This window comes from Myripristis murdjan, chromosome 23, assembly GCF_902150065.1.
Source record: "Myripristis murdjan chromosome 23, fMyrMur1.1, whole genome shotgun sequence".
Classification (NCBI taxonomy): domain Eukaryota; kingdom Metazoa; phylum Chordata; class Actinopteri; order Holocentriformes; family Holocentridae; genus Myripristis; species Myripristis murdjan.
The window spans coordinates 13,164,439-13,278,468 of record NC_044002.1 but is presented as its reverse complement, the minus strand read 5'-3'; the positions used below and the strand labels follow the sequence as shown (position 1 = coordinate 13,278,468).

Genomic DNA, 114,030 nt, shown 5'->3' with positions numbered 1-114,030 from the left:
ATGTCAGCCAAAACAAAACATTTAATCTGTGTCAGCTCCCGCTACAGCTTGTTCAGTCCACAAACATTCACATCTGGTGTTTTTTTGTTTTTGTTTTTGTTGTTGTCTTTATTGTTTTTTTCCTCAACATATGATTTACTTCATGATTAAATTGACTCGAGTTAATCATTAATGCTTGACAATATCACATGTCCTGTATCAAGACTGTTTGTGCTTTGCATGCCCTCTAATGCACAGAATGTCTTTGTGATCGTTTTCCCGTCTATTCTCAGCACTGACTCTCATTCATAAGTGTTATACACTTTGTCACACATATGTATGCGTATATGTTAGCCAAATCAAAATGTTGTCCGTTCTGTCTCACCTGTTGATCTGACTGCAGTTTGTGTGCCCCTCAAAGCTCCAACTCGCAGCTCTTGTGTTTTTGTTTTGCAGAGTCCCAAGCTGTCTGGGATATAATTAGATCTGACCTGCTTAAAACGACCTCACTCAACTCGCAGAATGCCTGTCCAGTTCCAGTTGGAGAAAGAGCTCTCTGTGCAACTTTATTCAAGTTTGGAAATTAAGTTTTCAGCTACATATCACATCTAGTTTGACTGTGCAAAATATCGGAGGCATCTTCCTGATAAAGAGTTGCAGTCCTTTTTGTACAATCCACAACTTAACTTTTAACTCCCTCTGTTTAGCTACCTCTCCTCTTGCTGCAGGTTTAACAAAGGATATTAATAAGGGACATGGGCTTTTACCAGGATTTACCTCTTCACTGCACTACATAGAATGAGTTAATGACCCTAATATTTCATGCATCCAGTACATTGGCACACACACATGCACACATACACCAAATTTGATTATGACAAAAGATTACATTTGATTACAGGCTCCAGCAGATAACAACAAAACAAAACACAGCACGGTTGAATATCTGAACCGGCCCCACTTTACAGCTCCAACCCCTCCACTAAATTTAACATCCAAGAAGGAACTCAAATTGGTCTTATTTTCACTTAACCAGCCAACAGCTTGAGCAATGACCGTGACATATTCTAAGCAAAAAGAACAAGCACCCACTTTCTGTGGCTGAACAAGTCGACATGTGGGAGTTTATGGAAAAGTCTCAGACAGCGTCAGTGTGTGACACAGTGACTCAGCCTGTAGGCGGCTCTCCACCGCGTCAAAGACTTCACCAGACTGGCTAGAGTGAAGCAGACTGCTGTCCCATCCTCAAGTTACGCCACACACTTTGACACACACGCACATACACACATGGACACACACTCACTCACTCATTCACTCACTCCCACATACACATACACATACACTAAGCTATGCCTCTGTCTCTGAACTGAAAACACTGAATTTCATGCACTGGACTGGAGCAACTTTGGATTTTTGTTCCATATGAGGAAGAAAGTAAGTAGTCATTTTTTTTCTTCTTTCATATTTGGTTAGTTTAACATGTATGTGTTATGAAAAGGACCATAATAATAATGTTGTTTCACATAACTGAATTACCACTCATGATGTTCTTGTTAAATAGAAAGCTAGCGGAATAATTTGGACCGAGAACTGTGTCAGCTATTCTTTTTGGTAAGAGTGCACTGAACTGGCTTGCTCTCACTGCTTAATTTGATTTTGTGCAGTCATTACTGTGTGATCTCAAAACAATTGTGAAGGACCTTGCTGTGTTTCCTCTATAGATTTTAGTGTTAAGAGTGCGGGTTGTGTGCTTGATTCAGTTGCTGCATTTGTCCTTCATTTGGTCCCAGTTTTGGCTGTACTACAGTTCATGGTGCCAAAGCTGTTCTGTTCATTGTGATAAAATGCCTAATTGCAAACATGGTTGAGAGTCCTGCTTGTGTATTGGAGAGAAACTCAGAGATTAATTATGTTTTATTGTAGTTTTGGAGAAAATCTGACGCCTTGTTCAACATAATAAAGTAGAAAAATGTAAAAAGTATTTCTGAAAGAAAGTAAGCTCAGTCCTTGGTTGACAAAATGAGAATGAGAAATGAGATCCTCTGTATTTGAGCGACATAAAGCAATGATTTTTTGTAATATTATTTTCCCCCCAAAATGCCTTATAATTTTTGTCTCTCATCGACTATTTACTGCATGGTGTACGTGCAAAGTGTCATGTGCGGTGTTATCTGTTGCCACAAGGTTTTGATCATTTTCACATTTTTACTGAAGTTTTAAGGATTAGTCATGCATGGGTTGAGGAAATCTGCATGACCCCTGGGCTTTTGGGACCCTTTCAAACTCGGCATAATTTCAAAAGTATGTGGCTGTCAGAGCAAAAAAGGACATTGTTTTCTTAATTATTCCTAATTGTTGCCATTTTAGAGATCTAAGTTTTTCGGCCACAATATCCTATTGTCCACTTGTGTTCGGCTGAACTGAGCCTGCTTCAGCTCTGTGCCATGTGCTGTATTCATGCACACATGCAGTCTTCTCCATAAAAAATAGTCAGTAAAAATAATTCAATGTAATTTATTTGTCCTGTCCCCTTTCAAACACGTGACAAATGAAACACACAAGATTATCATTAACTACATTACCAAGGAAACAAATTTTATACAGCTGAGCAAAGAATGGATCTAAAATGCTTGTTTTGTGCAGCTTTGTTAAACAAGATAAAAGGGAAAAATTAGCCTTATAGCAATGTTTTTTGATGGTGCTGAATAAGGGCATAAATGCTCATTAAACAGAAAAAATATAGACCATTATTATAACAAGATGTTAGGGGTGTGAGCATACTTAGATTATATTTACCCAATACAGTATGATAATACACATGTAAATTGTAAATTGTTGTTGTTTGCTTTGTCTCTGTCAGATCTTGAAAACACCTTGTCTCCTCTTGAGTCTGTTCACAAGTTTTAATCTCTGCTCTGGAAAATTTGGGACACCAATAACTGATGATGTGAGCAAGCTGTCATTATTGGTGAGACTACCAACTTGTTATTGCTTATAAACACGAGTCTGATACATATCCTCATTTATATAATTACATCGTAGTCATATATCTTGGAATTACATTTTCGTTTGTTTGTTTTTTTTTTAATCAGTCTGCTTTTATATCAGTGTGTATATTCTGATTTATCACATGAAATCTTGCATGTGTGAAATGAAACACCAGAAATCTCTTTCTACTCTCATCCCCAAAACAGAAGCAGAATATTCCAGTGGATTATGAGATTCCTGTATATTACATTCCCAAAGAAGTGGTGAGTAAAAAGCAGTGAAAGCAGAGAGCATGAGGGTGGTTTAATCAAGCAGAGATGAGAAAAAAGTAGGACTGTGCAACTTTTTACGCCTTCATACCCGAGTGAACACAGAGCAAAACACAGTTTGTAACCAAGATGCTGAATTGTTTCTCACAACTGCAGAGTGGCATGTGCTGGGTGGTGTTAAATATCTATCCTTTGGAGCAAAGCCTTCGGAAGCTGGCCAACATGTTTGGTACCATATCCTCCAACAAGGAGAACATAATTGTCTTCATTGCTATGTTGAAGAGTCTGCGCTTCACCTTTGATCACGAGGAGCTGGTAAGGTATCAACAGCTGCAGCCGTACTGTATGCCATGCTGATGTACTACATGTATGTCTATGTCCTGCTGCACCACATATGAATTCAGCAGGTCTTTGCCAGTGTATTTACTGCAATATAACGAATCACATAACAATATTACTAATAATAATTACCTGATTACACCTGTTGTATCCATAAAACCATATCATATGTGTATTTCTCAGGTACTTTTTTACAGAATGAATTTACCACAATATGCACAACATGATTTGCTCACTTTGAAGAGATGTCAGTCCTTTGCACACTATAAGTGCATGTAAGGACTTTTAGCACATTTGCTTATGTATTTGAGTTTTGCAGTCATCTCAGGCCTGTTTGTTGTTTGATCACTCAGGAAGCAGCCATGCAAGTCTTCCAGTGTCACTACCGGGAGGGGAGCTTAATGTCCGGACTTTACTTTGACTACATCAAAGAGGTCTTAAATTCTGCCGCTCAAGGAACAGTAGGCTTCCCATGCAAGCCTCCGCCATGCATCAACCCACAACAAACACCAGGTAAATCATTACATTGCATTTAACTGCTAAGCATTTAGCTGATGCTGCAGCTTACAGTGAGTATGGATGTTGGGTCAAAGAAACAGCTGCTGACACAGAATCAGCTGTTGCAGAGATGAGACTAGTAATCATGAGCACACCATTATCACAGCTGCAATGATCTAAAAAATGCACAAAAAGCAACCAGGCTATAGCCAATACTTTGTAGAAGCTGTCATATTATCTGAATATGGCAGGTAAATGTGCTAAAATGCACAGCCGTAGTGCCATCATACAGCTGTCCCACATTAATACCGCAGTGGCTCTTACATCCTGTTCTTTCTCAAATATTATCAAGCAGAACTGAATAAGACTAGTGTGGCAAAAAACTTGTATTTCTCAGATGACTCACTGAGAGATCATTATTTATGGCCTCTGATGAATAAAAGGCAAACCAAGCTGGACAATTTCAAGTAATTATTCTCAGGGAAAAAATGGTGTGGAGAGTTGAAGTCTCCCTACCTTGGAATCACAGGTTGTTTTGATGAGCGATAAACTAAATCCCAACAAAATCCTATTTACTAGTTGAAACAAAACTGCTACTAAGTGGAGTGTCGACTCCTGGATTTTCTTTTCCTGCACTTGATGATGTTTTCCTCTTCTAGGGAGTCAAGAACAAGATCATGATCAGAACTGGTCGAAAAGGAGTCCCTGGATTCTGGTCCTCATCCCCATCACAGCTGGCGTCTTCCTCATGGTGTGGCTGGTGAGTTAGAACAGGCATTGCTCTGTTTGCAATGGTCATTTGACTGTTGCACAATAAAATGGTGATTAAAGTTGCATGGTAACAAGTCAGTAGGGCCGTAAAGTGTGTCACAGCTGCCTAAGAGTGACACTCTGAAGCAGCTGTGTGAGTTTTGATGCACTGTGGCTGCAGCCTGAAAGCAGGAATTACTAAAAATTAGTGGTGGTGCATATATTTGTATGGATGGCCCAGTGCATGTTGCTGGCTACTTATCATCATGTCAGCACTTAGCACTACCATGGTGGCAAAAGAAGTTATTATGTAATGCAGTGTAATGTGGGCTAATGCAATGAAATGTAATAAGATCTAGTCTAATCTAATCCAAGCAAAACCACGATTGTGTTGCTCTTACATGATAATATCTTTTTTAAGTTGAAGATCTTTTATTAGTCACTGTCTATCAGGACTGATGAATACCTAATGCCACCAATATCTCTACTGAAGAAGAATTATTCCTTGACCTAGAATGACCGTGTGGCTTTTGGTCTCTGTGGATCAGTGTAATAAAAGCCTGAATGATTATCTGCCCTGGATTTGTTTTAAGAGAGGCAAAGCTCATGAGTTGAACTTGTCATTATATATCAATAGTCCTTTGACGGTCCCTTATTATCTTATTTATTTATAAACCCTTTAGTTCAGATAAAATCTATTCTTCCAGGGTTCCTACAGTACTTACAACGACATCCATTTTTGAGATTTAGTATCTGTCATCAGAGGCTGTTGATGCTTTTGGACAGTCTGCCTTCACAAATTGGAATAGTTAGAATATTGTTGAAACTGTGTGTGTGTGTGTGTGTGTGTGTGTGTGTGTGTGTGTGTGTGTGTGTGTGTGTGTGTGTGTGTGTGTGTGTGATCTTTTTTTCCAGGTCAAGTTAAGAAGGCGGCGACTGCCAGTGTGCGACTCCGAGAATAGGCAAACGGCTCCCTCTGACATGATCCCAACTGTATCTATCTCCATCCCACTTCACACATTCACCCACGCTGCTGATACGCTGCCAGTGCGAGAATCAACCCCTGAACATGAAAGCGGGTGAAGTATGACTAGCAGAGAAGGGAAAAAAAAAAGAGAGAGAAAAGTTGGACACCACTGACGGAGTTCACTTTCCAGGTCGTTCTGTTATTGGAAGCAGCCCACCAGGTGCATGTGCGTGGTTAAGTTCACCTCTGCTCTCACTTTGGAAATTCATAAATAATAATAATAATAATAATTAAAAAAAAGCATCTGAGTGCATGGACCTGAGCCATACAGAAAACAGTTTTGCTATAAAAATTCACCAGGAACCACTGCTAAACCAGCAAAATTGATTTTAACGGGACAGAAAAACCTCTCTAAACAATTGCTCATCTGCCAAATTGGCTGGTAAAATATATAAATTTACCCGTCTTAGGCCATCATGTCCCAGTTTTGGTGCTGGTAGCTGGCCGATCCTGAGCGGACCAGCCTTTTGAGCCGAGAGCCCCCGACCCCCGTCCATGTCACTCTGACCTGGTTTTCTCCTGTGTCCCTGTTTGAACTGGAATCAAAAGTATCACTGGAGCCTCAAATCGATGGAACCACTGGAACACTCACCTGAACCAGAACCACTGGTATCACACTGGACTTCCTCATCACCACCTTGTTGGCTCCATCGCAGCGGTTAGAGAGACTGTCCTTTAACTTTGGAAGGAACTGCCTTGATCCCTGTGACGGTCCATCTCTGTCCAAGTACCCTTGGCCAGGACAGTGAATCCCTTCTTCCCCCTGGCTTCTCTTTTCTCTGGATCCCTCTAATGAAATGCATAGATATTTGTATCTCTCAGAGGATATGGGAAGAATTTACATTCCAAGCCATACTGTGTGTAATATAATGATTGATGTATTCTTAAAATACTCAAAAATAACAACAAAAAATGTAAGAGTCAAAAGTAAAGGGACCATTGAAGGGATTGCATTCGATCCCTATTTTTCTGCAGCTAGGCTTGTATTGGTTTTTGACATTATTATGATCTGTGATCTGTCACGAACTGTGAATCCGCTTGTCACAAACAGCACACTGAGCAGCCCCACAAGCACCCTACTTTCTGTATCAAAAGATCTGACCAGATGGCAGATAGCCACGGCCGGAGCCTCTTTCAATCCAGTCATTGTATTCCAAATGTTGTTGCCGAGTGATCTATAGCTGCTGCCTGGCCACAGTGAGTGTTGTTAAGAGTTTTTCATGTCTTATTCACTGAGTCAATCAAGTTCAGTCATGAGAACATGACTCCCTGAGTGTGAGTGTTCTTGTATGTGTCAGAAAGAAGGAGTGAGAGACAGACAGAGGCAGACCGGACGAGAGAAAGTGAGCGAGATAGAGATGGATGGATGGATGGATGATCTCAGTGAAAAGCATAAGGAGGGCTTGTTCTCGTTACAAAAGAACTGGCCGTAGGCTGGAGGAAATGCCAGTTACAAACAGGACTGATGTCGGCAGATCCCTATGAATCAACAGCTGAAGAATCTGCCCAGACCGCAGAGAGGTTTTCAGTCTCTACAGTATGGAAGATCGGGACTATTTCCATAACTATTTAATGTATCTGAGGGGCTTAATTCCAAAACCAATCAAACAAGTTTTGAAAGTTACCCCAAGTGCATTTTTCCCCTTTTAAAAAATACAGATCACAGCATCATCACAATGTTATCATATTGTAAGTGAAGGTCTTAAGAGATAGCATGTAACTTAAAACTGCTTTACTGTCTTTTCAGTGATCGATTTGTACCATTCTCATTATGTATTTTGTGAATTTGTGTATTTGTACATGAGATTTTGAGGTTCTACTGTTTATTATGACATAGGCCACTTTCTGCAGCTTAAAGGACTTTTTTTTCTCACAGCAGTCTGTTTGAAATGTTAAGTAGGCCTTTTTCAAGCCAGTAATGTAAGTGGTCCACGATCAGATTTGTTTTCTTATTGTTTTATAAGTACATTGTGATTATGACTGATTTTGACAGCACTGTAAAAAAAATAGTTTACTGTTATTATTACTATGATTATTATTACTGGGATAACAGTGGCACATTGAGGGTCTGTTTGTTCCACTGAGATCCCATTTATGTCACTTAAAGAGAACTGAGGATATAGTTAGCTATATTAAAGATATATAATAGTTCATACTGTTCAAGCAGAGAAATAGAAAGGCCCTCCAACACTGGCAACCACTGGGGCTTGGTTGTAAGGAATCTATTGTCGTTTTTGAGGTGAAATATGGACTGTATTACTCACTGAGACTGAAGGACTTAGCACAAATGTGGTAATGCATTCAGGCAAAATATTGTCTAGTCATCTTTTCGGTCTTCCCCTGAGTGCTGATGTCATTCCACAGGGATGAAGACTCATCTTCACTGACATGGTTTTGATATGTTGATCCATGCTCTGTTTGCGATTGCACAATTCACAGCACCATAAATAAAACTGTTTTGTGCAGGGGTCTGGAATTTTGAATACTTGAAATAAAAAAAAAAATGCATTTGTCTGAGATTTTTGTAAATGCACAATAGGAACCAATGCTTTTGAACTGGACAGTTACATTATTTTTTGCCCTCTCACAGGACGTTTTATTGCTTTTGCAGTGTACATTTCTTTGGATTTAATTCAAACTTTTATTCAAGCAAATGTCGATCGTGTTGAAAGATGAGGAGCAAAATTTCACCGGCGTTGTCAAGGTGACCATAATTTTGGTCATATTTAATAGACTTTAACAACGTAAGTGGTTTATTTGCGCTGGAACCTTTTTTTTTTTTTTTTTTTATCTATAACCTGTGATGAGAGAGAATTACATGAGCCACAGACAACGACCCAGTGCTTTTATTTTGCAGAGGAGCATCCGCCGGAAGTAGTCGGACTTTTGCTTTGGAAAGCCTCTACCCACAGGTCTCCATTATTCTTCCTGGCTTGACGGTCCGAAGAGCGACGGTTATAACTCTAAATCTGCCAAAGACGATAAAAACCTGCATTATATCGGTGCATTTGGCTCCATATCTCATGAGCTGTACGCTGTGTGCACAAAATGGATAAAAGAGCCGACAGTGCAGGTGAGTTGCTCGCTAGCTAACGACAGCTAGCTAGCTAGCTCTCCAATGCTTGCCGCCGCTGGAGAACACACGCTGGAGAATTAGCCGGAGTAGCTTGTCAGGATAGCTGTCTGACATCGGCTACACGCCGTTTGACTGATTGTTAGCCCCTTCCTGCAGGCACCCATTCATCCGAGTCTGCCTTGTGATTTTATCTAATGTCGGGGTTAAGTTTCACTATTAGTCCCGCCAGGTGTTGCTCGGATACCGCGGAAATTTAACGCAAATTTGAACCGTCCTTCCTGTTGGATGTCCCGGCACGCCGCCGCACCGTGCCGTGCTATCTGCCACAATAAGGTGCTCACTAATTTGCAACATCTTCCGCCCAAACTTTGTCCGACTCGGCTGCAGTTTGGCGCTCATTTTCTGCTCTACACAATTACAAACACACACTCAGTCCCCTCCCGTAGGATGTCTGACGTACATGGGGTAAAAGTGAAGTTACGCTTGCAGAGCAGCGCCCCCTAGAAGTGGCCCCGGCTCAGTGCCCCGCTCAGGTGGTGGTACAGTCCAAACATATACTCATTTATAGTCCTTATTATTACCAGCAATATCAAAATTGGCATGCCACGATTATCACTGATACAGAAAGGGGAGATTTGTATTGTGACTGATTCTTTTTTTCTGGTGTGTGTTTATTTAATGCATTGTAACATTTTGTGTCATGTCTTATCGCAGGTGCAGTTAGAAGCTCCCTCCCCCTGGCCTCTCTCCGCTTGCTGGCTTCCCCTCTGCAGCTGACGTACTCGTATATATGGCAGGTCATATTGCAGAGGAATGTAAAGCAGTACAGCAAAGTGGAGGAGTTTGTGACGATGGTGACCCAGACCGTTCCCGAACTCATGAGTTTTAAGCAAACCGCCCAGCTCCTCTTGGGGTTGCGAGCGAGGGTGAGTTTTCTCTTTTCACTGTGTCTGAGAGTGTATTAACCTAACAAGAGCACACTTCCAACTGTGATCGCTCATAATGAAGTGGTGTGTTGTTCTCCTGTCAAAACCAGGCCACCTGTTGGTAAAAGTCAGCCCAAGTATTACATGTTAAGCTTAAGTTTGGAGTTGCCATGTTATTTCTCAGCACCTAAAGCACCACAAAACCCACTCTTATCATCTGTCAGGGATTTTACTTGAACAGTTAGGGGTTGGGGTTGTTCTTCAAGAACAAAGATGGCAACTCTGATGAACCCATTGCCCTACATTTCTGATGCTTGTCATCAGGAGACCCTAAATCTCACCACCTCACGCTGTGCTCTCCAGACTTTGGGACTTCAGGGGCATTCCTATCTAAGATGCTTATCTGTGGTTTTTGAACATCAGAGTGGATGCTTTCAACCCCTTCATGTTTTGTAAACTCCACATGGTGCCACTCACAGATCACACACATTGAGACTCAAAATAACTAATTGTTTATCTTGTGAAGTTTCCTCCCTGTGCCTTTCAGTTTAGATGCTTTTCATCAAACTTGTTGACCTGATTAGCTTTGCAGCCTCTTTAAACTGTGTATTGTGTTTGTTTGTTTGTTGATTATGATTTTATTTTTTTAATGGCTGTAAGTTTTGTAACTTGTTGTGTTGTAGATCATTTTGGAGCTGCTCCGTAAAGAGGGTACACCTGACTCCCGGACTATTCAGGCGCTCATAAACAAGTTAAAAGTCTGCGGCTCCTTGGGGGTAAGAGCGTGAGAGTATTTTCCAAGAAGTATGGGTTGGTCAATACAGTGGTGCCCCGCCTCATACAGTTTGATCAAAATAGAGATATTTTACAGTTCATCTTTTAAAGTATGCTTGACCTTGAAGGAAAAAATGGCTTGCACTGCAGTTGAAGAGCTTACAGCATGGATTAAAAATGAGCTGCATTCTGTGTTACAGAAGGAGAGTGAAGTGGAGAAGTCTCAGACAAATTTCATGGTGTTAGTCCAGAGTTTGCTTAAAAACCCTGCGGAGAGGAAACGCTTCTTTCAGGTATGTATTAATATCTAAATTCATGTTCATGAAATGCAAATATGCAAACACACTTGCACACGGATGCTTGCTTTTTTTTTTAATGCATATCAGGTATTTGCCACAGACTTTCTTTCACTCTTAATAGAAGTGACAGTTTCAGGTCTACATATTACTTTGATTTTTGTTATATTCAGGTATTTTTTTCTTTTTTCCACACCTACCCGCTACCACCACCAATCCATTAATAACCTAAGAGCTGGGCGTAAAATCGGTGTGGAAATAAAATGTTAAAGCATCCAAATGTTATCTGTTTTCCACAAGTTAAAATGTTAGAAATAAAAGTACATCAATGCATACTTTTTGACCAAGGTGTTCAAGTTTAGATTGACCCCTTATTATATCATGGCCACATTGTTGTTGATGTCTGGCATACACGTTTGTCATTGTGCAGGATGTGTTCCCCGCGCAGTACGGATCAAAGTTTGATACGGCGCTGCAGGCTCTGGTTGCAGGGCTGGTGTGCAAACTGGAGCAGCTTCTCCCTGTGCCCAATCTCTCCCAGGTAGGTGCATGTTATTCACTTACGACTTTATGACGGCTGACTGTAGGGCGGCCTAGTGGTGAGAGAGAGACAATCAATCAACCAAACTTGGTTGACGTATTCAGAATCAGAAAGACTTTATTGGTCCCCGAGGGGAGGTTGCATCAGTTGCATTTGCTCAAATTCTCAAGAGAAGTATACATGAAATTATAAGAGATATAAGATATATAAAAATATGTGCATTTGAAATTTGTAAAAAAGTAAGTGCTCCAGTAGGGCTGAATGATATGGTTAAAAAAAAAAAAAAATCGTATTGAAATTAATTTGACTGTGATACTGTGATTGTGATATTACTCACAATTTTAGCAGGAATGGTAAGTTTTGCATCATAATTTTCATTTTCACTGACAAAGCTATTCAAATGGTGGTGTGATTTTTGTTGGGGTTTATCAATCAAACATGTTTTTTTTTTTTTTTTTTTACATTTGGAAAATACAATTTGCAGACCTGGGCATCTCTGCTGCACAACAATACTTGGTTTACAACAATGTCATGTCACTCATTTTACCTTTATCAAAAAATTGCAGCTCTTGTGATTTGAATATTGCCCTTGGCCATACTGTGATTTCAATAATATTTCGATGACTTGTTCAGGCCCGTGCTATACCAATCTGTGTGCACAAACATACTTAAACTCACTCATTGTTTTGTCTTGTCTGCTGCCCAACCCCAGCTTGGTTCCATGATCTCAAGTGAGCCCTCAAACCTGGAGGCGTGTGGAAACTTCATACCCAATACTGGGGACCTGAAGACCCTCCTCCTCTATCAGCAAGCCAAGGGAATCCTCAGTACTAAAGGTAAGCTTTGGCATACTATGTTTATTTGCATAAATTAAGTGACAAATCGCTGAAAGTAGAAGGAAACAAACATGCTTATTTAGCCTTTAACCTTCTATCTGGATCATGCAGGAGCAGCACATATTCACAAAGACAAACCCTCCTTTTTGGAGGGCACACAAGCAAGAGAAATGGATGGATAGATAGATAACTGAAACAAACTGAATTAAAATATTTTAACATTTACAAAGTCATTGAATACAATACTGTATTTTTTTTTTTTTTTTTTAAATGACTTAACTTTCCTCTCCTTTTGCGCAGCAACCATCTCATCCTCTGTGGGTGACTGCGTGCTCTCTTCACTTGCCTTCCGGCCTAGCCCAGTAGAACCCCCAGAATCACCAGGGCGATTAGAGGTCGCCCTAAACACCACAAGTCCTGCCTCCCTCAGCGACACAGAAGACTTGGGAGTGATGTCAGATAATTCAGATGACCCAGTAACCCCTGTTAATCGAGCACAGAGGAGAACAAGATACAGTGAGACAAGATCTGATGGTGATGCTGTAAAGGCAAAGAGTTTCACTCCCGTAACACCAGGAGACAGTAGCAATCAGGGAAAGAGCGGGGAGGGTTCCACCACAGAGCAGGCTACAACTCCCCAGGGTAGTGGGGTCGATGTAACACCATCACAACCCAAAGTTGGAGTAACACCAGAGAAACCAGAGTTACAAAAGCTGCCCTTAAAATCAATCCCTTTCAAGATAGTTCAAGTGCCGGTGAAAAGTGGTTCCAACTTGCAGAATGCTGGCGGTGCTGGAGCAGGAGACGGTCAGCAAAAGCCTCTGACTCAGCGAGTCACATTGCACCAGTGGGTCTCACAAATTGCCACTAACACCCTCTCTCTCCCAGTCTTGCCACCACTTCCTCCACCCAGGCTGGGCGCAGGGGGTGGCTCGAAGCAAAGCATCAAAAGAAAAAAGCAAGTTAAGCCTCCAGCTGACAGATATATGTGCAATGTCTGTGATAAGAGCTTCCCCTATCAGTCGAAGTTAATAGATCACCAGCGCATTCACACAGGGGAGAAGCCTTTTATGTGCACGGCATGCAGCAAGAGTTTCAGAACACAGGCTTTCCTGAACAACCACCTAAAGACCCACAGCACAGCGCGTCCCTACGTTTGTGGCCAGTGTGGCAGGAGTTTCCCCAAATTGCAGAGCTTGAGGAAGCACATGCTTGTCCACAGTGGCCAGAAACCCTTCTACTGCAACATCTGTAACAAGGGTTTCACACAGTCCACCTATTTCAAAAGACACATGGAGTGCCACACCAGCCAGATGAGTTTCCCTTGCAAGCACTGCAACAAGAGCTTCCCAACATCGTTCAAGCTGGCGAACCACGAGCGCTGGCACACTCGGGAGCGTCCTCATATGTGCGAGCGCTGCGGAAAGCGATTCCTTGTCCCCAGTTTGTTGAAGAGACACATGGGATATCATATCGGTGACCGTCAGTATCTGTGCTCTCAGTGTGGAAAGACCTTCGTCTATTTGTCTGACTTGAAGAGGCACCAGCTGGATCATGTACCCAAGACCAAGATCCCATGCCCTGTTTGCCAAAAGAAGTTTGCCAGTAAGTACTGCCTGAGAGTCCACTTAAGGATTCACACCAGAGAGAAACCATACAGATGTTCCCTATGTGAGAAGTGCTTCACTCAGATCGGGAATCTGAAGGTGCACATTAGGTTACACAGCAACGAACGCCCTTACAGCTGTGACGTGTGCGGGAAAACCTACAAGCTGGCCTCGCATCTGAACGTCCACAAAAGGACTCATACGTGCAAGAAGCCCTGGACGTGTGACACGTGCGGGAAGGGGTTCTCCGTCCCCGGCCTCCTGAAGAAACACGAGCAGCTTCACACGAGGGAGGCCGCCGGATATCCGAGTAAACGGCGGCACAGGAGTAAACACAAGAAGCACTCCCTCAAGAGGAAGTACGACGAAGAGGATGATGGCAGCGATGATTATTGAGTTTATGAAGCGCGGTGACGTCCGCAGTCCTGTTTCTACTGTGCACCCGTGCCGTTATGTCCTGTTTGTGGAGCTGCGTACCAAAATGACAAATCCACCTTTTGAAAGTACCTTCTCTTTGAAGATGTTCATGTAATTCTAATGTTATTAGTGCTCCTACAGTAAGAACTTAGACCACTTTGTCACATTTTGAATAATGATGTAAGGTAGTGTTAGAGCATTTTTATTTTAAACATTCTTTTCAGAGTGGTAAATGGTTGTTATACATTTTCAGTCTTTGTAAAGGTTGCATTCATCAGACTTGTATTTTAATTGCGCTGGTTTCATAAAACCATCATGTCCCATAAGTCAAGCTCATCAAGAAGCTGCCTGAGCATATGGACAAAATTGTTTGTTCAAGGTTTTAATGCATTCACTCACAAAATAAAAGTTGAAGGGCATGTATACTAGTCAGCAGTAGCCTACACAAAAGTTCCTTCGATACCCTTGACGTTTTTAGAACACAGATGAGCATCATGTACATAATATTTGAAAGTGTAAAAATACTGTGTGTGACTGATAATGCCTTCTCTGTAGTTAAATGTAGTGGTGATCCTTCTGAAAATTTGCAGCTTTGTCACAACTTCCTTTTTTTGTGGAGGATTACATTGCTAAAATCATTTTGCCACATACTCGCTGTAAAAAAAAAAACTTGCCTATTACTCACCCTTTGTTTTAGAGCAAAATTAAGCAAAATTATGTTTTTTTTTTTTTTTTTTTAAAGCACCACTGCTGCAGAAATACAAGGAAACACAGGTCATTTTGATGTAGCTTGGACACAAACATTTGTTGAACCATCATCAGTTGTATAAAATGGTTTTGGTTGGCATCTTAACCTAGCCCATTGATTATTCTGTTGTGAGCAATCATGTAAAACAAATAAGCCTACATGTAGTGTACCTGAAATACTCGTTGGATATTTTCTGTTTTTGAAGTTTTACAGAAAAATAAATATCCATAGAAAAGAACTGTTGTCTTAATGCTTTGTTGAGCTTGTGAAAGTTTAACTAAACCATAAGAATAATGATAATAAACTTTTTTTTTCATGTAGAACTTCTGAACAAAGTCACAATGTGCTTTACATGAGAAGAAATAAAACCAGGTAAGTCAGATAAAAAGAGAATCAAGGAAAAGGGGGCAAGCAAGGAGAGGGTAAAAGACAATAAGATGACACTAGAAAGAATAAAATAAGAAATAAATTAAATAAGAGGCATAAAAAAAATAATTACTATAGTTACAATGCCCATTTCACACAATGGAGTCAGGGAAGTACAAACTGGTCAGTGCATGTTTCATTTCTCAAAACGAGTTAAGAGTCGCCGCTCTACAGGAAATAGGTAAGAAACATGTATCCAGTAAAGGGCCTTTATTTTGAAAATCGTAACCCGGAAATGCTTTTATTTAGCGACACACTACCTCAAAGTTATAGTCTAGTTACATATTTTCCCCCAAAGATATGGACCTACCAGATATAGATTGTATAGTCTCAAACACTGTGAATGGCTCTCATGTTAGTTAAATCTCCAGTGGAGTCAACAGGAGTTCATGGTCAGGAAGCCACTTTCTCAACCACTGAGCCTCAGCAACAAGGCAGCAGCACACACTCGGCTGAAGCTCCTCCACTGACTGCCGTGCACACAAAGTGAAGCTCATTGTTCATTAAGGGAGCAGATTTTTGTTTTTTTGTTTCTGTTGCATGATTGATCCGCAGAGGACAAACACTTCCCCAGTCTGCTCTGGTAAGACACTGCAAATAAAAACGACCTGATAGCCAGCATGGAAAGCATTGATTTTAATGACTGGGTCATTTTTCACTCTTTGAGTTAATCTGCATCACAGGCACTCTAAATGTTATGCATAGCTTTATTACTTATGTTATTAATAAACTTTTATCGCTTTAGCATATGAAAGCCACTGAACAACATGAAGCAGTTCAGCACAGGTGAAAAGTGCTGTGCTAATAAATGATACAGCACTAATCAGCTCTACATGTATTTGTTCCTGATGTGTTGACATTCCCCAGGGACCAGGAACCTTTTGAGGAGCTGTCTGTGTTTCCACTGCAGGGACCAGGGTCTAAATTAAGTTCCAGGAACATTATTTTACCCCCTAGAGAGAAGGGCCTACTCCAGGGGTGGTACTTTCCAAAGTACGGGAACTTTTCTGATTGGTTGAATACTCAGCATTTTATTTCAACCTCCATTTTTCTGCAGTCACAAAGAAGTTTATTTTCTGTTCATTGTGCTGTGAAACATCATCATGGAGTTACAGAGGAAGTCATATGACAGAATCTGGACCAACAATGAAGTCCAGGCCTTACTGAGCATCTACGCCGAGGACGAAATCCAGACAGAACTGGGAACGTCAACGTGCAAAAAAATGGTGTACGACAAAATCTCTTGCAAGTTAAGTGAGCTAAACATCGTTCATACCCCGAAACAGTGCCGGGAGAAGCTAAAAAAATTAAAACAAGATTACAGGAGGATTAAGGACCACAATAACAGAAGCGGCGATGACCAGCGGACCGGCAAGTGGTTTGAGCATCTGGATGCAGTGCTGGGCCACAAGACCAGAGACTCAGATGCCGTGCTGATGGAGGCCATGGCTGAGGAGGATGAAGGTAAATCACCTGGCCTGATCGTACAGAATGACAGGTTTTGTTTCACTGTAATGACAATAACATAATGCACAAATCAGTATCCATAACGTGGATACTGATTTGTAGCTCAATAACTTCTGGATTAGGGATTTCTGCTATGGCTTTCTCCTCTAATAACATGCAGTCACTGAACTGCATTTATATTAAACATTTATATTTTTTCCCTGTCTGAGCCCCAGATCTTAACTTCTTGATGATGTACAACAGCCATTGCTTTTTCATACGTCAGTGGACTCATTTTTCTAATCTTCTTGGGTCTTTAGACCATGATGGAAATGTGGCTTTAACTTAACATTTACAGAATTTATCTTGCTCCATGTGATGATTTTATCCACTGTATCCACTCACTTCAATTTTTTTTTTTTTTTAACAGATGTGCCAAGGTGCTATTGGTCACAGGCTGAGATCCAGGCGTTGGTGACACTTTGGGCAAATCCAAGTGTCCAAGAGCAGCTTCGTCACAGCTTGAAGAACGAGAAAGTTTTTGCCAGCCTCAGCGCCAGACTGGCGTCGCTCGGATTCAGCAAGACACCCAACAGGTGCAGAGAGAAAATCAAAAAGCTGAAAGTAGAATACAGGAAGATCAAGAAACACAATTGCAGAGGCAGCACCGACAAAGAGTATGGACGTGTATGGTTTGCAATAATGGATGATGTCCTCAGTTACCAACCTGGGGCAGCAACACAAAACTCAGAGCCAATGGAGCTGCCCAGAGCAGAGCCTTCGCTGTCACTGCCCCCTGAGGCCCAGCCTTTCCTCAGTGTGAAGGCTGGTGGTAAGTGTGCATATCAATTGAATTAGGAGAGGAAATTTGCAGTAACCACTTGCCAAAATCTAATATTTTAATGTATTTGATTGTTTGTTTTTTCTCTCATTGTGGTGAAATAAGCACTAGACAGAGGACAGAGTCACTGTTTGACTTGTCTAATCAAATCAGGAACTCATCAATGCTCAGATAATGTCATTAACTATAGTGTTTCCACAGTAAAAAAGCCAAACGCCTGGGCAAACAACGAGCTTCAAGCGCTGCTGAGACTTTGGGCTGACAAAAGCGTTCAAAAGCAGCTTCGATCAACAGCGAGGAACAACAAAATCTTCATCCAGCTGAGTTCACAGCTCGCAGCCCTGGGCTTTTACAAACCACCACTTCGATGTAGGGAAAAAATAAAAAAGTTGAAGCACGAATATAAAAAAATCAAGCTCTCAGGGCGTCCCTGCAGTCATCGAGAAAAACGATGGTTTTCCATCGTGGATAGTGTGCTTAACCCTCACTTTGCAGGTGGGTAATGGTGGTTAGAGACAAACTTGAGCACTGTGACCTCATCTTTTTTTTTTTTTTTTTTTTTTTTTTTGTTAATTTTGTTTCTTGGTGATTAAAGTGAATTGATCACATATTTTTCATAATTGTTTTAAGTGAATCTTTGAAAATGTAATTACAGTTTTCAGAGTAGTTGCATTAACTGCATTGTACTGACAGAGGGAACTGGAAATTAAAACATGTGACCAGCCAGTTGCTAATTTGGCTATAGCTATTAAGCCTGTCTGACTTGACACACTCACGTGCTATAATAGCAAATATTTGTTGATGAATTTCAGAATCCATCCCCCATTGTGGCCAGTAAAGATGAAAAATGTTTTTCTTTCCCACATTATTTGCACATAAACTAAAAGATTTGTCTACCTGTTCTACATCAGCAGGTGAGGCGCCTGTAGACTCAGACTCCAGGCCTTCTTGCTTAGAATTTGACAAATCAGGTAATAATGTTTATATCATTTAACCAAAACATTGTTTAAGAGTATATACACTCCCCAGTGGCTTGGAAGTGTTAGTCCCACACTGTACCCATTGAGTTGCATGCATGACTACAAGATTATTACTCTGCACATGAGAAATAATGAGACTTTTTCCACAACTTTTACATAAGCATGCATTCAAAAAGTAAACAATTTAGCTGACACCTTTGGGGGTTTTGTGTGTGTGTGTGTGTGTGTGTGTGTGTGTGTGTGTGTGTGTGTGTGTGTGTGTGTGCGTGTGCGCGCGCGTGTGCATGTGCGTGCAGAGAAAAGTCCATCTTGGTCATCTAATGAAGTTCCAGATGTACTTGGTTACCAGCCGGGAACTTTGGGATTAGAGCCTATAAATTCCCCCATGAGTGATTCCTTCGAACTGCCAGATTTTAATGGTGAGTTACAGTGTTGAGAGTATTTTAAGTAGTTTTAACCATATAAAGGAAATGTCAGAACTCAGTGTCTGTGGAAGTTCTCAGTCATACAGGTCATGGTTATCCACACAGAGTTGTATTGAGGTCAACTGGACTTGTGCACAGCCCAGGTTTTGAGTAGCACAGACTTGAAACTGCTATTTCCTGGACTAGGAATGAATGCAGTGAAAACATTATTTTTAAGTTAGTTAAACTGTGTTCATGCAATGTACACTGTATTGTGTATGGTAATAAAGGAAAAAGAAGTGGTGTGCCAACACTGAAATTTGCTCCCACATATTTTCCATTTTGAGAAAAAAATCTTTGTATTCTGTTAACACTGTTTTGATTGATTTGCAGCAGACGCCGGGACGGAGTGTATCACTTGGTCACCTCAGGAAGTTGACGACTTGGTGATGCTTTGGGCGGACAACAACGTGCAGAAGCAGCTTCTCTCCACATACGAAAATAAGAGAATCTTCACCAGTTTAAGCTCCCAGCTCATGATGATGGGCTACAACAAGACTGCCAGTCAGTGCCAAGCCGAAATCAAAACGCTTAAGCACGAGTATAGAAGAGCGAAGGACACTGGAGACTTGAGCCACCAACACGGCAAGTGGTTCATCATTATGGATGATGTCCTCAGTCATCAGCCAGAAACACTGTCATCTGAAGAGGCGGATTCTGCTGAAACACCCCTCAAATCCATCCAACCCACCTGGTCTGTAAAGGTGGAGAATTCAGGTACTCGCTTCAGTTAATTTCTCATCATGCAAAAATATAATGAATAAATAAATAGACAATGCAATACAAGAGTAGATGTTGCCCCAGTTTTACCCAAAGCTCTACAAATTATGAGGAATTGCACAAATTAATCAGTAGACACCAGAGTATGAGATCATGACATGCACATGCTACAGGCTTTCACAGTAAGACATGTCTGCACCAATTCAGCTTCCTCATGAGTCTATTGGGCTGCTATAGCCTTTTATTTCATTTTTCCCCAGGTATTCAGTGAGGTGTAATAGAATAAGGGGTTTTTGCATCACATTATCTGTACCTTGTCAGTATCAATAAAATTCTGTCAAATAAGATTAGTTCACCCAACAAAATGAAAATTTTGTCATTGTCATCCACTCATCCACACATGTGTGGCATAACACACAGAAAGCTGCCTGGCACAGCGTCATTCACCAAAACAACTGGAGTGAATGAATATTATTCCTTTGGAGGTCTGAAAAGGGCAAAAAAAAGAAAAAAAAAAAAAAGACTGAAATTACTCCAAACAGCATAATTGAATTGTATTGTGAACCCAAATTATTCCATTGTGGATCTATACCGCAATACTATCTTCATTATCTCTCTATTATCACTTTCCTCACCTATTTTGCACTGAGCAAACTGTCACCACATTAGCAAATAAGCGTCTTAAAATACTGTGGGGAATATTGTAATTATGGTGCACAGTGCTTGAACAGCCTGATAAAGTGATAAATGTAAAAGTTCAAGCTGAGAAATACTTTGAGATGACAAAAGAAACCGTTACTTTGAGTAGCAACAGCAGAACAAAGAGCAGAGTGTTTATTTGATAGCACAAGTATAGTATTTAAATTGGTTTTCTAATTTATATTTTAATACGTTTGTTGGCTGTTAGTTATCAGGCATGCATACCTAAATGGTAAGCAAACAGTGAGAATGTTATATCTTGGCATGTTGGGTATCATGTGAAAGTCTCCATACACTCTCCACACACTTGTGAGAAGGAGTTTGTGTGTGAGCTGTTTTATGTATGACAATATTTCTGGTGTATTTTATCCTTTCAAAAACATCAGTTTCTTAGAGGTTGAGCCAAACTGCTTTTTACTGTAATGTAAATTTTTGGCTCCAAAATGAGATATCAACCAATCAAATCTCTTGAAAAGCTCCTAATCAAACTGATTGCGCAAAACAAAACAAATGATGCTGCTTTTTTAAGGATGATAATCACATTAAGTCCTCAGTTGGCGACATTGTAACACATACTACATCGACTGTATGTTAATGATATTGTTTGGCCAACTTAAGATGATGATTGTTTCCCAAAATGAATAGATGTGAATAAATTCTAAATGGATGTCATCCTAAATATTCAACAGTTTATTGCATGTAAGTATATTAATGTTTCTTTCTTCCCAGAGGGTCCGAGCATTTCTCTTGATTCATCTGGATGTGATCTGAAAACCTTCCCTCCAGCTTTAGAACCAGCTTTCGAGGACGCTCCTCTTGAAGGTATTGTTGCTGATAAATCATTACTGTATCTTGCAGAAAACAAACAGCACATTTCACAGGTTGTTCTAATCTTTTCCTGTCCATTTTACACAATAATAATTACAGAAAGGACTGTCAATTGAATGATGTTGTGCCCCCTCCATTGAGCTTTGTACATACATGTAATATATGTATCAATATGTTACGAAACAAATTCATGATTCCACCCTGTAATTACATGACTGAAGTGTTATCAGATTCTTATTATATCCAATATCAGCATCGTGATATTTACTGATTTGAGTCATTTTGAGTAAATTTTTCTGTTTTCACATTTTTGCAGATAAAAACCACTGCACATGGTTGCCTGATGAAGTTCAGGTCTTTCTGACCCTCTGGGCACAGCCAAACATTCAGGAGCAGCTTCTCTCGACAGTAAGAAACAACAAAGTGTTCACCTACATCAGCAACCAGCTCGCCACGGTGGGGTTCCACAAGACGGCGAATCAGTGCAGGATAAAAGTAAAAAAACTGAAGCAGTGCTACAAAAAACTCAAGTGCATGCAAGACAAACAAAATGACAGCAAATGGTTTGCTATCATGGATAGTGTCCTTGACCCAGGAGGAGAAAACGCAGAAACTGAGACAAGTGAGCTGAGGGAGGTGGACTTACCTACAATGCTGACACATCCCGGATCCCCTGAACATGATCATATGAATGGTATGTACAGGCAGAGATAATTAATTTCATAATGACGGCACATGAGAGTTAAATGAGACCTAAGCATGAGCCTTGAGGAACCCCATAAGTAATGTCTGCTGAGGATAATGAGTTTCCAATGAGAAAGATAGGAGCTGAATGCAGTGTCCTTAATACCAAGACAGAAATTAAGGTGATCAGTTCACTCAGGTTCATGCTCTCTTTCATTCCCTCCTTACGGCCTGCTCTGCTCACTGAGCATTTATAGACGATGTTTCACTTTATCTTTACAATGTTCAGCAGAGGCAAGATTTTTAGTGGAAAGTGAGCAGATAAAAGACATTTATCTACCCACCATCCACACTAAACATGAACAAATTGCTCCCGGGCCGCATGTAATGGACTTTGACTTTTACAGCTCTATGCATACTAAATCCATATTTAATGTGATAATATACATATTTGTAATTCAGATAAAATAAGATTGTGAAGATGTAGGATTTGAAATAACACACACCACTAAGAGTTTTATAATTTGTGATATATGATTATGATATGTGATTTAGCTCATGTAGTCATGCATAGATCAAGGGCTTTAGGTAACATAGGTCACAGGATCTCTTTTCTAAGACAGACCAGGGACAGCGGCAGATTCAGCTACAGACAGATATGAACTACAATTTTGTATTTTGATAACTGTTAGTGTGGTGTAGGTCTAACTAGGTTTAATTGCTTTTCACAGATAATATAAGGACTAGTTGGACACCTGACGAAGTCCAAATACTGCTCACCTGGTGGGCACAGGACAGCATCCGGGAGACGCTTATGACAAAGGTGGGAAATGAGAAAGTGTACGCCCAAGTGAGCTCAGAGCTTGCCGCCCTGGGTTTTAATAAAACCACGAACCAGTGTCGCTTTAAGCTAAAAAAGCTGAAACAGGAGTACAAAAAGGTCAAAGACCAGAAAGACTCTAAACGTAGAGAAAGCACATGGTTTGTCATCATGGATAATATCCTCAACTGTCAAGAACAAGAGCTCGAGATGGAGAAAGCAGCAGAAGTGACAGATTCAGCTCCTCCATTGCTGGAGAAATCACAGCATGGCTTCCCTGAACCAGTGGAGGACAAAGGTGCAGTACGTTGTGGTTGTGTTTTTGTTTGATAGTTTGTTTGCATTTTATGTATATGTATATGTATAGAGTATTATTGAACAGTGGGTCTAAATGAAAGTCCATTTCACTGTTTAGGGCTAAGTGACTTACAATAAGTAGTAAAGCTGGGCAATATATTGACATTTTGAATATTGTAAAATTGTGATTTTACATAAGTGTGCTCTTTTCCCGTTTTTAAAGGCGGGATGCAATTTTCTGAAGTTTTACAGTACAACAACATACAGTAGACACACATTGTGTACAACTGTGATTTGTGCCTATAAATCTAAATGCTTGTTCTCAATCCTGTTTGCAGGTGGCCAGTTGTCCCTATCCACTTTGTCTCTTTTGGTGCCCACCTTGCGTCTGATGTGTGCGTTTGCATGGCAAGTGGTTCAGCACTGTAATGTGCTGCATTATGGAAAAGTGGAGGAGCTGGTCAGACTGGTGACAGAGCTGGTCCCAGGGCTGCTGACTCCCAGGGAGAAGGCTCAGCTCCTGCTCAGACTGAGGGCACGGGTAAGACTCATGAAAGCATCACATATTTTGTTTTTGTTATACTAGAGCATTTTCTTCACTGTTCAGTTTTGTTGTTTAGTGTGGAATTTGCCTTTATATTGTTTTCTGTTGTACTAATTTGTTTTGTTTTTGTGTGATGAGGCATTTTTCTATGCAAATAAATACACTGTAAAATACTAAATAAAGCAAACATGATCATTTTTGTTGGACATGTTGTTGAATGTTAGGACACTGAGTCTACACTTGATAGAAAGTTACCTGTGAGTGTATCAGTACCAGCTTCACACACAAAGCCAGAAGCTAAAACAGGATACTGGTATTCGTAAATTTCCTCAAAACCTGAAATCTGTTACCAGGTATGATGTTTCACTTTCCAGTTGTAAACATAAAAACACTTTTTCTGACAAAGGAAGAAGGATGTGTTTCTGTTGAGGAAAAAAATAAGATCATAGTTAATTTTATTTTTTTTTCTGATGGACCAGGCTGTCTATGTTTCAGTACTGAACTGGCACTCAGTATCAGTTCAGATACGTATTATCACTAAGTATTGGTGTTAGTAGTTTGGTATCAGTGCACACATTAAATGTTAGAGGAATTGTCAGCACAATAAAATATGACTTACACAGTAATGAAAACTATTCATGACCTTAACAGTGAAAGCTTCATTGCATCTAAAGAACAGAGATGAGAATGTTACAGTGTGTGTGTTTCAGCTGGTGTTGGAGTTGTGTCGCAGTGAGAAGACAGCCAACCTGCAGGTCATCCAGCCCCACCTGGAGGTGATACATAGCTTGACCAAAGACTCCAGCTACGACCAGGAGGTGGGCCCCAGTCTGTTGTGTACAATAGTATTCCCTTATGTCAGTGCCTTTTACTTAAAGGACAATATTACTGCAATTAAGAATTCAGGTGTCACTGACTGAAATCTTTAATCAAAAATCTTCCTGCATCCTGCATCTGCCAAACAAAGTCAACTTCTAAGAAATCATTTTATCACAGTGTTAATATTAAAGTTTCCTCTTCTCTCCCAAAGCCCGAATCAATAAACCCAATTACGTGTGCAACAGACTAATCCCAAAGAGATCCTGCAACTGACCCCCTGGAAATGAAAGAGCCGACTTTGTGCAGAAACTGCCTTTTTAGGACCAAAATGAACTTTGAAGCTTTTAGTTCCAGACAAGAGAATGTACCCCTACATCCAAAAAAAAAAAAAAAGGAAAAAAAAAACAGTCTGGATTCAGCTGAAGTCTTCCCCTTTTCATCCTCAACAGTACTCAACATAGTTGCCACAGTTCAGCATTCAGCTAGAGTTTGCATGGCCCTTTTTGGACTCCTGTACTCCTTTATAGACTCGACTTTTTAATGGACTCTCTTTTGTTGTCACATGGAGCATCACAGAATTAGTGGCAGGACAAACTTCTCTCTGTTTCGTGCAAAGGGAGACAGGAGGAATTAGTTACTGATTGCAACTGAACTTTCCTTTGGCAAAGGCAGGATCTTCAAAGCTTCAAGTCAGTGGCAGTCCTCTTTTAACTCCTACTCTTTGAGAGCACTGAGGACATCCCCCATGGATCTCCATGTCACTCTCCTCTAGGCTATGAACCTTTCCCCTCGCTGGGGCAGAAGGTCCCCATTTTGTTTAGTCTAATTCTCACAGAATGGAGGCATTTTAGTCACTGTTTGATGTCTTTGCCTAGATCCTTTCTCCCATGGGGTTTCAGGAGCCTTTCTATGCCTCCATGTCTGATGTCTCCTTGATGTTAATTGGTTATTTCACTGGCTCTGACTTCTAGAGTGATAGAAGAGACCAGATTGTCACAGTGTTTCAGACTGATAGGGTAGAACCAACTTTTACCACATGTGACTCACCGACAGGGTCCCTGTTCTACACCCCACTGGTCATTTTTGGGGCCCCAAGTTCCATTTGACTGATTACACAGTGCCTTACTCCAATTCCCATGTGACTTTCATCAATGAAAAAGCTCTTCACTCAGCTTTTTTTTTTTTCTTAGAGGCAGACAACACTTTGTTTACTAATGTAGAGGATGCATTTGAGGAAGGACAAAAGCCCTCAGGTTCATAGCCTGAGCTCTAATAACCAGTGACACTAATGCAGTAGCATGCTTTGCATTAGCATTCATCATCATTTACCATGCCATAAGAAAGAGGTGAAACTGCAGCCTCTGCCTTTAATCTCATTAGGAACGCTTTTGTAAAGATTGTTCTAATTTGCCTCCTGTAAAACAATCTGTACTTTAGACATGGTAATTTGGTGGATTTGATTCAGATCTTCATTGGTCATGCCAAAAAAAAAAAAAAAAAAAAAAAAACACCATATGGCAAGATTTTTGCTCAGATTAGCTGAAACAAGAAGAATCCACTGCACTTGCAAATGTTAATTTCTGCTGTGAAAGATTGTGCAGTATTAGCAGTTTTTTTGCATAACCTGTTTTTTTGCTAGTGCTCCCATCATATTGTTCCAGTCCCAACAAAGTTTGGCACACAGCAAGATTGCAGTGTTATCCATAGTTTTGAAAATCCAAACTTTTCCATCAGTTTCATTTGTCCACCATAGCCAAAGACATGCAAACAGGAAGTGAGGTATACTTCCTTGATGCTAGACCCCAGAGAGACACAGGCCACAGGCGGTCATGCCTCATAGTGCTGTAATCAGGCAAACCTCGCAAACAGCAACAGTTTTTGAAACTCCTCACACAGCATGAATGAGCAGTCTACTTCATGCGTCATTCAGAGATTGCTGATAATCATATTTTTACTCATAAGAACAAAGTTGATAAATATGTAACAAAAAGGGAGGCATAACTCCAAAGCACTTAATGTTAAAACAATCAAAACTGGTATAAAACGGTTTCAAATTTCAAATTCATGCAAATTCAGCCAGATGGTGGTGCTGTAAATCCACCTTTACATTTTAAACAATAACTTCATAGCCTGGAATATTGTTTTTTTTTTTTTTCCTTCTTATAATTCTGTGGGTCAACACAAATGCACTGATTGGTTTTCACTTCAGTGTTGAGTTTTCCAGCATGTTGTGGCCATACTTCCATGTTATTTTGGGCCCCCTACACAAATACATGGAGGTGACATCTCCGGTCCAGTATTTACAAAACTTAGAGGGAGAATGCATCTTGGCACCGTGTTCTTACCTTGAAAAATGCGTTCATGGACTTAATAGTGCCTTTATAAATGAAGCTGAAAATCTCAAGCTTTCAAAGGCCCCGTGTCCCACACCAGAAGGCCTAATAACATGAAGGTACACACGTCTAGCTCTCCTTACAAATTAGATTAGCCTAAGGTGGCCACTAGGTGTGAAGGTTAAAATGATAACCTGAACCATATCTCAGACACCATCTCTGTGTTTTTGACCAAATTTCGGAGGGATTTATAATTGCATTTACAAACATGTCCACATGCACTTTCCTGCTTCAATAACGTGCGAAGCAAATAGGAAAAACACAGTGAATATATCAACTGTCATATCAACTGAATATGTCAACTATCAAATAAAGGCAAAAATGCCCAAAATGTTCTTTAAAAAAAAAAAAAAAAATCAAACTTTGAAAGGCCATAACTGCTGCACTTGTGGAAACTTGAAGGGATGATGTATTTTATTACCATTCAACCCAGTGGCTGCTTGCATCATTCTCAGTGCATGGCATGTTTACCATTACCTGATTAAATTATTTATGATGCCAATTTATAGGACAGTGAGGAGCCGGAGAACTCAAAGTCAGACTTTGTGGAGATTATTCACACCTTGCTGAATAACCCAGAGGAAAAGGAAACTTTTTTCAAGGTCAGACATTTCATCAGATTGATTTTATTCGTCTAATATTAGATTTTGTGCTGCTTGTAATTCTATGAAGTATTACTTTAGCTTCATAGTGTGCATCACCAGTAGTTGTTAATTTGTAAATACAGTAGTTCAAATCTCAACTTTCAATGAAATAGTAAATACACTGGAGTGTAACATTTGCCTTACGTCATTTTGTGAAATGTCTGTGTGTATGTATGATGGCTTACCTTTTCCTCAGGAGGTCTTCCCCGTCCGTTATGGTCAACAGTATGAAGCAACGTTACACTCAATAGTGTGGAAATTCATCTCCAGAGTGGATGAACTGTTGCCGATACCAGATGTTAAACAGGTGTGTTATGAAATTATCTAGTAGACCACATTTACCAACACACTGCAGCTGGTGTCATTATCCCTTATGTTGTTAAACTACAGTGAGTCCCTACAGTGAAATCTGGCCCCCAGCGTTATAGATTAAGTCCACAACAGCACTAGAAGCAAAAAAGTAAAACCAGCAGAGATAAGGACCCACGTGCAGAGATGAGATGGTGACTTGTCTGTATCTGTTCAAAAGATGGCACAGTCTTGGCAAAATAACCTAAACCTAGTACCAGTAGGATTATCTTAATAGACATAAAATAGCTCACAAAATTAATAACTGAGTAGATATCAAGGAACCTACCAGTGGCTCTCTGCAGGAACGCACAATACAGAAACTCAAGTTTACGACTCCAGAAAGAAAATGACAGGATTTTCTAGACTAGAGCTACTTAGACAAAAAGAAGAAACACACAGAGGCCACAACAGCGTCTGCTCAGGTAGTGAGTATCAAGATCCAGCAGCCTGCAGGACACACAGGGAGAAGATCCATGTGTGAGAATTCCAATGTGGATTTATTACATTTATTAGATCTGTCACAGTTGGTGCGTTCAGGGACTTAAAGATAACATAAATGTGCATGGTTGGCATTTTCTTAGGTTTGCATTATCTGCCTTTCAGACAGCAGTGTGGCTCAGTGGCGCCCCCATTGCCATGGAGGAATGTGGCCAACTGGTTTTAGAGCCACATCAACTGAAGACGCTGCTTCATCACCAACACAGACAAAACAACATGGAACAATGTGAGTCCTCAGCTCGAGTGCATGAGGCTCTTAGACACAACAGTCAAACCACCTGTTTTGTGTCAAACAAAAAATGTCAATGAGAGGGAGACAAAGAAACATTTTACTGTTGAAAAAATTAATAAATAAGAGTCACAATTACAGAGTTAGAAAGCAACGTGGTCAACCTGGTTATTGAGATTATTTTTTGCAAGAAGAAATTGTTTCCTTTGCATGTAACAATTTTTTTCTTCCACCTTGTCTACACTGTCTCTTATTCCTAAAGCAAAAGTCACTTCAGGGCAGATCAATGAAAGCAGAAGTGAATGCACGAGATACAGAGCAGAACCAGTGTCAGATGGGAACGAGGAAGATGAAGGACAATCTGATCACTGCAGAGAGGAGGAGGAGGAGGAGGAGGAGGCTGCTGAAGAAAAGCAAAGTGACGATGAATGGACTCCACAGGACTGGAGCCAAACCAGTGATGTGCTGGAGCTGGAAGATCAGCAGAAGGAGACCCTGGCTGCTGTGAAGCAGTCAGGTACGACAGCACCCAACTAAACACACCAATACATTTTTTTTTTTTTTTTTTTTTTTTTTTTTACACTTAGCAATTTGTTTAGAGTTTGTTGAGGGTGCTCTTGACACTGTGCTGGGGGACACAGCAAACCTTCTGGCCACTGCGCGTATGGATGTACCATCCTGGAGTAGCTGCACTACCTGAGCAACTTCTGTGGGCTGCAGATACCACCTAGTGGCGAGGGCACTGGAAAAATGCAAAACCAGCTGAGGATCAATCAGAAAAGATGCAGAGAGGAGAATGGTCTGTGGCCACCACCTACAGAACCATTCCTTATAGGGGTTGTCTTGCTAATTGCCTCTGCTTTCCCCCTGTTGTCTGTCCAATTTGCACAACAGCAGGTGAAATTGATTCGCAATCAGTAATGTTTCCTAACTGGGCAGCTTCATATAACAGGAGTTTGATTGACTTGAAGTTACACTCTGTTGATTATGTGTTCCCTTTATTTTTTTGAGCAATGTACTACTTTTTGCTGTTAAAAAAATTGTGTGTGTGTATGTATATGTATATATGTGCATGTATATGTATATACACGCACGCACAAGCTTCCCTTTGATCACTAAAGTCAGTCTGAAGCCAAGGCTGACCTGACTGTAGTTTTCTGGAGCATTAGCGAAGACAGAACTATAAGACTGCAACCAAATTGGTCACATAGCAAACCTTTTCTGTTTGGAAAGTGTAAGTTCGTATTTGACTTGCTTAAATTCGTGCAAGGGTCTGCCTAGAAGGCTGCGCATCCACAGACTGACTGGAAAAAGAGCTTTGCATTTTTTTTTCTTCTATATACTTCCCATTCAATCAATTTGAGCATTGCAGAAAATCTCTTAAACACTATGCTTAAGTCTTATTAAGGCAGGAAAAACACTGATATTAGAAGTCACAACTACAGAATTAGAAATGACCTCTCTTCCACCAGTTGCTTATATTTTGACAGACACGTCAAGGAAAAGGGTTCCTTATGTACAAGACCCGCACTGAGTAAACTTTATCTTGAACTGGGGCTTGGGCTCTTTTAAACACACCACATGTACAACTCAACAAATGATGAATCTCATTTGTGCCCATAGCCATGTTGTAGAGCAGTGCATGCAAACCTCAGGAGCAACCTGATCAACTTGGTTATTGAAATTATTTTTTACAAGAAGAAATTGTTTTCTTTGCACATAAAGCCATTTTTCGTTCCATATTTTCTACACTGTCTCTTCTTCCCAAAGCAGAACCAAGGGAGGTCCCTTCAGGGCAGATCAACGAAAGCAGAAGTGAATGCACAGAGCAGAGATACAGAGCAGAACCAGTGTCAGATGGGAACGAGGAAGATGAAGGACAATCTGATCGCTGCAGAGAGGAGGAGGAGGAGGAGGAGGCTGTTGAAGAAAAGCAAAGTGACGATGAATGGACTCCACAGGACTCGAGCCAAACCACTGAAGTGCTGGAGCTGGAAGATCAGCAGATGGAGACCCTGGCTGCTGTGAAGCAGTCAGGTACGACTGCACCCAACTAAATACGCTGAGGATTTTTTTTTACACTTTGCAGTTTGTTTAGAGTTCCTTCCAGGCGATAATAATGATATGTAATGACCACTATCAGTTTCTTTGGCACTTTTCATAATCTTAAATCCTAATCTTCTGTAATCTCTTCTAGATGTCAACAATGTCCCTCCATCAAGACTGCACAGCTGCTCTTTGTGTCCCTTCACTCACAGCCAAGTGGCAGGTCTTCTACAGCACATCAGGCAGCAACATCTGGTAAAGGAGCCCAACCACGTGACCCCTGCAGCTCCTCAGACGGACACTGAAGTGTGCAGTAAACACACGTGTCACCAGTGTGGGATGGTCTTCACAACGCTACATTTTCTGGCCCACCACATGAGAACCCACTCTCTGCCGTTCCGCTGCAACCAGTGCAACAAGATATACTCCCGCAAGGAGTATCTGATCAAGCACCAGCTAACTCACACAGGTGAAAGGCCGCACAAGTGTCCTCATTGCGGCAGAGGCTTCACACATCTAGCCATTCTGAAGAGCCACGTGCGCACTCACACAGGAGACCGGCCTTATATATGTCACATTTGTGGGAAGACTTCAGCTCAGCATCTGGCCAGACACATTTTGATGCACAAAGGGGAAAAGAACTATCTGTGTACAGAGTGCGGGAAGGCTTTTCTCTCGTCTGGGGAGTTGAGGCTGCACATGAGATATCACACCGGTGAGCGGCCTTACACATGCAAGTACTGTGGGAAAGGATACATCGCAAAGACCCACTTGACAATTCACATGCGAGTACACACCGGAGAGCGTCCTTACAGTTGCAGTCAGTGCCCTAAATCATTTACCACCACCAATTTGTTGAAAAGACACAGTTTCACTCACTATGACAAGAAACCTTTTCAGTGTTTCAAGTGTGGGAAAGGATTTGTGCGAGCACATGCGATGAAAACTCATATTCGGACACGCAGATGTAAATGAGAGCAGATGCAATAATACATGTAGCCTACTACATAATAATTGTATTTTATTCTCTTTTATATCATGAGCGATTTAAACAAGCTGTCTGGTCAAAGATGTGCTTGGCAAGGCATGCTCTATTTTTTTACTTTTACAACACTTGTAGTAACCAGAAAAGTAGTTGATGTATAGTTTTTTGGGAAGAGGGCCTTAAGTACAGTAACTACAGTATATGTGTTGTTATATACAAGGTATAATAAACTGTGGTGCATTTAAGACTTCATGCAGTTTCTTTGTTTTTTTTTGTTTTGTTTTGTTTTGTTTGTTTTTACCAACAAAAGGCAGTCAAACCATCATAGTGAAAATAATGGGCTACATTCGGGCATTGAGTCATATAGATACGGTCCATCTATGTGTTCCACAAAATAAAGGGGCTTGCCGATTTAACATGGTGTGTAATTTTTCCCTCCTATGTGCTTTGGTTTAAGCACAGACATATATGAAATCTCTTTTTTTTATTTATCTTTTTATTTTTTAATATAGTTTTCTGAGGCTTCAGAACAGCAAGGCGGTGTCCACTGAAGCCGTGGCAGCAGATTTTGATGGTAGGCCAAACTGCCCTGATCTCGACCAGCTCATGCAAATTTTGCTGAAGACTCGATTAAAAAATGTTTCTGATGGACTTTCTAGATGTTGCCTGACATGGACTGCTAGAGGGAGAGGTCTTTTGTTAAGATGAAGCATGTAAAGAATGCATTTTTAGTTTATTACATTATTATTACATTTATATTACATTTTATTGTTTTTATATATACTTGTGTTATGGAATGCATTGTGTATTCACGGTGGCCTTGAAAAAAAGAGCTTGCCCTCAAGGGCCATCCCAGATTACATATAGGTCTGAATGAATGAAAGAAGGATAGAAGGAAGGAGGGAAGGAAGGAAGGATGCCAGTGGGTCAGAAACAGCTGCCTTTAATGGCTATTGAGTAAATTATTGTTTCATTTATCCTTTTACAAGAACAGACAGAAGAATTTGTACAACATTAGGGAATTTTCGTTTAGACAGAAAAAGTTAAACCATTGGTCCTAAGGTAATCTGTGTCAACTCCCTCACTTAACTGGCCTCCACACTCCCTAGAGAGAACAAGTGAAGCTGCTCCTGGTTTAGTTCATCCTTTTCATCCACATCTTTATGGACTGATCCAGGTCTGTCACCCTGCACAGGTCTGTGGACGTTCTGACAAAGCAGCCTCCTCTCAGACATACAGACAGCCAGTCATGACACAAGCACAATAATTAAAATGCTGATGAGCATGATGGCAGTGCGAAAGGGTAACAAGTGCACACGGTGACCATCTTCATGTATCTGATCTCCTGGCAGGGGCAGGAGTTCAGGAATGCCCAATGAAGGCTCCCCGACCAGCAGTCGCAGCAGGAGTCCCACCACAAGGCCGGCACAGGCCCCGTACTGGTTGACCTGCTCAGACAGGAACATGACACAGACGACCTGGGGAAACATCACTGAATACAGGACATCTGCAGCCAGAACCCAAAGCAGGTTCACAGAGGACGTTGTCATGGCCAGGCTTGCTGCAATCAGCCCGACCAGGAAGACTGACACCTTGACCACCACCAGGATTGTTTTCTCTGATGCCTAGAAGAGAGGAAATTCTACTGCAACACATCAAGTTATTAAAGGATTTCTACCGAGTCAAGGTGTACATGCTCCTTTACAAATACACAACGATGAGTGAAATTTAAATGTCTCAGTTTAAAGCAAGAAAAAAAAAAAAAAAAGTATTCCAAACAGTGAAATGAAGTTAAAAGTGACACCACACTGGTAATGTGATGCCTGATTCACCTGCTTGTGGATGATGTTCTTGTAAATATTTCAGGCAAACTGGGAGGCAGCAGACAAGAGGATAGAGTCAACTGATGACATCACAGCAGCAGCAAGCGCTCCAATACCCACCAGAGAGACGAAGGGTGGGCAAAGATACTGAAGGGTAATGGGCAAGATCATGCCAGCTGTGCCCTGTTCATATGGGCTGGGTACACCAAAGGTGGTCTGGTTCCAGTCTGATACACACATACATGCATGTAAATAAATACAACATAAATGAGCACAGTCGAATTTCGCAGTCTATGTTTAATTGGTGTGTCATGGACCAGATAAAGACAAAGACTTTTTTTGCAGTACCAGTGGAGGCCGCCACTGCTCCAATGAGTATTGAAGGGATGGCAAGGATGATACAGAAGACTGCTGCAACGTAACAGGTGATCTGAGCTTGGGCATCAGTGGCTGTGGCAAAGACTCTCTGGTAGAAGGCCTGGAGGCAGAGACCTTCGAGAGTCTGTGAAACAAATAAAGAGGATTTCGTAGGGGCGGCAGCAGCTTTAAAGGTTAATTTTGACTATATTCAACCTGGGCCATTTCTGCAAAACTTGTAAAACTTTTTTTTAGGAGAACTAATCCTCTTATCAATCCTGTAATGAATTTAAAAATAGACCTGATTAGGATTGAAGGACAGCACACCTTTTGTGCTGCATAAATTTACTAGAGGAGACACTTTTGAGAGTGCAAACCGCATTGCTGTAGATGTCTGGGGGAAAGTAATGTCGTATTCTGTTCATGCTCCGATTTTAAACGTTTTTCTGGCACGTGGAGGAGGGAAAGTGGACCCAAACGCAGGAGACAGGTTTCATCAAACTGATGGACAAAGGTGGGAAGCTGAGCCGACACAAAACTCCACCAAAACACAAGGAAACACAGAGAGACCACAGAGTCCAAACACAAAAGTCCAAGGGGAAAACTCAGAACCATGATATCATCTAAGCACAAGAAATGGTTACCTCTTTTTACATTCTTTCAGACACTCTGAGATGCAATTCATTGTCTTGTCATGATACTATGTCATCTCCCGTGTTTCTAGCGATTTCAAATTAATACATTACCCACAGCAGCAGGTCATCTATCCAGGGGCCTGTATCTGCCAGCTCCAGTTTGCCAATCCATGGCTCCTGATGGAGTTTGGTGACTGCTGTAACACTGAGGGGAGCAAACGAGGAGCTGGAGAGTACGAAGGGCACGCAGACCCACTGCAAAATGGAGTGAGACAGGGAATAGATTTATTTAGCAAGAGTTCAAAAAGGTAAATTGCCCTGCACAGCTCAGAACTTCACATTGGTGCTGGTGGTGTCAGGAAAGAAGTCCATAGTAGAAGAAAGAAAGGGTTCCACCGCACACAATGTGGTAACTTTAATATTATTTATTTATTAAAAATCTGGCAACGCGTTTCGCCGCATGGGCTTCATCAGGCATTACAGCCAGTCTGAATAAGCTGGTATATATAGGCTGCTCCTGTAATCAGTTGAATCAGCACCAGCTGGCAAGGGGTTGGGGTTAGCTCGTTAACATCACAACATACACATTGTCAGTTTAATTACATGGCTCAATCAGTACAAATATCAAGCATAACAATAAGATGTATAATATTTACAAAACCACTTGGTAAACCTTCCTACTACTAATCCCAACATAAGGGGAAGGAGGGTGGTGAAGAAGGGTAAGGTGTAAGGTATGGGAGGGGGTGTGGTCCTGCCTCTCCTTACTAGATCACATCCTCTGGAAGCAAAAAGATTTTTATTTAGCACTCCAGTTTAGATCAATGGGTAGAACCTGGCATTACCACTTCTAGAGGCCACTAGCCTATGAAAAAAATAGCACTTTGCCCTTTTATTAGTCCTTATCAAGCCTCTGGGATGAATCATCATTCATGAAACATCTTTTCACAACAACTCTGGTTTCCAAAATGCATCTCTGTGCAGACATATCACCTTGTTCCCCAGTCAGCAGAAAAATCATTATAAAAAAAATGCTTATTTGTGTTTCTGAGAAACTGCACTGGGTGTAGGACTGAAAATGAGAGACATTCAATTTTAATGTTGTTTGTCATGGTTTTGTATTTCTAGTGCTTTTGGACTTTTGGCTGGACTCTTGTTTCTCTGTTTTCCTGTGTTTTGGTTTTTCCTTCACCGGCTTTGTCACTCCCATTAGTGGTTTCACCTGTGTCTGGTTACTGTCTTGTTTGCCCCTCCCAGTTCCACACCTGCCCTGATTCTGTGTGATTATACCTGGTTGTTCTGATCTGTCCGCATGTTTCCCTCAGCCTCTCCTCTATGTTCTCCTGTCTTTTGCTCCAACCCCTTCCCCAGGTGTGTCTTGTTCTCTTATTAGTTTCTTGTGTATTTATGTCCTGTGTTCAGTTCTGTTCCTTGTCCGTTCATTATGTCATGTGTGAGGAGGTTGGTAGGACCCAATCGCGGGAGCAGGTTGCAGAGACGCAAAATAATTTATTAACTGAAAACCACAAAGGAACACAAGGAACTCGAGGAGCGCTAGGAATAAACACAGGGAACACTAGAAGCACACAACACATGGCACCAAGGACAATGAAAGACAGTAACCAGACACAGGTGAAACCACTAATGGGAGTGACAAAGCCAGGCAAAGGAAACTGCACCAAAACACAGGAAAACAGAGAAACAAAAGTCCAACCAAAAGTCCAAAAGCACTAGAAATACAAAACCATGAAAGTGTTACCAAGCCAGTGAGCATGAAGCCCAGCTGGATGACATCAGTATAGGCCACAGAGTACAAGCCTCCCAGCAAGGTGTAAAGAACTGCCACAGCAGCAGAAATGACCACAGCCAGCGAGGAGGGAATATCCATGATCACACTCACTGTTGACACTTAGTGTCTTACAGGTTGACACTTAGTGTCTTAATCAAGATTTTCTGGTCACAAAACTGATACAACTATTGTTGGCACATGCAAAAAAAAAAGCTGAATAAGTCCTTGTTGACTCACCCAGTGCAGCAAGAACATTCGCTGCCCAGAGGATATCAGCCAGGAGGGATGGGGTGAAGAGAAAAGCAGTCACCATTTTGCTGCATTTCTCTTGGAAAAGGTCCATGAGGGTGACATACTTCTTGATACGCACTGGTTTGACAAAGAACGCAGCCCCTGAGGTCAAACAGAGTGAAAGAAACATTTGTAAAAAAAATCAGTTGTAAAAAATCTCTATTGTGGTCATGAATAGAAGACAACAGAGATAAGCATTCTACTAAAGCATGGAAGAGAGACAGCCAAACCACCAGCACTGACTGCTGTAAGACAGAAAAAAGAGTGCAGTACTGAGCGGTTGCAAAACAGTAGAATATACGGCAGTCAGTGTGGCTAAATAATGCAAACTGGTCACTACATTTGATTTAAATATTTGCAAGAAACTGGACTATTACTGTCATTGTTACATGGCCCAATATTTATAATATGATGACAATTGATGACAATTTTAGAAGAGCACTGAAGCTATGTCTAGTTGACTGGTGCCATAACTTGAGGAAAAAATGTTTTTTTTTTTTTTTTTTTTCCCTAAATGGTTCCAGGTTTTATTCATCCTAGCAAATATGTATCCTCTGAACCAGTGTTGGGGTTTTTTCACCAATGCCCAGTAAAAATGAATAAATAAATAAATAAATAATGACCTATAATTTAAAGAGCTAATTTGTTTGTAAAGGACCCACTGACCACTGTTCATTTGACTTTGTTTGGCCCGATTTTAGCACTCTATGTCACCAGCTGGAAATTGCTTCTGATGTGCTTATAGATGTAATATCTCCCTATACAGGCGAGTCTACAGAATTGGCTCAAACTTCATATTCTATTTTCTTCAAAATAACCCGATACATAAATCTTACCATATCTTAAGTGTACATATGTACTAAAAGACAGCCAAATTCCACATTGTATTTTCAAGGGTGGAGTTCTATTTCTGTCCCAAAAATTGTCGCTACCCAAACATGGTAGAAAATATGAAATTAAGAGGAAAGTAGTCACTTGTTAAGAATTTTCTTTATCCCATTTGTAAAACATTTTTGCAAAATTATTGACATTATATCTGCACTATATAGAGTGTCTCTGATTCTATGCTTTATGTTATCCATGGTCAATTTCAGGTGTGTGCTTAAATATGTACATACTATATAAATGAATGACTAATTAGAGTATAATAAATCAAGCGTAAAATGTGTTCTATCTGGACACAGCGATCAAAGGCTCACCAATAATTAGGTTGAGAAAGGAGCCAAGTGGTCCGACGGCCCAAGCTAAGCCCTGTGTGGGATCGTAGGTTACTTCAGCGTTGCCCAAAATGTAGCTTCCTCCCACCCAAGTGGCTGCCAAACAGAATGACACAACACACAACCACTCAATAAAATCATATGGCCAATATTTTTGTGTCTGATGATACAAGTTCACATTCCTTTCAGTTTTTACTATCTGCTTTCAACACTCTACAGTATCAAGCTCGTGTTTAATGCTGATAAAACCAAGATATGCCTTTCACCTAAATGAAGTGCCCATGTTGTTTTAACCAGTCTGCATTCATTCTTTGACTTTGATACTGCTGTTTTGACCAGGTCTTTTGTGGCAATAAGTTGTCTAATCTCAGCTAGATTTACTGGGTAATTCAAAAGTTAAGTAAGAAGAGAAAAGGAGAGAAAAGAAAGGAAAGTCGACCAATCTCCCTAACAAAATCAAGGTCTTGAATATGGTAGGCCCATTTGCTGCTTTAATTATGAAAATGACTGTTAATAGTGTTATTTTTGTACCTGTCATAGTAAAGATGCTGACCCAGATGTTGAGGTCCCGTCTTCCAACCATGGCAACCTCACTCTGGTTCCCACTGCACTTCTTCTCCTCTCGTTTGGACTTCCTGGACGCCCACACGCCCATGCCCAGTACAACCAGGTAAAACACTCCCATGGACACCAGTCCCAGCCAGTTCACTGCCATCTTCAGGGTTTGCTAGGATGGGCCACATATAACACACATATCATTAAGATGCATTTAATTCACAGTGTCTACATTTTACATCTGCGTCTATAATCTTTATTTGCATGCAGATTGTTTGTAAAGCAAGTTTTTACCTTACCAAAAATAAAGAGACAGACCAGTCAGAAATGCAGTATGTTCATAGTGATATACTGTATTACACCAAAATGTGTAGATTACATATCATACAATGAAGATATTCCCACTAAGCACAATTTAAGTGTAAATGCAATGTTACATTTGCATTACTGTAGAATTCATCACATAAAATTATGTAATCATGTGTAAAACTTAGTAAATGTATTGCTTATCATAAAACTAAAGAACTAAATTTTGTATATGTGATGAATTTCCCTGGCAGTCAATTGTTTGGACAAATACACTATATTACCAAAAGTATTCGCTCACCCATTCAAATGATCAGAATCAGGTGTCCTAATCACTTGGCCTGGCCACAGGTGTATAAAATCAAGCACTCAGGCATGCAGACTGTGAAACAAGACATTTGTGAAAGAATGGGCCGCTCTCAGGAGCTCAGTGAATTCCAGCGTGGAACTGTCATAGGATGCCACCTGTGCAACAAATCCAGTCGTGAAATTTCCTCGCTCCTAAATATTCCACAGTCAACTGTCAGCTCTATTATAACAAAATGGAAGCGTTTGGGAACAACAGCAACTCAGCCACCAAGTGGTAGGCCACGTAAAGTGACGGAGAGGGGTCAGCGGATGCTGAAGCGCATAGTGCAAAGAGGTCGCCGACTTTCTGCACAGTCAATTGCTACAGAGCTACAAACTTCATGTGACCTTCAGATTAGCCCAAGTACAGTACGCAGAGAGCTTCATGGAATGGGTTTCCATGGCCGAGCAGCTGCAGCCAAGCCACACATCACCAAGTGCAATGCAAAGCGTCGGATGCAATGGTGTAAAGCACGCCGCCACTGGCCTCTAGAGCAGTGGAGACGCGTTCTCTGGAGTGATGAATCACGCTTTTCCATCTGGCAATCTGATGGACGAGTCTGGGTTTGGAGGTTGCCAGGAGAACGGTACATTTCAGACTGCATTGTGCCGACTGTGAAATTTGGTGGAGGAGGAATTATGGTGTGGGGTTGTTTTTCAGGAGCTGGGCTTGGCCCCTTAGTTCCAGTGAAAGGAACTTTGAATGCTTCAGGATACCAAAACATTTGGACAATTCCATGCTCCCAACCTTGTGGGAACAGTTTGGAGCGGGCCCCTTCCTCTTCCAACATGACTGTGCACCAGTGCACAAAGCAAGGTCCATAAAGACATGGATGACAGAGTCTGGTGTGGATGAACTTGACTGGCCTGCACAGAGTCCTGACCTGAACCCGATAGAACACCTTTGGGATGAATTAGAGCGGAGACTGAGAGCCAGGCCTTCTCGACCAACATCAGTGTGTGACCTCACCAATGCGCTTTTGGAAGAATGGTCAAAAATTCCTATAAACACTCTCCTCAACCTTGTGGACAGTCTTCCCAGAAGAGTTGAAGCTGTAATAGCTGCAAAAGGTGGACCGACATCATATTGAACTCTATGGGTTAGGAATGGGATGGCACTTCAGTTCATAGTATGAGTAAAGGCAGGTGAGCGAATACTTTTGGTAATATAGTGTATATTCTGAAGATACACATTTAATTTTACGGTCCTGTTTATTTCATTTGTATGTGTGGCAGTATGTTTGTCTTTACAGTGAGTCCTGCCAACAAAGCCAGAATGTGGCAGAGTGATAAGGGGGAAACCAGTAGCACTACACATGGAAATTTCACTCAAAGACTAAATCAAGGCTAATATTCCAATTATTACCAGCTTGGACACTCAAATATACACAAGTTCATTCACCACTGACTACAAATACAAGTAGTACTTTTACTGATAATTTTAATCAAAGAGACTGAAAGGCGCGGGGAAAAAAAGGGTTAAACCAAAAGAAATTAAGGCCGCTACCGTATCAAATCAAATCAAATCAAATTTTATTTATATAGCACCTTTCATACATAAAACAAATGCAACACAAAGTGCTTTACATTAAAATACATACAACCCTAATCCCCCACCCCCTCATACTCACCCACACACGCACACACACACAAGTACAACATATTTCACACATGCATACACTCCAGGCATACACCCCACCACGCCCCAGCCCACCCCAACCCAACCCAAAGATAGAATAAAATATGGCTGAGCACTGAGGGACCAGATGAGGAAACACCATTCATTCTTTGGGAGCCATCCACACCGGGAGGCGTCCCAGCCCACGACTACAGGGGGCACCACCACAGAGACCACCCCGACCCAGACAGATAGGAGCCCACACCACGGCCATAAGGCCCTGGAGCAGGGCCCCCAACCATCCAGGCCAGGACAACCCCCAGGACGGCACCCCCCGCAGGCAGGCCAGATACAGCTCCCGGTGTGGAGGGCCCCCATGAGGAAAACACTGGAGCTAAAAACTAAAAGATAACAGAGTAAAATACAATCAATACTAAACGGAATAGAGAAGAAATAAGTAAATAAATAATATATATATATATAAACATATAAAAAATGAAGTGTAATAAATGATAATAAATTAAAAACAATAAAATTAAAACAATAAAACAATGCAGGCAACATAAATATGTATTAAAAAGTAAAAAAAAGAAATTATTAATCAGCAACTAAAAGCAGTAAAAACAATAGAAGCAGCAGAAAAGAGTGGAAATAGAATCAGATAAAAGCCAGATTAAAAAGGTGGGTCTTGAGCCTGCGTTTAAAAACATCAACAGTCTGAGCAGCCCTGAGGTTCTCCGGCAGGCTGTTCCACAGACGTGGGCCATAATAATAAAATGAAGATTCACCATGGGTTTTTGTTCTAACATTGGGAACAGTTAAAAGACCGGTACCGGAGGACCTCAGGGTGTGCGAGGGCTGGTAGGGTAAAAGCAGGTCAGACAGATAAGAAGGCCCAAGGCCGTTAAGACACTTAAAAACTAATAAAAGAACCTTAAAATCAATCCTGAAACGCACAGGGAGCCAATGCAGTGATTTTAAAACTGGTGTAATATGAGCCCGCTTTCTGGTCCTACCGTACAAAGTGTATATGTAGGAAAATATATTTGATTACAAATATGCAATTCTTTTAATATATTAACTGTGTCAAAGATTCTAAAAATTCAATTTGCAGTTTGCCACTAATTTACACCAGTATGGTGCTTGAGGCTGCCACACTGACGTAGAATAAAGAGGCAGGTGTCTGGGAGTGCAAATACTCACCACACACAAACACACAGTCACAGCAAACCCAACCGCAAATTCATGGTGCCCAGTGCATGTCGTGGCATGCAGTGAAGGGGACCTCACCCAAGTGGCTGACCCGACCAGGCGCTCCCCTATAAAATACTGAAACAGTCAAACTATCAAACAGAGATACAGTAACAGGTATACCAGTGGTTTACAGATGACACCTACGAGAGAAAGAGAAATCTACAATATAGAGCAACATAAATTATATAATTAGACTCCACCTGAACTTCCATAACTGGGAGACTACAACTCCAGCAACAAGGGACAACAAGGGACAGCTGCAGGAACCTCAGCTGAAGGGCATTCAGCCCACTTGCTGCACCAAACTGGAGGCCCAGCAGCTACAGTACACAGCGGGGAGCTCAACCTGGCAACCCACAGCAGCCAAAGAGCCAATGCTGCATGCTGGCTGTCAGACTAGCCCATTTTTTTGTAAATTGGAAAACTGGTTTGTGGTTGGAGCTGCTACCTCAACACACCTACCTACAGGGCCTGCATGTAGGGACAGGCCAGATGTGGGATTCTTTCAAAACCTATTAAGGACCACATTGACCTGCCACATATGCTACTGGTAACTTCCCACACATTAGGCATTTCATTAAACTAGTGACAACTAAATCTGTGCAGCAAATACTAATGTTTCACACATGCACAATATGACATCACACCATCTAATTTGCTAAAATTGAACAGTGTTTTTAATAACATTTTTATGAAGAGTGAAAATTGTTCTGTAGTGACTGATCTTGACACACACACGTCACTTTCCAGACATAAATTGCAGCTACATGCATTTACATAGAAATATACCGAACATTTATGTGTAAGTAGGCCTTTGTGTATGTCTGACTGTCAGTTTTTTTTTTGTTGTTTGTTTGTTTGTTTTTTTGTTTGTTTGTTTGTTTGTTTGTTTTTTAACCAATAAGGATGGTACAGTCTGAGTTACCAGTTGACACCATAGTAAGTATCTGGACTGGGGATACTGTTAGTTGGGTTTGCTTGGTGTAACTGTGAATATGTGAATATGCAAAAGGGTTTTCACACACGTCACACTGACTGACAAGCACAGATTGTGAAATATAAAGCCTTGCCAGACACTGGTCACATAATATTCAGGGCCCTATCTCTATGCTGGCGTAAAGCCGTTGTTAGGCACTAACCCGACCTCAAGCCAGCGAGTTGTAGATTTCCTCGGGTGTTCGTTTGGAGCTTTTTCGCTGGGATGTGCAATTTTGGTGCCACTTTGGGGTTAAACTGGCAATCGCCTTCTCCCAGCAAACGCAGGCCTTACTGAAAGCTGTGTGCACTCTCACTGCTCTGCGCTATTTCAGGGAGTTTGCTGGCCTAGGCGCACTGCGCAGCCCTCTCCAAAATAACACAAACCTCTTCATGCAGGATATTTGTTTGTTTCACGCTGGTATTAGTTCTTCAAGCACAATCGTGGCCTTGCACCTTAAAAATATGATTTCTATTTGATCAAGGCAATACGACATATAATTTGTATCGCGTTAGATTAAGGGTTGTTTTTTATTTCCTACCAGTGTCCGTCCTCCTCAGCTGCTTGTAGGATGTATGACAGCCCTCTCATATGGTTGACTGGCTGATTGATGGCTGACTTTTCATTAGCCATCTGAAGGCTGCAGGACTGGTATTGTTCCATCTAATCTGAGGGAAGTGGTGCCTATATCAAAGCGCCGCGCATTTACGCACGCGTTATCTTATGTGGATGCCTGAATTAAATCTCCTGCAGCCAGTATCAGGCTCTTGCAGAAGTACACGGGTTACTTCGCTTTTGTACACACCAAATTGGATGGCTGTAAATTGATATACTGAATCGTCAGTGCGTATCTTTATCCAAAAACGCCAGGTTGCCCTCTCCTTTCCATTTGGTCTTCCAAAAGTAGCCTGATGTGTTTTTTTTTTTTGTTTGTTTGTTTTTTTTGCAACAGAGAAAGGACCGTGTCTGCTAACAACATGATAAGACAGAGCAGAGGCATGGCTGTGTGTGTGTTTTTTGCAATGATTATGACATTAGTGTTGAAGGAAAGATATTAATATTTCTTAACTTCACTGTTTCCTTCCCTTCCCATCATTGTTGTTGTTGTTATTAGGCTATTATTGTTATTATTGTTAAAGATGCTTACCCAGAACAATGTGTCAAATCACCCGGGCTGCATTTAATTACACAAGGACGTTTGTCTTCATTGGATTGGCAGACGGGAACATAATAAAACATGAGAACTAATTAAAAAAAAAAAAAAAAAAACTGCTCAGGATTTGAGCGTACGCTGCCAAACCAATATAGCCCTCAGCCTTTCCATACCAGGTAATGAATGACAGTTGCTTGCCATCTCAACTGTCTGTGTCAGCTATCATAATCTCACTCAACTCTTTTTGATAATCATGCCAAAAAATCGTCTAGTCCTGTTTTTATTGGCTTAAAGCCATTCTTGGAAAGTCGTGACTTGAGAGTGAGATAAATAAAACAGTAGCCTACGTAAAAAAATAAGAATAATAAATAAATAGAAAGAAAGAAAGAAAGACAGCAATCACAGTTACAATCAATAAGAATTGTCTCAGTGATATTAATGAGGTCAGCTTTTGAAGCATATTCCATGTGTATGGAGCACAGTAATAAAAAGCCGATTTTTCTAGCGCTGTACAAATTTTGTTGACCTGCATGGTGAGCAGGTACGATGGTTACCAGCAGTTCAGTAAAGCAGGGATGAGAGCTGGGGGGGGGGAGCTTTTGTAAAATACCTTTATAAATAAATAAGAATAAATGCCAATCCATTCATTTTATATTGAGAGGTTTGGGGATGTTAAACAGGTAGGCGAAATCATTTTTTAAATGTTCAGACTGCTGCCGAGGAATGTCATTTGTACCAGTGTGAATGGTAATGCTGACTACATCTGGATGAGATTTTATAATATTTGGAACCTTGTTTGCAATGTCCAGTACCTTGGCCACAGGGAAACAGAGAGCGTACACCACATTCTCACATTGCTAATTATCGAGTCGCCGATAATTAGTGTTGCTAGAGGCTTATGGAGATGTGGTGGAGAGGTGGTGTCTGTAGCAGTCCAGTGAGTCACCGCTGGCCACTTACCCCATGTAGCAACAAGGAAATATATTGGTATATAGCCCAAACAATCACAATGTGTTTGTACAATAAAGTCAAAGAGGAAAAATAAAGCCTCAAACTAAATACTTTATTTCTCCACCTTCCAACCTCCTGACATCCCTCCGACTCTAACAAGTGAGTGGGCTGACAGCTCCCACATGTCTATATAATAATATGTGACAGACTGTGTGTCTGTCATGTATTGTTTCGACCATGTTTATCATAACATGGCAGTAACTTCAAACCACGTATGCCTACGAAATGTCACTTTAAAGGTCTACTTCAGCAGTGTTTCCTTGCCAGACACACTCTCTGCCTTGTAAACTATGCCTTTGCTGCTCTCTTCAGTGGTGTAGTTACTGTGTATATAGGTAAATATTGATGATACTGTCTCGCTTCTGTTAGGTATTAATGCCTAAATCTTTAGCAAAATTTAGCAAAAAGAACAAATATCACGTACGTCCCAACTTTAGCACCTGTATAAGGTCAGCTGAACTGAGATACTGACGTGCAAACAGCAGGCAAGTGAAGCTGTTTCTTCAGTTTTGTGTTACTGCTGTGATAATTTTTTTTTTTTTTTTTTTTTTTGAGAGTTTGAGTTTTCTTCTAAAAGTGACTCAAAATAATTAATTGATTATTAAAATATTAGGCAGTTAATTTAATAGTTGAAAATTAATCAATTATTTGACTGATTGTTGCAGCTCTAACTGAAAATGCCATGGACAGCACAATATACTGTATGAGACTTACTCCCATTGTTCCTCTTTCAAGGAAGACAAAGATAGGCAGACAAGTCACAGAAGACTTAAATACTATGTACCATCAAGATTTTTCAAGATTTTCAAGATTTTTTTTTTATTTGTCACATGCATGAATGTAAGTACAGCAGCAGTGAAATGCAAACAACTCCAGCACTGTGCAAGTAAAAAAAATAGATTTAAAAAAAATAAAATAGAAAGTATAAAGTATAAATATACACTCCTATATTCAATTCTATGTACAATACAGGCTACAATAAAAAACAATGAATCCTTATGCGTATAAATTACTCTAATTGTGTACACACCTAGCAGCCACCACTCCAGGCACCCCTGCACACCCACATACATACATACACCCACAAACATGTCCATGTCTATATCCATGTTTTATCTCTACTCTCTATTCCACTCTACTGCTTCAGACAAAATTATTTTGCCTAGAACAGATCTTGAATCTACATGGCACAATGTGGCCCTGCCTCTAGTTAAATAGTCATGTGAGTCCCTAACAAGTATGAAATGATTCTTAAAACACCTCAGCCCATTACGTTGTAAAATCTTATTTTACAAGGTAGGAGTTTGTCCTCACATCTCCTCATGATGTTGCCTGTCTGTTGTGCCATTATTGGGTTTGTTTGTATCGGCACATTTTGACAAGCACTGTGTGAGTATAGTATCATACCAATGCCCAATATCAGTAGTGGAACTGGTACAACATGATATTTTCATTCATTCACTTTCCAAGCTGTTTATCCTCATAAGGGTTGTGGGGGTTCCTGGAGCCTATCCCAGTGCTCATGAGGCAGAAGCCAGGGGAAACACCCTGGACAGGTCACCAGTCCATCACAGGGCAGACAGACAAACAAGCACATTCACACCTAGGAGCAATTTAATATCTCCAATTCACCTATCTTGCACGTTTTTGGATTGTGGGAGGAAACCGTAGCTCCCAGCGGAAACCCACATAAACACGGAGAGAACATGCGAACTCCACACAGAAAGGAACCTGGAATCAAACCCAGGACCTTCTTGCTGTGAAGTGACAGTGCTAACCACTGCACCACCATGCTGCCCATCTCTGATATTCTACCTACCATACCATACCTAATTAGCCTTCACGCTCCCTAGAGAGGACAAGTGGAGCTGCTCCTGGTTTAGTTCATCCGTTTCATCCACATCTTTATGGACTGATCCAGGTCTGTCACCCTGCACAGGTCTGTGGACGTTCTGACCCAGCAGCCTACTCTCAGACATACAGACAGCCAGTCGTGACACAAGCACAATAATTAAAATGCTGATGAGCATGATGGCAGTGCGAAAGGGTAACAAGTGCACACGGTGACCATCTTCATGTATCCGATCTCCTGGCAGGGGCAGGAGTTCAGGAATGCCCAATGAAGGCTCCCCGACCAGCAGTCGCAGCAGGAGTCCCACCACAAGGCCGGCACAGGCCCCGTACTGGTTGACCTGCTCAGACAGGAACATGACACAGACGACCTGGGGAAACATCACTGAATACAGGACATCTGCACTGAGAATCCAAAATATGAGTATGGAAGACATCGTCATGGCCAAGCCTGCCCCAATCAGCCCGACCAGGAGGACTGACACCTTGACCACCACCAGGATTGTTTTCTCTGATGCCTAGAAGAGAGGAAATTGTATGTCAGCCATTATGTTTAATGAACTGTGGATCTCAGTGTTGATTCTTAAAGCCAGTGGGTGGAGGGCTTTGAATGACTAGTCTATAGAAAATTAAGACCAGGAACCCTGGGATGAGTGGTGACAGGGCTTGGGGACTAAGTCAAAAGCAAAAAATAATGTATATCACAGAAGTAAACAATGATATAATATTGTGGTAATACTGTGGCAAATTTTACACACCTGCTTGTGGATGATGTTCTTGTAAATGTTCCGAGCAGTCTGAGAAGCAGCAGACAGGAGGGCAGAGTCAACTGATGACATCACAGCAGCAGCAAGCGCTCCAATACCCACCAGAGAGACAAAGGGTGGGCAAAGATACTGAAGGGCAATGGGCAAGATCATGCCAGCTCTGCCCTGTTCATATGGGCTGGGTACACCAAAGGTGGTCTGGTTCCAATCTGACAGACAAATTAAATCACATCTAATTAAAACACATGCATGTAAATATAAGAAATGCAAATGATTACAACTGAATTTCATATTATATATGTTTAAAGTTAAGCAAGTTAACTTTTTTAATTTAAATTTATTTTTTAAATTTTTTTTCCCCCTATTGCTCTTTGACCAACACAGTGCTTAGCTTAAAGAGAGGAAATGACCATTTAATTTACAACATGTGAAACGTCATTAATGTCCTTAAATGAATGTCCTTACTAAGACAAAATGTAAGAAAATTTAATTCTGTCTATCAGCCAACTGCATTACAGCTTGTGCACTAAAAAATTAACATCCAGACTTTCAATTCTAAACTAGAATAACCTGATGTCATTCTGATTTCTGTTTTTTTTTTTTTTTTTTTTCTTTCCCACAGCAAGTGCTATACCAGTGGAGGCCGCCACTGCTCCAATGAGTATTGAAGGGATGGCAAGGATGATGCAGAAGACTGCTGCAACATAACAGGTGATCTGAGCTTGGGCATCACTGGCTGCGGCAAAGACTCTCTGGTAGAAGGCCTGGTAGCAGAGACCTCCAAGAGCCTTGGAGATGAATAAAGACAAGATTTAATTCATTCATTCATTTTCCAAAAGAGAGTTCATCACCGGGCACACAGACAAAAAAGCACATTCATGCACACGTTCATACTTAGGGGCAATTTAGTGTATTCCAATTCACCTAACTAACTAACAATGTGTTTGGACATTGGGTTTGGATTCGGATTTAATATGTGCAGCAATTGCCCTAAAGGAAAATTCTATTGAACTTGGGCCTTTTTTCCTAGTTTTTGTAACAGAATTTTTTCAATCTTCAACAACAAAATCATCTTCTGCTGCTTAGTTGCTAGTAGTATTAGGCAGTTTCAGAGTGCACAGCTCTAAATATGAAGTAGTGAGTAGTATATGCAGCAAATCCAATGAACACCAGGGGGTTGATTTATCAAGGATTTGCCATGGTTTTATATGCACAAACAAGACAAATAGCACCCATAGCAAATCTCTGACTGTTGTGATGGCGTACACGCTGAATAGCAGTTCAGGCTGTTCTAAATTTGCTCAGAGAGTAAAAACAAATTCTACAAAGAACATTATGAACCCTGTACACACAAACATTATAAACTGGTAAAACTAATTTCAAAAAAGAAAAAAAGCTTAAGGAAGATTCTAATACTGTTGCACAATAGCAACCAAAAAGATTAGAATTCCCCTTTAAAGATACATATGTGACTGCAATGGGGTCTAAATTTATATTACCAGCACCAGCAGGTCATCTATCCAGGGGCCTGTATCGGCCAGCTCCAGTTTGCCAATCCATGGCTCCTGATAGAGTTTGGTGACTGCTGTAACACTGAGGGGAGCAAACGAGGAGCTGGAAAGTATGAAGGGTACACAGAACCACTGTAATAAGAAGTAAGAAATAGATTTATTTAGTACTCCAGTCGAGATCAGTGGGTAGAACATAGAATTACCACCTCTAGGGATATACCAGCCACTCTGCCCTCTGGATGAAAAAAACATTGTTGTGCTCCTGTAAGCCTTGTCAAGGCCCTGAGATCAATCAAAATCTTTTGACCACAATTCTGGTTTCCAAATCTGCATCTTGATGCTTGTCAATGACCTTGTTTCCATCACAAATCAGTTGAGAAATCATTATACGAAATGCTTATTTGTGTTTCTGAGAAACACTTTATGAATGGGTGGGTGTAGGCGTGAAAATAAGAGACATTTAATTTTAATGTCTTGTTACCAAGCCAAGGAGTATGAAGCACAGCTGGATGACATCAGTATAAGCCACAGAGTACAAGCCTCCCAGCAAGGTGTAAAGAATCGCCACAGCAGCAGAAATGACCACAGCCAGCGGAGCCGAAATGTCCATGACCACGCTCACTGTTCCTCCTGTAACCAGCGTCAGAAAGTCAGAGCCAGGTAGACATCATAGTCAGGCTGACATTCTATTTTTTGCTTCACATTTATTTTTAATGCAGTTTTTAATGACAAATGGTTTTTAAGTTTTCATTGCTTCTGTCCTTGAATTATGACAAGTAAAGATGCATTTTGTAGCTAATGTGGCAACCACGTGTTTCTCCAAAAACTACTTTTTTGTGCAGTGCAGGAGGAAACGCAGCTGTGTCTCCACCTGTCCTTTGGCACAGAGTGAGAGTTTCTGCAGCCAGGCTGTGCTCACTGGGAGAATCCAGTCAAAGGTTTTGTGTAGTTTAGGCTTACTATCAATGGTTATGTATGTATGCAAGTTTGCGTTCTGTATTTTGAGTTGAATATGTTTCTAATTTACTCAGGGATTTTATTAATTCATTCCAGTATTTTTCTTATTCTGTTTTTTTGTTTGGTAATGTGCTTTGGCCAGATAAACTGAGTACTGTCTTGGTGCTTTGGCGTGTTTGCTGATGTGAGCTCCAGAATCAGCTGGCAGAAAGGACCCTTTTTCTTTATTTCTTTTGCTTTCTTTTTATTTATATTTTATCAAAGGTATAGGGGAAGCAGCTCCTGCCAAAAGTCCACCTTGTCTCCACTGCTTGTGTTACATTTGACGCATATCATGAAGCTCTGCACCTCCGCACTGCTGTCTACATCAGACGCATTTAGTGAAGCCACTTCCAGCCATGCATGTGTGCAGCAGAAGTATTTACATCATTTTGATTGTATTTACATTTACATCAGGCAAATCACAGGTAATGACGGATAACAAACAACTACAGCAATCATAATTACTACTGCTACCCCCACTACTACTACTACTACTACTCATAAAATAATAATGTACCTGCCTTACCCAATAAACAGTTTTGTCATAGATTGGATGGTAATGATTGAATTACCCCTGTACTGTATGTGTTGCAATAAAGGGTATTTGTGGGGATACAGTGATTCATGACTTCAAAATCATTTGGGAGGGGGAGTAAAAAGGGGCTGCCACAGGCCCCCTGGACCTCATGCTTCTGGTGCTCATGGTCCAAGCATTTATAAAATACATGGACTATGATAAACCACAGATGCTGGCTGCACTGAAACCCAATTTTGGTCATATTAAGACCCCATCTTGTTCCCTGTGTAATGACCTCCTGCCTGACTGCACATGTATCCTGCCTGCCATCACCTGTAAAAAACTTTATTATCTGCCTGCCTGAGTGTCTGCATTTGGGGTCTTTACCTGATTCATGGTGCACACACACAAACAGAGCATGAACTGATATGACTTGAAATTAATAAAAGTTCACATGCTAAGGGAGGTAGAGATTGTCAATTATTGCTGACACACAAAACAGATGTGGTTAAGAACTTGGTTACTAACCCAATCCGCCAAGCACGCATGCTGCCCAGAGGATATCCGAGATGAGAAAGGGGATGAAGAGAATGGCAGCCACAGTGTTGCCATATTTCTCTTGGAAGAGATCTGTGATGGTGACATACTTCTTCACCCGAACTTTTTTGACAAAGAACAGCGCTCCTGAGGTCACACAGGTGGAAAGAAACATTTTAGTCTCACAGGTTTCTTACCTTTGAGAAGGCATGTCATTGTAGCATAAAATCAGGTTGCTTCTATTTCAGAGGCAAATATCTAAGACAACCAAAACAACACTATTCTAAGAGAATCAAGTACACAAATTGTGCAGAGCAGGTCATGTACCGTAAGCATGGACCACAGCAGAAATAATCATTCAGTCGAATCATCAGCACTATCAGTTCAACAGTACCATATTTCAGCTGGACATTAAACTTCAGGTAACAGACTCACCAATAATCAGGTTGAGGAAAAACGCAGGTGGTCCAGTGGCCCAGGCCAAGCCCCTCGTAGGATTGTAGATTACTTCAGCGCTACCCAAAATGTAGCCTCCTCCCACCCAAGTGGCTGCAAAAAGATTGAACACAGAAGCACTCAGTGAAAAAGATGCTCAGTTTTGTCAATGATGGAACTATTTTCCGCTGTAGATGTGCTGCTGTATCACCCTGCAGGTTGAATATGGAGCTGGTGTGCCACTGAGTGGTGATACATTGGCAGTGCTGTGGCAGAAAATAGTTCTGCCATTTTAGTTTTAGTTTGGTGTTGTTGTGCATCCTTCATTTTGAAGCAGCACATTCCCACTGAAGCTCTCATTCTTGTGACAGGGAGGGAGTTAATGGACCATATTTGGTGGATGTGTTACATGGAGCAGCAAATGCCAAGTGCAGAGACAAAGACAGCATAAAATAGCTGGGATCAAACAGAGCGTATGGCATACGACGGGATGAGAATTACAATATCGGGACGTTTAGACACGTGAGGGAAGTAAAGTGAGAGAAGCTTTGGGCAGGTGAGAAGTGGGTGTTTGTTTGTTGAAGATGTGAATAGAGTCCCTTTGGCTGAGGTGCAAACTAACCCCACAGAAGAGAAGAGCAATGCCTTCAAGCGAGGAGAGGAGACAAGCAGATGAGGAGCACAGGTTCATAATGATGGATGAGTTCAGCCACATATGAAGAGGTCAAGTGCCTTAAACATGAGGAGGAGAATTTTGAAGAAGACATGTTGAGGTGCAGGCCAGTGAAGGTTTTTGATTTCTGTTGAATTCTGTTGAAGTGTCATTTCCCAGGCAAATGTCTCAATGATATTTACCTAATAAAAACTTATGTAATAAGAAAAGGTAAAAGACAGGAAAGGAAACAAGCTCCACTGATGGAATGAAAGTGAATTTAAATAATCTATTAGTATATATACAGTATCAATAGTTTTCAAGATAAAAGCAGCTGAAACAGATGCTGTTTTAAAAGTAGCTGTACATTCACCCCATGTCACCCTTAAAATTCAACTACATCTGACGTTATGATGGCAGTAATGACTGTTAATGGCATTATTTTTGTACCTGTCATAGTAAAGATGCTGACCCAGATGTTGAGGTCCCGTCCTCCAACCATGGCAACCTCACTCTGGTTCCCAGTGCACTTCTTCTCCTCTCGTTTGGACTTCCTGGACGCCCACACGCCCATGCCCAGTACAGCCAGGTAAAACACTCCCATGGACACCAGTCCTAGCCAGTTCACTGCCATTTTCAGGGTTTGCTGGAATAGGCCACACATAACACACAAAACTGTTTCAATTTTTCTTGGCTTTTTTCGCCGAGATGTGTTGACAATAGAGGTCTTCACAGGTCCTCCCAAACACTAAGACCCCCAGACCCGTCCCGTGACCCGAACAGGTTTGGATCCAAGATTTATACAGTCAGTCGTCAGTTGAGTCCTGTTCTATCGCCACAGGTCCTGGGTCTGTTTGACATTATGGGTAATACCTAAGTGGATAGAAGTGCTGTGTGTGTGTGTGTGTGTGTGTGTGTGTGTGTGTGTGTGTGTGTGTGTGTGTGTGTGTGTGTTGTAACTAGAGTTGAGCCGGATACTCGGCTGAAAGGAGTATCCGGTACGGATAAAGCACCTTTGACGAGTATGAGTATTATTCGAGTAATATGAGTCAATATCTGTGCTCGTGATGAACAGTGATGGGAATAACGGCGTTAAAATAAACAGCGTTACTAACGGCATTATTGTTTTCAGTGACGGGTAAACTAACTAATTACTATTTCCATAGTTACAACGCCGTTACCTTTACCCACATACGTTACTGGCGCGTTACTGAAGCTACCTGTTGAAGCCGACTTGGCTCCAGGCACCCGGGGCCTATTCCATCAAGCTGGCTAACGGGATAGCCTGGCTTATTTCGATGAGTCTCGCTAATTTAAGTGGGAGTTCCGTTCCATCAAAGTGGCTTATATGAGTTGCAGCTCAGTAACCATGGTAACTTAGTCAGCAGAACTAGCCTGCTCCGTGGCAGGCTTACGGTCAAGCTTAGCTCAGCTGCTGTCAGAGAATGTCCGACGGACGCAAACAGACCCCCAAATGACGGCTCCGTCACGTCTATATTGTTGCCCCGGCATCACATATTCAATTTAATTAAGTTCAAATTTAATTATGTAGCACCACGTCCGTGTTCGGAAATATAAATTCAGACTTAGCCTATTTCCCACAATGTGACCAAGCATGAATGTACGTGTTTACTTAATAAAAATAAACCTAATGAAAATCATGTGTTATCACTGTCAGTCTCCGAAATCAACCGAATAAACAATCAATTACTCAATCAAATTTTATTCATATAGCACAAGTCATACATCAAATGCAACAACAAGCGTTGAACATAAAAGGGTTGAAAAGAACATGAGGTTAAATAAAAAAAGACGTCTTATTTTATTTCCCACCCGCAATTTGCGATGACCCGCCTCTATTCTGCCCGAAGCCAATAGATTAGTTGACATAGGTGAGGGACGTAAGAACACATATTTCAGTTAATCCCAATTGGATTCATGGTCATCCCACTTTTTGAATGATCCCTTTATATTTGGATTTTTACATGTAGCCTACCTATAATTTCATATGTAGTAAATTCCTAAGTTTTGAAATCATTTAGCCTATTAACCATTAAAAAAAACAACAAAACAAACTCAATAATCATCATTTTGTTCAAGCTGTGAAGACAAAGAATGAAAGCATTAAATACAGTCCAAACCATGGCTTTCTGTTGTGTTTAAATTTATAGGCTAGCCTACTTAGCCTACTTCCTTCTCCAGTTTTTTGATTTCCATATCCCGACGGTGTCGCGCCGGTCAACAATTCTGCTTCCGGCGCCCCCCTGGCCACTAGCGGCGCCCCTCCAGCAGATGGCGGCCTAGGCAATTGCCTATACCGCCTATGCCAAAACCCGGCCCTGTTTGTGATGATTTCTCTATATTCTTCATATAGTTCCATCAGCAGTGTCTGCTCCGCCGCTGAAAATGTCGAGGCTCTCCTTTTCTCCTCCTTTTGAGGCAGTTGTACGTTCGTTTCGACAATCGACTGTTCTGGGCTGCTTATGTGCCCCGTGAACGCGCGCACTTGAGGCTTGTTCAGATGTGGCTAGAATTAGCGCTGACTTGACGCGGCTGAATCGCGTTAGTGGAACGGGTTGAGGCTTTAGTGAAAGTTGACGCTAATTCAAGCCAGGCTATATCACGTAAGCGCAGCTTTCTTTAGCTGCTTTCATGGAATAGCCCCCCGGCCACAGGAGCTGCAAAGGTGTTTTGTTTTGTTTTTCCTTTGGTGAGGGAGGAGGGGAGGGGCGAGACAAGCGCATAAGTGGTGGTGATTGGCCAAAGTAGATTTCATGGTAAGCCAATCAGAGGCAGTGTTCGGTTTACACACAAACCACACACTCGGACAGCAGCCACACACACACACTCCAACTATCAGAGGTAGGTTGCAGCAATGGTCTGGAGCTTTCAGAGGGAAAGTTGGCGTTTTCAAAGTGGAAGTACAGACACTACTTTAGTCTCCTTGAGGTAAAAGGCAAGAACGTACATGTTAAGTGTACATTATGTCTCGGAGCGAAGTGTTTGTCCACGTCCGTCTGTCTATGCTGTTCTACTATGCAACTGCCTTGTGAAACCCTCTCAGAAAAAAATCCAAATTCTTAGACATATTTACACTTAAAAAAAAAAAAAAAAAAAAGTAACGCAATAGTTACTTTCCCTGGTAACTAGTTACTTTTATAGTGGAGTAATTCAGTTATTAACTCAGTTACTTTTCGGGAGAAGTAACTAGTAACTATAACTAATTACATTTTTAAAGTAATGTGCACAACACTGGTGATGAATGAAAATCCTCATTGGGTAGCTGACTGTGCCCACGTTGTGTGATAGGCCAGTCGCACACAGCGCCCCTCCCCTACACATACACACACAGCTGCGTGCCGCTCACACACATGTGCCCCGCGTTCCAATACCCATACTACCATACTATTTAGTAGGGAAAAAAGATTAAGTATGTCCCAATAAATAGTATGTCAGATGCAGTATGCCAAGAGTGCCAGGATGTTCTACTACATCCGGCCAGATTTCGCAGTATGCATTTTCAGCATGCTGCTCTGGCCATTCTGACCCACAATCCTATGCGCAGCGGACGTTACGTCACACTGACTGAGTTGCGTGTACAAGCCATGTCCACATATGGACGACAACAAAACACACATATCGCACAAAACTCGCTCGGGTACAGCAGCAGTGACAGGAAGACAGCAGATCAGAAATATGACAGACGACAGTACAGTATGAAACAGCACCGGCATTTGACAACAACATTCAAATGTGGCACTATGCTTTAACTGAGTGTATTGCTGTGTGCAGGCATCCACGCGTATGTATGTATGTGTGTTTATGTATGTGTGGTCTTGGCAGATTGCTGAACTGAATTGCCCTTTGGGGATTAATAAAGTAATCTACTCTAATCTAATCTATGGACGGTGGCGGAAGTGAGCAAGAGGGTCGGACTTCAGGGACAATGTGTGTAGTGTGTCCCAATAGTATGCATTCGCATGCATATTTCATACTAAACTACATACTTTGTAAGGGCAGCTGCAGTACATACTAAAAGTAAAAAGTATAAGTATGCGATTTGGAACGCAGGGATGCAACTCTCTGTCACTCACTCAGGTGTGACAGCTCACCTGGCGTCTCTCTTCAGTAGCGGTCAGGTGTTTTTCTCTGCTGAACACACAAAGTATATTATTATTTTTAATTTATTTTAGCTGCATGCACTGAGAGACACTTTCTCGCTGTAGTTCATAAAAAATAAATGTAGTAGTATAAATATTACAAATTAAGCTTTATATACATACATATACATATATATATATATATAGAGAGAGAGAGAGAGAGAGAGAGAGAGATCTATAGATATATCTATATAGATAGATAGATAGATAGATAGATAGATAGATAGACAGCTTCTGATTTAAGCCACACCCACTTCCGGTTTATGGCCCGCCCTCTCCAACTACGGCTACGGCTACGGCTACGGATAAAGATACGGATAATGTAGATGATTGAACAGATACAGATACAGATACAGATAGTGGTGTACTCACTCATCCCTAATTGTAACTGTCAATATTGTACTGTTACAAGTAGATCGGATTCACCATGCTGTTTCAATCAACAAGAGAGGAATAACAGAAAACCTGGAGGTGTTTCACCAGCTTTCTTGCCAAGAAGGATGGATTGTATGTGTCACCACCAGGGAGAAGGCTAACGTTACATCAGGCAAGACACCAAGTTTTGTTCTGACAGCTTGTAAATTAACTTGTTAACTGTGGGAAGTTTCTTGCTGGACCTATGGATGGTGGGAGGCCTGAGGTCTGGACCCGACAGGGCTGGATCAAGCTGAGTGGACTTTGGACCCTTTGGAGTGGAGTGGTGGGAGTGGATTCGGCTGAGGTGATTGGAGCTTTTGGTGTCTTAACCAGTCACACAAGTTCCTGCTAAATTAGGGGCAGGATTGGGTCCCCCCTCCTGCAGGGGTGGGCGCCCAAATCTTGCATTCCCTTGTCTTAGAGCAAGACGATCTAACTTCATTTCACAATGGAGAGACTTTGTGAGAGAAATATAAAGAACTAGGGGGACAAAAACTTCTAAATGGATGACAGCCTTGGTCACTAGGTACTTTGCAGATTCTGATTAACAATGCAAAATATAATCAATAAATAAGTTATGATATTATTATTATTAAATCAATTAAAAAAACATTACCGGTCTTTTCTTGTTGTATTATAATCTCAAAACACTTTCTTTTTCTTCAGTAGCCATGGAAACATGGCTAGTGATGGAACATGGCTATTGAAGCTTACCAATGAGAGCAAAACAATGCAAAATCTACAACTGTAGTCCTGAGGTTACCATGTAACAACAGCTTCCTTTTTATGTGCAATAAAGTGACAACAAAACAAGTCTTAAACAATACAAAACATGTCTAACAACAACAACAATAATAATGAATAAAAAAAGAATAAAAATTCTCAGTAAAAAGAAAGAAAGAAAGAAAGAATACTAACAATAACAACAGCGACAATAGTAATGGTGCTCAGTGGTCCTTGTGATGGTGTTAAATAAAATTATAGGAGCAGGTGGTTTGTGTTTCCCATTTCAAGGTGTACATGAAGTGCACCAGATTCCAAGATAATAAATATCCAAATAATTAAAACCAGTTAAAGACGTGCTGGCTGCCAGTGAGCTGCTGCTGAAGCACTCCAGAGACAAAATACACACAAGCTCTTCTTTCTTAACCTCTCTCTCAAACCTGCGACAAACATGAGCACTCACCTGCAGTGGAACTGATCTCCTGAAATTTACTGGAATTTCAGAGCCGAGGTTGTCTTTGGCTCACATGTAGTCCCACCTCCCTGTTACGGCCCCACATGCATAAATAATAATATGTGGGTGCGGTTACCCCAGCAAATAGTTAATGGTGGTGAGTAAGAATTTGGGATAAGACCAAGAGGAAACTGTGAGAAAAGACTACTCAAGAATGCACTCAGACTAATCCTAACTGATTTGAATACATTATAGTTTCAACCACACCTCCAGAAAAACCAGGTCCATGAACTACTCACACCTCGGTCCAGCTACTGGAATCCTAGACGTGTGAGTTTCTTTTTCCATATCACTTTTCCTATTCTTCTGAAAAGGGCTTGATAAAAGATCATAATTCACAAACCCTGTGGAAATTATATGGTCTCTCAAGTCTGTTCAAAAACCTTGTTTGTTTGTTTTTTCTTATTTATGTTTGTTTAAATTATTTTCATTGTTTAGCCCAATGATCAAGCAATTTGCCCTACTTGACCACGCTTTTGGAATAATTTAATAAACGAATAAATGAATAAATTGACTAATTTTGTGACCCTAGAGGAGGAGACTTACTGACTGCACCACTGGGCTTTTTTCACACACCTTATCACAACTTGGTTGGTTTAAACTTCAAACATGTAGAAACCAAAAAATAAATAAATGGCAGGGGGACACATCGTACAGGCCGCCAGTCCATCACAGGCAGACACACACACACACACACACAAATAGATACACTCACACACACATTCACACCTTGGGACAATTAAGTATCTCCAGTCGACCTGTTTTGTATGTGTTTGGATTGTGGGAGGAAACCAGAGCTCCTGGTAAAAACCCATACAGACACGGGGAGAGAAAGCAAATTCCACACAGGAAAACTTTTCTGCTGCCTATAATGCTCAGGTTTTCTTTTTGTCACAGTAATAGAGGTGTTCTATATTTGGCACTGAGCTCATAGTTAGTGCTGCTGTTGTACTGGACTGCATTTTATTGAGAGCTGTTTCTGATATTCTGTCCCCCATCATTGTACATAAATAGGGAGGACAAAAAAATTGGAAACACCTCTCAATATAATGTAGTCCAGTCCAAGACCTCTGCAAACTACAACTTCAGTAATAAACATATAACTAAATTGACACATTCTCCACAATGTCAGCAAAAACTGAACATTATAAACTTTCCTAAAAGGTAAAATTTATGGCAGAGCTGTTGCATTGAACTGCATTAGATTTTGCAGGTGGACCTGATAAAAAAAAAAAAAAAAAAGGCCACTGAGCAAAGATGTTTGCTGGTTTTGCATATTTTGAAAAATATGGAGAAACAAACTTTGGGGTGAGCTGCAGCGAGGCAAACCTTTATCACATGAAGTGCTGCAAAAAGTTCAGCTCTGTAAGACATACAGGAATTTTTGTTGTTGTTGTTGAAGTTTGAATTGTGAAATGTCTATTCCTTGTAATGCCATGCTCACATCAATCAATCATTACACATTTTCATGCACTGACTAAGTCATGACCACAGATTGTGCAAACCGAAACTGGTACAAATCCATGCAGTTGTTTACAATGTTGATGTCTGATGCACTTCAGCAAGTGTAGATAAGTAGATAAGAAAAGTAGGTATCACATTACTGTTTTCCAGTTTATGCATTGGCAAAACAAAAAAAAAAATCCATCATATCAACTTTTATGATCGAACTGGCTAACAGGAACTTGTAAGATATGTTCCACAACATTATTGAGTAAAACGAGACTCAATTAGATTATTCTATTGTCCATGCAATAAACACACACTTTCACCATATATGTTCTGCAGTGTTACAAACTAAAACTTATACTGTATAAGAAAGCAATCAGCAATGTTTTAATCACATTTAATCGTTTGACACATCCTCTCATCAAAATGGATGTTCCCCTTCCCCATGCAGTAAAAACAAACTTGTAATATATGTTCCATTGTGTTACTAACCAAAGCATGACATTTCATTGAATAAACTAGAAGAAAGTACAGCATAATGACATGGTAGTTAAATTGCACTAAAAAAAAGTGTGCTTGTGATGTGAAGATCATAAAATAAATATGATAATACCAACGCAAAGCTGAAATTGTTGTTACCATGTAAATATAACTATTAAACTATAAAAATAAACTATTAAAAATATTAAGCTGGGTTCAAAAAGACAGACAGGAGGGTTAAACTTAGGTGTTTAACTGCTGTGGTTCAGTGTTTTTATGGTTATGGTTTTGTCATGTTTTTGTATTTTTAATGGAAATCCGTTCTGCAAACCAAATTGAATTTAACAGCAGTTCTTCTGTCCTAATCTGATGTCACACTAGGCAGAGCTGTGATCAACCACCTGTGACCAGTCACAGTCTCAAGTCTCAAGTCACAAGTTGTGGTTTCTGGTAGCACTGCTGGTAACCTAGTAACCATGGCTGCCTTGTAACCGGACCCACAGCAGATTGGGCCAGCAGATCGAGCCATGTAAAAGCCATTTTCAAGATCCAGTTTTGCACACATACAGCACTTCTCATGTTTTACCTTTTTTTGGTAAATGAAAGGATGAAACAATGTCGACTCTACTTTGAAACGAAGCTTTGCTGTTCATCTTTGCGGTGACTCAGACTCCACTCTGCTGGACTCTATTGGAATTAAAAATGATTTCTACCTGACCGGTGGATGACTGATGCACATACACTTGTGAGCTGGTTTTTATACAATTCAGTGGTAAGAAAGGAGACAGACTGTTGCAATATATCAAGATATTTTTTTTAAAAGACAGTGTGTGGTTGGCTCCTTTGCATCCTCTTTCAAGTTTTATCAAAGGAAACAGAGAAGACACCTGAGAGAGGGATTCAGCAGAGGCACATGTGCTGTCGCATGTTGTGATCAATATACTACTACTACTAATAATAATAACAGTCACACATGCACACCTTCAGCCAGCAGTATCCGTGCTGATCTGTGTGTGACAGTTGCAATGCCTTCTACAAATTTCAAGGCTGGTGGGCAGTTGTTTGTTTGGTATGAGATTTTCACAACAGGCAGGTGGAATCAGTGAAGTGTGTGGCTATGCTTTAGCACTGCTATGCATGGAATAAGTGCATAGTGTCCGAGTCATGTAGTGATTACATTCTGGCTGTCTGAGGGGATAAAAATGCAAACTGGTATTCATACTTTAACAAGATAACTATGATGTCTGAGAATTGTCCATCTTTCTTCAGGACTGTGTTTCTTCACAAGTGAAGCAAATAGAGAAAAAGACAGAACACAGAAAATAGTGTGTGAGTGTGTGTGTGTGTGTGTGTGTGTGTGGTATAAGCTGGAATGCCAACTTGTTGAAACGATATGGATGTCTTCCCAGACAAACCTTTAGTTCCATTCAACCAAAGGTGCGTCCTGCCATGTAAACCCCTCAGCTTTTCCCTCTTTCTGTTGCTGCTGCTGGGGAATGTGTTGCAGAACCAAAGTTTAGTCCCATCACTACATTGTCCCAAAATTACAGCACTTGACAGCATACCTAACTACACATCCCGAGCAGGGTCACCTTTTGTTTTCAAGCTCCCCTTCTTTGCATCTCTGGGACGCATGCAGCATCACCAGGTGAGATGAACGTCTTATTTTTAACTAATGAAAAGCTTTTCTTCCCTTTGAATCCATGCTACCCACAATGTTGAAAAGGAGTATGGATGCAACTAGAGATATAAAGTAAAAGGATGCATATTTCTAACATGAACCTGGATTATTATTATAGTTTGTTCATTCAACCTGCTGTGGATTGACTTAAACTAGGGCTGTCTCTTCTGAGTTTATCACACGCACACATACACACCACTTTTCTCTCCTGCCGTCCTACACCTTGTATATACGAGTGTGGCCTTAAATAACTACTACTAATAACAAGGAGAGCACTGAAAAAACCCAATCACAACTGTCAATTGATGCAGCCCAGCAAGCAAACCTTGCTGCCCCACCCTTTTGCAGTCAGATGAATTTGACACAGAGTGGCAACATCACCAGCATCACTGCAAAAGATAATGGAGTAGTAGAATAAAGTAAAAAGAGAAAATGAGGAACAAAACAAAAACTAAAAGAAAAAAAAATCTATTAAAATAAGTAGCACCAAATTCAGAATATTCTCCAACCTGCTCAGTACCTCGACCAAAATGTGTTTCTGAGAACATTTGAGGTGAGAAATAAACCCTGCAGTTGCTGAATCTGTCTTTATTTTTGATTGACAATGGTTAGTTTGAAAGTTTCTCTGGAGTTTCCAGAGATGGTCAGTTCTCACCTCAAATGTTTTCATAATGTAAAAGAAAGTTTCAGACGTAGCTGCCATGTTGGTCCGGTTTGAAATCCAGGAGAGGGCAGCCCACTAGTGAAGCATTCATTGAATCAGGTGCAACTATGAAGTGTTTGTGTGGTTGTATTATCAGGAGTGGCACAGCATCAAACAAACAAGAGGTCATAGATCATATGAGGCAAACTCATGGCAGTGAAATTTGTCAACTTACCAGTACTGTAGTTCTATCGAGATCCTGTTCAGTGATGCCAACTTGTTATGGAATGGAACGAGGTTTATTGAAGAAAAGACGAGAGAGAGAGACATGGAGCCCAGGATGACTTATGCTGAACATTCAGCTTTAATGAGTCAGGTGCCTCAGGAGAAATGATTGCAGTCTCGGATGGGCGGAACCACAGTCAGTTCTAATGGCTCTTCCACATACTAAGAACTGTATCTGTTTCTGAAGGACACTGAACATAGATTGGGACTCATCATGGGGACAATGGAGACATTGAGTCTTTGTAATAGCCAAAATAGCTATCCTAGCCTTTGAAGACAGGGCAAGCTGACGCATCTGCTGTACTGGAAAGCCAGATAAGGGAGTGAGGTGCTGTGGAGTAAACAGAAGGGAGACATAAGGGCTGACCTGCCGTAACCTTACACCACACTTAGGATAACTTGAGATGGCCTGACCTAACCGCTAACCAGTACCTACATCAACAGTATAATTTTCCCCCACAGATAGAGGTCTCAAATATCAGCATTACACACAAATACACACCTACATGCACACTAGCTCAAGCTTATTTTTTCTTATTCCAAGAGCTAATGTCAACATCTTCATCCCTAGCTCTCACTGGCTGGAGGGGGTCTGTGGCCCCGCTGGATGCAGTTTAAGCATCAGACTAGCAGTCTAGTCGGCCTGGCACTGACAGAGGAGTGTGGAATATACCACCTTAAAGTGTCTGTTACCAGTCGACGATGCAGAAGTGCTGCCAGCTTTTATCTACACATCCTGGACAGAGCAGTGGGTGACAGGAACACACAATCTTCCCCAGCATGGTAAGTGGACAGCAAATCAATGTAAATCAACTCCTCAAAACCCTGAAACATTCTCTGAAAAAGTGATTGTTAGTGTAGAGATACAACTAACTATAATGAAATGAATCAAATGTAAAATGAACACTGAATCAATGTGGATTCATTATAGTAAGTGTTTTAGTTGTTTTTTCATAATTGTAAAAGCAACGTAGAAGTACTGATTTGCATAAGACTGAAAGAATCCTGAACTGCTCTCAGATAAGCTGAGCTAGTTTCATTTAGTGGCTCTCAAAAGTCCACTGAGATTGTAGTTCACAGCCAGTAACAGTTGTAATTGTAATTGTAATTGTAATTTAAAAAAAAAAAAAAAAAAAAAAAGCTTTAAAAGAAAACATGATATATTTTATCCATTCTCTTGTGCATGCATTCTTTGGGGTAGAGTCAGATAAGGACACCAGCCATGTTAAAGTGTTGGCAGATGACATGTTTATGATGTTTTTAGCAGTTACACCTGCCTTACCTTAGGGTGGACCCAAACAGCCGGTGATGAATAAAGCTGTTTACCTCGCTGAGCTTTTTCTGAGGCTCCAAGTGCCAGACTGCAGTCTATATGCTTTGTGCTTTACCTTTAGGGTTACTTAACGTTACTTTCATACACCGCCTTCACCTGAGCCAGTTATGCTACCTTCACCCAACAAAGTTACAACCAGCCAAGTGCCAAGGGCTCTCACCAATTTTCCTGTCAAATATAGATTGAAGTAATTGAAGTAATATTACCGTGGGACTCCAATGCATGAATATATGTGTTTACAGCATACGACTGCTGGCACACCAACCACTGTTGTCGATTTCTGCCAAGCTGTTTTTCTTCAGCGCCGTCTAACGTCAGCTGTATAAATGAATGAAAGCATTTGCCAACTATTGAAACACCAGTTCAAACAAGTGAGATGTTTTCACTAAAGCTAGGTTATTGAGTGGCCAATAACAACATTACTATAGAGGAGTGCCCAACCAGCCCCTCTGGATTGGAAAACTGTACAAAACACAGCCTTTAAAAGAGCTTTTATCGCAGCTCTTAACTTTTGAGGAACTCCCAAATCTTTCTGGATGATGAAGATAGTACTCAAGAATAATAGTAAATTATAAAATCCCCGTTTCTAACTGGGTTTACTTTAAATAAGTGATTGAATTTGAATTCCGTCTTGACCAGGACTCCCTGGAAGAACAGCTTTTATATTTCAATGAGATCTTTCTGGGTAAATAAAATATATTAAAAAAATGCAAATGATTTCTGTGGTAGTTCATATTTAGTGGTGCGTTTTTGTCACGGCCAAGATTTATGACGTTCAGAATAAGTATTCCAGTCCAAAGTCAACACTTTGTGAAGGCAGTTGGCTCCCAGTCATGTCGACATCCCGTCTCAATAAACATCAGCTCTAATGCCTCCTCGTGCTGGTTTTGTTGATAAAATTTGACCAAACTGTCAAAGACAAAAACTAAAGGCATTTTCTGTACATTTTTATTTGATTTTAGATAGTAGGCTACAAAAGTCCAAAATAGAACTTCAGTTAGATTTAGTTTTTTTTCTAAACTAAGGGGGCTGAAAATCAGTTTTGTTCTGTGTCTAGGTCTGGTGGGGACACTGTTACCTGTCCTCAGGAGGAGATGATGACTTTGGCCAACCTTCTCCTCCAAGTGAACCCTAACCACCTTGATGCCAGCCAGCGTATCCGTTTGGTCAACACCATGGCTGAATACCTCCGACTGCCATCAGGCTCAGTTTCACTTTTTTCAATGAGAAAATCCTTCAGTCTGCAGCAAGAGAAGCAAAGAGTTTGTCGCCAAGGTGGACAGGCTCAGAGCCTCACCGGAAATCGCACCGAGAACCAAGATGTTATTGGAGAGTTGCTGTGGCCTGTTGGTTGTCAAGGAGATGAGCGACAGTCCAGTTTGGCCATGGTACTGGAACACAGTACAAAGGCAGGTGGGATCGCCCGGTTGCTGGGAACTCCTGTCTTGGGATGGAGAGTGCTTTGTGTTCCTGGGGATGTACAGCGTAAAGTTAAGAGGGACGTAGGATGGCCTAGACATACACCTACTCCTAATATGATTATTCCACCTCCAACTCATGCCCAAGAGATTGTGAAACTTGTTGAGTCTTCACTCATGTGTTCTCCTCTGTTACCACACACACAACACCTGAGGCTATCAACCGTTTTGGTGCATATGAGCAATGTGGGAACAAAGCCGGAGCCAACACTTATACAGGGTTCAACTGTCAAAATCTCAGAGCTGTCTGCCACAAAAGTTGATAATTTGCCAGGCTCCTCACTCAACTCTTTCATGTATGTCCCTGAATGGCATACTCATAAAGAAAAGATGCCGATGTATTACCCAAACATAAAAACTGAGTTGCCTCTTGCTATACTTCAGTCAAGTTACATGCAAAGAAAACAATCCTCAACACCGCTTCCCTCGATCATACCGACAATCCCATACAGTGAGCTTTCACATGCCCTCCTGGACACACAAATATTTCTTGAGGTAAAAGATTCCTTAACTTTACACACATCAAACTGCATTGAATTTGCCTGCAGTCATGCAGTTTGGTTTCCCCTTTACAATTTTAAGGAATATGCTTCAGTCACTGTAGAAGGGACTGGCCACAGTCAAGAGCCACAAGCTGCCACCTTCAATGCAGCGTTTTCACCATTATCAAGTCAAGCTAGAAGTAAACAAGCATCAGTGTTTGACTCCCTGAAAACATCAGTCGTGCGGCTTGAAGGGCATATCCGGAGGACAGAGGTGTTTCTGAGCCACAGAAACACTCAGCAAAATACCCAATTAGCCGGCAGAGTTCAAGGCAGCCCTGTGAGCCAGATAATGGAAGGTGGCACTGCAGTTCATTCCCAATACCTGAAATATTCAGAAGAGTCATTTCAATACACCCTTATGGGATCAATGCAGCCTAGTCTTTTCATCAGCAAAATGGAAGAGCTTGAAAGTCAAACAGCCTTTTCACCAGAGAGGATGTTAACCTTCAGGAGTTTTTCTCACACATTATTTGATAAACCAGCTGACACCACTCTCTCAACATCACACAGACCACACGGTATTCACCCTTCACTGCCTCTAGCCCCAGTCTCTTACAGTGTTCGTCCCATGGTGACACATGAGACAGACAACAGAGAACCAGCTGTAACGTCTGTGAGTCTCCATCCTCATCCAAAGGAAAATCCCATCTCGCCTGTTTGTTGGACAGCTACTCACACTGACTCAGAGTGTCAGTCCAAGGTGATGTCACTGGGTAAGTCTTGCTCTTTTGACCTCTATATGACAATCTATTATTGTTCTGGGTGGTTAGTCATTTATGTCTGCATCTAAATCACATGTTGTAAAGGCTCGACCCAAAACTGAAAAGAACCCCCACAGCTGAATGGAGCTTAGTGGATGAATTAATGGAAGAATGATGACAGTATAGGCTGGTAATGGGCTTAAAGAAACAAATAGCTACAGATAGAATTATACAGTATATTATATGAAGGGATGCACAAAATATGAGTATGAATCTGATGGATGATGTTGAATTTGGAAGGCTGAATACAATGAGTTATCTAAGAGAATCATTGTCTTTTTGCGAGTGATGGATGGACAGACAAAAGAAGTAGTCAGCCTGGGTCATTTCAAAATTAAATTGCTCAGGAGCACTTCATTTTCTTATTGATCTGTATTTTATTTCTCATAGGTCACAGCCCAAATAGCCAAGAGACAATGGAAGGCCACAGCACCACAAAACTGACACTTCCACTCCATCACCTGCCATCATTTGTTCATCCAACTCTAACAGATGACCATAACAGAGTCTCACAATCGGCACCCATATCAAACAATGACCCACTTACACGACTGTTTCCAGATGTGTCACCAGCCTTATATCTCATGACTGAGAATATGGCAGTAACTCAACAGACTGAAGCAATTCAAGATCTGTCACCATCCCCATCTGTCATAAATCAGCAGATAACATCTCAGTTACATGGAACGGTCCAGGACGTGCCACCGTCCCCATCCACAGGTCAGAGGACAATGTCTCCACGATTTGAACTGGAGGCTTCTCTTTCAGCATCCCTGTTGTCAGCACCAGAGACACCAATGATGAGATTTACACAACCTTTATCCTCTGAGCTGGGGCTCCTCAGTAGAGAACCTGAGAGAACCAAAACTGCGGCTCAGCTGTTCAGTGTAGAGTCTCTCAAAGTCTCATCATCATCATCATCATCATCTCTAATGACTCAGTTTGAAAGATTCTCTATATCGTTGCTCTCTAATATTGCTGGCTCCCCTCTGCAACTGGATCTTGAAAGCAAAGACCTACATTTAGAGTCAGGGATCCTGAACAGTACAGAGTTATATTCTGGTCACAACAGATTAACACGGTCATTAAATACAGATGCTTTAAATGAGGAGATATTACCAACATACCCATCTTGGACTCTGAAAATGGATCTTCCTGTGACTCAACGCCAATCAGGCACCCCTGCTAGAGAAACAGTTGTGAAATGGACATCTGAAAAACCAGGGCGGCACTCAGTTTCCAAAGATGAGGTGGCTCAGGAGAGTTTGCACTTCAGACCATCAAGGCAACAATCATTTCTCCAAACACCACAGCTAAAGGAGTCCATACTTTCCATGAGCAAAATGTCATCATTTGCCCAGACTACAAGTAAACGGTATTTTCACATGTCCTCAGCCCCTGGAATGACATCAAGCATGTATCTAAAAACAATATTTATGACTACAGTTCAAAATGGTGTAGAAACTGTCCTCCATGTGACACAATCTGCTCCACCAGTGGTATTAGGAAGCCTTGGACCAACAGCTGAGGGTGATTTTGATCCCCTTGCTCCCTCTGCTGGTCAAGAACTATACACTGTATCCTCCATTCCTCAAATGCAGAGTCTTGAGCCATCATTCCCAATATTGTGTGGCAACTCTGTGGCACAGGATGATAATGATGTAAGCTGGTGGGCCCCATTACTCAGTATCATCAACTGCAAGCAAACACTGGAGCACATTTTGGGCTTTTCTACTAGCTATCTGCATTTTGAGTCACACAAATATGGGCAGACATGGGTAGACACAGAATATTTTTCAGTGATTCCCACCACCCTCCCTTCAAAAGATGTCAAAGAGGAGCAAAATGAGTCAGAGGAATATATGTCTTTGCTGTTTTCATCGGTGAAAGAGCTGGCCACCACAGCCACTCCAGGACTTTCACACAATAATGTTGGATCGAATACACTGTCTCTTTCAGTGGACAATGACTTCTCAGTCATGACACACACATCAGCACCACTGAGTGCATCTTCCCTCAGTGGAGGTGGATTAAGTTCAGAGAAATCCTTGTTTATCAGTCAGTCATTTTACACATGGCAAGTGACACCAAACAGTAGCCCTATCACAATCTCTCCATTCACAGGACCAAGACATTCAACACCCAAGGTCCTGCGCACTTCAGTGAATCAGGACTATGGGATGTCAGCCGCCTTACTGACATCACTTCAGACCTCAAGCCCTTCCTCCTCTACAAGACAGAGCTCTGTCCAGCCGTATTTGCCAGCTTCCACCTCAAGTAAGTACCAGTGGGGCTACTCAAGTGGAGCTGCTCTGTCTCCAGTAGAAGAGAGAAGTGGTTTCACCAGGCCTAACTGTGTGGATATGAGTAAGGGTGTGGATCTCCATGCACAGCTGACCTTACCTGCGTGTCATTTTGCTTGTTTGTTGGGTATCTTTCAATTCGATAAGTTTAACTCAAAGTTCAACTGCTGAAAATGCATAACTGTCCGTAAATCACACGGTGACCGCAGTTTACCAGGGGGAAACAGGAGCTTCAATGACTGTATGTGAAAACCTGATTTAGTGCACAGGGAGAGAAGGAGAGAAAGTGAGAGAGAGAGAGAGAGAGAGAGAGAGAGAGATTAAAAAGTCAGTCAGTGGGCTGAGAGCTGACAGGAATCAGGGCAAAAGCCTTGCAGACTATCTAAACTTCAGCAGAGAAAACAAAAAGTGAATTAAAAAAAAGGCGCGTTGTAAAGTTGTAATTCCTGATTCCTGATTTTCTATACATCTTTACTGCAAATAATTTATATTTCCAGTGCAAAACAGAATATTAAGATTTATTTCTGTGGATTGATCAGTGTTGGGATTCAGAGAGTTAATTATAATTAGTTTAGTAAAAATAAATAAATAGATAAATAAATAAATGGAAAGTGAGAGAGAGAGAGAAACAGAGAGAGAAAGAGAGATTAAAAGCAAAGTATGTAAATATGAGTAAATATATTTCATAATTAATTCGTTAGAAAATGCAGCATTTGCCCGATTCAACAGGACTTCCAGTGAAAGCCATGCCCACGTCATTTATTCTATTGTTTCAGTTACATGGTTCACCTCCATGCAAATAATGACACTATTTAAAAAGATGGCAGTGGCTTCCTTTTTCTAGTCTTCTGCCACACTATGATGTTGTGATGTTGTGAATATCTCTATGTACTGTAATTCAAGACATTTAAATTAAATACAGAAAAAAACCTAAACTCTCTGATTTATATTTCAGGCCTTGTAAATCTCCCGCCCCAAGTGTTGTACTCCATTCCCACACTGATGGCCACTATCGGCTTCCCCTTCCACTTCTCAATCCCACCAAAGACCTTTCTAGATCCGGAGGACGGTGGGGCTGACAGGCTTTCCCTGGAGATGAGGTTCATTGACGGGCCTCCACAAAACATGGGATCCTGGCTGGCGCTGGACGGCCTGGAGCTTCATGGTGTACCTCTGGAGATGGACCTGCAGTTCGCCCCTCAGCATCTCCTGCTGGCTGCCTGGGATCGCCAGGGCCTGGGCACCTGGCTGCCCCTCACTGTGGACCTTCATCGCAGCCCCATCAGCCCCTGCCACAGTTTCACCCTAACAGCTCACCGCAGTCTCCACTCTATCCTCCGTCACCGCCACAGAATTGAACTCTTGTTGAGCAAACTATCTGACTTCTTCAACAGCTCTGGCAGCGACCACCTCTCCGTCATTTCCATAGCTCCTGGGTCCACGGTGGTGTCTTGGTACAATGTGAGCTTATGCAAACTGGGCCGTGACAGCGCGGGACGATGCCATGTGGGTCAAATAGAAAGCATGTGGTTAGGAATGAGTTCTGGGGATGGACGAGTCAACCCTGCGTTCATTAAAGCAATGCTACCAGAGTTTCCCATCACCAAGGTCGGACCAGTGAGCTACAGGCAGGACTGTTTTTCCACCACTCCTACTCTCACATTCGGGGGGTCTAGTCCTACTGCCTACACTACCCTGAATCCTAGTATGGATACCAATAATTGTCCCAGCACCATAATGCAAAATCCAACTTCTAACATCAGTGCTTCAGTATGTGCTGCTACCACCGCCACAGTTCATGAGACGAACTTCTACCAGTGGATGAGCAGTGTGCTAACAGCTCTCCTTGTCGTCTGCTTCCTTATTCTGGTGGTCATTGTCATTGCTGTAGTTCTCTATTTCTGTAAGGGCTATCGAAGTACAAGAACAGTCACAATCTGGCCTGCAGGCAGGGTCGTCTCAATTCACACCATGAAGAAAGCCGTAGGGCCAAGGCTGCCTCCACTATTTCAACACGAGCTGCCACCACCACCCCTCAGACTGTGGATTAACTTCACACAGGGCGATGAGGAGCCTTTTTCATCAGCCTATGCACAGAGAAGACAAACTATTCACTATTAAAAGCAGCTTCCTACTCCACAGTGACGCTTTGCAAGAACAGAAACACCAGAATAAATAACTTGATGTCAGCTTAAAAATTTACCATTTAAGCCTATGACAAAGCTGCATGGTGTAACAAATCCCATGTAGGTTTAACAAAATAAACTGACTAATCTAACCCAAGGTAAGTTGGCTCAGATGACTTTAATAACAAAATGAATCCATTTAAATATTTTGCCCAAACTTATGTAAAAAACCTTCACCTTTTTATTGTAATTTGAAGTGAAGTCAATTTGCAGTGTTTTCAAGCACAAAATTTGAAGTACTACATTTGAATATAGTATATGGGGTATCACAAGAATTGAGAACTGTTGTTCCACACACATGCTTACACAATAACATACCCTTATAAATATGTCTGCTCCTGTGAAGAATTTGCCATAGCTACTTTGGAGTTATGCTGCAATGTGAACATCAAAATGTGATTTTGAAAGTCAGTAGAAGGGAACTATGGTCAACATACTGTTTAAAGTTTTTATGAAGCTTCACTCATGGTTTTGTTTTTTTTGTTTTTTCTGTGAGAAATTGGCCTTAAATGAGGTAAATTGGGTAAAAACTACTGTTCTCAGTATTGCATGTGATTTACTCTCTTCTTACCATTACTAAGAAATATATGGAATGGCTTCAACATAACTTTTTGAAATACGTTGTTTTTAATAATCCTGAACTTCTTTATTCTAACAGCTCACTGATAATAAATAAATTGATTTCAATCACCACAAATGGCAACAATGTTCACTATTGACAGCTTTTATTGCTTTACACAATGTGAGCAGCATATCTACAAAAACTTGTGTAAAAAAAAAAAAAAAATCTATAAAATTCATGTTGGAGTTCATTGTCTGTTTTATTTCCATGTCCTTGTTTGAAACAGTGTGAGTCTGACGAACACTGTGGTCCACATTTCATTAGAAAAGGCGGTGCAACGGCAGTCCTGGGTTACATCATCTGGATGCCTTGCCATTTTCATGAACTTCCATACTGTGAATAGAAAAAAGTGATAAAACCTTTAACTTCATGTCTCCGATGCATGAAATATGTAGCTTAAGCAATATTATGTTGCATATTCTTGTTGTAGCCTTGTATTCTTGTTGAGTGTGACTATAAGACCATGAAACATATACACACAAGACAGGATATTAAACATATATTTGTCAACATCGTAATTACAGCCACCCTTGTCATCATTATCATCATGACAATGTGATTCATTTCTAATATGCACATCAGCCATGCTTAGGAACAGAGGGTGCTCTGCCCAAAATAGCCTGTAAATAATCACAATAACTTTTTAACTTCTACATACCCATTCTCATCTTTAAGGTGCTGGTACAGCTCAGCCTTGTTATTGACTGAGTTGATTCTCCCAGCAAACTCTTGGTGCTTCCTGGAGTTGGCTGCAGCGATCCGATTGGTCCACAAGCTGAGGAGTGACACTGGACCTGCAGCGGCACAGCGACACAAAGCTACGCGTAAAACACACACACTGGGCAGGGCCTGATGGATCCCACTGGGTAATACTGGCACAAAACTTAACATCAACAAGTTTTCTTGGATTCAGCCATGTAATAAGATAGAAAAATATCTCTGCATCCTAAGAGCCTCATTCATACTCAGCCACAGTACTTTCTAATTTCACTTAGTTATCATAAATCCATACAAAAGAAAAAGTATTATTTGTTTTGTTGGTAAGTTAGTAACATTTCCTTGAAGTATCACTGAATGCAATGAAAAGAAATGTCCTCTTTAATGCTCTGACTTATTACTTTTGTACCTTTTGCTCTTTCTGGAGGCTGGACCTCGTCTGTGGAAAGGCGGGGCTTCTTGTTGAGCGGCTCTGGGGAGTCTGGGGAATCTTTTATCACCTCCGACTCTTGCTCTTCTTTATCCAGCATCCCCTTTAGCCTAAGCATAGAGGGGCAAATTGTGGACAGAAAGGCAAATTGTAGTCAACTCTGACAATAACTCATTATTTACACTTTTGAGTACACAAGTACACACATGCACACCAGCTTCCTACTGACCTGTCAGAGTCTTGCCAGCTTTTATCGTCTGTGTCCTTGCTGCCATTTTTCTCTGTCCTGTCTTCCTTATCCTCCCTCTTTCTCCCTCGCTTCTTCCTCTCTTCCTCTTCGGGAGGTTTGCTGCGGCAGGCGACGATGCAGTCCAGAACACGCTGGTGTCTGTCAGTGGCTCCGGCATGAGTTTTCACCAGCGTTTCTAGCTCATTCCACATGATGCGGTACTGTTCGTCCCTGGGGACAACAGCGACAATGCACAAGCATTAAATCGGTTAAAATGGCTGAATGGCTTTTTGAATTCATCTCCCTCTTGAGTGCCTCAGAATTCTCCCACAAGTGTAAAAATAAATTACATAATGAATCATGAGATACAGATTAGATGTCTATCTGTCTACTATTGCATTTACAGTTAATATTAACCACTCGATGATACTGTGGAACATAGACACTGGAATAAGGTAAAACGTTACAAATAGATAGCATACAAATTCACACATGAAGCATGTATGCATGTAACAGAGCACCCTTTCATGCCCACACACTGAGGTTAATACCTCTTGGGGCCCTTGCCTCTGGAGCCCACTGTGGAAATGGGAAGAGGGTCGTTCTTCCTCTCCATGTCTACCAGGTTGTAGACTGTCTTCTGACAGGTCAGCACGTCCTCCTCAGTCAGCGTCTCCTTCACTATCAGGTTGGCCAGGGGAACCACCTAGTGGAGCAGACAGGATCAGACACAGATAAGGACCTGAGCACAGTAGTAAAACACCAAAATCCTGAAATACAAATGAGAAAACACCCCCTGCCACCATGTTGCTTACCGCCTGCATATTGAAGATGGTGGTCTGGGAGATGATCATCGGCCAGTAACGAGTGTGGCGTTCGAGCTGAGCTTTGGCTCTCTCAGCTGGTAGCTTCCCAGAGGGGTCATGGGCGGACTCCGAAACAGGCATCAGCCGGTTTTCCCGCATAAATTCACCGAAATCCTGAGGAAGATGACCAACTGATCATGTTTATCCCAGATCTCAACTGCATCTAGAGGACGCTGCCATTCAAGTTAAAGCTCTTGACGTTCAATTGGAATGCTACACTCAAGAAAATAGTCATAATACTCATGAATCTTGAATATCATCACACATCATAGGGGTGGATGATGATGGATGATTCTAATATGAATATGCTGACAGAATTGAAAATGAGTGTGACGCTGACTTACAGTGATGCGGTAGTCTGTCACTCGACCGCCGCAGCCTTCGCTGATGGACGGCGGGTCCTCTAAGGTGGAGCGGGTGCTGTTGAGCACATGCAGGAAGATCTCGCCACCGTGGCTGCTGAGCATGTGGCTGATGACCTTTGACCCCGACTTCCTCGGCTGCTCCAGCAGCACTGATCGACCTGGTCAATCAATCATTGGAGCCAAACCAATAAATCGATACATCAACTCAGACAGAAGACATTTTTATCGCTAAAATGGCACAAGCTAACTTCACACCTCACAGCAACGTAGTGATATCAAAATCCAATAGTTTTCAACAGGATACTTTTATGAAAATGCCATACAATGTCTCAGGAGCATAACAAGAAACTTTGCCTCAGTGCAATAGCATTTAAAAAGAATAAACCAATAAATTAAGACAAAAGACAGATAAAAAGGTCATATTAGATTTCCTATATGAGATGACTGCAGCTTACCGTTAAGGAGAAAGTTAGTCAAACATGACGAGGGCCGACTATTTACATCTGTGGGGGAGATTCGATAGGCTCCTGTGCAGTAATGGAGCTCTGTGGGGAAAAACACCAATACATTCACATCAATATACTTACATATATACTGTACATATAAGAGTGTTTTCCTGCACTCTTCACTGTACACAAATATCTTACAAAAAAGGGTAAATACACCTTTCATTAAGGTTTTTCCCAAAACCATCTTACACTGGTCTTATACTCCCATATAAGTCTGCAGCATTTTTACATCAAACCTTAGATGAATTTACTAATTTCTTCAGTTGACTGTGCCCACCTATGCTGTTGGTTCGAGGAGTGCACCATTTCAGTGTAACCGTCTCCTTGAGGCCACTGTCTCGACTGGTGCTGCCAGCCATGTGCAGGTCTCCTACAGAACGCAAAGAAATGACAGCTTATTAACAAGTCATCTCAACATCATTTATTTGATTAATTTACAACATATTAAGCATAAACAAATCCTCATGATGTAAAGTGAAAAGGTATCTTTCGTCGACAAAGCCATGTTTTCGACATTTAACACCCACCACTTTTGAAGAACTCCAGGTGAGCGTCTCTGTGATGCAGGAGCTCAACGTCATAATTGGCTGATGTGTTAGCGTGCTGCTCTTCCTGCACATCCGCAGGGCAACAAGGAGATAACAACAAATATCAGTCGGCATGAATTCAACTTTTGCCAAACACACAAATATGCACGTACATGAAAACACTGCTGATTTCATGTTCCAAAAGGGCAGAAAGTAATGGAGAAAGGAAAACGCAAATGCTGGCTACCTGGAGGGCTCAGTCACTGTCTGCATTAGCTTTCCTGCTTCAACTATCCAGCTGAGAACTCTGGTGTTGACTGTAAAGACTCGCACAAACAGCCTGAACTTCCACCTAAACGGCAGAGATCTCCTACGTTTCAGGACGAGAGCCCCAAGCAGATATGCTTTGGATCCAATACCCTCATTTGGTGAAGAAATATATTCCATCAGAGAATATTTTTGTTGTTGTTATATATGATTTAGTGCTTAATTATATAACTGTGGGTGAGTAGCAGCTAACAGTGAAGATCAAAACAGTCATTCTTATGAACACCATCAATATCTATCTGACTTGTTTTTATTTTAGCTGAGCAACCCTGGACTCTTTTTAAGGACACAACTTTAGCAACAACAGATCTAAAACAAACTTATTTTCTCAACAGCTTCCTAAACTGTAAAAAACTGCTGCATTTTAACACCCAAAACAGCAATCACATGTAAACATTTAAAGGACAGTCACATTTCAAAACTAGTTAATGCGACAGCACAAAGACACAACAGGGGGACTAACACACTGGTTTTGATGAGAAAAGGTGGAACTGGCGGGGATGGGGAGACAGAGGCCGTGGGGACATGTGGACAGCTTTAAGGTGCGCATAGCCGCTTGACACTGACAGTGCTCAAAAACTAAGAATGTACAACACTGGTCACAGATGACTGGACAAATAAACACTTGAGTGCCGTATTTATTATGCTTGGTCATTGTTTGCGCGTGTGTGTGTGTGTGTGTGTGTGTGTGCGCGTATGTGTGTATATTGTCAGTATCTGGCAGAAACAAAAAGAAAAGTTTTTTTCCCCACTGCTGCCCATGTATTTTTCACATTTTAAAATTGAATGGCTTTACCGTGAAGTGGCTTGGCTTAGTCACAGGTTAATAAATAAAACACTGTGTGCACATAATGGTGTGTTGAAAATGACAAAAAGGCCAGATTTCGCTTATTTTTACATTTTACATGATATAGAGTAAAACACCAGAGCAAGCTTCAACTACTAGATCACCAATATTAGAAGGTACCAATGTGTATGGGTCAGTGCAATAGTGTTCTGACAATATTCCAATATTCTTGTGTCCCTAAAATAATCATGTAAAAAACAACTGCCCCCTAAATAACTAAAAAAAGATCAATTAAGGAACATAGAGGGGGTTTATTTTATTTAGAAGATTTATTTTTTGCAATGGGAGTCAGGTTTTCTTGTTATGGAGACAGGTTCCTGCAAGAAACCAACAATATGCACCCTAAACTCGAGCCAAAATTTGACTGATACTTCCATGCACTTTCAAAGTGAGGTGTAGGGCTGAGTAAGCCACAGCAGAAAAGACTAAAACCAGCAGAGCAAACATTTCTCTGACATGATGTCATCAATTTCCTTGTGCAGTCAAATTTTAGCCATTGCAATTATGATATTTTATTCAGTGTGTTTAGTTCATCAAAACTGTCTTAATGTATGCACACATGGAACTCCTAGTGTGCAGGCTTTATGTTTTTCCACTAAATCCCAAAATCTGCATTCCCTATGTGTCAACCTAAGACTAGAGCTGCCTGTCCTCTCCTGCAACCTGACCACCAATCTGTGCAGAGGTGCCTGACAAATCAACACAGGTGCATGACTCAAGATGTACCCTACGTTGTGTGAACGCTGCCCTCCCTCTGTTGCATGTGTGTGTGACAGAGTACTAACCTGTTCGCAAACATTTAATGTGGGCTAGCAAAACAGAAAATACAGCATGAAACCAGCAGCAGGTTCACAGTCCTTTCAACATGCAGATGAAGTGAACAAAAAAAAGTAATAACATTGTAATATCTTACAAGAAATGGTAGGTGAAGGGCTAAATAAGGACAAACACGGAGAAAACAACTAAGCAAGAAAGAAAGGTATGAGGAACAGCTGAAGGAGCGGTTAAGTAAGAAAGAAGCAAACAGTTAAAAAGAAAGGATCTGTATTTCTGGACTAACAGAAAAGGAAAATAAAGAAAAGCTGATGAACTAACTTTTCAGCATGGCATGAGCTGGGCCAGCTGGTGGGCACAAAGCCCCTTACCTTCATGGGGATGTTTGTAATGGTGGTGGAGGCGAGGTCAAAGTGTTGCTGGACCAGGATGTTAAGTTTGGTGGCCAGGTGTCTCCCTGCCCGAACACTGTGCACCTCACTGGTGAGCAGAGGAGATATCTGAAACAGCAAGGGACACGTATTAGGAACTAGGTATGGTATTGTTGTTTAAAAGATTATATTTCCGTCTGTTAGCATGTTTTAAATTATGTATGTTCTGCTCTCCAACTCCCCGTAGTAAATTACTAGCATGAGCAAATGTTTGTGTGTAATATGTGGTGTCTCTGTAATGCCTGTGTCTATGCACAAACCATTAATGTGTGGATGCAGTGATGGGGTGTGTTAAATCCAGGATTAAATGGCACATTTTAACTGGTCATGCATCCCCAGTCTGCCACTCTATAGAGTCAGCCTTCCGTCCTCCAAGTCATTCACTATTTCTCCATACATGCAATGATAATAAACTGACTCAGATTCTGATGATGGCTTCCCTGAGCTTTATCAATATCACAAACCTCTTTCTTTGGTCGGTCAGAGACCAGCGTGTCCTCTCCCTGTGGGTAGATGTGAACTAGAACCAGCTCACACTGTTGAATGGCCATTAGTCTGTAAAACACAATAAAAGACTGCTTTTACAGACATACACAACTTTGGGTAATATCAACACACACACACGCATGCACTTGCAGACCCACAAACAACGAGACACATGATATGCTACACGCTAATGGCACACTTTCACTGCCAAAACCAACTGAAATAAAAAAATAAAATAAATCATAAATTAATTTATTATATTGACCAATACATAATTATAAATAAAAAAAATGTGTCTGTGTCATATTGTAGTATTCAGGACTTTTTCCAAAATCAATGCCTTATTTTAGCTTGTTTTCAACATGGTATGTAATACATGTTAAGATGCATGCATATACACATAATATATATTTTTTTCTTCCTGTATCATCAGTACCGACCTGTCTGAGCCTGCTGCCAACTTGTTTTGTTCTAAAATAGTCTCCTGGATGCAGTCTTCCAACATGCGCACGTGAGTATCACTGTAAAAACGCATATAGATGAATTGAACCAGTAGTCTTTAAATTATGACATAAAATCAACACACATGTGCATTCAAACAACATTTTAGCACATACATACATCTGGTTACTGACAAGAGGAATGCCTGATTTCGCATAATCGTTCCCAAAATTGAGCTTATTTTTCATTCAGTCATTCCTTGGCACTTCCTGTCACTGTGGCACAGTAGGGACGTGCGCTCGGAGCTGTTCAAAGGAATCTCATTGCTTTCTCTGGAAATGTTTTCAGCAGCGGAGCTCGAGAGAATTTCCATCCTGGGACTGAATTGCATGTATACTAACATTTCATCTCCAATCAACTAAGCAAAACTGATCCAAACTGGTTTCACATTTCCGTAACAGTAGTAAACTTCCCCAGAACATGAAAGTCACTGTCACAGACTGGACACTAGGGAAATGGTTGAGTGACAGGTACATAGACCAATCACAGCCCAGGTTTTGGACAGTGCTTGATCTTAACTTCATCCATCTTTAGTGACACGTTTACCTTTTAGCATTGGTTAGGCAGATAATACGTCCTCTATTGGCAACCCTCTCAGCTGTGTCCATCAGGGCGGTGCGCTTCTCGTGCTGCAGCTCTGTGATCTTGCATAACGACTCGACGGCGGCGACCAACCCGTGCAGGATGCTGCAACACTCGGGATCCTCACGTGGGTTGGGTGGCCCGACAGCTGCCAGAGCTGCCATGAGCTACCAGACAGGGACAGAAAACAAGAATCCGATGTTAACCACAGTCTCAGTGTAAGTCAAGCGCGCTGACACCTCTGCGGTCCGGAAACAGTGTGAAAATAACAGACATGACAACAGAATAATAAAATTCTCCACAGCTCCAAAAACTCCCCAAAAAATGGTGGATGATCCCCGATGAAAACACTGGAAAAAACGATGATGTGTTTCCAAGACAGTGACAATAGCAGGGTGAGAAATTAACCCTTCATGCAGGCCAATCAACACAATCTATCTCAAGTGTGGCAGGTAGAGCAAAAACGTCCCCACTGTGGATATTAAAATACACTGGAATTTTGTTTTTTACTGTGTGAATGAGCTCCAGCAACAGGCCGTGTATTACCTCGTGTGTGCTCTGGTCTTCCTGCCTCCAGCTATTCAAGATGTGGAACTCTGAATCACTCACAATGTAATTGACCTGTAAAATAATGAGGTGGCACAATATGTCAACTAATGCATTTTCAGTGGCAAGGCTGTAGTGGTTAGGGATGTGACTGCTACTCAATCGTTCTCGCTAGACTGTGTGATGTCTGCAACAGTATGAAACCTAACTCCTACTTGGTTTTAATTGGTACTTATAGTGGAACAGAAACAGCATTCACTAACTTGGGGAGACGTCACTCCAAAATATTTAAACCTGGGTTGTTCAAAAAAAGACTGCTAACCAGTTTGTTTGTTGGGTAAACATCATAGAGGATCCGGCAGTACTCCATGGAGCACTCCACGGCGCAGGTCCACAGGGACTTGGACACGGGGGCCAAAGGTATGACCCCCTGCGCTCGACTCTTTGTCAGCACGTCACACTCAACCTGCTGGCGACTGGACTCGGCCATGTAGGGACAGTGGTCCACCACGAAGGCCGTCTTGTGAGAGACGGAAAACATCTTCATTTTGCAAATCTGCAGCGCACGACAGTGCAGAATCTGTAAGGATAGTGACAAAAAACGCAGCATGGTTTAATTTGGGATTCAGGAAAGCAGAGTGGCTCAAAATTTCTTATTTCCTGATACACATTATAAAAGGAGAGTGTCATTTAAAGGCAGACAATGTAGTGTCAAATGTCAGGGAACACCACTTTAATTTTTCTAATGTTAAGGAGGAGACTGAGGAAGGATAAAACCCCACAGGATCATTACATGACTAATAAGCCAAGAACTAATTAGTCACTAACACTTTTAAATGCTTATCTTGAATGTTTTGATTCCAAATGTACACAGAAACATACACAATGCAGCAAATCGCTCTTATATGTTGGGTTATGATGGGATACAAGAGATGTCTTAACCTACTGAGGCAATTTTTAAGTTATATTCTTTTGCGAACTGAGTGGCATCGGTCATTTTTTACCACATCATACATAACAAACTGAGGTGCCCAACCCTTTGAAACTACACAGTCTGCCTTTAAGAGGAAATATAAATCACTGCATATCTGAATGTGATTTTGTTTGGCTTCTGATGATCATCACAGTTCATCCCTTGTTATATTTGCCATCACATCTCTAGATATCAATACTATTATTATTATCTGACATGGCTGGCTACTACTTACCCTTGAATGCATCATCTACTCTTTGCTGTCAGTGGTTACCTTCATAAGAGGATCATCTGGCGGTTAACAACTCAGATGTTAAGGCTGATTAAAGCATTGCTACTGTATTGTTATGCACAACATATCATGATCGTCATCTGTACACACTGGCTGCTGGTTAGTGACCTTACCTGGTGGGCGCTTCCTCGGATGCCGCTTCCTCGTCAGGAGCCAGGCCCGGGGCTGGGTGGCAGGGCTAGCTTCGCTCAAACAGGAGCCGGCTCTCCTCGGGGGGGAAGTTGGCTAACAGTCCCCCAAAAACTGGTAAATGATGCCTAATGAGTGTACCTACTGAGTGCCGTGCTCGGTTTCACAACATGTTGATCACCGAGGCTCCATAACGTTGGTGACTGTGCTAAGCTAAGCTGTGAAAGGAGCTTGTTGTCATGGACTAACTGTTACAGCGTTAGCTTAGCTTGCTAGCCGGGAGCATCTGTTTGCTTACACTTTCACCAGCAGCGACATGAAAATATACACATTATAACTTCTAGGGGAGCTAATACTGCACTGGAGTTTGTCTATTCACAACACCTGCGAGTTATCATCAGCTATCTCAACACAAAAATATGAATTATGTCATGTGGGCAAGACTTCTTCTTCTTTCTTCTTGTTGTTCTTCTTTGGTGTGTATCGGCGGTTGGGAAACCAGCTTAGAGGCACACTACCGCCACCAATTGGACTGACAAGGGTAGGAAGAAAATTATTCTCTGTTTTCTATGATCTTTTTCCCAAAGACGATTGACAAATGATTGAAAAAGGCTAATTACGTCCATATTATATTTTATACACTGAAGAAGATGTTTGAATGTTTCTGGTTCGCTACTGTGTACACAATTTCTTGTTAGGTTTGTGCCTATTGTATGCAGTGTACGACTGAGACTTGTGTGAGTTGATGAGTTATGTTTTCTTCCTCTCGATTCCATCCCACCATCCTCCCAGCATCAACACATAAATGTCTTCATGTTTCACTGTCATCCCAACACAGCTCCCAGCCATTACATGCATATGCCCTGATCAATACCTCAGCCTGCTAAATAAATAATCCACTGCGGTTTCTTATGGTTGTATGTAGTGACCACAGTTTTGCTGTGTGTAGGTCAATGGCATTTTTCCAGGACAACGTCAAAGATACCTGAAATATACAGTGACAGCGCAACTCACCTCAGACTTCAATCATTCATCACATCCATTGGTGAAAACACATTTTTATGGCACACAGTGTTTCTTGAGTGCAGCATCATATAGTCTGCTGTGGATAATGTGAGGGGAACGGTAAGTTGTGATAAAATTGGTCTTACATAGCGGGTTTAACACTGCAGCAACAGGCGGCAAAGCAGAAAGTAAAAATCCACATCATTTGCCTTGTTTATTTGGGGAAAAAATCCTCTTGTTTCGACACTGGATAATCCACTGGCAAGGCGCCTTGTCAAACATATAAGGATGAAAATTACTGACAGAGTTATATCACAGTCTTGATATGGACTCCAAGTCTGAAAAAAAGGAAGCTGTGACTTTTTGGCCTTAAATCATCTGTAGGTTTCTTTTATATTTTCGCCAAACTAACTTTTTCATCCGCCAGTGTGGTCAAGATCAGTGATTAGGCCTAGACTAAACACAAAGCTGATTTTTTTTTCTTCCGAAATTGTTTACAAGCCTGTCAGCTGGGACGAGCCGGAGCGCTTCCTGAGACGCCACCCTGCTGCCATGGCAACGCAAACTGAACATTTATGCTAGCTGAGTTAAAAAGTTTAGTTTTGCTAAAACCGGTAGATTTAATATAATCCGAGAAACACAATGAATTCACCCCCCGAGTCTTTGGTGAAATACGGTAATCCGGTTTTGGTGAGTGGGAGCACAGACAGAAAATCACCAAAGTTTTTTTCTTTGTGTGTGTGTTGTTGTTTTCATAGAATAGCGCACTGAAACGTTGTAGCATAACTAGGCCTATTCATCATATTCAAAAGGGGAAATGGTTGTTTACAGCCTGTACAGTCCTACTCCAGATTCAAATGTGTCCAAGAGGGAAAATATCAAATAACAAAATTAAGTGAATACATTTCATTTACCCTAGATTAACACCGTATTTTTCGTGGTTACAGGCCGGTCCTCAGCAGTCTGCTCCTCCACCTCCCCGTCCCAGATCAGCCTCAGCCGACCTCAGCAGGCAGCAAAACCAGGAGATCCTCCATGCCATCCTCCCACCTAGGTATGGTTTTTTCTCATCTATAAATGGCAGTATTGAAGGGCTATTTCCAGAGAAGGTTAAATCAATGCGGATGTGAAAAAGTGTTTGGGAATTGATTTTTTTTTTTTTTCCCTGTGGAAATGGTTCTTGATTGCCTGCACCACACATGGCAAGTGGTGTGTGTGTGTCATCTTCAATTGAGTATTGAAGAGAAACTCATAGTACAATATTGGTGCATCACTCTATGCGCTCTTACCCCACTTTTTAGATTTAGCAAGACTGCCCTGCCCTAAAGTTCAGCCCATGCTGTTATCTGATTCAGTTTCTTCCTTTGCAGGGAATGGGTGGAGGCCAACCAACTGTGGGTGCAGCAAGTGTCCAGGACACCTTCTACCCAAGCGGATGCGGTGTACCTGAAGGAGCAGCTGGATCTGAAGCTGCAGCAGAGGCAGGCCAGGGAGACAGGCATTTGTCCTATCCACATGGAGCTATACTCCCAGTGCTTTGGTAAGGATGCAGATTGGAAGATGGACAGAGATGCTCATGATTAGATCACTGGGGTTAAGGTGGTGGATGAGCTTTATTCAGGGAATATTAATCCTCCATCCAGGTCCACACTGCTGCACATAAACTCTTTCTACCCAATTCATATCCACCGATGAAAGGTATACACTGCCTTATACTCACAACATCTGTTTTAGTCCATTTTGTGATATTTTTCTGGCTAGTGAAGTGTCGCCATGTTCCTATATGCCCCTCATGCTCTGATGAAGACTCACATTCACCTTGGGAATTCTTTCAGATGAGCTGATCAGACAGGTGACCCTCATCTGTGCTGAGAGGGGTCTGCTGCTGTCACGTGTGAGAGACGAGATAAAGATGACCATGTATGTCTATCAGGCACTGTATGAGAGCAGTATGGCTTTCAGCGGAAGGAACGCACTGAACGCTGACAAGAACAAGGCTGACATGGAGAAAATAGTAAGTTTATATGAATCACACCTACATCAGTGCTGTAAATGCAGGAGCACAAAGATTCAGAAAGGGTGTCCAGCAGAGTGCACCATTTCTCTGAATAGTCACTGTAGAGCCAGGGTGGTGCAATCTGTTCAGTTTACATTCTGCATATCTTCCTCTGTGTATAATTAACTTTTGCAAATGTTGTTGTCTTAATGCATGCCTAGATCTCTGCCCTGGAGGATGAGAACCGGCTCTTGAATGAGCAGATAGCTGAATATGAGGCAATGAAATGGAGCGAGATTGAAAGGGGACGGGTGGAAGAGCAGGAGCACACACAAGAGATGCAGTTTCTGAAGAAACGCACCAACAGGCTCAAGGTGGGTTGTTTCATAATTGCGTACAAGAGAAAACACAGTGGGAGAGAGGCCTGTAGTATTGCTGTTTTCATGAGCAGCCAACGAGACAACAGCCTTTTCTCATGTGACACTGATGACCTAATAACTGTAAACTCAATTTAGCAGTGGTAACCAAATAAACATGAACCCAGATGTAGCAGTGAGTATAACTGTGTTGCCTCTCTTAAACTTGCTTCCAGCCTATTCATTTTTCTTCTTTTCAGGTCTGTCTGGAAGAGCTCACTTCCCCAAACAATTAACTTCCACACCTCAGAATTTACCTGCCAAATCCCAATGCACAGTTTTAATTTAAGTCTGTTGTCTTTTGTCTTGTTTCTAAACATTAAAGGGCATGAAACATCCTTGACTATACTAAGCCATTATTTTATTTTCTCTTTAACAGCATGACAGGTACAGTTACAAGAGAGTATTGCATTGGTAATTGCTGCATGAAATGTCATTCACACCCTTTCATTCTGTAATGAAAATCCACCTGAGTTGCAACAAGAAAGTACAATATAGCTACAAACCACAATTCCTGGGGTAAATTTTTGCCGTATTTGATTCAGAATCAGAATGAGAAGAAGAAGAAATTGAGTTTGTGGCGTATAGTGTGGTGACTGTGTAATTAACACAGCAGAACTAAACAGGGCTCCATACATTTTCATTCATGTCATCTGGAGGAGCTTGTCTGTGGTTGGTCTGTTTGAACTGTGAACAGTTTCAGACTGATGCTTGTATTTAAACAATGGCAAGGCTAAAAATGCAATGGCTGAATATGGCAGCCACATACAGTATGTCTATCAAATTTGGTCAGGAGAGCCTTATGTATGATTTATGGTAGTATTTGTATATTATTATTTATTTATTAGACCTTTATTTAACCAGATAAGCTTGTTGAGATAGAGAATCTCTTTTACAAAAGCGACCTGGCCAAGAAGCAGCTGATTACACAATTACAATCATTCAGACAAAATCGTACACACAGATAAAATCAAGTAGAATCAGATCAGATATCATAGTTTAAAAGCAGTATAGCGGCCCCCACCCACCAGTCTTTGGAAGCCAACTGCAGGCAAAAAAAGAAGGGCAGTCCTGGTAACCTTGAGTGTTTGCTTGAATTGTATTGAGTGAGTGTAGGGCTGGAAACCTGGTGTTTTTCCAAAATGATAAGTGGTCTTACATTAACTATGAATCAACTGGCCACTTATGCACAATAAATTGATGCTGTTAATAGCAGGATCTGGACACTCTGGGATTCAAACCATGGAACATTGTGCTCTCAGGAAAGTGACTCATTAAGCCACTTAGAGTCACGAAGAGTCATGTGAAATAGGAAATGCTTATACAATACAAATTACCATAAAATACTGTATATCACTGTGGACCCAGCCTGAGAGACTGGCTCACCACCCAGGCCAGCATGCACACAGTGGACAACGACAGCAGTCTGCATGGATGAAGCCCTGCTCTGCCCCATGGGAGGAAACAGGGGGCCCAGGCCTCTGCATACAGCAAAGAGGAGGAAACAGTCCTCCTCCTAGCTTTGGGAACCGCCTCTGAGGGCAAAGGAGTTAAGAGCATGGCACTTGTGTTGACTCCCCTGGTAAACAGTGTCTCTGACTGAAATGTCACATACTGTGCACGCTCTGCCTAAGAGGCACAGGGTAGGCTTAGTGACAAATGCTATTTGAATCTACTGTGGACAGTAAAGAGTGTCCCTGTCCCTGCAGGTAGCGTGAAAAATTCAGGGCCTAATTACGGCCCAAACTGAGGTCAACAAAATTGACAGTTATTCAAAAACACAACTGAGCAACCTTCTCTGTCCAGCAGGGGACAGTCTTCCTTCAAATTTGGACAGACTGCCACAGCACAGGAGGAGCACTTATGTTTGACAGTCCACTATTTTCTTTTTTTATATACTAGGTATTCAAACCAGCAACCTTCCATAACCAAACGAAACTGATTCCTGCTTTAAAGTGATAGATTATATCAGCATGTAGTGGTTTTCTGGTGGTAATGGGCTGCATTTCTGTGAGCAGGGGAAATATTTAATAACCATCGCGCTTCCGATTTGTTTTCAAAACTGTTAGTGTGTCACATGTGAATTCAATTAGTTATCTGAAATCACGCGAATAATCATCTATCCAGATATGAATACTGTTATAAGATGGAATGAAAGTAAAAGAGGGTCACTATGAAATCAATATTAAAACACAGAACACTGTCATATGTCATAAGTTAAAGAAATATTAGGCTACTGTGAACCCATTACGCTGCATCTTTACAAATCACCCATGAAACTAACTAATGATTCTTTCTCTGCAGATTTGGAAGGCCTTGTTATTTCTATGTAGAAAGCCCATTATTTTTCACTGGACAAGACTTTATCATGTAAGTTAAAAGTAAACTTCTCGTCTAGCCATACACCGTGCTTTGCTTTATTTTTTCGCACCCGCATTCCGTGAAGTCCCGCCCTACTTGGCCTGTGATTGGTCGGTACTCATTCCCTTCGCTGGTTAGGTTGGTTAAAGTTAGCGTTAATGTGTGGTTAGTGTTAGGATCAGCCAATCAGAGGCAGAGTAGGGGCACGTCTATGCAGAATGCGGGTGGGAAAAATAACGCAAAATTGACATCCACCGGTCCGTCGCATGTTTTTGTCCTCTGTGGAAAAAGTTCCCACCACTTCGCCATAGAAACAGTAAGGCAAGACAAAACAAAACAAAATATATATTAGGGATGTCTTCAGTGTCTGCATGGATGGATCCTTCCATTATATAAAAAAAATATACAACATATCTAATTTGTTAAGACTCTGGCCTACTTTTTTACATGTTACAGATGTTGCCGACTTGCGCGCCCTGCCTGCCCTACTTGGATGGCACATCCGTTCACATCTATTGCTCATACTCTTCAACAGGGTGTGGTGTGTGTATGGGCCGGGCAAACTTTTTTTTTCTTCTTCACAGTAGACATATTTCTGTAAGAATGCGGCTATGGTGGAGTGGGCGTATCTTAACACAAGCTGTCAAATGTGCCCAAAGCCCTCCTCCAACCCCACCCGCTTTCATCCCCTCTCTCAAGTCACAACTTGGTCTTACAACCTCGTCGCTGGGATCGATGTTGAGAAATAAAGTGGAAAATGCATGAAGGAGCGGGCTGTGCTTTCGAGCCTTTGTAACAGGCTGTTTTTGGACTGTTGATTGTCAAGTTTGTTTGTTTGTTTTGTCTCGCTCTGTGGTGCGGCTTGGGCCCCCCGGGCAGGAGCTAGAAGATGAGTGACAACGACATCCTTGAGATGGACTCCGTGTCTGAGACGGAGGAGCTGGAGAGAGACGCGGACCTGGGAATGATAGAGGAGGAAGTCGGTGAGATCACAGTCTTCACTTATTCTCTCGACAGACATGTTTTTTTCTTGAGGTGCACAGCGTGAGATCTGATTCCAGCTGCCATTGTCTTTTTCTTTTTGTCCCACCAGGCCATTCGTGTTATTTTGGAGCTTTTCACATTTTGTTTTTAGTTTTGCCAGCTGTTTCTGACAAACTTTGAATGACCCTGGAGTCATTTTCTTACTTTAAAAGTTCCATCTATTTGACTTTCTCTGAGGCGTGAACACAGTCTTAAATTGACATAACTGCCATGTGGCAACACAAACCCCATTTTGTCATCTTCTGCAGTGGTGCAGCTAAACTATAAAGTAAGTAGAGTATTTGTGAATTATCCATTTCAGATATATATATTCATCATTAAAGCCCTAGATAAGGTATTTGAGGAGAGCCTGAGGTTGGCATGGCTCAGCTTTTGGTCAGATCCAACATGGGGGTGTGGTGCATCCCTTTTTTGTTTTTTGTTTTTTTGTTTTTTTAGAGGGCACTCTCTCACACAAACATGTCCACAGGGCAAATCAGCATAATTAGATTATAGATGTGGACCTAGTCATTGCCAGCTCAACAAAATCTGCATTCTCAAATATAACTCTCTGCCAGTGCCAATTAATTTGTGGGGGGAAATAAAACAGGAAGGATACAGTGCTGTGATTTTTGCACTCGGTTGCAATCAGCATGACCAAATACATATGGAATGCAGCCATAATCCATGTTTGTTTCATATCTGAGATGCCAAGTAACCAAGGGGGCACATAGCTCCTCGCCCTGCATGGTGCTTTTGGCTGGAACTGATGACTTGTATGTCTTGTTGCGTGTCTTGGTTTCTTGTATTACGTCACGTCGCTCAGAATAGAAACCTGAAATGAAACTTTGCTCAACTAAAGCTCATACAGCTGCCTGTCTTTGACACGACAATGATCACAGCAGTCATGGCTCTGCTGGCTTAATCTGACACGTTATAGATTTCACTGAGCAGCAAAACACTGATAAAATCTCAGTTTAGTGCTCATTCTCAGGTTGTTTCATACTTCATTTTAATCCCTGAATCTATGATCTGCTTCGCATGTTTTATGTACAGTGTTTGCATTATATGTGTTTGTTTTTTCATCTTTGGCTGCTCACTGATCGGCAACTGGTCCACTGGGGATAATAATTACACAGGTTGAATTGTTGGCAGTGATGTGTTAGGACCTGGACCCTGTGCTGATGGAAATCAAAAATGTTTTGGATGATTAATCAGAAGGGGCGGGGTGTGAGTGGAGGCTACAGGGAATTCTACAGCATGTATCCCAATATTGCACTCCCCTCTGGCACGCATGTAATGAGCATGTAATGCAAATTCAGCAGCCAAAAAAACAATTATAGGTACTGACTCTAACAGTGATTTAGTGATTTATCCAGATTTAGCTGTTGCCAGATGGAGACTTGCAGTGGGACTTTCTGTGTGTTACTGTGTATAAATGACATCAAGCGCTCCGGTGGTTGACGCACAAAAGAATTTCCTCTTGGAGGGATGGGAGGGACGCTTGGCCTCGGCTGGCATTAAGCATAAAAGGTTTCATTATTTGATCTCCAGCCCTTGACTCAAACAATTTTGTAAATTTCCTCATAAAAATAAAAAGATATCAAAAGAGAAAGGTGCTGTGTGATAAGTCAGTTACCACTTAATATGTGCTATTACCAAAGTGTTTGTTGCCAAAAGGCCAAAGGTTCATTTTGTTTACAACTGAAGGATGATGCCGTGTGTTTCCTGTGTGTTTGTGTGTGTGTGTGTGCATGGGCAACTTTTGTTTTTCACATGTCATCTGTTGCTGTGGAGGATATCCTCTGGGGAGGAAGTGAGCAGTGGGCGTGTGGTCTGTACACAGCCATATTTTTTAATACAGGCAGCATGTAGGCATAGATTCAACATGCGTTCTTCAGTTTCATTCCTACTTACTCATTCTCAATCACAGACGTTTTTTTTTTTTTTTTTTTCACAGTTTGCCTGTTGGCCTGGGGCATGCCAGGGTTGAGTAACAAGCCAAAGCAGTGACACATAGTGGTTTGTTACAGTCTAACTAATTCACCACTAACTGTTAGAAAATAGGCAGCTGGTGAAATCATGAATCCAGTTAATGATCGTCATACAGCAAGTAACCATCACTAGAAACACAAATCAATCATCCAATATGAAAGATTCTGTCTCTCTTTAAAGCACCCAATTTTCAAATAACATAAGTTTTATATTGCACTACTGATGACGATGCATACTATTCATTTACATGATGGTGATATCAGCCCATTAAAGGTAGATAGACTGAGTTTAGGCTGAGTCTCTGATGCTGCATGTTGAATATGTGAGAGCCTCAAAGATGTAAAAGCCAAGCTGCAACTCTGTTGATATGAAGTGACATCAAGGGGGCTTGTATGTCGGTCATTCGCTCCCAAATGGAAACTGTTTGCTGATAGTCTAGTGCAGCGAGCCTTGTTACGGACAAGACTGTTTGATTGGTGCAATCCTTGTCGAGGGAAAATCTGATTTGATGACACTTGTTCCTCCATCCGTTTCCCAGGGCGTTTCTAAGGCCAGTGTTTTGAAAACAACATCTGCCTTCACTTAGCTTTCCTGCTTTCCTTTACAATGGAAATAAGACAGGGCTTTTCCACCCTGCCTGTTATGTTGGCTGTTGTATCAAATATGAAGTAGCTCTCATAATACAGTTAAGTCCCATCTAACAGACCGGTGTTAATAGTATCATGGTTTTCTTGGTGTGGTGGTCCTTGAGCAGGCTAATGGGTAAAGAGTGTTGACCACACTGCAGTAAGATGGGGAGTTATTTGTGTTTTTTTCCAGAGAGCGATACAACGTGGGTGGACAGTTTTGTGCATGCCTTTAAATGCATGATGAGACATTAAGGAAGCTGTTTGCTACATAAGCATGTGACACTGAAAGGGGGGGCGTTAGCAGCCCGAAGGGTAGAGAAACAAGACTTTGTAGCACAGGACTCCATAGCACTCTTTAAACAGAGTTAAAAAGTGGTGTACATACATAGAATCGAGTAAAAAAATTATAATAATAATAATAAATGAACAAAACAAACAGAGAAAAGGCAAATAAAGGGGTAAAAGAACAATTTAAGTATTGGATTCACGAATTGAAAGCAGCTTTGTACAAATGTGTTTTGAGGAGTGACTTCATTCAGCAAATGAGTAACACAGTCTTCCCCCTCAGCAGCCACCACTGGGTCACCCTTTAGTTCTTAACCTCTTGCTCCAGTGGAGCTGAAAAAGTTAAAGAAACCGTGCACCACTTCCCACTTAATCCCAGTGCGGTCTATCCGTCAAGATAGTTATTGCATGATTTGGTGAGGCAGTCCTCCCAGCCTCCGACAATTTGATTGTGGAGGTCAAAGAGTCCGAAAAAGACATTTTTTTTTACTCTTTCCAAAAACAATGACACTGATATACAACATAATTAACAGTCCTTTGGGGCAAAGCCTTTCACTGGGAACTATTTCCTGCCAAAGAACACTGACAAACTGTATCTGTCCACCCATAATGAGAATGAATTGGAGGCGGGTGGATACAGTTTGACTCCAGATCAAACTGTATCCACATGTAGCCGGAACGGTCTGCAAGCTCCGACTACACTGCGTTGTGTTCTGGTGCACGACAATAGACTGGACACAGAGGTGACTTTTCGGCTGGAATTTATTCCTGCAGCGTGATAAGATAAAACAAACCAGGGTGTGAGTGTTCATCCTCTCCATACAACACCTCCCGCAGTCAGGGTCAAGGCAGACTCTTAAAACATTCAAAAATGTCACAGAAAATAAATTAAATATAAATGAATAAAAATAAAATACAGTGTACATCAAAGAAGAGGCACCTCCCACACAGACACTCCCACATCATCTAACAGTCCCCCTTAAGTCAAATTTTACATTATACAATTTCTGAACATAGCACAGGACACTAAACACCTGTACACATACCTGCAGCGTGATAAGATAAAACAAACCAGGGTGTGAGTGTTCATCCTCTCCATACAACACCTAACACAAGAGTAAAATATCTTAAGTTGCATTAAAAGGAGAGAAAAGTTGGCACGCGCGCTCCTGCGCACCCCTCCACACACCCACTTACACATACACACACACAGGTAGAACACGTGAAAAGCTAGCTTACTTTTTCCTGCTCAAAAGCAGCTAATCGATTACACTGCGTGACCGAAAACACCACAAACATGTCACCAAACAACATTACTTTACATTACTTTCAAGAAATCGTCATTAAAACTTGTAAATATAACTTTTTCTTAACAGTCGCTTGATGTACATACCTCCCGCAGTCAGGGTCAAGGCAGACTGACGAGAGTCGGACCGACCGGACGGTATGGACATCACTTCCACAATTTTTCAAAATAAAGGCGCTAACTATGAGCGCAAAGGAAATACAAAATATAAAACCGAAATAAATAAATAAATTCACATCATCAAAAGAAATCAAAGCACATAATGTGAGGGATTTTGGGTGAAATTAATAAAACTCCAAAATAATCAACCTTTTTTTTCTCTTGTCTGTTACACACAGAAACTATCTGGATAGATTATTTATTTATTTTTTTGTATTTTGGGTCAAAGTTAAACAATGCAGGTGAACCTTCACTGAGATTACCAGAGTGCTGTGCATGTGTGCCGTATGCATGTGGGTATTTCTAGACATGTTACTGATATATGTGTGTTTGGTGTGTTTTTTTCACAGTTTATCCTCAGGAGTTTTTACCAACATATGAAACGATAGAAGAAGGAGCCTCAGTGGCCAAAGCAGAGGAGGTGAGTCGGCTCAGCTCACAGCCACACTGTGAACCCAGCAGATGACCTGCATGCACACTGTAGAGGGACTGATTAATATTTTTATGAGTTTGGCATAGAGTCTAGGCCCCTAAGCCACATTGAGGAAAGCTCTGCCCTGTAGCACACTTCACATAGGAGACATTATGTATCATACAAGTATTAATGTTGACTCGTTAAACCAGGTGTTACAAATAGTTTCAAGTCTTTATTTATTTTAACCACGTGGCACACTTCCCAGTTGAACATGTAAAGGACGATGTAAGATAAAACCAGGAGAAGAGAGCATATCACAACAGGTCGAGCCTCACTGCACCGGCTCCCTGTAACGTGAAGGATTCTTTTAATTCTTTAACTTGTTTATAAACACCGTCATACCTCTGTGATTGCTTATCTGAGTCTGTTCCAAACCCGTTTCCTCAGACTGTCTAGTGCTGGTTTGCTCCACGCCCCAAAAATGAATCACAAAAGATAGTTTCAAGAAATAGCTTAAAACCTATGTTTATGACCTTGCACTTAATTAATTTTTAAACTTTTTTATTTTCTAACAACATTACTGTTATTTCATATTTCTTTTATATTTCCTATACTTGTTTTATTCCATTTATACTTGTTTTATGCTCTTAGGCTATATCTTAGGACTGATTTAATCATGATCAACATATTTTATTACCATGGATTTTTTTTCTTTGTAATCTTTTTAGGTTTTTATTGTCTCAACATTTTTATTTTCCTTTGTACATTGTGCTCCATGTGTCTTGTGTTTTTTAGTACTGCTATTATTGTTTTCTGTTATTTTTCTTGTAAAGCACTTTGAACTGCAATTCATGACATGAAAGGTGTGACATAGTATAGAAATGAGTGAATATTTATTATTGTAATATTTCAAATATTGGCATGCACTTGCAATAGCTGTATACCATGTAAACTTACAAATGCAATGGTCTGGAAAGAGGAGAAGGGAGGGTGCCACAACATTTGTTGACTCTTCCCGCTTCTCCCTGGCGGCCCAGATCCCAGGTGGAAGACGTTGCTCAAGGTCATAATTTGACGAGACTGAACTCAAGACGGTCTGCCTGTGCAGACCAACCGGTCTTTCTCCTCACCTGAAAACATGTACAACATTATGGAGGAAGAGGAATACGAGTTTGAGGCTGCAGATTTACCAGATGATCCCTGTTTTTGCCCTCAGGCGGAGTTTAACAACAAACCAGACTCTTTGTTCTTCAATGACGGCGTGAGGCGGATCGACTTTGTTCTGGTCTACGAGGATGAAGACAAGAAGGAATTTGAGAAGAGGCACACATTCCTACGACGCAAGGTGGGCTCTCTCTGTGTGACTTTTCTGTTATTTAATGTAAGCTTTAAAAAATCCAGCTGATCCCTGTTGAGATCAGGGATCTTTTACAAGCCCTGTTCAGGACAGCAGGAACAGCAGCAGGTCTCTGGTAAAAGTAAAAAGTCACACCATTGTTTAAGGCTCATTTGTTCAAAGGTCAGCTTCTCTGACGTTATTTCTCTTATAAGACCAAGGAGAAAGGAAGAGGTTGACATAAAGCATGCATCAATAGACGTATACATGTTTTTATTGACTACATGCCATATATGTTTGAATGGACAAATCTTTTCCTTTTGCAGAGAAACGATAAATGAAACAACTGCGTCAAATTGAAATGAAAATAGGCTCTCGTCAGTAAAATATTGCTGACCACTCACAGGAACCTAATAAGAAATCTTAAACACACAGCATACTGACTCTTGACTATTTGCTAAGGGAGTTTTTATTTATTCCAGTGCATCGGCCGACAGGTTTAGATTAATTACAAGCAGACCTGCCGGATCTCAGACGAGAAACAACCAACCAGATCTATAGAAACAAGGCCACGAGAAACCACTTGACTCTCCAAAGAGGAAGAAAGAAAGAAAGAAAGAAAGAAAGAAAGAAAGAAAGAAAATCCCAAAACAGGTGACCTTACCTACCACAATCTGAGAGACAGAAGCCACTCACTCAATTTTTTTATGAATATGTATGAATATATTTTGTATTTCATAAACTACCATTTCAAAAATACTGCAACTTATAATAACAAAACATTAGAAACTACACTTATGAAACAAGCCAAAAAAGAGAAAAAAACATAACCTGCACTACCAATATGAATGACTTTACAGAAAAACAAGCCCAGAGTTAATAATAATAAGCAGACTTGGTTACAGGTGGTAGATCCTATGTATTTAGCAGCGTATGCACAGGGATCTTCATGTTTTCTTAAGCCTTCTATATCCAGGATATTGTGTTGCAGGGCACACACAGGCTTTTTCAGAGTCACCCTGTTCCACATTCACAGTCTCACAGTCAGTGTCACCCGGGAGTCGCCCAGCACAACAGTCCCAGCACTGCAGCTCGGCTCCTCTCCCACCTCGACAGCCGTTGTTGGGGAAACAGAGCGCCGCTTGTTCACTTTCAGCGCTAAAATCTTGCCTGTAGAATTCAAAGCAAAATAATGGAGGGAAAGAAACCACTTGTAATGCTCAAGTTTAGGTTTAAAGTTGCATAAAAGAAGGTTGTTCAACAGCTGTGGCACACTGAGCACTAGTCCATGCAGAAAACACAAGTCAGAAGGTGTTGCACAGCCTTCTAATGCCTTTTTTTTGTTCTCTTGTTATGCATGGTGTGTGTGGATAAATAATCTTTACTTTCATTTAGTCTCATTTCATTTGGTTTAAACACAAATGAAAGACCTCAAAACAAAGTCGAGACTCTGTTTCTAGATTTTGTTGCTAGGCATTTTTAGGCCTTTCTTCAGTTTCTAGAGGTAGCTGCCTTTGTTTCAAGGAAAAACACAGTTCTTTTATTTTATACAATATTGTTTTTTTTCCCATTCAAATTATTGTTTATTTAATTACTGTTGGTATATTTTTTTTAAATCTATGTCTTAATACTGTTGTCTTGGCCAGGTCTGAATCTCTGAAAACTTAAATCCTCCCAGTAGATGCAGTTGGTGCATGCCTGTGATAAGAGATGGGAGGGAGTAAAGTTTTCACAGCTCTGATACAGTCAGATACATGAGTGTGGCGGGCGATCACTTGTATTTCAGTGCAACTACATCTGTCTAACAGCAATAGACACTTCAACAGGCTTCTGCAATGCTACTGCTTTGTTATTATCTGCCAGTGCTACCATTTCACAGTGTCATAAAATGTACAAATTCAGCTAGAAAAAGGAAAAAGCAGCATGTGTTCTGCTTGGCATTTGCAGCAGGGATGAGCGTTTTTCATTTTCGCTGTGTCATGTTCCACTGCTCCATTGCGGCTGCTGTCTTTCACAATATATTTATAGTGAAGGGTGTGTGGTATAATGCCTGCTAATGCTATAGATCCATATACCTTGAAGACTGAAGCCTGCAGTGTGGCAACTGTAACACTCAAGTGCTTGTGAAATGGCCTCTGTGCAAGAGCAGGGAGCAGTGCATTGGTAATGAAAGTAAGTCTTGCAATACAGCACAGAAAATTATCTTATCATTGACTCTCATGCATTTTTTTTTTAATTTATGCACTGGGTTTTGAAACTCACTCCTGTGGTAAGTGGCTGTGTCAACTGTCAATTAAGTTTAATTAGAAAATTAGAAAAATGCATGTTCCTCTGCAGTGGAGTGGAGGTGTTATGGGTAGTGAGCTGACAAGCTGGGGCGCCTCACACATGAACTTGTGCTGAAGCTGAGCAGCGGACAGTTTTGCAATTTTCCCGCTCCAAAGAAGCTGGGAAAGCTGGTTCCAAGCCAGATCACAGGAGTTACTTCACCTTGGAGCCTCTGCTTCTGATGCAATTCCTCATAATAATCCCAAACCTATTTAAAGGCGATGTCAGCGATTCTGGAGAAGGACTGCTGAAAGATATTTGAAACCTACAACCAGATTTACCGTCCCTCTTGTTCCCACTGCCTCCTGTCCCCCGTCTCCCCTTCCCCCCGTCCTGTGCACAAGCACAAACAGCCCCTGTTGCTGATTGGCTAGAATAGCACTGTGTGGCCCGGTCCGAGCCGCTTTGTTTGTTTCCCATTTTCAGAGCCAGGACTGTGTACAAACCCCTTTTTTTCAGCACACACACAATTAACAGACAGCTAGCAGACTGTGATGAGACCTTTGTGTCACTTATATCAGACTGACTGAAATATTTTGGATTGGTGCAATTCTTACTCTAGTATAACTCTTAATTTCATAACTGCCACTGGACAAACTAAGTTCAAATGTTTGTTCAAGTTGAACAAACATTTCACAAACTATTAATAGGAGCATGGGAAAATAGTTCTTACTCTCAGAGGAAATAAACCACTAACTAGTTATGATGCCCTAGTTTTCCAACTAGAGCATTTTCCCCCTAATACCACTGCTTTTGTGTATATTTTTTAAAAAGTGTGCATTTGCTTCCATTTGAAAATTTGCAGTTTTTAATGAATCAAGTGGTCTCCTAAGGGCTGTAATGTAATCAGACCACTCTTTTTTTCCGTGTTATTAATATGAATCCAATAAGGGGGATTCAGGTGATGAGGTAAAAATGTAATAACTACACAGTGTTTTTTTGAACACGTCCAAAAGTTCAGGAAACTCAGTTACATAAAAAAAAAAAAAAAAATCTTTTGATTGGGGTACAGCAAACAAAACCTTCAAAACCACAATATTGATTTTCAAGGAGAACAGTGACAAGCTGTGCTTTAGATTAAAACAATCACCCAGGGAACCATTTGCCAGATGTTCTGTGTATTTACATTGAATGCCTGGTCCATTAGTCATGCTTATATCTCTAGTAGAGAACAGACAGATCAGAAATTGAATCAGAGTCCAAGACGAGGAGGGAGCTCTTGGACAACAGCCTCACTGAATCCATTTCCTTTGCTCTTGTCCCTAGCGGCGGCGGGAGTACTTTGAGGCCAGCTTGATGAAGATGGGAATGGAGTTGGAAGCCACTAGATCTGTAAGTGGATTGCACTCAGCACAAAGTGTCCATTTGAGGATGGAGACAAAGAGAGGCAGGCCGAGCTGATGTAGAGACGAATGCTTCATTCTGTGTTCAATGGGCTCTTTTGTTTGATTGGGAATGTGGTTGGTTTGTGGCAGTGTGAAGGATGAGCAATAATCTAGAATTAGAATCAAAATTAAAATTACGATCCTGTTCGGCCTGTAAATGTTGATTCAGATTCAGAGTCTACTGAGTACACAAAACAAAATATGTTCTGTAAGAGCCCTTTATGGTGCTGGGGCGAACCTCTTAAAAAAGAAAAAATCTGTAAGAGCCACAATGAGTCCTTGGTTCTGAGTTACTTTTTTTTTTTTTTTTTTTAACAAATCAGAGGGTTTGCTGACTCATTATTAACATTTACTGTAGAACCACTTCCTCATCAAGAACCACTGAACCCTTGTGTGATACAGATCTTGATTTAATTGATTTTTTACTGAAATTCTTCATGGCTATGAATGTGACTGTGGCTGTCTGTCTTTTAATCCTGTGATGAAGTGAACGTCTGTCCAGGGTGTTTTCCTGGGTCGAGTCTAGATGGTAACCCTAGATTTGCAGAACTCTCACACACTTTCACCCATGCGCCCTGATTCAGCACAGTAGCGCTTGACTCTTCCCTAACCTTAATCTTAACCTTAATTTTAACCCTAGCTGCACTCACAAGAGCAAAACTAGATTTGCAAGAGTTTACCAAATCTAGGGTTACCATCTAGACAGGACTGTTTCCCTGGCTCCTCCCACAGTGCATGCTGGGATAGGCTGTAGCTTTCCATAACCATGAAAAAGAACAAGGGATGAAAGAGTTAATGGACCAGTTTAAGTGGTTTTGGTGGTTAACTCATCATTAGAAATGAATGAAGAAGTTCATCCTCTGTTTGCCTGTGTGTTAAAGGTGCACTGTGCAAAATTGCCAAGGGTCGATTGAAGTGAGGACCATTTAGACTCAACTGACCACAACATATCAACTGTCAACGATTGAGAACCATGTATTCAACCATCAAATTACATGCTTATCCCACATTGCAGTTTTGTGTAGTGCACCTTTAACTTCTTTAACACTTACGGGCACATCGTCAGAAGCATGCATGTTTCTTTCATTGGTATCTTGTCAGGGTGTAACAATCCATCGATCTGGACTGATGTATGGATCTAATGATAGACGATGGGATATAATGAATATATGATACATTTTGAAATTCCCACGGCACACGCCTTCCTAAGCATTCAAATAGTCCAGTCAGATAACAGCAGCCATGGCCAGCAGCCAAGAGAAATATAATAAGTATATCTGCTCCCCTCTTGGCAATGAATCAGCAGTATGGAAATATTTTGGATTTCAGAGAAAAGACAGGTCAACTGACAAATCACATGCAATATGCAAATGATGCCAGTACGAGATAAGATACTCAGGAAACATGACAAACTTAGCCAAGCACCTGAAACACAGCGTTGTGTTAAATGAGCATATGATATCATATTGATTGTATTGATCGGACACTGAATTGAATCCAATCAGAATCATAACTTGCTTGACTTTGTGATATTGGCAAATATCATATCATCCAAAGAATAACTATTATTTTGTATCGTGATGAAACTTGTGATTCACATCCCTAGTATCATGTAATCACTTATATACATTTGATTAAATCAAAACGAACTGAGGATTCCTCGTGGTCTGCAGGTCATAGATGAGAAACTGATGTTCGTCAAGATCCACATGCCATGGGACGTCCTGTGCACCTACGCCGAGGTCCTGCACATCAAGCTTCCTATCGAGCCCAACGACCTGTCGTCCCGCCCCTCCCCGTGGCGCTTCTTCTCCTGCATCACCAAGCACTTCTACCCCAGTGAGGACCTGATCACCAAGGAGACGGAGTTCTTCACCGCCCCCTTCGAGAAAAACCGCCTAGAGTATTTCTACGTGAAGGACAGGGACCAGTTCTTCACCCAGTCCATGAGGAGCAGGATGGCAAGTTCTCAGTTGGTTCACAGTGTCAGCAAGTCCTTAAACAAACCTGAAAATGTTTTTAAAATCATCATATTGAATCATATAAGTTTTAAATGCAGCTTAATGTTGCCAGTAGGCCTTAAATGCAGAGGATTGTCTTTTTTCCTGTTCTAGTTCAAATAGTGCCGTTTTTTCTTGTTCTTCGGGTTTATTTAGAGGACAAAATTCATCCCAGAAGTTAGAGAAGTGTTGATAGTGAGTGCTTCTGTTGGATTTGAAGACCGTTGTCGAAGATGATCTTTGGTTTGGAGTTGTTGCTTGATGAAAAAAGGAGTTTCAGGCAAAATGTTACAAGTTTTCTTACACGATATGTTCTTCATGATGTGCTTCTTTGTAGGTGATGGCCACTGAAACCTTTTTTTTTTTTTTTTTTTTTTTTTTTTTTCAAATTTTAGCCTTAAGAGAACCTTGGAACTCCTTCTTTCTGGCATCAAAAATGTGTCAGAAATCTTAAATATAGCTTGCAGAACACCGGCACCAGCACCAGTTTTTCCTCGGCTTAGCACACATCACACCCTCAGCGAGACATTTTCAACAGATATAGTTAATTTCATGTAAAAACCTTAGATTAGGTTAGGTCAAGTGTAGTTGGGATGTTAGGAGAGTTCATGTTGTCATATCAGCTTGTCAGGTATTCACCATTTGCATAGAGAAGTTAAGCAGTCCATTTTGCGCAGGCATGAATAGCTGCAGTTTTTGCCCTTGCATGTTTTAACAGAATTGTTTTCTGTGTCCCTGTTGTTCACTTCAATAATTCAATGTTTCACATTTAACAGTAATATGATAAGGCATGAATGTTAGCCATGCCAAACTTGTCTTTTATCCCAGGCGTACTACATCCTGAGCCGAGCGCCCTATGAAATACGAGGGAAAATAAAGAAGTTTGGCATTACAAAGTTGCTGGATGGTGGAGTGTATAAAGCTGCCTATCCTCTCCATGATGTAAGTCACACTCTTCAGTGCAGTGTATTGAGCTACCTGCATGTGTATTTTATGCACGCACTAGTTTTTCATCCAGAGTTCTTCCTGAACAGTCAGAAAGGTCCATGAAACAATGTTTTAATAATGTAATATTAAACCTTTTAGCTTTCCCTGAGGCCAGGCATCAGGATATAGACTTACAATGAACTAAACAACATCCAGGCAAATGTCTTACTAAACTTCTAAAATGCACTTTTTGTGTAAATGATATTGTCACAATAATGTTAGGTGTGTTTATGCTATTTCTGCTTGGTAAAAGAGCAGTGCATATCTTTCCTTTATCATATCCAAGTGTTTGTTAATATACTCGACTATTCTTTGCTCTGTGTCTTTGCTCCACAGTGACTACGATGTCAAATATAAATGCACTGTGCAGTTCCCTCTGAGGTGTTTTGTGTTTTGTGTTTGCACGACTCAGAGCAGGTTCAATGTCAGGTCCAAAGAAGAGGGCTGCCCCAGTGAGAGACTCTTACTCTATGAAGAATGGGCTCACCCCAAGAGCTTCTACAAAATGCAACCACTGGACCTTATCAGGTAACCGAAGTAGAAAAATAATTAAGTTTGCTGATATACACATGGCTGTTAGTTTGACCAGTTATCTATCAGTGTCACTGTGGGATCACCTTTTGAATCATAGCCTTGTTTTTTCTGGGTTTCTGTTGCATAGTGAGAGTATAATTTCATTTATGGGGTTTTCCTTGCCAATGGAGTTGTTTGGCCATTTTCTACCATTTGATTATATTACAAGTAGACGTCCAATTAGTGTAAATCAAAAATAGGACTCCAGTTAACAAGCGACCACAGTGCATGCCATTTCAGACAATTACCTGAAAAGCTCTGTCTTCTACAGGAAGTACTACGGGGAAAAGATCGGCATCTACTTTGCCTGGCTGGGTTTCTACACGGCCATGCTCGCTTTCGCCGCCATCGTGGGACTCGGTTGTTTCATTTATGGGTTCAAAACTCAAGACACAAGCACTTGGAGGTATGTTGTTGCTACTGCTGATACCCTTGCTAGCTATTTTTTTAATTTGAATTGTAAAAAGGCTTGTTGTCTTACCTGTGCCATGTGTTGAACTGTGGTGCAGCAAAGAGGTGTGTCACCCTGAGATAGGAGGAGCCATCGTGATGTGCCCACAGTGTGACAAAGACTGCACTTACTGGAGGTTAAACAGCACCTGTGAAACTTCAAAAGTGAGTGGCGCTTTATTATATATATATATACATATACATACATATATATATATAGTGGCGCTTTATTATATATATATATACACACACACATATATATATATATATATCTATATATATATAGATATATATATATAGATACACACATATACATATACATATATACATATATATATATATATATATATATATATATATACACATATATATATATACACATATATATATACATATACATATATATATATATACATATACATATATATATATATATATATATATATATATATATATATATATATATATATATATATAAGTTTGGACACACCTTCTCATTCAATGCGTTTTCTTTATTTTCATGACTATTTACATTGTAGATTCTAAGTGAAGGAATCAAAACTATGAATGAACACATGTGGAGTTATGTACTTAACAAAAAAAGGTGAAATAACTGAAAACATGTTTTATATTCTAGTTTCTTCAAAATAGCCACCCTTTGCTCTGATTACTGCTTTGCCCACTCTTGGCATTCTCTCGATGAGCTTCAAGAGGTAGTCACCTGAAATGGTTTTCCAACAGTCTTGAAGGACTTCCCAGAGGTGTTTAGCACTTGTTGGCCCCTTTGCCTTCACTCTGCGGTCCAGCTCACCCCAAACCATCTCAATTGGGTTCAGGTCCGGTGACTGTGGAGGCCAGGTCATCTGCCGCAGCACTCCATCACTCTCCTTCTTGGTCAAATAGCCCTTACACAGCCTGGAGGTGTGTTTGGGGTCATTGTCCTGTTGAAAAATAAATGATCGTCCAACTAAACGCAAACCGGATGGGATGGCATGTCGCTGCAGGATGCTGTGGTAGCCATGCTGGTTCAGTGTGCCTTCAATTTTGAATAAATCCCCAACAGTCTCACCAGCAAAACACCCCCACACCATCACACCTCCTCCTCCATGCTTCACAGTGGGAACCAGGCATGTGGAATCCATCCGTTCACCTTTTCTGCGTCTCACAAAGACACGGCGGTTGGAACCAAAGATCTCAAATTTGGACTCATCAGACCAAAGCACAGATTTCCACTGGTCTAATGTCCATTCCTTGTGTTTCTTGGCCCAAACAAATCTCTTCTGCTTGTTGCCTCTCCTTAGCAGTGGTTTCCTAGCAGCTGTTTGACCATGAAGGCCTGATTCGCGCAGTCTCCTCTTAACAGTTGTTCTAGAGATGGGTCTGCTGCTAGAACTCTGTGTGGCATTTATCTGGTCTCTGATCTGAGCTGCTGTTAACTTGCGATTTCTGAGGCTGGTGACTCGGATGAACTTGTCCTCAGAAGCAGAGGTGACTCTTGGTCTTCCTTTCCTGGGTCGATCCTCATGTGTGCCAGTTTTGTTGTAGCGCTTGATGGTTTTTGCAACTCCACTTGGGGACACATTTAAAGTTTTTGCAATTTTCCGGGCTGACTGACCTTCATTTCTTAAAGTAATGATGGCCACTCGTTTTTCTTTAGTTAGCTGATTGGTTCTTGCCATAATATGAATTTTAACAGTTGTCCAATAGGGCTGTCGGCTGTGTAGTAACCTGACTTCTGCACAACACAACTGATGGTCCCAACCCCATTGATAAAGCAAGAAATTCCACTAATTAACCCTGATAAGGCACACCTGTGAAGTGAAAACCATTTCAGGTGACTACCTCTTGAAGCTCATCGAGAGAATGCCAAGAGAGTGCAAAACAGTAATCAGAGCAAAGGGTGGCTATTTTGAAGAAACTAGAATATAAAACATGTTTTCAGTTATTTCACCTTTTTTTGTTAAATACATAACTCTACATGTGTTCATTCATAGTTTTGATTCCTTCAGTGACAATCTAGCCTACAATGTAAATAGTCATGAAAATAAAGAAAACGCATTGAATGAGAAGTTGTGTCCAAACTTTTGGCCTGTACTGTATATATATATATATATATATATATATATATATATATATATATATATATATATATATATATATATATATATATACCGTATTGATCTGAATATAAGACGATATTTTTTCCATTGAAAATGCCCGGAAAAAACGCCCTCGTCTTATATTGGGGGTCTAAGCAAATACACATGTATTGTACTTGCATATGTTCCGTGCTTGAATACAGCACAATTCGCCCACTCTGGCACGGTTGGAAGGGGTGTGCTCCAGCACGGTACGGGCGTTCATGCACGAGCACATGCATGGTCACGCACAGTAGCGGTTTTAGGCACGGGCGAAGCGGGCAGCCGCCCGGGGCGGCATATTTTCATGTCACGTGGGGGGGCGGCATGAGAGCAAAAAAAAAAATAAAAATAAAAATCATCCTCGCTGCAAAGCAGTTTTCTATTACCGTATTCATCTGAATATAAGACAATATTTTTTCCATTGAAAATGCCCTGAAAAAACGCCCTCGTCTAATATTGGGGTCTAAGCAAATACACATGTATTGTGCTTGCATATAAACCAGTAGGTAGGCTCGCCTGATGCCGCAATTACCGGCGAATGGCCGCATTGCACAGTCAATAATCAACCATGTTGTCTGTGTCACTGTCCGTTGTGCTGCTGCAGCCGCGTATGAACAAAAGCTGATTTATAATGAGAGGATGGCAGTATGTGTGCGCCCTCACCTGTCAGATCCGGCAGACCTGACCGGGTGGGCGCGGCACCTGTAGGCATCAAGCCAGTGCCGCCTGATGCTGACCGGTGGCTTTTTTTTTTATGCAAACAAGATTTTGTCCATATAAAAAGTATTTTTCCAAAAAAGGTATTTGTGTAGGTGTTGGCGCCCCTGCTCTGGGAGGGGCGCGTCTAGCCGCCAGAGGGGCACCGATAGCGGCCGTTATCGCTTGGAAGTTCTCGCCGCACGTGGCTAGAACAGTAGGGCGTAAGGCAGTAATTTCGCCCAGGGCGGCAACATGGGCAGAACCGCCACTGGTCACGCACGCGGCGCGCGAACGTGGATACAACGTAAATCATGCAACTTTCCTCCTGCCTCTGCAAAATCGTTTAATGCGCAGCGCGATTACCGGCTAATGGCCGCGTCGCGCAATCAATAATCAATCATGTTGTCTGTGTCGCTGTCCATGGTGCTGCTGCAACCGCGTATAAACAAAAGTTGATTTATGATGAAAGGTATATATGGCAGTCTGTGTGTGCCGCGCACCTGTCAGATCCGGCAGACCTGACCGGGTGGGCGTGGCCTGGCATCAGGTGGGCCGGCCGGTGTGCGCCGCCACCCGCTTGAATGTAGCAGCCAGCTGACATGCCGCTCCGGCTGTCAGTTGGACGCTTTCTGAAGTTACCTCCGAAACTGTCAAGGTAAATAAACATCCCTTAACCATGGCCATGAGTGCAATGTGAGACGGTGGCGGTCTCAGAAAGAAGAGCTAAAAAATGCCCACAGCCAGAGAAGGGCTTTTCCTGGTCCACAAACTGGTCGATTCAACGAGACTGACAGGAGGGTGTGCGATTTTGTGAATGAGAAACATAGTGAAGGACTGCCCGTTACGAGGGCTGTGATGCAGCAAAAAGCACTTTAAGTTGCCACAGAGTTCAACATACCCCGCACTGAGTTTAAAGCTAGCATGGGCTGGTGTTGCAGAATGCAGTGGCAGATTTAAGAAATTTGGGGCCCAAGGCAAAGGCAGACATGGGGCCCTCTGAGATGAGAGGACAACACACAAAACAGGGGCCCCGAGACACACATAATACGATAAGCATTCTGCTGACATTTTAGCGAAAGTATTTTAATCAAAAGCATAATTAATGTGCGCAAATAAGTAATAACTGTATTAACCATAAGTGTATGAGGAGTTTTATGGGGCCCTCAGGTACTTGGGGCCCTAGGCAACCGCCTAGTTTTGCCTAATGGTAAGTCCGCTCCTGGCAGAATGTCCATATAAAAAGTATTTTTCCAAAAAAGGGTCTTGAAAAAGAGGGGTCGTCTTAAAATCAGGGTCGTCTTTTATTCGGGTCAATACGGTATATATATATATATATATATATATATATATTTTTTTTTTTTTTTTTTTTTTTTCCCCAACACAGTAGGTTTGAAGGGTGTCATTCCATTCCATCCCCCCCCCAAAATAGAAAAACAAGATATCTGTCATTCATTATTTATATGAAGAATAAGGTGTTCACATGTTCACAAATGTTATGCCATTTTGCAATAAAGGCCTCCATTTATTCTTTAGGTTTTGCAAATTCATACCCCTGACTTTATTCACAGGAAATGTCTTGGTCATTTTTGAAAGCCTTGTGTTTCAGGGGATGAAAAAAATAATATTGGACTAGTCGAAGAGTTTCTTTTTTAAGCATATACCTTCCATTTAAAAATACAGACAGTTACTGCTAGTCTGCTATTAAAATGTTGTTGAAGATGGAATTACCTGTGCTTTTGTGGTATGTAGTTGAATTTCAGTTTTCTTCTGAAAGGGTCTTTTGCATTATTTTTTGGAATAGACCTCTTCATGTTATTACTTAATACTTCAGTATTAATAATCACCAATATGTGCTACAGTTAGAGGATTTAAATATTGAAATATTCGTCGCTGGTTTTTTGCCCAAAGACATACAGCACCCCTGCTTTGAATGGTTAGAGTTAAGGCATAATTTAGAGAATTTTGATGTAAATGTTTTGTCTCTTTTTGTCCTTTTTCAGAAACTTTGCATATTTGATAACTTTGGAACCCTGGTGTTTGCTGTTTTTATGTCAATCTGGGGTAAGTTGTTCACAGTTTTAACACAGCGGACGTTTTCACCGTTTCAAAGCATTTCCACGTTAGGAGAGAATAGAATAGAATAGAATAGAATAGAATAGAATAGAGTGAGCATTTTTCTCTGACCAGTTAAAGACAGAGGCCGTGTGAGTTTTCACGTTACATTAGGGAGAAACACACAGGTTATAGCCATGACGCATGTGTATTCTCTTGTTTTCCTTCATTCATGCTGCCAGCTGATTTTTTTTTCCTCCTCCTTTTCACTTCCTGTCTTTAGTTACGCTGTTCCTGGAATTCTGGAAGCGCTACCAGGCGGAGCTGGAGTACGAGTGGGACACCGTGGAGTTCCTGGAGCAGGAAGAGCAGCCTCGTCCGGAATACGAAGCCAAGTGTATCCACGAGAGGATAAACCCTATCACACGAGTAAATCATACAAATCATGCAAACAAACTCCAAATTAGAGCCGTTTGATGTTGTTTGCATGTCAAGTTTCTTTCTTTTTTTTTTTTTTACTGTGAATGGTTAATGTTGTACTTGCTTAGAAACAATGTTTGTGATCATAGCATTAATATGAAAACTACAAAAAGCAACCATTAAAATACAAAAAAATACTGAATATGCATTTCAATATATGTTGTTTGAAATGATGACTTTTTAGAGGCTTGATAGTCTCCTGATAGTCAAGTTCAAGATTTTTCATGTTATTAAAATACCTTTTTTTGTCTCTAGGTGAAAGAAAAAGTGCCTTTTACAGCTTGTGGTCGGTGTATTCGTGTGTCTTTAGGGATGGGGACCGTCCTGTTCTGGGTAATGTATGATAAATACTCTCTTCTCTCTTCTTTTGTCGCAATATCATACTGTCCTGTTCCTTCTTTTCAGTTACATTGGCGCTGTTCATTCAGTGAAACCTGTTTATCACATTTTTAAAGATAACAAATAAGAAGTCATTGTATTTCAGTGTGTTCATCAACTTTTACTGACTCTGCAAAACATAAAGAATTATCATTTCATCTTCATGTTGTTGTTGTTTTTTTTTTTTTTTTTTTTTTGCAGCTTCTGTTGATCCTGGCGTCCGTGGTGGCCATCATCGTGTACCGCCTGGCTGTGTTCTTCTCCTTCTCGAAAAAACTCAGAGCTCAGGACCTGAAGGAGCTGGAGCCTTTCAAGGAGTACGTGACGCCGCAGATGGCCACCTCCGTCACAGCCTCCATCATTAGCTTCGTCGTCATCATGATCCTCAACATTCTCTACGAGAGAGTTGCCATCTGGATCACCGACTTCGGTGAGGCATCCGAACCCAAATTTAGAATCGGACGTGCTTTCTTTGCTACAGTCAGTACAACTTCTGGACATTTTTTGGTAACATTTCAGTCTCACAGTGCATGATAAAACACCTAACGCAAGAACAAGTCTACAGAAACCTTTCACATTTTGATAACAGTATTCAAAACTTTATTTGAATCGTGCCTCTTCAGTTTACTGACTTTGACAGTGGTTTGATCCCGTACCCTCACACACAAAAACAGAGCTCCCACGGACCAAGACGGAGTACGAGAACAGCTTGACTCTGAAGATGTTCCTGTTTCAGTTCGTCAACTACTACTCCTCCTGCTTCTACATCGCCTTTGCCAAGGGGAAGGTGGTCGGCTACCCCGGACAACCTGTTTATCTACTGGGGAAGTACCGGAACGAGGAGGTACGCTTTGACCACAGTGTTTGTTCTCGATTGTAAGTGATGTCTAATGAATCATTTGAAGCTTTACTTCCCCTGGTGGGCAGAAACAGTAGTGCACTCGGGGAGAAATGTTTGGGTTGCTGATTCACTTTAACCATTACTTTTGTTGATTTTATCACTGTTTTTTTTACAGTGTGACCCCGGGGGCTGTCTGATTGAGCTGACCACTCAGCTCACCGTCATCATGGGTGGAAAAGCCATCTGGAATAACATTCAGGAGGTCCTAATGCCGTAAGCAGCCATTCATCCTTATCAGATGCATCCTCATTATCCTCATTATGAGACAAATGACAGGCTGCAAGAAAACAAATTAGGACCAGACCTAACCACAGTTAGTGCAACACAATTCTTAGGACATTAGGCGAAGTGCAGAGGTTCGGATGTTCTCAGAGACCGATACAGTGACGCTGGATTGTAACACCTCATAGAAACCATGACAAGTCAATAAAACTGCTGTTTAGTATAGATGCCAGGGGAATTGGGCTAGCAGCTGTAGTTACAACAGCTATACTGTGTACGAGGAATGAGCAACTATTATCAAAATTGCAATATGCTACACTGTTTTTTTTTCATTCATTTCATTCATTATTTTTTATTTTATTTTTTATCCGTTTTATTTTAAAACCTGATGAGTTTATGACTTGTTTTGTAAGGCAGTTTTTTACTGCCTTTATGAAGAACATGGATTTTGATAGTTATTATCATCATCATTATTAGTAATAGTGGTGGTAGTAGTAGTAGTAGTAGTAATTTCCAACTCACAGTAGCTGCAATTTTTTGATAAAGGAAAATGTGACAAACACCATTGTAAATGAAGTATTGTGGTGATACAGAGAAACCCTGGCCTGTCACACACACTGTCCCACACGTTTGGTACAGAGAGCAGAAAAAAGCACATTGACATTATTTTAATATGTTTTTCAGTAAAAAAAAAATGGAAATTCTAACACTGTCATTTCCAGCAGTGTTTGACAAAATAGTCCCAATAGGATGTTTTTTTTTGTTTTGTTTTGTTTTTTGCCATATCCATCAGTACTGCTGCATGCTAACTGCCCAGTATAATATTGAGACAGTTTTATACTCTCATGTGTTCCTCCGCAGGTGGGTGAAGAACCTGATATTCCGCTACTGCACCCGAGTGGGTTCAGAGAAGGTGATTCCTCGCTGGGAACAGGACTATCAGCTCCAGCCAATAGGAAAATTAGGATTGTTCTATGAATATCTTGAAATGGGTAAGAGGGGAAAAAAAAGTTTAAATTTAACCCTCAAAATTCCGTGGTTTGTTTCCTGTGTTGTATGAAAAGTCAGTGATACTAGGGAAGACACAGCAATTATGTCACACGCTGCAACATGTCCGTGCATGTTGAAGTGTGTGCACACAAACATCATGGTGCAATGCTGTGTCTTGGAGTGTTGCATATGTTCTGAGCGTGTAGGAGCTTGCATGTGCTTTTTCACACCCACCCTCCTTAGTGGTTGTACTCTACACTTGGCTTTTGTCTTTATGCATGTGTTACGTCTCTGTGCCCACAGTGATCCAGTTTGGCTTTGTGACCCTGTTTGTGGCCTCCTTCCCCCTGGCTCCAGTCCTGGCGCTGGTCAACAACCTGTTTGAGATTCGGGTGGACGCCTGGAAGATCACTACTCAGTTTCGCCGCATAGTGCCAGAGAAGGCCCAGGATATAGGGGCCTGGCAGCCCATCCTCCAAGGCGTTGCCATCTTGGCTGTGGCCACAAATGTAAGTAACCGTTTAGACGCACACGTCTGCATGTCACATGATCACAATCTCCGTCTATCAAATATTGCAGTTTATTCTCCCTGAGGTTGACAGTTGATAATAATATTTAACTTGCTCTCTGTCTGTTTACTTGGTTTTCTGGTGTTCCAACAGGCGATGATCATTGCTTTTACATCAGACATGATCCCACGCTTGGTGTACTACTGGTCTTTCTCTGTGTACCCGTATGGAGACTACTCTGAAAACACCATGGAGGGCTACATCAACAGCACCTTGTCCATATTCAACATTGAGGACTTCTCCAACACGAGCAAGCCTGAGAAAACACCTTACTGGTTCAATAACATCACCACCTGCAGGTAAACAGGCTGACCCCTGTGGCAAAGCTGATACCAACAGCTTGAATTCACTGCAATGCCATATTTTTCCTGGAGGGACTGTAGAGAGCCGAAAATTGTCTACACAGTTTGAAATGTGTAACACCTGTCCTTTTAAGATGAATTGGAATTTTTAAAATGACGGTTGGGTGGCTGGAAATTTTGGAAATGTGATCAGAAATTGGGTCCAAGTTGATCTTTGTTGCCATTTAAAAGCTGATAATTTTGTTTTTTTATTGTGTAGGTATCGAGATTTCCGGTATCCTCCTGGGCACCCCAAGGAATATGAGTACAGTATCTATTACTGGCATGTGATTGCTGCCAAATTGGCTTTTATAATTGTTGTAGAGGTAAGAACATGACAAACAGTCAAACCCTAAATAAAATGCTCACTAATATACAGTAGAGGCAATTCAGCTCTTGCAGCATTAGTAATTCATCTGACAGAACTGCAGTCGATGAAATGTGTCTTTCTTCCCAGCTTGTTTTCTATCAAAACATACTAACAGATGCCTCTTCTTCCTCTCTGTACAGCACATTGTTTACCTTACCAAGTTCATCCTGTCCTACATAATCCCAGACGTCCCAGACGCCGTCAAGGAGCAAATCAAGCGAGAGAAATACTTGACCCAGGTTATCCTCCACGAGACCAACCTCAAGCTGGTGACCAAGCATTTGAAACCAGTCACCGACAAGTTCCTCGATAGTACGAACATGAACCTGTCAAAAGAGGGGCTGGATCTTGACTTCTAACGACAAACAAAGCAGGGCTCCCGTGCACAACTGGAACATCTGGGACTCTGTGAAAATGAGATTTCCAGGTTTTAATGTTCGGTGAACATCAAAAAAAGCTGATACATACATTATACGGCACACTTTTGTAGATTTTTGTTGTGAAGAATCGTTTTTATTTGCAGAGCGACAGTCACGGCTGAACTGCTATCAACATATATCATAATACATACTGACCAAAACCATACAGATCACTCACAAGATGAAGACCTGGAAGGACGTCTTGTTATTTTGAAGTGGACGATGTAAAGATGGAGATGGAAAGCTTTCCTAAATCTGCCCGTCTCTTGGAGTGTCTTTTTTTTTTTTTTTTTTCAACAAAATGAGGACAATATTCTGTGCGACATCATGGAGAAGGTTGCGTTTGAGTCGGGACTTCTCAGCCTGAACAAGACATTTAGCAGCACAAAGGAGCTGCTGTTACTATCAGCTGTGCTGTTTAGCAAATCTGGGCTGGACGTTAGGGGGGTTTGCAGGTGTCATTGTTGGTGCCCATAAAATGGACACAGCTTATTAAATAGCGTTCGCTGCTTTTACCCTAAATGCCTTCTAATCTCATGATTGCATGTGTATTTTGCATGGCTGGCTGGGCGGTAACTGTAACTCTGTAACCCCGTCAGTGTTTTGTCCAATGAGCCGTGCGCTGCAGGATGAAAGCCATCATATACATTTAAACAGATACACCGCTGTCACCGCCAGGTTCTTGTTTTAGTCCAATGTCACCGTCCGATACCAGTGTTAAACTATACCAAAGAAACACAGCTTTGGAATGCAATGCAATCCTATGATGAAGTGCTTATTTTTTCCACTTTTGTAACTAATGGCCATTAAATGATATGATGATGTGACTGTTACCGAACGGACTTACACTGTTAAACCTGTGCCTGAACCTGTGTGCCTTAATCCTAACACATGTTGATGATTTGAGTAAAGTGGAACAATAGTAAGACTTTTTCAGAGCAGGGAAGTGATACAGGAGGTGCATTTTCTTAAAAACTCAAAACTGGAAGCCATTTGTAATTTCTCTCTCTCTCTCTCTCTCTCTCTCTCTGAGCACTGCACAATGTGTTGCCTGTGTGTTTTATCAAAACATATTCAGCACAGAATCGCATCTTCTCCTGTGGCCTAACTAAAATCATGGATCAGTACCGCTGCTGTATTATTGCCCTCAATGATTTAACTAAAGGTACTATAACCAATGTGTATGCAAAAATACAGTATAATATAGCCAACTATAACCACTAAAATGTACAATGTTCTGTCTTTTGTGTTTTATAAATGTGTCATTAAATTGTATTTTAGAAAAATGTGGCCTTGTGTTTTTTTTTTTTTTTTTTTATTCAAATTTTTGATTCACTCAAAGGAAATCAGTGAATACCCAGTGGAGCACATTGTCATCACAAACCCCTGGTGTGTGTTTTCATTCAGTAGATTTTACTTGACTGTTCTAGCAAGGGGTATTAAGAGATTGCAGTCTAATTTTAATTAATTTAGTTATATGCATTTGCTCCTAGAGAGGGCAAAACAGAATTTAATTGGTTGTTTACTATAATGGAAAAACCAAATTCCACACAGCTGAGTTCATCAAGGCAGGGAAGCTGGTGTTGGTGTTGGTTGTGTAACATCCCCTCTAAACTCTGTTGTGGTGCCCTTCAGCAAGGCAGTTTCATATGAGCTGTTCCAGAGGAACTGTTCAGACTTGCTGCTCAGGCAACTGCTTGTGTGAATGTATGGTTTGAAGAGTGTACATGTTCACCAAAACCCTCCTGTATAGTTTGATTTAATAAGTAGATAAAAATACAATATTGAAGAGTAAGTTCAAAATGATCAACATCACAATTGTATTGTACATGAGGCTGTTGCTGTTTTCCTTAGTTCTTCACAAATGACGGGGGGGATAAATATTAAATATTAATTAATAAGTATTAATTAAATATTAATTTTGTGTGGCATTTTCAATGAAATAAGCAGATATGTCTGTCTGTTTATTTTTATTGCCAAAAATAGCTGAATTTTGCCAAACAATTAAGCTACAGCAAAATGGACTTAAAGTCTCGGTGTAATTTATTTGAAGTCATGAACAAAGAAGTTAGCAGCATGGCTTACAAATACATGAAACATCAAGACAATTAAACATAAATTAGTGCAAAAGACAGAAATACAGCAAAAACAAAACAAATCTAAAAACAACAAACAAACAAACAAACAAACAAAAAAACCTGGCCAAAATCACTGAAAGACTTTGAATATATTGCATATAATCATTATTTTGACAGCTTTTTTTTTGCTTTTGTGAGGAAGAACTCATTGACACGTATTGCTCAGTTTCCTTAGTGAATACA

The 114,030-nt window shown here is 41.1% G+C and overlaps 7 protein-coding genes and 1 pseudogene across 11 annotated transcripts; 5 read left to right on the top strand and 3 right to left on the bottom strand.

Annotated features, from left to right (window-relative positions):
• Positions 1–1,193: 1,193 nt before the first annotated feature.
• On the top strand, positions 1,194–8,319 carry LOC115355095 (uncharacterized). The gene is made up of 7 exons (XM_030045753.1): positions 1,194–1,413; positions 2,840–2,947; positions 3,174–3,230; positions 3,393–3,551; positions 3,929–4,088; positions 4,733–4,833; positions 5,739–8,319. The coding sequence occupies exons 1-7, from the start codon at positions 1,402–1,404 to the stop codon at positions 5,904–5,906; spliced, it is 765 nt and encodes a 254-aa protein (XP_029901613.1). The 5' UTR covers positions 1,194–1,401; the 3' UTR covers positions 5,907–8,319.
• A 401-nt stretch (positions 8,320–8,720) lies between these two features.
• Positions 8,721–15,309, top strand: LOC115355092 (zinc finger protein 768). Its single transcript, XM_030045750.1, has 7 exons — positions 8,721–8,923; positions 9,641–9,852; positions 10,536–10,628; positions 10,827–10,919; positions 11,353–11,463; positions 12,176–12,299; positions 12,600–15,309. Exons 1-7 carry the CDS (start codon positions 8,899–8,901, stop codon positions 14,300–14,302), a joined length of 2,361 nt encoding a protein of 786 aa, XP_029901610.1. The 5' UTR covers positions 8,721–8,898; the 3' UTR covers positions 14,303–15,309.
• A 433-nt stretch (positions 15,310–15,742) lies between these two features.
• LOC115355452 (uncharacterized) lies at positions 15,743–32,037 on the top strand. Of its 5 annotated transcripts, none has more exons than XM_030046258.1 (18): positions 15,745–16,080; positions 16,365–16,961; positions 17,374–17,775; positions 17,986–18,279; positions 18,696–18,755; positions 19,061–19,183; positions 19,565–19,945; positions 21,377–21,469; positions 21,792–22,169; positions 22,891–23,277; positions 23,615–23,817; positions 24,531–24,638; positions 27,542–27,634; positions 27,873–27,983; positions 28,631–28,751; positions 29,017–29,271; positions 30,525–30,791; positions 30,952–32,037. In XM_030046258.1, the coding sequence occupies exons 2-18, from the start codon at positions 16,601–16,603 to the stop codon at positions 31,773–31,775; spliced, it is 4,461 nt and encodes a 1,486-aa protein (XP_029902118.1). In that variant the 5' UTR covers positions 15,745–16,080; positions 16,365–16,600; the 3' UTR covers positions 31,776–32,037. The 5 variants fall into 5 exon arrangements, with proteins under 5 accessions (XP_029902119.1, XP_029902118.1, XP_029902114.1 ...); XM_030046254.1 differs by having other exon boundaries at positions 19,562–19,945; XM_030046257.1 differs by having other exon boundaries at positions 15,746–16,080; positions 18,699–18,755; positions 19,562–19,945.
• Positions 32,038–32,584: 547 nt separating this feature from the next.
• Positions 32,585–62,749, bottom strand: LOC115355651 (high-affinity choline transporter 1-like). Its single transcript, XM_030046508.1, has 10 exons — positions 62,690–62,749; positions 52,838–53,033; positions 51,736–51,849; positions 51,292–51,447; positions 49,729–49,877; positions 49,236–49,379; positions 48,371–48,524; positions 47,728–47,945; positions 46,968–47,487; positions 32,585–32,890 (listed from the first exon to the last, which is right to left on the bottom strand). The coding sequence occupies exons 2-10, from the start codon at positions 53,019–53,021 to the stop codon at positions 32,871–32,873; spliced, it is 1,659 nt and encodes a 552-aa protein (XP_029902368.1). The 5' UTR covers positions 53,022–53,033; positions 62,690–62,749; the 3' UTR covers positions 32,585–32,870.
• Positions 32,880–38,612, bottom strand: LOC115355652 (high-affinity choline transporter 1-like; annotated as a pseudogene).
• A 9,304-nt stretch (positions 62,750–72,053) lies between the features above and the next one.
• ints13 (integrator complex subunit 13) lies at positions 72,054–81,977 on the bottom strand. The gene is made up of 17 exons (XM_030046049.1): positions 81,483–81,977; positions 80,427–80,684; positions 80,105–80,179; positions 79,523–79,725; positions 78,916–78,996; positions 78,454–78,544; positions 77,930–78,058; positions 75,611–75,695; positions 75,361–75,453; positions 75,030–75,119; positions 74,554–74,732; positions 74,159–74,323; positions 73,895–74,049; positions 73,344–73,574; positions 73,094–73,224; positions 72,626–72,761; positions 72,054–72,300 (listed from the first exon to the last, which is right to left on the bottom strand). Exons 2-17 carry the CDS (start codon positions 80,649–80,651, stop codon positions 72,264–72,266), a joined length of 2,106 nt encoding a protein of 701 aa, XP_029901909.1. The 5' UTR covers positions 80,652–80,684; positions 81,483–81,977; the 3' UTR covers positions 72,054–72,263.
• A 1,162-nt stretch (positions 81,978–83,139) lies between these two features.
• LOC115355302 (axonemal dynein light intermediate polypeptide 1-like) lies at positions 83,140–85,254 on the top strand. The gene is made up of 6 exons (XM_030046050.1): positions 83,140–83,193; positions 83,451–83,557; positions 83,874–84,043; positions 84,339–84,517; positions 84,721–84,873; positions 85,116–85,254. The coding sequence occupies exons 1-6, from the start codon at positions 83,146–83,148 to the stop codon at positions 85,149–85,151; spliced, it is 693 nt and encodes a 230-aa protein (XP_029901910.1). The 5' UTR covers positions 83,140–83,145; the 3' UTR covers positions 85,152–85,254.
• A 2,690-nt stretch (positions 85,255–87,944) lies between these two features.
• On the top strand, positions 87,945–112,000 carry ano6 (anoctamin 6). The gene is made up of 20 exons (XM_030045831.1): positions 87,945–88,259; positions 93,024–93,094; positions 94,305–94,433; positions 98,019–98,084; positions 99,811–100,098; positions 100,966–101,079; positions 101,537–101,652; positions 101,969–102,103; positions 102,207–102,312; positions 106,988–107,048; positions 107,323–107,468; positions 107,775–107,852; positions 108,099–108,327; positions 108,572–108,741; positions 108,914–109,011; positions 109,882–110,012; positions 110,314–110,519; positions 110,673–110,878; positions 111,141–111,246; positions 111,431–112,000. Exons 1-20 carry the CDS (start codon positions 88,166–88,168, stop codon positions 111,647–111,649), a joined length of 2,769 nt encoding a protein of 922 aa, XP_029901691.1. The 5' UTR covers positions 87,945–88,165; the 3' UTR covers positions 111,650–112,000.
• The last annotated feature ends 2,030 nt before the right edge of the window (positions 112,001–114,030 follow it).

Excerpts from the sequence above, each read along its gene's own strand:
- ints13 (XM_030046049.1), bottom strand. The coding sequence starts at position 80,651 with ATGAAGATGTTTTCCGTCTCTCACAAGACGGCCTTCGTGGTGGACCAC. Across the intron at positions 80,180-80,426 it reads TTTACCCAACAAACAAACTG|GTCAATTACATTGTGAGTGA; the intron begins GTTAGCAGTCTT and ends ATTATTTTACAG. Across the intron at positions 79,726-80,104 it reads AAGACCAGAGCACACACGAG|CTCATGGCAGCTCTGGCAGC; the intron begins GTAATACACGGC and ends CCTGTCTGGTAG.
- LOC115355452 (XM_030046254.1), top strand. The coding sequence starts at position 16,601 with ATGGAGTTACAGAGGAAGTCATATGACAGAATCTGGACCAACAATGAA. Across the intron at positions 18,280-18,695 it reads GCTTAACCCTCACTTTGCAG|CAGGTGAGGCGCCTGTAGAC; the intron begins GTGGGTAATGGT and ends GTTCTACATCAG. Across the intron at positions 19,946-21,376 it reads TGTAAAGGTGGAGAATTCAG|AGGGTCCGAGCATTTCTCTT; the intron begins GTACTCGCTTCA and ends CTTTCTTCCCAG.
- LOC115355651 (XM_030046508.1), bottom strand. The coding sequence starts at position 53,021 with ATGGCAGTGAACTGGCTAGGACTGGTGTCCATGGGAGTGTTTTACCTG. Across the intron at positions 48,525-49,235 it reads TAGATGACCTGCTGGTGCTG|GCTCTTGGAGGTCTCTGCTA; the intron begins GTAATATAAATT and ends TTCATCTCCAAG. Across the intron at positions 32,891-46,967 it reads GCTCCACTTGTCCTCTCTAG|GGAGTGTGGAGGCCAGTTAA; the intron begins GGAGCGTGAAGG and ends TGTTCTCTCTAG.
- LOC115355092 (XM_030045750.1), top strand. The coding sequence starts at position 8,899 with ATGGATAAAAGAGCCGACAGTGCAG. Across the intron at positions 11,464-12,175 it reads CTGTGCCCAATCTCTCCCAG|CTTGGTTCCATGATCTCAAG; the intron begins GTAGGTGCATGT and ends GCCCAACCCCAG. Across the intron at positions 12,300-12,599 it reads GGGAATCCTCAGTACTAAAG|CAACCATCTCATCCTCTGTG; the intron begins GTAAGCTTTGGC and ends CCTTTTGCGCAG.
- LOC115355095 (XM_030045753.1), top strand. Across the intron at positions 2,948-3,173 it reads TGAGCAAGCTGTCATTATTG|AAGCAGAATATTCCAGTGGA; the intron begins GTGAGACTACCA and ends TCCCCAAAACAG. Across the intron at positions 3,552-3,928 it reads CCTTTGATCACGAGGAGCTG|GAAGCAGCCATGCAAGTCTT; the intron begins GTAAGGTATCAA and ends TTGATCACTCAG.
- ano6 (XM_030045831.1), top strand. The coding sequence starts at position 88,166 with ATGAGTGACAACGACATCCTTGAGATGGACTCCGTGTCTGAGACGGAG. Across the intron at positions 107,049-107,322 it reads TGTTTTTATGTCAATCTGGG|TTACGCTGTTCCTGGAATTC; the intron begins GTAAGTTGTTCA and ends TCCTGTCTTTAG. Across the intron at positions 110,520-110,672 it reads TCTTGGCTGTGGCCACAAAT|GCGATGATCATTGCTTTTAC; the intron begins GTAAGTAACCGT and ends GTGTTCCAACAG.
- LOC115355302 (XM_030046050.1), top strand. The coding sequence starts at position 83,146 with ATGAATTCACCCCCCGAGTCTTTGGTGAAATACGGTAATCCGGTTTTG. Across the intron at positions 83,558-83,873 it reads CATGCCATCCTCCCACCTAG|GGAATGGGTGGAGGCCAACC; the intron begins GTATGGTTTTTT and ends CTTCCTTTGCAG. Across the intron at positions 84,874-85,115 it reads AACGCACCAACAGGCTCAAG|GTCTGTCTGGAAGAGCTCAC; the intron begins GTGGGTTGTTTC and ends TCTTCTTTTCAG.